The sequence below is a fragment of the Lathyrus oleraceus genome, unplaced genomic scaffold (genome assembly GCF_024323335.1).
Source record: "Lathyrus oleraceus cultivar Zhongwan6 unplaced genomic scaffold, CAAS_Psat_ZW6_1.0 chrUn0004, whole genome shotgun sequence".
Classification (NCBI taxonomy): Eukaryota; Viridiplantae; Streptophyta; class Magnoliopsida; order Fabales; family Fabaceae; genus Lathyrus; species Lathyrus oleraceus.
The window spans coordinates 325149-450000 of NW_026112395.1; the positions used below are offsets into that span (position 1 = coordinate 325149).

Below are 124852 nucleotides of genomic sequence, written 5' to 3' on the forward strand. Positions count from 1 at the left end.
TATGTTTAAAATAACTATTTATGTTTGATTCAGATATTGTAACAAATTTGGAGACTTGAACATTAGTTGAAAAATCAATATATATTCATGAGAGTGACGTAGACCTAAGATTTTGCTGCATAGGGAGTTGTAGTCCTGACTGTTCTATATATTGCATCAATGAGGGGATGCGTACAAGGTGGAGAGTGTAATTCTCAACTTGAAAATAAGTGTTGTTGTTGTTTAGTATAATGAGTTACAATTTCTTGCTATAATTCTTGAAAATATATAGATGCGTTTTATTTTTGGCTTTAGAACTTATAGTGTGTAAGAACTATTTATTTGAGAACCGTAAACTTGATTAGGAATAAAAGCACTTTAAGATTTATATTTGTTCATTAGAAATCAATTATACAAATTAGTATGGGTGTTTGCTACAGTTTTGAGATAAAGATAATAATTTATATTGTAGGGTTCAATTTTGAATAGTTATTTCTAAAACCCGATCAAAATAGATCTAACTTAATGTGATTTATTTTGAAAAAAATGTTAGAATTTGAAATTTATAAATTGAAGTTTTTAATTATAATATTGCAAAGATGCAGTAAAATAATAAGTTTGGCTTAAAATATACCATACTAAAACTTAAAATTAGAAAATAAATTTTTTTGAATTTGTTTAGAATCCTAATATATGGCACGCATATGTGTAGATTGAGTTAGGTCTAACTATATTTCTTAATATGGTATCAAAAGTTTAGTTTAAGATCTGACGGACCACTTGGTATCAAATGTGATTAGGCAAGATCAATGTACTCGACTACTGTAACCATTTTACCTTCAATTCTATCTTGAGTCTTCGTAGCATTATTGAAGTCACCAAGCAATCACAAAAGACCCTACTGTTGACCACGATTAACTTCAATATCTTTCCATAAAATTCTTCTTTGATCAAGGGTATAAAGGGCATAGATAGCAGTTAGCCAATATTGAAACTTTCCCTGAAGATCATACACACCACAGTGAACCAATTTGCTAGTACTACTAATGACCCTAATGTCAACGGAAGTATTATCCCAGGCTATCCAAATCCTACCATTAGCATGATTAGCAAACTTTTCAAGATAAGTACCTTAAAGATGAAGCAACTTCCTGATATTAGTAGCATTATCTTTCTTCACCCTAATTTCCAATAAGATAACAATGTTGGGTCGGAACTCTAGGATACGGGAGCTAATTTCCCTGAGCTTACCCTTTTTATTTATCCCCCGAATGTTCCAAGCAAGCATCATCTTCCAATATCTTGGTACACCACATGATCATTCTCAACCCCTAGTGCGTCAAAAACATTGGTGCATTGAACTCTTATTGGTGTCCCTTACTGAATTATCCAATTTTATATTTTTTTTATAGGATTTCTTATAATTTATTATTTTATTCTCTTTTCTTTTGTCCCATCACCCGTTATAAATGATATTTGTACATGATGCTGGTATACAATGTCAAACGCCAATATTAAAGTATTTGAGTGTTCAAATAACTCCATTCCTTTAAATAAAGAATACAATCAAGCTCATGACATCCAATTAGATAGTAATAGTAATGACTTGTACATTAATTCATTCAAATAAAAAGTCATCCACCTTTGAATGCACAAGAAAACAAGCATTACAAAGCCAGCAGCATAACTAACAAAAAAACCTAAAAATAAAAATCTTCGTTGATGCTTGTCGGCAACGTAATTGATTGGTCATGAAACACATGCAGTAGGCAACAGACACATGGAAATGAAACCAAACATTTTCTTCTGCACAAGTCAAATTAATGAATCAAATCACCAATAACACAATTCTCAACATTTAATATTAAAAAAACAAAAAGTGACGAACTCGTTTGGTTGTGCGAAGGAGTTCTGGAGAGATTTTGTAGAGATCTTCATCAACTGGTTTTGGAAGTTTCGTTGGTAAAGAAGCCTTACAAACGACGTCGTTTACATGTAATGTCTTCTTCTTTTTGTTCACTGCCTTCCTTGGATATTCCGTTACATTGTACACTTTCCCCTGTTTTCTCATTGCTGTTTCTCTGTTCCTCGTCTCCTACAAATAATAATCACACATCTTGTTCTTATCTCAACCAAACAAAATGTACCCCAAAAAATTAAATAAAAAATATAGGAGCCATGTGTTATTCAGACATCATGTCCTTTCTCAAACATCACTCGTGACAACATTTGTTTATTTAGTACCACACAAATGCAGAGCAAATATTTATTTCTAAAAAAATTGCAAATTTCTCCATAATCACATCTCTGACTCATGATTATCATGGATTCACAAAAATTAATAAAACAAAAAGAGGTTACCTTTTGAACTCTTATTGGTGTCCCTTATTGAACTATTCCTATTCCTCTTCCTCTTCCCTTACTGAACTATTCCTTTTTATATATATATTTCAGCATATTAACTAATATATCTAACATAGTCAAATATTAACATATATTAACTAATATCCAACAAATATAAACTAATAACGACAAAAGATTCAAAGATTCATATATTCAGATTTTTAAAAAACATGGAGAAGAAATGTGTACCTTAGAGGAAAAATTAAACAACTTTGAATCTTTGATTTTATTCTCCTTGCAAAAGTTTAAATATTTATTAAAAAAATAGAAAATGAATAAAATATATTAAAATTCGGGATTTGATATAATCCAAATATCAAAAGATTTTTTTTATAAAAAATACCTTTTAAATAAGCCTGTTGAAGATTTTTTGATGAAAATTATGAGTTTGGTGGTGGAAGAGTGAGGTTAATGACGTGACATTGGGGGGAAATGAAAAAACCAGACAAGTAGAAAGAGAAATAGATGCTGAAAAGGTGGAGGAATGTGGAAATGAAAGTGGTGCATCAAATATATGATTGTATTTGAGGGGGCTCCCCATGCCAGTTGAACGATAATAAATAGTTAGGGTAGCTCCTCACAAATTATAATGACTTTATTAAAGAGACTGACGTGCGCTCAGGTGATGGGATAACGTGCAGATGCAACTCAAATTAGTTAGGGGTTGTCCCTCAGAAATGCAACAGAAATATATGGCTAGGGGTTACCCTTCACAAATGTAAACACCTTAATTAAAGTGACTGACACAAAGTAGTTGTGACAGGACAATTTTAAAATGGTTGAAACTATTAGCTATGGGTTTCTGTTTCCCCTTGCTAATGTTACCGAAACTTTTAGCTAGGGGTTTCCCCTAAAAAATGGTCAATTTCAAAATTTAAAATATCCCTTCTTAAGATTTGGAGGGGTTGCCCCACACAATTTGCTTTATTAATTTTTTTATTTTATGCATTGCAATGGGATAAACCCCAAACAATATAGAAATTTAGTGAGAGGTTTTTCACCTCACAAATGCCCCGGACTAATCAAGCAATTTCTTGTAGTGGACAACTCGGTTGATCCCTCGTTATCAGTTTGTCCCTCTTTAAAACACTTTATTAATGCTTTCTCACAACAAATGTCTTTTTATTAACATTCTTTATTGACTTTCTATTAATTGAAAAATTCAAGTGTAACAATTATATTATATTTCCATTAAAAAATGTTTAAAAACATATTCGATGAATTTCATTTTCTAATTTTAAGTTTTAATATGTTAAATGTTATATTTTAAACCAAGCTTATTATTTTGCCGCATATTTATAATATTTGAATTAAAAAATTTAATATGTCAATTTTAATACCTTAAAATTGATTGAAAATAAACCATATTGAATTGAATTTGTTGAATTAAATTTTTTAAATAGTTATTCATAATGGAACCAAACAATTTATATTATAATGTTTTCTTCAAAACCATTCAAATCACCTTGAAAACACTCATACATTTTAAGGTGGTTTTATTCATAATCAAGTTGATGGTTCTCCAATAAAACATAAATTCTTATTTCCAATACACTTTAAGTTCCAAAATTAAGAAAAAGTGCATCTTTTATTTTCAACAATCATAGAGATACATTGTAACTCATTATACAAAACAACAACACTTATTTCCAAGTTTAGAATTACACTGTCCACCTTTTACATATCCCTTATTGATGCAATCAGTAGAACAATTGGGACTACAACTCCCTATGCAGCAAAATCTTGGGTCTACGTCACTCCCACGAATACATATTGGCTTTTCAACTAATCTTGGAGTCTTCAAACTTGTAACAATTTCTGAATCAAACAAAGACAATAACATTTTCAATTAAATCTAGTAAGTTATTTATCTAAACAATATATTACAAAAGATAGAAAAAAATCTACTTACCAGATATCATAATAAAACTCATGCATAAAATAACCAGAATATAAGAAGATTGATAGCTTTTAGAAGTCATATTTTGAATTTAACCTTATGTGTTTACGTTTTATTTACAAGACACTAACATTACTTTCATTATATAGGCTAAAAAGTTATCTTAATGGTAATAAATATTAAAATTTTATTTTATTTTATTTTATAAAGATTATTAAAATTGAATATATAGTCAAATACAAAAATATATATGTTTTATTCTTTATATATCCTTTACAAAATTGAATAAAAAAATATAAAGTATTGACTTCTAATGAGATAATTGGTAATAAATATTAATATTTTATTTATACACTAGTTTTTAAAAATTGTTTTTGAAATGTGAAAATTGAAAAATTTATTTGGTAGTTTAATTTTCAATACTATTTTTAGTAAGAGATTAAAAATATATTTAAATAGATAATTCTTTTTAATTAGTAATAAAATATATTTTGTTATCTATAAATATAAATATAATTTAGTCACTAATTATTTAATATAAGATCTAAGAATGCATGTCAACTATTTTTTTAATATTAATTATATAATTAATTAAATATTATTTTAATAATAAGAGATTGACACATAATTTCAAACAAATGATTTAAATCATTTTCATGACATTCATCATTACTATTTTTGTTTATAACTAATCACTTTCTCTTCCTCAATTTTATAAGAAATATAAATTATACTATAATATGATTGAAAATTTTAATTCTTATTGATTTTTCTTATTAAATTAGTTTTATTATTTAAGTATTATTAAAATTACAACTTTTCTAAGAAATATTGTAAGAGTATTTTTAGTTAGAAGCATTTTACTTTTTAAATATTCATGTTTAATATCTACTCCAATTGGAAAATAAGTGATAGATTTTAAAAATCGGATTGAATCAACGGATCAAATTGATTGAATTGAGAATCGGATGAGTCACCGATATATATATATATATATATATATATATATATATATATATATATATATATATATATATATATATATATATATATATATATATATATATATATATATATATATATATATATATATATATATATATATATATTTCAGCATATTAACTAATATATCTAACATAGTCAAATATTAACATATATTAACTAATATCCAACAAATATAAACTAATAACGACAAAAGATTCAAAGATTCATATATTCAAATTTTTAAAAAACATGGAGAAGAAATGTGTACCTTAGAGGAAAAATTAAACAACTTTGAATCTTTGATTTTATTCTCCTTGCAAAAGTTTAAATATTTATTAAAAAAATAGAAAATGAATAAAATATATTAAAATTCGGGATTTGATATAATCCAAATATCAAAAGATTTTTTTTATAAAAAATACCTTTTAAATAAGCCTGTTGAAGATTTTTTGATGAAAATTATGAGTTTGGTGGTGGAAGAGTGAGGTTAATGACGTGACATTGGGGGGAAATGAAAAAACCAGACAAGTAGAAAGAGAAATAGATGCTGAAAAGGTGGAGGAATGTGGAAATGAAAGTGGTGCATCAAATATATGATTGTATTTGAGGGGGCTCCCCATGCCAGTTGAACGATAATAAATAGTTAGGGTAACTCCTCACAAATTATAATGACTTTATTAAAGAGACTGACGTGCGCTCAGGTGATGGGATAACGTGCAGATGCAACTCAAATTAGTTAGGGGTTGTCCCTCAGAAATGCAACAGAAATATATGGCTAGAGGTTACCCTTTGTTGGTGCAAAGGTAGAATATTATTATAAAGAGAATGACGGCTACAAACATGATAAAAGTTACAATGATTGTCACCCTATTTATAAGCTAAAACTAGGGTTACTAGAATAGGATAAAATACTAAAATACCCTCTAACAAACTTAGGGGCTAAGAAAATAGTACAATTAAATATGAATTACTTCTAATACCATCCCTTAATTCATATTCCATCAAAACTTGTAACACCAATTCCATCCCTTAATCTGAGAAATTGATCAGTCTTGATAGCTTTTGTCAGAACATCTGCCAACTGTTTCTGAGTGCTGCAGTGCACAACTTCTAACAGTCCCCTCTGAACTTGATGTCTCAGAAAATGATACTTGGTCTCAATGTGCTTGCTTCTCCCATGCAACACTGGGTTTCTGGCAAGATTGATTGCAGACTTGTTGTCAATCATCAGCTTCAGAGGTTTGTTTACTTTAATCTTCAGATCCTGCAATAGATTCAGAATCCACACAGCTTGGCATGCAGTAACAGCACCTGCAATGTATTCAGCTTCACAAGTTGACAACGCCATAACAGGTTGCTTCTTGGAACACCAAGAAATGGGACCTCCCAGAAATTTGAATAAGTACCCAGACTTACTTCTTCTGTCAACTCTGTCTCCACACCAATCAGAATCTGAATAACTCAGAAGTTCTGACTCATCCTTTCTTCTAGAAGGAAATAATACTCCATACTTCAGAGTTCCCTTGATATACCTCAGAATCCTGACAGCAGCTTGGTAATGGGACCACTTAGGTTTACTCATGAACCTACTAACCATCCCAACTGAATAGCAAATATCAGGTCTGGTATTGCACAAATACCTCAGAGAACCAACCAACTGTTTGAAGGTTGTAGCGTCCACATCCTTTCCATCAGAGTCAGAATCCAGTTTCTGATTTGTATCAGAAGGTGTGACAGCAATCTTACAATTCTTCAGTTCAAATCTCTTCAGAAGTTCTAATTCATACTTGAGCTGATGCAAAATAATACCTTTCTCAGAGTATCTGAACTCCATCCCTAGAAAGTATGTCATTTTGCCTAGATCAGTCATTTCGAATTCATTCATCAGAACTTTCTTGAACTTGGCTATCTCCTGTTCAGAACTTCCAGTCAGCATTATATCATCAACATATAAACATACCAGAGTCATATTTCCTTCAGAAGTATGCTGAACATAGACACCGTACTCCATCTCACATTTCTGAAAGCCTTGCTTCTTGAAAAATGAATCAATCTTCTGATTCCAAGCTCTGGGCGCTTGTTTCAATCCATATAGAGCTTTATATAATCTGTACACCATCCCTTCCTGATTCTTTTTCACAAATCCAGGAGGTTGTGACACGTAAACTTCTTCTTCTAATGGACCGTTCAGAAATGCAGATTTTACATCTAAATGCATCAGAGGCCAATTCCTGTTAGCAGCTATTGCAATCACCATTCTGATTGTTTCATGTCTTGCTACAAGTGCAAACACTTCAGAGTAATCCAGCCCAGGTTTCTGTAGAAATCCTCTGGCTACCAACCTTGCTTTATGTTTGCCAATTGAACCATCTGGCTTTAACTTCTGCTTGAAAACCCATCTGACGCTGATGGCTTTCTTGTCTTTTGGAAGTTCTGTCAGCTTCCAAGTCTTGTTTCTCTCTATAGCATCAAGTTCTTCTTTCATGGCCTTCAGCCAGAGCTTCTGCTTAAGAGCCTCTTCTGTACTTATGGGTTCAGAGTCTACTAACATGGCACACTGAATAACTTCTCCTTCAGAGTCTACTTCAGTGTCTTGCAGCATGTCAAATTCTGCATATCTTCTGGGGATGTTTCTGGTTCTTTGTGGTCTCTGAACTTGTTCAGAGTCTTGAGCTTCAGAGTTTCTAGCTTCAGATGGTTGACTTCCTCCAGAGCTTTGATCATCTTCAGAGTCTGACATATTTCCAGAGTCTGAATTGCCACCAGAATCTGGATTACCATCAGAGTCTGGGTCATCAGAGTCTGGATCATCAGAGTCACCTTCATCTTCTGAGTCTTCTCCAGAGTCAGACTCACTATCAGAATCAGAATCAACATCTTCAAAAATTCTTAACTCTGACCTTTCTTCAGAGGTTCTAACATCAGAATCAGATTGAGACTTATCCCAATTCCAAACTTCTGATTCCTTCACAATCACATCTCTGCTGAATTCAATTTTATTGGTTTCTGGACAATAGAGCTTGTATGCACCTGTACTGTGGTACCCTATCAGAATCATCACTTTGCTTCTATCATCCAGCTTCTGTCTTCTGGCTTCTGGAACATGTTTATAGCAAACAGAACCAAACACCTTCAGATGACTAACACTTTGCTTATCTCCAGTCCACTTCTGTATTGGAACTATTTCCTTCAACTTCTTCGTAGGACATCGGTTGAGTACATACGTTGCGGTGGCAACAGCTTCTCCCCAGAGCTTCTGAGGAAGCTTCTTCTCCTTTAGCATGCTTCTCACCATATCAAGCAAAGTGCGGTTTCTTCTTTCAGCAAGACCATTGTGTTGAGGGGTATAAGGAGCAGTAACCTCATGCTCAATTCCATTCTCCTCACAGAACTTCTGGAACTCTTTGGAGTTATACTCACCTCCACCGTCAGTTCTAAGAATCTTCAACTTCTGACCACTCTGATTCTCAGCCTTCATTCTGAACTTCTTGAATTCATCAAACACCTCGTGTTTAAACTTAATAAGGGATACCCATGTCATTCTTGTGAATTCATCAACAAATAACACAAAGTATTTATTCCCTCCAATCGATGCTACTGGAAATGGACCACACACATCAGAATGTACAACTCCCAAGGCATGTTTTGCTCTTGGAGCAGTTTCTGACGCAAATGGCAATCGTGGTTGTTTTCCTTCCATGCAAACTTTGCATGACTTTTCAGGCTTCTTAATTGCAGGAATTCCATGTACCAACTTCTTTGAATTCAGATGTTTTAAGCTTCTGAAATTCAAATGACCAAATCTTCTGTGCCACAGCTCACTCTCCTTCTCAGCACTTGTTGCACTAAGACATTCTGAGTCTGCAGTTCTGACATTCACCTTGAATGTTCTATTCCTTCCCTGTTCTGACTCCATAATCAACTTCTGATTGCAGTCATACAGCTTCAGAAGATTGTCCTTCATGGTAACTGAAAAACCTTTCTCAATTAATTGTCCCACACTCATCAGATTGCTTCTGATGCCAGGTACATACCACACGTTCTGAATCAATGCTGTTTTCCCATTGTTCAGAATCACTCTGACATTTCCCATACCTTCTGCATTAAGATATTTGTCATCAGCACATCTGATCTTTGTCCTTTTTTCAGAGTCAAAGTCAACCAGCCATTTCTTGTTTCCAGTAAGATGATTTGAACAGCCAGTGTCCATATACCACCAGTCTATCAGATCCATATCATTAGATTCAGAGGCCATCAATAGCACAGATTCGTCATCAGAACTTCTGGCTATATTTGCTTCTTCTGATTTTCTCTCCTTGTTTGACCAACAGTCTCTAGCAAAGTGACCAAACTTCTTACAGCAGTAACATTGGATTTTCTTCTTGTCATACTTCTCTTTTCCCTTCTGAGCATTCTTTTGTCTATCAGAGGTTGAGCTTTCTGACTTCTGACCACCATCAGATCTTCTCCTGGCTTCTGACTGCTTCTGATACCTCCTATCAGAAGTTGCTTTCAGAGCCTGCTGCTCTACTTCCCTTTCAGAAGTTCTCTCAATCAAACGCAACTCTTACGCTTCTAGACTGCTCTGCAGCTTTTCAATTCTCATGGTGCTCAGATCTTTGGAATGTTCTATTGCTACCACAATGTAATCAAATTGAGAGGTAAGGGATCTCAATACCTTCTCCATGATTGTTTCTTCAGAAAGAGTTTCTCCACACGCTTTCATCTCATTAGTGATCAGAATCACTCTGGAGATGTATTCGGAAACTTTCTCATTATTCTTCATGTTGAGATTCTCATATTGCTTTCTCAAGGACTGAAGCTTCACCTTCTTCACTGATGCGTCACCACCATAACATCTAACCAGTGTGTCCCACGCAACCTTTGCTGTCGTTGAATTTGCAATCTTCTCAAACACATTTACATCAACACATTGATGAATGAAGAACAATGCTTTCTGATCCTTCTTCCTTACTTCCTTCTGCGCGTTTTTCTGTTCATCCGTCGCATCTGCTGCTACCGGAACATAACCATCAGTGACAAGATCTAGAACATCTTGAGCACCGAACAGTACACGCATTTGGATCATCCAACGATTCCAGTTTTTACCGTCAAATACTGGAAGTTTGGTGTTCATGTTGCCGTTTCCGTTCATCTTTCTACCTTGCACAGTACACTCAGATTTCTCACACAGTGTTTCCCAACCCACAGAATTAAAATTCTGATCAGATTTTGTTCAAGATTCAACACGAATCTAAGAATCAAAATCAAACACACAAGACCTCACGTTCACTCGTGTTTCCCGTGTTTCCCAATGAATCCGAACCGGAGCTCTAGATACCAATTGTTGGTGCAAAGGTAGAATATTATTATAAAGAGAATGACGGCTACAAACATGATAAAAGTTACAATGATTGTCACCCTATTTATAAGCTAAAACTAGGGTTACTAGAATAGGATAAAATACTAAAATACCCTCTAACAAACTTAGGGGCTAAGAAAATAGTACAATTAAATATGAATTACTTCTAATACCCTTCACAAATGTAAACACCTTAATTAAAGTGACTGACACAAAGTAGTTGTGACAGGACAATTTTAAAATGGTTGAAACTATTAGCTATGGGTTTCTGTTTCCCCTTGCTAATGTTACCGAAACTTTTAGCTAGGGGTTTCCCCTAAAAAATGGTCAATTTCAAAATTTAAAATATCCCTTCTTAAGATTTGGAGGGGTTGCCCCACACAATTTGCTTTATTAATTTTTTATTTTATGCATTGCAATGGGATAAACCCCAAACAATATAGAAATTTAGTGAGAGGTTTTTCACCTCACAAATGCCCCGGACTAATCAAGCAATTTCTTGTAGTGGACAACTCGGTTGATCCCTCGTTATCAGTTTGTCCCTCTTTAAAACACTTTATTAATGCTTTCTCACAACAAATGTCTTTTTATTAACATTCTTTATTGACTTTCTATTAATTGAAAAATTCAAGTGTAACAATTATATTATATTTCCATTAAAAAATGTTTAAAAACATATTCGATGAATTTCATTTTCTAATTTTAAGTTTTAATATGTTAAATGTTATATTTTAAACCAAGCTTATTATTTTGCCGCATATTTATAATATTTGAATTAAAAAATTTAATATGTCAATTTTAATATCTTAAAATTGATTGAAAATAAACCATATTGAATTGAATTTGTTGAATTAAATTTTTTAAATAGTTATTCATAATGGAACCAAACAATTTATATTATAATGTTTTCTTCAAAACCATTCAAATCACCTTGAAAACACTCATACATTTTAAGGTGGTTTTATTCATAATCAAGTTGATGGTTCTCCAATAAAACATAAAGTTCTTATTTCCAATACACTTTAAGTTCCAAAATTAAGAAAAAGTGCATCTTTTATTTTCAACAATCATAGAGATACATTGTAACTCATTATACAAAACAACAACACTTATTTCCAAGTTTAGAATTACACTGTCCACCTTTTACATATCCCTTATTGATGCAATCAGTAGAACAATTGGGACTACAACTCCCTATGCAGCAAAATCTTGGGTCAACGTCACTCCCACGAATACATATTGGCTTTTCAACTAATCTTGGAGTCTTCAAACTTGTAACAATTTCTGAATCAAACAAAGACAATAACATTTTCAATTAAATCTAGTAAGTTATTTATCTAAACAATATATTACAAAAGATAGAAAAAAATCTACTTACCAGATATCATAATAAAACTCATGCATAAAATAACCAGAATATAAGAAGATTGATAGCTTTTAGAAGTCATATTTTGAATTTAACCTTATGTGTTTACGTTTTATTTACAAGACACTAACATTACTTTCATTATATAGGCTAAAAAGTTATCTTAATGGTAATAAATATTAAAATTTTATTTTATTTTATTTTATAAAGATTATTAAAATTGAATATATAGTCAAATGCAAAAAATATATATGTTTTATTCTTTATATATCCTTTACAAAATTGAATAAAAAAATATAAAGTATTGACTTCTAATGAGATAATTGGTAATAAATATTAATATTTTATTTATACACTAGTTTTTAAAAATTGTTTTTGAAATGTGAAAATTGAAAAAATTTATTTGGTAGTTTAATTTTCAATACTATTTTTAATAAGAGATTAAAAATATATTTAAATAGATAATTCTTTTTAATTAGTAATAAAATATATTTTGTTATCTATAAATATAAATATAATTTAGTCACTAATTATTTAAGATAAGATCTAAGAATGCATGTCAACTATTTTTTTAATATTAATTATATAATTAATTAAATATTATTTTAATAATAAGAGATTGACACATAATTTCAAACAAATGATTTAAATCATTTTCATGACATTCATCATTACTATTTTTGTTTATAACTAATCACTTTCTCTTCCTCAATTTTATAAGAATATAAATTATACTATAATATGATTGAAATTTTAATTCTTATTGATTTTTCTTATTAAATTAGTTTTATTATTTAAGTATTATTAAAATTACAACTTTTCTAAGAAATATTGTAAGAGTATTTTTAGTTAGAAGCATTTTACTTTTTAAATATTCATGTTTATATCTACTCCAATTGGAAAATAAGTGATAGATTTTAAAAATCGAATTGAATCAACGGATCAAATTGATTGAATTGAGAATCGGATGAGTCACCGATATATATATATATATATATATATATATATATATATATATATATATATATATATATATATATATATATATATATATATATATATATATATATATATATATATATATATATATATATATATATATATATATATATATATATATATATATTTCAGCATATTAACTAATATATCTAACATAGTCAAATATTAACTTATATTAACTAATATCCAACAAATATAAACTAATAACGACAAAAGATTCAAAGATTCATATATTCAGATTTTTAAAAAACATGGAGAAGAAATGTGTACCTTAGAGGAAAAATTAAACAACTTTGAATCTTTGATATTATTCTCCTTGCAAAAGTTTAAATATTTATTAAAAAAATAGAAAATGAATAAAATATATTAAAATTCGGGATTTGATATAATCCAAATATCAAAAGATTTTTTTTATAAAAAATACCTTTTAAATAAGCCTGTTGAAGATTTTTTGATGAAAATTATGAGTTTGGTGGTGGAAGAGTGAGGTTAATGACGTGACATTGGGGGGAAATGAAAAAACCAGACAAGTAGAAAGAGAAATAGATGCTGAAGTGGTGGAGGAATGTGGAAATGAAAGTGGTGCATCAAATATATGATTGTATTTGAGGGGGCTCCCCATGCCAGTTGAACGATAATAAATAGTTAGGGTAGCTCCTCACAAATTATAATGACTTTATAAAAGAGACTGACGTGCGCTCAGGTGATGGGATAACGTGCAGATGCAACTCAAATTAGTTAGGGGTTGTCCCTCAGAAATGCAACAGAAATATATGGCTAGGGGTTACCCTTCACAAATGTAAACACCTTAATTAAAGTGACTGACACAAAGTAGTTGTGACAGGACAATTTTAAAATGGTTGAAACTATTAGCTATGGGTTTCTGTTTCCCCTTGCTAATGTTACCGAAACTTTTAGCTAGGGGTTTCCCCTAAAAAATGGTCAATTTCAAAATTTAAAATATCCCTTCTTAAGATTTGGAGGGGTTGCCCCACACAATTTGCTTTATTAATTTTTTTATTTTATGCATTGCAATGGGATAAACCCCAAACAATATAGAAATTTAGTGAGAGGTTTTTCACCTCACAAATGCCCCGGACTAATCAATCAATTTCTTGTAGTGGACAACTCGGTTGATCCCTCGTTATCAGTTTGTCCCTCTTTAAAACACTTTATTAATGCTTTCTCACAACAAATGTCTTTTTATTAACATTCTTTATTGACTTTCTATTAATTGAAAAATTCAAGTGTAACAATTATATTATATTTCCATTAAAAAATGTTTAAAAACATATTCGATGAATTTCATTTTCTAATTTTAAGTATTAATATGTTAAATGTTATATTTTAAACCAAGCTTATTATTTTGCCGCATATTTATAATATTTGAATTAAAAAATTTAATATGTCAATTTTAATATCTTAAAATTGATTGAAAATAAACCATATTGAATTGAATTTGTTGAATTAAATTTTTTAAATAGTTATTCATAATGGAACCAAACAATTTATATTATAATGTTTTCTTCAAAACCATTCAAATCACCTTGAAAACACTCATACATTTTAAGGTGGTTTTATTCATAATCAAGTTGATGGTTCTCCAATAAAACATAAAGTTCTTACACACTTTAAGTTCCAAAATTAAGAAAAAGTGCATCTCTTATTTTCAACAATCATAGTGATACATTGTAACTCATTATACAAAACAACAACACTTATTTCCAAGTTTAGAATTACACTGTCCACCTTTTACATATCCCTTATTGATGCAATCAGTAGAACAATTGGGACTACAACTCCCTATGCAGCAAAATCTTGGGTCTACGTCACTCCCACGAATACATATTGGCTTTTCAACTAATATTGGAGTCTTCAAACTTGTAACAATTTCTGAATCAAACAAAGACAATAACATTTTCAATTAAATCTAGTAAGTTATTTATCTAAACAATATATTACAAAAGATAGAAAAATATCTGCTTACCAGATATCATAATAAAACTCATGCATAAAACAACTAGAATATAAGAAGATTGATAGCTTTTAGAAGTCATATTTTGAATTTCACCTTATGTGTTTACTTTTGATTTACAAGACACTAACATTACTTTCATTATATAGGCTAAAAAGTTATCTTAATGGTAATAAATATTAATATTTTATTTTATTTTATTTTATAAAGATTATTAAAATTGAATATATAGTCAAATGCAAAAAATATATATGTTTTATTCTTTATATATCCTTTACAAAATTGAATAAAAAAATATAAAGTATTGACTTCTAATGAGATAATTGGTAATAAATACTAATATTTTATTTATACACTAGTTTTAAAAATTGTTTTTGAAATGTGAAAATTGAAAAAATTTATTTGGTAGTTTAATTTTCAATACTATTTTTAATAAGAGATTAAAAATATATTTAAATAGATAATTCTTTTTTAATTAGTAATAAAATATATTTTGTTATCTATAAATATAAATATAATTTAGTCACTAATTATTTAATATAAGATCTAAGAATGCATGTCAACTATTTTTTTAATACTAATTATATAATTAATAAAATTTTATTTTAATAATAAGAGATTGACACATAATTTCAAACAAATGATTTAAATCACTTTCATGACATTCATCATTACTATTTTTGTTTATAACTAATCACTTTCTCTTCCTCAATTTTATAAGAAATATAAATTATACTATAATATGATTGAAAATTTTAATTCTTATTGATTTTTCTTATTAAATTAGTTTTATTATTTAAGTATTATTAAAATTACAACTTTTCTAAGAAATATTGTAAGAGTATTTTTAGTTAGAAGCATTTTACTTTTTAAATATTCATGTTTATTATCTACTCCAATTGGAAAATAAGTGATAGATTTTAAAAATCGGATTGAATCAACGGATCAAATTTATTGAATTGAGAATCGGATGAGTCACCGATATATATATATATATATATATATATATATATATATATATATATATATATATATATATATATATATCAGCATATTAACTAATATATCTAACATAGTCAAATATTAACATATATTAACTAATATCCAACAAATATAAACTAATAACAACAAAAGATTCAAAGATTCATATATTCAGATTTTTAAAAAACATGGAGAAGAAATGTGTACATTAGAGGAAAAATTAAACAACTTTGAATCTTTGATTTTATTCTCCTTGCAAAAGTTTAAATATTTATTAAAAAAATAGAAAATGAATAAAATATATTAAAATTAGGGATTTGATATAATCCAAATATCAAAGAATTTTTCTAAAATAATTACCTTTTAAATAAGCCTGTTGAAGATTTTTTGATGAAAAATATGAGTTTGGTGGTGGAAGAGTGAGGTTAATGACGTAACATTGGGGGGAAATGAAAAAACAAGACAAGTAGAAAGAGAAATAGATGCTGAAGTGGTGGAGGAATGGGGAAATGAAAGTGGTGCATCAAATATATGATTGTATTGGAGGGGGCTCCCCATGCCAGTTGAACGATAATAAATAGTTAGGGTAGCTCCTCACAAATTATAATTACTTTATTAAAGAGACTGACGTGCGCTCAGGTGATGGGATAACGTGCAGATGCAACTCAAATTAGTTAGGGGTTGTCCCTCAGAAATGCAACAGAAATATATGGCTAGGGGTTACCCTTCACAAATGTAAACACCTTTATTAAAGTGACTGACACAAAGTAGTTGTGACAGGACAATTTTAAAATGGTTGAAACTATTAGCTATGGGTTTCTGTTTCCCCTTGCTAATGTTACCGAAACTTTTAGCTAGGGGTTTCCCCTAAAAAATGGTCAATTTCAAAATTTAAAATATCCCTTCTTAAGATTTGGAGGGGTTGCCCCACACAATTTGCTTTATTAATTTTTTTATTTTATGCATTGCAATGGGATAAACCCCAAACAATATAGAAATTTAGTGAGAGGTTTTTCACCTCACAAATGCCCCGGACTAATCAAGCAATTTCTTGTAGTGGACAACTCGGTTGATCCCTCGTTATCAGTTTGTCCCTCTTTAAAACACTTTATTAATGCTTTCTCACAACAAATGTCTTTTTATTAACATTCTTTATTGACTTTCTATTAATTGAAAAATTCAAGTGTAACAATTATATTATATTTCCATTAAAAAATGTTTAAAAACATATTCGATGAATTTCATTTTCTAATTTTAAGTATTAATATGTTAAATGTTATATTTTAAACCAAGCTTATTATTTTGCCGCATATTTATAATATTTGAATTAAAAAATTTAATATGTCAATTTTAATATCTTAAAATTGATTGAAAATAAACCATATTGAATTGAATTTGTTGAATTCAATTTTTTAAATAGTTATTCATAATGGAACCAAACAATTTATATTATAATGTTTTCTTCAAAACCATTCAAATCACCTTGAAAACACTCATACATTTTAAGGTGGTTTTATTCATAATCAAGTTGATGGTTCTCCAATAAAACATAAAGTTCTTACACACTTTAAGTTCCAAAATTAAGAAAAAGTGCATCTCTTATTTTCAACAATCATAGTGATACATTGTAACTCATTATACAAAACAACAACACTTATTTCCAAGTTTAGAATTACACTGTCCACCTTTTACATATCCCTTATTGATGCAATCAGTAGAACAATTGGGACTACAACTCCCTATGCAGCAAAATCTTGGGTCTACGTCACTCCCACGAATACATATTGGCTTTTCAACTAATATTGGAGTCTTCAAACTTGTAACAATTTCTGAATCAAACAAAGACAATAACATTTTCAATTAAATCTAGTAAGTTATTTATCTAAACAATATATTACAAAAGATAGAAAAATATCTGCTTACCAGATATCATAATAAAACTCATGCATAAAACAACTAGAATATAAGAAGATTGATAGCTTTTAGAAGTCATATTTTGAATTTCACCTTATGTGTTTACTTTTGATTTACAAGACACTAACATTACTTTCATTATATAGGCTAAAAAGTTATCTTAATGGTAATAAATATTAATATTTTATTTTATTTTATTTTATAAAGATTATTAAAATTGAATATATAGTCAAATGCAAAAAATATATATGTTTTATTCTTTATATATCCTTTACAAAATTGAATAAAAAAATATAAAGTATTGACTTCTAATGAGATAATTGGTAATAAATACTAATATTTTATTTATACACTAGTTTTTAAAAATTGTTTTTGAAATGTGAAAATTGAAAAAATTTATTTGGTAGTTTAATTTTCAATACTATTTTTAATAAGAGATTAAAAATATATTTAAATAGATAATTCTTTTTTAATTAGTAATAAAATATATTTTGTTATCTATAAATATAAATATAATTTAGTCACTAATTATTTAATATAAGATCTAAGAATGCATGTCAACTATTTTTTTAATACTAATTATATAATTAATAAAATTTTATTTTAATAATAAGAGATTGACACATAATTTCAAACAAATGATTTAAATCACTTTCATGACATTCATCATTACTATTTTTGTTTATAACTAATCACTTTCTCTTCCTCAATTTTATAAGAAATATAAATTATACTATAATATGATTGAAAATTTTAATTCTTATTGATTTTTCTTATTAAATTAGTTTTATTATTTAAGTATTATTAAAATTACAACTTTTCTAAGAAATATTGTAAGAGTATTTTTAGTTAGAAGCATTTTACTTTTTAAATATTCATGTTTATTATCTACTCCAATTGGAAAATAAGTGATAGATTTTAAAAATCGGATTCAATCAACGGATCAAATTTATTGAATTGAGAATCGGATGAGTCACCGATATATATATATATATATATATATATATATATATATATATATATATATATATATATATATATATATATATATATATATATATATATCAGCATATTAACTAATATATCTAACATAGTCAAATATTAACATATATTAACTAATATCCAACAAATATAAACTAATAACAACAAAAGATTCAAAGATTCATATATTCAGATTTTTAAAAAACATGGAGAAGAAATGTGTACATTAGAGGAAAAATTAAACAACTTTGAATCTTTGATTTTATTCTCCTTGCAAAAGTTTAAATATTTATTAAAAAAATAGAAAATGAATAAAATATATTAAAATTAGGGATTTGATATAATCCAAATATCAAAAGAATTTTTCTAAAAAAAATTACCTTTTAAATAAGCCTGTTGAAGATTTTTTGATGAAAAATATGAGTTTGGTGGTGGAAGAGTGAGGTTAATGACGTAACATTGGGGGGAAATGAAATAACAAGACAAGTAGAAAGAGAAATAGATGCTGAAGTGGTGGAGGAATGGGGAAATGAAAGTGGTGCATCAAATATATGATTGTATTGGAGGGGGCTCCCCATGCCAGTTGAACGATAATAAATAGTTAGGGTAGCTCCTCACAAATTATAATTACTTTATTAAAGAGACTGACGTGCGCTCAGGTGATGGGATAACGTGCAGATGCAACTCAAATTAGTTAGGGGTTGTCCCTCAGAAATGCAACAGAAATATATGGCTAGGGGTTACCCTTCACAAATGTAAACACCTTTATTTAAGTGACTGACACAAAGTAGTTGTGACAGGACAATTTTAAAATGGTTGAAACTATTAGCTATGGGTTTCTGTTTCCCCTTGCTAATGTTACCGAAACATTTAGCTAGGGGTTTCCCCTAAAAAATGGTCAATTTCAAAATTTAAAATATCCCTTCTTAAGATTTGGAAGGGTTGCCCCACACAATTTGCTTTATTAATTTTTTTATTTTATGCATTGCAATGGGATAAACCCCAAACAATATAGAAATTTAGTGAGAGGTTTTTCACCTCACAAATGCCCCGGACTAATCAAGCAATTTCTTGTAGTGGACAACGCGGTTGATCCCTCGTTATCAGTTTGTCCCTCTTTAAAACACTTTATTAATGCTTTCTCACAACAAATGTCTTTTTATTAACATTCTTTATTGACTTTCTATTAATTGAAAAATTCAAGTGTAACAATTATATTATATTTCCATTAAAAAATGTTTAAAAACATATTCGATGAATTTCATTTTCTAATTTTAAGTATTAATATGTTAAATGTTATATTTTAAACCAAGCTTATTATTTTGCCGCATATTTATAATATTTGAATTAAAAAATTTAATATGTCAATTTTAATATCTTAAAATTGATTGAAAATAAACCATATTGAATTCAATTTGTTGAATTCAATTTTTTAAATAGTTATTCATAATGGAACCAAACAATTTTTATTATAATGTTTTCTTCAAAACCATTCAAATCACCTTGAAAACACTCATACATTTTAAGGTGGTTTTATTCATAATCAAGTTGATGGTTCTCCAATAAAACATAAAGTTCTTACACACTTTAAGATCCAAAATTAAGAAAAAGTGCATCTCTTATTTTCAACAATCATAGTGATACATTGTAACTCATTATACAAAACAACAACACTTATTTCCAAGTTTAGAATTACACTGTCCACCTTTTACATATCCCTTATTGATGCAATCAGTAGAACAATTGGGACTACAACTCCCTATGCAGCAAAATCTTGGGTCTACGTCACTCCCACGAATACATATTGGCTTTTCAACTAATATTGGAGTCTTCAAACTTGTAACAATTTCTGAATCAAACAAAGACAATAACATTTTCAATTAAATCTAGTAAGTTATTTATCTAAACAATATATTACAAAAGATAGAAAAATATCTGCTTACCAGATATCATAATAAAACTCATGCATAAAACAACTAGAATATAAGAAGATTGATAGCTTTTAGAAGTCATATTTTGAATTTCACCTTATGTGTTTACTTTTGATTTACAAGACACTAACATTACTTTCATTATATAGGCTAAAAAGTTATCTTAATGGTAATAAATATTAATATTTTATTTTATTTTATTTTATAAAGATTATTAAAATTGAATATATAGTCAAATGCAAAAAATATATATGTTTTATTCTTTATATATCCTTTACAAAATTGAATAAAAAAATATAAAGTATTGACTTCTAATGAGATAATTGGTAATAAATACTAATATTTTATTTATACACTAGTTTTTAAAAATTGTTTTTGAAATGTGAAAATTGAAAAAATTTATTTGGTAGTTTAATTTTCAATACTATTTTTAATAAGAGATTAAAAATATATTTAAATAGATAATTCTTTTTTAATTAGTAATAAAATATATTTTGTTATCTATAAATATAAATATAATTTAGTCACTAATTATTTAATATAAGATCTAAGAATGCATGTCAACTATTTTTTTAATATTAATTATATAATTAATAAAATTTTATTTTAATAATAAGAGATTGACACATAATTTAAAACAAATGATTTAAATCATTTTCATGACATTCATCATTACTATTTTTGTTTATAACTAATCACTTTCTCTTCCTCAATTTTATAAGAAATATAAATTATACTATAATATGATTGAAAATTTTAATTCTTATTGATTTTTCTTATTAAATTAGTTTTATTATTTAAGTATTATTAAAATTACAACTTTTCTAAGAAATATTGTAAGAGTATTTTTAGTTAGAAGCATTTTACTTTTTAAATATTCATGTTTATTATCTACTCCAATTGGAAAATAAGTGATAGATTTTAAAAATCGGATTGAATCAACGGATCAAATTTATTGAATTGAGAATCGGATGAGTCACCGATATATATATATATATATATATATCAGCATATTAACTAATATATCTAACATAGTCAAATATTAACATATATTAACTAATATCCAACAAATATAAACTAATAACAACAAAAGATTCAAAGATTCATATATTCAGATTTTTAAAAAACATGGAGAAGAAATTTGTACCTTAGAGGAAAAATTAAACAACTTTGAATCTTTGATTTTATTCTCCTTGCAAAAGTTTAAATATTTATTAAAAAAATAGAAAATGAATAAAATAAATTAAGATTAGGGATTTGATATAATCCAAATATCAAAAGAATTTGTATAAAAAAATACCTTTTAAATAATCCTGTTGAAGATTTTTTGATGAAAATTATGAGTTTGGTGGTGGAAGAGTGAGGTTAATGACGTACAATTGGGGGGAAATGAAAAAACCAGACAAGTAGAAAGAGAAATAGATGCTGAAGTGGTGGAGGAATGGGGAAATGAAAGTGGTGCATCAAATATATGATTGTATTTGAGGGGGCTCCCCATGCCAGTTGAATGATAATAAATAGTTAGGGTAGCTTCTCACAAATTATAATGACTTTATTAAAGAGACTGACGTGCGCTCAGGTGATGGGATAACGTGCAGATGCAACTCAAATTAGTTAGGGGTTGTCCCTCAGAAATGCAACAGAAATATATGGCTAGGGGTTACCCTTCACAAATGTAAACACCTTTATTAAAGTGACTGACACAAAGTAGTTGTGACAGGACAATTTTAAAATGGTTGAAACTATTAGCTATGGGTTTCTGTTTCCCCTTGCTAATGTTACCGAAACTTTTAGCTAGGGGTTTCCCCTAAAAAATGGTCAATTTCAAAATTTAAAATATCCCTTCTTAAGATTTGGAGGGGTTGCCCCACACAATTTGCTTTATTAATTTTTTTATTTTATGCATTGCAATGGGATAAACCCCAAACAATATAGAAATTTAGTGAGAGGTTTTTCACCTCACAAATGCCCCGGACTAATCAAGCAATTTCTTGTAGTGGACAACTCGGTTGATCCCTCGTTATCAGTTTGTCCCTCTTTAAAACACTTTATTAATGCTTTCTCACAACAAATGTCTTTTTATTAACATTCTTTATTGACTTTCTATTAATTGAAAAATTCAAGTGTAACAATTATATTATATTTCCATTAAAAAATGTTTAAAAACATATTCGATGAATTTCATTTTCTAATTTTAAGTTTTAATATGTTAAATGTTATATTTTAAACCAAGCTTATTATTTTGCCGCATATTTATAATATTTGAATTAAAAAATTTAATATGTCAATTTTAATATCTTAAAATTGATTGAAAATAAACCATATTGAATTGAATTTGTTGAATTCAATTTTTTAAATAGTTATTCATAATGGAACCAAACAATTTATATTATAATGTTTTCTTCAAAACCATTCAAATCACCTTGAAAACACTCATACATTTTAAGGTGGTTTTATTCATAATCAAGTTGATGGTTCTCCAAATAAACATAAAGTTCTTACACACTTTAAGTTCCAAAATTAAGAAAAAGTGCATCTCTTATTTTCAACAATCATAGTGATACATTGTAACTCATTATACAAAACAACAACACTTATTTCCAAGTTTAGAATTACACTGTCCACCTTTTACATATCCCTTATTGATGCAATCAGTAGAACAATTGGGACTACAACTCCCTATGCAGCAAAATCTTGGGTCTACGTCACTCCCACGAATACATATTGGCTTTTCAACTAATATTGGAGTCTTCAAACTTGTAACAATTTCTGAATCAAACAAAGACAATAACATTTTCAATTAAATCTAGTAAGTTATTTATCTAAACAATATATTACAAAAGATAGAAAAATATCTGCTTACCAGATATCATAATAAAACTCATGCATAAAACAACTAGAATATAAGAAGATTGATAGCTTTTAGAAGTCATATTTTGAATTTCACCTTATGTGTTTACTTTTGATTTACAAGACACTAACATTACTTTCATTATATAGGCTAAAAAGTTATCTTAATGGTAATAAATATTAATATTTTATTTTATTTTATTTTATAAAGATTATTAAAATTGAATATATAGTCAAATGCAAAAAATATATATGTTTTATTCTTTATATATCCTTTACAAAATTGAATAAAAAAATATAAAGTATTGACTTCTAATGAGATAATTGGTAATAAATACTAATATTTTATTTATACACTAGTTTTTAAAAATTGTTTTTGAAATGTGAAAATTGAAAAAATTTATTTGGTAGTTTAATTTTCAATACTATTTTTAATAAGAGATTAAAAATATATTTAAATAGATAATTCTTTTTAATTAGTAATAAAATATATTTTGTTATCTATAAATATAAATATAATTTAGTCACTAATTATTTAATATAAGATCTAAGAATGCATGTCAACTATTTTTTTAATATTAATTATATAATTAATAAAATTTTATTTTAATAATAAGAGATTGACACATAATTTCAAACAAATGATTTAAATCACTTTCATGACATTCATCATTACTATTTTTGTTTATAACTAATCACTTTCTCTTCCTCAATTTTATAAGAAATATAAATTATACTATAATATGATTGAAAATTTTAATTCTTATTGATTTTTCTTATTAAATTAGTTTTATTATTTAAGTATTATTAAAATTACAACTTTTCTAAGAAATATTGTAAGAGTATTTTTAGTTAGAAGCATTTTACTTTTTAAATATTCATGTTTATTATCTACTCCAATTGGAAAATAAGTGATAGATTTTAAAAATCGGATTGAATCAACGGATCAAATTTATTGAATAGAGAATCGGATGAGTCACCGATATATATATATATATATATATATATCAGCATATTAACTAATATATCTAACATAGTCAAATATTAACATATATTAACTAATATCCAACAAATATAAACTAATAACAACAAAAGATTCAAAGATTCATATATTCAGATTTTTAAAAAACATGGAGAAGAAATGTGTACATTAGAGGAAAAATTAAACAACTTTGAATCTTTGATTTTATTCTCCTTGCAAAAGTTTAAATATTTATTAAAAAAATAGAAAATGAATAAAATATATTAAAATTAGGGATTTGATATAATCCAAATATCAAAAGAATTTTTCTAAAAAAAATTACCTTTTAAATAAGCCTGTTGAAGATTTTTTGATGAAAAATATGAGTTTGGTGGTGGAAGAGTGAGGTTAATGACGTAACATTGGGGGGAAATGAAAAAACAAGACAAGTAGAAAGAGAAATAGATGCTGAAGTGGTGGAGGAATGGGGAAATGAAAGTGGTGCATCAAATATATGATTGTATTTGAGGGGGCTCCCCATGCCAGTTGAACGATAATAAATAGTTAGGGTAGCTCCTCACAAATTATAATTACTTTATTAAAGAGACTGACGTGCGCTCAGGTGATGGGATAACGTGCAGATGCAACTCAAATTAGTTAGGGGTTGTCCCTCAGAAATGCAACAGAAATATATGGCTAGGGGTTACCCTTCACAAATGTAAACACCTTTATTAAAGTGACTGACACAAAGTAGTTGTGACAGGACAATTTTAAAATGGTTGAAACTATTAGCTATGGGTTTCTGTTTCCCCTTGCTAATGTTACCGAAACTTTTAGCTAGGGGTTTCCCCTAAAAAATGGTCAATTTCAAAATTTAAAATATCCCTTCTTAAGATTTGGAGGGGTTGCCCCACACAATTTGCTTTATTAATTTTTTTATTTTATGCATTGCAATGGGATAAACCCCAAACAATATAGAAATTTAGTGAGAGGTTTTTCACCTCACAAATGCCCCGGACTAATCAAGCAATTTCTTGTAGTGGACAACTCGGTTGATCCCTCGTTATCAGTTTGTCCCTCTTTAAAACACTTTATTAATGCTTTCTCACAACAAATGTCTTTTTATTAACATTCTTTATTGACTTTCTATTAATTGAAAAATTCAAGTGTAACAATTATATTATATTTCCATTAAAAAATGTTTAAAAACATATTCGATGAATTTCATTTTCTAATTTTAAGTTTTAATATGTTAAATGTTATATTTTAAACCAAGCTTATTATTTTGCCGCATATTTATAATATTTGAATTAAAAAATTTAATATGTCAATTTTAATATCTTAAAATTGATTGAAAATAAACCATATTGAATTGAATTTGTTGAATTCAATTTTTTAAATAGTTATTCATAATGGAACCAAACAATTTATATTATAATGTTTTCTTCAAAACCATTCAAATCACCTTGAAAACACTCATACATTTTAAGGTGGTTTTATTCATAATCAAGTTGATGGTTCTCCAATAAAACATAAAGTTCTTACACACTTTAAGTTCCAAAATTAAGAAAAAGTGCATCTTTTATTTTCAACAATCATAGTGATACATTGTAACTCATTATACAAAACAACAACACTTATTTCCAAGTTTAGAATTACACTGTCCACCTTTTACATATCCCTTATTGATGCAATCAGTAGAACAATTGGGACTACAACTCCCTATGCAGCAAAATCTTGGGTCTACGTCACTCCCACGAATACATATTGGCTTTTCAACTAATATTGGAGTCTTCAAACTTGTAACAATTTCTGAATCAAACAAAGACAATAACATTTTCAATTAAATCTAGTAAGTTATTTATCTAAACAATATATTACAAAAGATAGAAAAATATCTACTTACCAGATATCATAATAAAACTCATGCATAAAACAACTAGAATATAAGAAGATTGATAGCTTTTAGAAGTCATATTTTGAATTTCACCTTATGTGTTTACTTTTGATTTACAAGACACTAACATTACTTTCATTATATAGGCTAAAAAGTTATCTTAATGGTAATAAATATTAATATTTTATTTTATTTTATTTTATAAAGATTATTAAAATTGAATATATAGTCAAATGCAAAAAATATATATGTTTTATTCTTTATATATCCTTTACAAAATTGAATAAAAAAATATAAAGTATTGACTTCTAATGAGATAATTGGTAATAAATATTAATATTTTATTTATAAACTAGTTTTTAAAAATTGTTTTTGAAATGTGAAAATTGAAAAAATTTATTTGGTAGTTTAATTTTCAATACTATTTTTAATAAGAGATTAAAAATATATTTAAATAGATAATTCTTTTTAATTAGTAATAAAATATATTTTGTTATCTATAAATATAAATATAATTTAGTCACTAGTTATTTAATATAAGATCTAAGAATGCATGTCAACTATTTTTTTAATATTAATTATATAATTAATAAAATTTTATTTTAATAATAAGAGATTGACACATAATTTCAAACAAATGATTTAAATCATTTTCATGACATTCATCATTACTATTTTTGTTTATAACTAATCACTTTCTCTTCCTCAATTTTATAAGAAATATAAATTATACTATAATATGATTGAAAATTTTAATTCTTATTGATTTTTCTGATTAAATTAGTTTTATTATTTAAGTATTATTAAAATTACAACTTTGCTAAGAAATATTGTAAGAGTATTTTTAGTTAGAAGCATTTTACTTTTTAAATATTCATGTTTATTATCTACTCCAATTGGAAAATAAGTGATAGATTTTAAAAATCAATTGAATCAACGGATCAAATTGATTGAATTGAGAATCGGATGTGTCACCGATATATATATATATATATATATATATATATATATATATATATATATATATATATATATATATATATATATATATATATATATATATATATATATATATATATATATATATATATATATATATATATATATATATATATATATATATATATATATATATATATATATATATATATATATATATATATATATATATATATATATATATATATATATATATATATATATATATATATATATATATATATATATATATATATATATATATATATATATATATATATATATCAGCATATTAATTATATATCTACATAGTCAAAAATTAACATATATAACTAATATCCACAAATATAAACTAATAACAACAAAGATTCAAAGATTCATTATTCAGATTTTTAAAAAACATGGTGCAGAAATCTGTACCTTAGAGGAAAAATTAAACAACTTTGAATCTTTGATTTTATTCTCCTTGCAAAAGTATAAATATTTATTAAAAAAATAGAAAATGAATAAAATATATTAAAATTAGGGATTTGATATAATCCAAAATCAAAAGTTTTTTTTTATAAAATTACCTTTTAAATAAGCCTGTTGAAGATTTTTTGATGAAAAATGTGAGTTTGGTGGTGGAAGAGTGAGGTTAATGACGTAACATTGGGGGAAATGAAAAAACCAGACAAGTAGAAAGAGAAATAGATGCTGAAGTGGTGGAGGAATGGGGAAATGAAAGTGGTGCATCAAATATATGATTGTATTTGAGGGGGCTCCCCATGCCAGTTGAACGATAATAAATAGTTAGGGTAGCTTCTCACAAATTATAATGACTTTATTAAAGAGACTGACGTGCGCTCAGGTGATGGGATAACGTGCAGATGCAACTCAAATTAGTTAGGGGTTGTCCCTCAGAGATGCAACAGAAATATATGGCTAGGGGTTACCCTTCACAAATGTAAACACCTTTATTAAAGTGACTGACACAAAGTAGTTGTGACAGGACAATATTAAAATGGTTGAAACTATTAGCTATGGGTTTCTGTTTCCCCTTGCTAATGTTACCGAAACTTTTAGCTAGGGGTTTCCCCTAAAAAATGGTCAATTTCAAAATTTAAAATATCCCTTCTTAAGATTTGGAGGGGTTGCCCCACACAATTTGCTTTATTAATTTTTTTATTTTATGCATTGCAATGGGATAAACCCCAAACAATATAGAAATTTAGTGAGAGGTTTTTCACCTCACAAATGCCCCGGACTAATCAAGCAATTTCTTGTAGTGGACAACTCGGTTGATCCCTCGTTATCAGTTTGTCCCTCTTTAAAACACTTTATTAATGCTTTCTCACAACAAATGTCTTTTTATTAACATTCTTTATTGACTTTCTATTAATTGAAAAATTCAAGTGTAACAATTATATTATATTTCCATTAAAAAATGTTTAAAAACATATTCGATGAATTTCATTTTCTAATTTTAAGTTTTAATATGTTAAATGTTATATTTTAAACCAAGCTTATTATTTTGCCGCATATTTATAATATTTGAATTAAAAAATTTAATATGTCAATTTTAATATCTTAAAATTGATTGAAAATAAACCATATTGAATTGAATTTGTTGAATTCAATTTTTTAAATAGTTATTCATAATGGAACCAAACAATTTATATTATAATGTTTTCTTCAAAACCATTCAAATCACCTTGAAAACACTCATACATTTTAAGGTGGTTTTATTCATAATCAAGTTGATGGTTCTCCAATAAAACATAAAGTTCTTACACACTTTAAGTTCCAAAATTAAGAAAAAGTGCATCTCTTATTTTCAACAATCATAGTGATACATTGTAACTCATTATACAAAACAACAACACTTATTTCCAAGTTTAGAATTACACTGTCCACCTTTTACATATCCCTTATTGATGCAATCAGTAGAACAATTGGGACTACAACTCCCTATGCAGCAAAATCTTGGGTCTACGTCACTCCCACGAATACATATTGGCTTTTCAACTAATATTGGAGTCTTCAAACTTGTAACAATTTCTGAATCAAACAAAGACAATAACATTTTCAATTAAATCTAGTAAGTTATTTATCTAAACAATATATTACAAAAGATAGAAAAATATCTACTTACCAGATATCATAATAAAACTCATGCATAAAACAACTAGAATATAAGAAGATTGATAGCTTTTAGAAGTCATATTTTGAATTTCACCTTATGTGTTTACTTTTGATTTACAAGACACTAACATTACTTTCATTATATAGGCTAAAAAGTTATCTTAATGGTAATAAATATTAATATTTTATTTTATTTTATTTTATAAAGATTATTAAAATTGAATATATAGTCAAATGCAAAAAATATATATGTTTTATTCTTTATATATCCTTTACAAAATTGAATAAAAAAATATAAAGTATTGACTTCTAATGAGAAATTGGTAATAAATATTAATATTTTATTTATAAACTAGTTTTTAAAAATTGTTTTTGAAATGTGAAAATTGAAAAAATTTATTTGGTAGTTTAATTTTCAATACTATTTTTAATAAGAGATTAAAAATATATTTAAATAGATAATTCTTTTTAATTAGTAATAAAATATATTTTGTTATCTATAAATATAAATATAATTTAGTCACTAGTTATTTAATATAAGATCTAAGAATGCATGTCAACTATTTTTTTAATATTAATTATATAATTAATAAAATTTTATTTTAATAATAAGAGATTGACACATTAATTTCAAACAAATGATTTAAATCATTTTCATGACATTCATCATTACTATTTTTGTTTATAACTAATCACTTTCTCTTCCTCAATTTTATAAGAAATATAAATTATACTATAATATGATTGAAAATTTTAATTCTTATTGATTTTTCTGATTAAATTAGTTTTATTATTTAAGTATTATTAAAATTACAACTTTGCTAAGAAATATTGTAAGAGTATTTTTAGTTAGAAGCATTTTACTTTTTAAATATTCATGTTTATTATCTACTCCAATTGGAAAATAAGTGATAGATTTTAAAAATCAAATTGAATCAACGGATCAAATTGATTGAATTGAGAATCGGATGTGTCACCGATATATATATATATATATATATATATATATATATATATATATATATATATATATATATATATATATATATATATATATATATATATATATATATCAGCATATTAATTAATATATCTAACATAGTCAAAAATTAACATATATTAACTAATATCCAACAAATATAAACTAATAACAACAAAAGATTCAAAGATTCATATATTCAGATTTTTAAAAAACATGGAGAAGAAATCTGTACCTTAGAGGAAAAATTAAACAACTTTGAATCTTTGATTTTATTCTCCTTGCAAAAGTATAAATATTTATTAAAAAATAGAAAATGAATAAAATATATTAAAATTAGGGATTTGATATAATCCAAAAATCAAAAGTTTTTTTTTATAAAATTACCTTTTAAATAAGCCTGTTGAAGATTTTTTGATGAAAAATGTGAGTTTGGTGGTGGAAGAGTGAGGTTAATGACGTAACATTGGGGGGAAATGAAAAAACCAGACAAGTAGAAAGAGAAATAGATGCTGAAGTGGTGGAGGAATGGGGAAATGAAAGTGGTGCATCAAATATATGATTGTATTTGAGGGGGCTCCCCATGCCAGTTGAACGATAATAAATAGTTAGGGTAGCTTCTCACAAATTATAATGACTTTATTAAAGAGACTGACGTGCGCTCAGGTGATGGGATAACGTGCAGATGCAACTCAAATTAGTTAGGGGTTGTCCCTCAGAGATGCAACAGAAATATATGGCTAGGGGTTACCCTTCACAAATGTAAACACCTTTATTAAAGTGACTGACACAAAGTAGTTGTGACAGGACAATATTAAAATGGTTGAAACTATTAGCTATGGGTTTCTGTTTCCCCTTGCTAATGTTACCGAAACTTTTAGCTAGGGGTTTCCCCTAAAAAATGGTCAATTTCAAAATTTAAAATATCCCTTCTTAAGATTTGGAGGGGTTTCCCCACACAATTTGCTTTATTAATTTTTTTATTTTATGCATTGCAATGGGATAAACCCCAAACAATATAGAAATTTAGTGAGAGGTTTTTCACCTCACAAATGCCCCGGACTAATCAAGCAATTTCTTGTAGTGGACAACTCGGTTGATCCCTCGTTATCAGTTTGTCCCTCTTTAAAACACTTTATTAATGCTTTCTCACAACAAATGTCTTTTTATTAACATTCTTTATTGACTTTCTATTAATTGAAAAATTCAAGTGTAACAATTATATTATATTTCCATTAAAAAATGTTTAAAAACATATTCGATGAATTTCATTTTCTAATTTTAAGTTTTAATATGTTAAATGTTATATTTTAAACCAAGCTTATTATTTTGCCGCATATTTATAATATTTGAATTAAAAAATTTAATATGTCAATTTTAATATCTTAAAGTTGATTGAAAATAAACCATATTGAATTCAATTTGTTGAATTCAATTTTTTAAATAGTTATTCATAATGGAACCAAACAATTTATATTATAATGTTTTCTTCAAAACCATTCAAATCACCTTGAAAACACTCATACATTTTAAGGTGGTTTTATTCATAATCAAGTTGATGGTTCTCCAATAAAACATAAAGTTCTTACACACTTTAAGTTCCAAAATTAAGAAAAAGTGCATCTTTTATTTTCAACAATCATAGTGATACATTGTAACTCATTATACAAAACAACAACACTTATTTCCAAGTTTAGAATTACACTGTCCACCTTTTACATATCCCTTATTGATGCAATCAGTAGAACAATTGGGACTACAACTCCCTATGCAGCAAAATCTTGGGTCTACGTCACTCCCACGAATACATATTGGCTTTTCAACTAATATTGGAGTCTTCAAACTTGTAACAATTTCTGAATCAAACAAAGACAATAACATTTTCAATTAAATCTAGTAAGTTATTTATCTAAACAATATATTACAAAAGATAGAAAAATATCTACTTACCAGATATCATAATAAAACTCATGCATAAAACAACTAGAATATAAGAAGATTGATAGCTTTTAGAAGTCATATTTTGAATTTCACCTTATGTGTTTACTTTTGATTTACAAGACACTAACATTACCTTCATTATATAGGCTAAAAAGTTATCTTAATGGTAATAAATATTAATATTTTATTTTATTTTATTTTATAAAGATTATTAAAATTGAATATATAGTCAAATGCAAAAAATCTATATGTTTTATTCTTTATATATCCTTTACAAAATTGAATAAAAAAATATAAAGTATTGACTTCTAATGAGATAATTGGTAATAAATATTAATATTTTTTTTATAAACTAGTTTTTAAAAATTGTTTTTGAAATGTGAAAATTGAAAAAATTTATTTGGTAGTTTAATTTTCAATACTATTTTTAATAAGAGATTAAAAATATATTTAAATAGATAATTCTTTTTAATTAGTAATAAAATATATTTTGTTATCTATAAATATAAATATAATTTAGTCACTAGTTATTTAATATAAGATCTAAGAATGCATGTCAACTATTTTTTAATATTAATTATATAATTAATAAAATTTTATTTTAATAATAAGAGATTGACACATTAATTTCAAACAAATGATTTAAATCATTTTCATGACATTCATCATTACTATTTTTGTTTATAACTAATCACTTTCTCTTCCTCAATTTTATAAGAAATATAAATTATACTATAATATGATTGAAAATTTTAATTCTTATTGATTTTTCTGATTAAATTAGTTTTATTATTTAAGTATTATTAAAATTACAACTTTGCTAAGAAATATTGTAAGAGTATTTTTAGTTAGAAGCATTTTACTTTTTAAATATTCATGTTTATTATCTACTCCAATTGGAAAATAAGTGATAGATTTTAAAAATCAAATTGAATCAACGGATCAAATTGATTGAATTGAGAATCGGATGTGTCACCGATATATATATATATATATATATATATATATATATATATATATATATATATATATATATATATATATATATATATATATATATATATATATATATATATCAGCATATTAACAAATATCTCTAACATAGTCAAAAATTAACATATATTAACTAATATCCAACAAATATAAACTAATAACAACAAAAGATTCAAAGATTCATATATTCAGATTTTTAAAAAACATGGAGAAGAAATCCGTACCTTAGAGGAAAAATTAAACAACTTTGAATCTTTGATTTTATTCTCCTTGCAAAAGTATAAATATTTATTTAAAAAATAGAAAATGAATAAAATATATTAAAATTAGGGATTTGATATAATCCAAAAATCAAAAGTTTTCTTTTATAAAATTACCTTTTAAATAAGCCTGTTGAAGATTTTTTGATGAAAAATGTGAGTTTGGTGGTGGAAGAGTGAGGTTAATGACGTAACATTGGGGGGAAATGAAAAAACCAGACAAGTAGAAAGAAAAATAGATGCTGAAGTGGTGGAGGAATGGGGAAATGAAAGTGGTGCATCAAATATATGATTGTATTTGAGGGGGCTCCCCATGCCAGTTGAACGATAATAAATAGTTAGGGTAGCTTCTCACAAATTATAATGACTTTATTAAAGAGACTGACGTGCGCTCAGGTGATGGGATAACGTGCAGATGCAACTCAAATTAGTTAGGGGTTGTCCCTCAGAGATGCAACAGAAATATATGGCTAGGGGTTACCCTTCACAAATGTAAACACCTTTATTAAAGTGACTGACACAAAGTAGTTGTGACAGGACAATATTAAAATGGTTGAAACTATTAGCTATGGGTTTCTGTTTCCCCTTGCTAATGTTACCGAAACTTTTAGCTAGGGGTTTCCCCTAAAAAATGGTCAATTTCAAAATTTAAAATATCCCTTCTTAAGATTTGGAGGGGTTTCTGTAACACCCCGATGAAATAAGGCTAATTATTTAATTTAAATTAATATAATATTTATTAATTTAATTAATTAATTGGGAATATTATTGGAATATTATTATTATTATTATTATTATTATTGGAATAAAAGTTGGAATTAGAAAAGGTCCCATTGGGTAAAAGAGAGTTTTCACGTGAAAATAGAGAACGACTCAAAAAGTGGAAAAGGGAAAAAGGGGCAAAGAGCCAGAGAACAAGGGTTGAAGAGAAGAAGAGCTCGAAGCTAAAGGATTGCCGGATTAACTCAGGTAAGGGGGGTTTATCAGCGTTTAATGGGTATTCTGGGATAACATGTACTGGGTAGTGATAAACCATTGATTTGACTCTGATTAGAATGATGTATGCTGAAAATTGTGAAATATTGGATGAACGAAATTGGATTATAATTGAAGGAAAATTCGTAGAGATTAGATGGAATAATGTTAGAATTGGTGAAATTGAATAGGGTATGAATTGTGTTAGATGATATGAACGATTACTGTGTAAAATTGGACTGTGGGAGGTTGAATTGGATAGATCTCGTAGCAGAGAAAACCATAGCAGATCTGGAAATTCTGGTTTCTGGTCATACGCGTATGGTGTAACACCCTTCTAAATACCCCAAATTATTATAATTAAAATACACATACATTCATCAGAGTAATTATGCCCCGAAGGGTGTCACACAATCATTTCACTACATTCATCAGAAATCCTGTCATGCTCATTTATTTAAATCAAAATAAGGTCTTTTGCATAATTCGCAGCGGAATCAAATTCAACATCAATGTAAACATGTAACACTATACATGTTAATCATCCAACAACCAATATCAAATTAATTAAAACATTCCCTCCCGATGTTACATCTATCAGAGCATGACCCATAAGAACTACTCTAGACTCCAAGCATAAGCTTCTACTCAACTCATTTCTCGTTACCTGAAAAATAGGCGTAAGGGTGAGTTCCTCAATCAATATAACAAGCATTATAGAACAACATGTAGTGCCAAGTAATTAACACATTAATTCACCCTGATTAGACTACGCATTCAGCAACAGTAATATCCATTCAAACATCATAATCAACAGTACAATTCTCCATCATATTCAATCATTAACAACACAACACACAACACACATATGATACTGGAATACATCCATTCATATCATACGCCATACATTCATTATGCAATGAGACTCTATGCATGCGGTACCGACTATTTGTGAACATATAGTTCAACCTCACCGTCCAAATCCAGGCACGGCTACCAAGCTCACTAGTCCCACTCATTTGAGACATAGTGACTCACTCACTAATTCCTCACCATGGGAATTAGCTACCACCCCAAATGGGCCATGAAATGCACGCTAATCACCTAGCATGCAAACATCAACAACAACAATCAAATGATATACTCACTAATTCCTCACCATGGGAATTAGCTACCACCCCAAATGGGCCACAACATGCATGCTAATCACCTAGCAATGCAACATCAACAATAATCAAGAATAGACACATGCTCACACTCTAAGCCATAATACAGTCTATTCACAAACGTATACATTCACATCATCATGTATACCATCACACATCATCAACATAATTAATCACAAAAGCACATCATATCATGCCACATAATCAACCACAGTATTAGCCCGCTCTACTAATACCTATACCACTCAAAACAACGGGAATTGACCCCTACAACATCATATCTCAGCTAAGTACATCACTCAGCCTAAACAACCAAAAACTGCACAACAACAGTTCATGAAAATCCCAACTCTGCCCATACGCGTACTGCCCATGCCATACGCGTATTACCCAAACCTGGCCAACTCCATACGCGTAATGCCTACTCTCATACGCGTATTGCGCATTTCCTCGCCCAACTCATACGCGTATCACCTGTCCCATACGCGTACGCTACGCGTAACAACTTCCCATTACGCGTACCAACAGAGACCAATTCACGTTCAAAATGCCATCTTTTCCACCCATACGCGTAAGGCTTCCCCCCATACGCGTACCAACATCTCATACGCGTATTGCCTAGTGCCATACGCGTATGACCAGAGATCAGAATTCTCAGATCTGCAATGGCTTTCTCTGCTACGAGATCTACCCAATTCAACCTTCTACAGTCCAAATTCCACACACAATTCATTCATCTCATCTAACACGAATCATACACTTTCGATTTCACAAATTTCTAACCTTTCTACCTCTAATTCCTACGAATTTCGTCAATTATAATCCAAATTTTCGTTCATCTCAAAAGTTCACAAATTCAACATATATCATCCAATCACAGGTAAAACAATGGTCTATCACTACCCAGTACATATCATCCCATAATACCCGTTAATCGATGATAAACCCCCCTTACCTGAGTTTATCCGGCAGCTTCCGAGCTCCAAGCTTCTCCTTCCTTCAACCTTCGTTCTTTTGCTTTTTGCCCTTTCTACCTCTTTTCCCTTCCACGTGAAAACCTTTTTACCAAAAAATGGGATTTTTCTAAATTCCAACTTATATATTATTCCAATAATTATTATTCCAAAATAATAATAATAATTCAAATATTCTAATTAAATTAATAAACATATTATTAATTTAATTTAAATAAATACATATTATTATCGGGGTGTTACATATGGCACTAGGCAATACGCGTATGAGATGGTCTGGTACGCGTATGGCACTAGGCAATACGCGTATGGATGAGGAAGATGATGTTTTGAACGTGATTTTGTCTCTGTTGGTACGCGTATGAGGATGTGGTACGCGTAGCATACGCGTATGAGGCAGGCAATACGCGTATGGGTTTGGCTGAGAAATGGGCCATACGCGTATGGGACTAGGCAATACGCGTATGGGCAGGATTGTGATTTTCCTGAGCTGTTGTTGTGCAGTTTTTAGTTGTTCAGCTGAGTAATGTAATTTAGCTGAGGTATGATATATTGGGGATCATTTCCCGTTGTTTTGAGTAGTATAAGTATTAGTAGAGTGTGCTAATACTGTGGTTGTTATTTGGCATGATCTGATATGCTTATGTGATAAAATACTGATGATGTGTGATGGTATGCATGATGCTGTGAATGTATCAGTTATGTGTGCATTTGTGAATAGACTGTTTTATGGCTTAGAGTGTGAGCATATGTCTATTCTTGAATTGTTGTTGATGATTTAGCATTGCTAGGTGATTAGCATGCATATTGTGGCCTTTATGGTGGTAGCTAATTCCCATGGCGAGGAATTAGTGAGTTAGTCATTATGGACTGTTGTTGATGTTTGCATGCTAGGTGAATTAGCGTGCATAGCATGGCCCTTGGGGTGGTAGCTAATTCCCATGGTGAGGAATTAGTGAGTGAGTCACTAGGTCTCAAATGAGTGGGACTAGTGAGCTTGGTAGCCGTACCTGGATTTGGTCGGTGAGGTTGAACTATATGTTCACGAATAGTCGGTACCGCATGCATGGAGTCTCATTGCATAATGTATGTATGGCGTATAATATGATTGGATGTATTCCAGTATTATACGTGTGTTGTGTGTTGTGTTGATGTTGAGCATGATTGAGTTGATATTGCCGTTGTTGAATGTGTAATCTGATTTGGGTGATTAATGTGTTAAATTACTTAACATGACATGATATTTTATAATGCTTATTATATCGAAGTAGGAACTCACCCTTACAACTATTTTTCAGGTAACGAGCAGTGATTGAGTAGGAGCTAGTGCTTGGAGTCTAGTGTAGTCTCCTTAGTGGGTCATGCTCTGATAGATGTAACATCGGGATGGGATGTTTTAAGTGTTTTATTGTTGGTTGTGAACCAGTTTACATGTATTGTGTTACATGTTTTGATATGATTGATTTGATCTTTATCCGCTGCGTATTATGCAAAATGTTTTATGTTTTGAAGAAATAAACGAGCATGACAGTTATTATGGTGAATGGTGTGAAATAATTGTGTGACACCCTTAATTGCATGATTACTCTGATTGATATATGTTGTTATTTTAAATTAAATATTTGGGGTATTTTAGAAGGGTGTTACATTAGTGGTATCAGAGCATAGTCGGTCGAGTCGAGTCGTAATTATCCTGTTTCCCCTGTACGGGATAGGTGTTGTGTAACCCTATCGGTACTTATTGTTTTAGCTTGTTGGGTTTTCAGAATAGAGATGGCTGGAAGAGGTAGAGACGATGCTGCGATTGCTGAGGCTCTGGGTATGCTAGCTGGAGTACTTGGAGGGAATCCGAATGTTGTGGGAATGGGAGCTGCTCGTCAACTGAGTGAGTTCCAGAAGAACAATCCTCCAATGTTCAAGGGAGCATACGATCCAGATGGTGCTCAGAAGTGGTTGAAGGAGATCGAGAGGATCTTCCGAGTGACTGAGTGTGCTGATAACCAGAAGGTCAGGTTCGGTACACATATGCTGTCAGAAGAAGCAGATGATTGGTGGGTTGCTACCCGCACTGAGTTGGAATCTACTGGGAATGCTGAGATCACTTGGGCTGTGTTCAGAGAGAGATTCCTGAGGAAGTATTTTCCAGAGGATGTCAGAGGAAAGAAAGAGATAGAGTTCTTAGAATTGAAGCAGGGCAACCGGTCTGTTACTGAGTATGCTGCTAAGTTCACAGAGCTGTCGAAGTATTACACTCCCTATGATGAGGCTACTGGGGAATTTTCAAAATGTGTGAAGTTTGAGAACGGGTTATGTCCCGAGATCAAGCAGGCTATTGGGTATCAGCGGATTAGAGTGTTTTCTGATTTGGTTGACTGTTGCAGAATTTTTGAGCAGGATACCAAGGCCAGAGCGGAGAGCTATCAGCAGAGGGTTGATAGGAAAGGCAAGAATCAGAATGATCGTGGGAAACCATATGCAACTGGCAAAGGTTTTCAGAGACAGAGTGGGATGAAGAGGCCTAGTGGGGGAGACTCCAGTGCCCCTGCTAAGTGTTTTAGTTGTGGTCAGGCTGGACATCGTATCCATGAGTGTACCAGTGCTGAGAGGAAGTGTTTCAAGTGTGGCAAAGGTGGTCATTTGGCTGCAGAGTGCCGGTCGAAGACTGTGACTTGTTTCAACTGTGGAGAGGTAGGTCATATCAGCCCACAGTGTCCTAAGCCGAAGAGAGAGAACCAGTCGGGAGGCAAGGTTTTTGCTTTATCGGGTTCTGAGACTTCTGCAGATGATCGTTTGATCCGAGGTACGTGTTATATTAATGGCTTTCCTCTTGTAGCTATTATTGACACAGGTGCGACTCATTCCTTTATATCTTTGGATTGTGCTGTGAAACTTAAGTTAGAGATATCTGAGATGCGTGGAAGTATGGTGATTGATACTCCTGCAAAGGGTTCAGTGACTACTACTTCAGTTTGTTTAAATTGTCCTTTGAGTATTTTTGGTAGAGACTTTGGGATAGACCTAGTGTGTCTTCCACTAGTGCAGATTGATGTTATTCTGGGTATGAACTGGTTGGTGTTTAACCGAGTTTATATCAATTGTTTTGATAAGACTGTGATCTTTCCTGAGATTGAGGAAGGAAAGAGTTTGTTTCTATCAGCAAGGCAGGTGAATGAGGAAGTAGCAGATGGGGCAGAGTTGTTTATGCTGTTAGCGACTTTGGAGGCTAAAGATAAACTAGTGATTTGCAATCTAGCCGTGGTGTGTGATTTTCCTGATGTGTTTCCGGAAGAAGTGAATGAATTACCGCCAGAGCGTGAAGTTGAGTTCTCGATTGATTTGGTACCTGGTACTAGGCCGATATCGATGGCTCCGTACCGTATGTCTGTTGTTGAGTTAACTGAATTAAAGAGTCAGTTGGAAGATCTGTTGGATAAGAAATTTATTCGTCCGAGTGTGTCACCGTGGGGTGCACCAGTGTTGTTGGTTAAGAAGAAAGAGGGTACTATGAGGTTGTGTGTGGACTACAGGCAACTGAATAAAGTGACGATCAAAAATCGGTATCCTTTGCCGAGGATTGATGATTTAATGGATCAGTTGGTTGGTGCGAGTGTGTTCAGCAAAATAGATTTGAGATCGGGATATCATCAGATACGTGTGAAAACTGAGGATATTCAGAAGACTGCTTTCAGAACGAGGTATGGACATTATGAGTATTCTGTAATGCCTTTTGGTGTGACTAATGCGCCTGGAGTATTTATGGAGTATATGAATAGGATTTTCCATCCGTACCTAGACAAGTTTGTTGTGGTGTTTATTGATGATATTTTGGTGTATTCGAAATCTGAAGAAGAGCATGCCGAACATTTGAGAGTGGTTTTGGGAATTCTACGAGAAAAGAAGTTATTCGCTAAACTGTCAAAGTGTGAATTTTGGTTAGAAGAGGTTAGTTTCTTGGTCATGTGATTTCAAGAGGCGGTGTTGCTGTTGATCCTTCTAAGATAGAAGCGGTATCTAAGTGGGAAGCTCCGAAGTCAGTTTTTGAGATAAGGAGTTTTCTTGGACTTGCAGGTTATTATAGGAAGTTCATTGAGGGATTTTCTATGTTGGCGTTACCGTTGACGATGTTGACTAGAAAGGGGCAAGCGTTTGTTTGGGACTCAAAATGTGAAGAAGGTTTCCAAGAGTTAAAGAGAAGGTTAACTACTGCTCCTATTCTGATATTACCGAGTTCGTCGGAATCATTTGAAGTTTACTGTGATGCTTCATTGTTGGGTTTGGGTGGCGTGTTGATGCAGAATAAGCAGGTCATAGCTTATGCTTCGAGACAGCTGAGGGTTCATGAGAGGAACTATCCGACGCACGATTTAGAGTTAGCAGCTGTTGTGTTTGTTCTAAAGTTATGGAGACATTACTTATATGGGTCAAGATTTGAAGTTTTCAGTGACCATAAAAGTTTAAAGTATTTGTTTGATCAGAAAGAGCTGAATATGAGACAGAGGAGATGGTTAGAATTTCTGAAAGATTATGACTTTGGTTTGAATTACCATCCGGGTAAAGCAAACGTAGTAGCTGATGCATTGAGTCGGAAATCATTGCATATGTCTATGTTAATGGTTAAGGAATTGGATTTGATTGAGCAGTTTAGAGACTTGAGTTTGGTGTGTGAGAGTACTCACAATAGTGTTAAATTGGGGATGTTGAAGTTAACGAGTGGTATTCTGGATGAGATCAGGGAGGGTCAGAAATCCGATGTGCTTTTGGTTGATAAGTTGACTATAGTGAATCAAGGTCAAGGTGGTGAATTCAGAGTTGATGAGAATGGTGTTTTGAATTTTGGTAATCGGGTGTGTATTCCGGATGTTACCGAGCTTAAGAAGAGTATTCTTGAGGAAGGACATCGTAGTGGCCTGAGTATTCATCCTGGAGCTACGAAGATGTATCATGATTTGAAAAAGTTATTTTGGTGGCCGGGAATGAAAAGAGAAATTGCGAGTTTTGTTTATTCTTGTTTGACTTGTCAAAAGTCAAAGATTGAGCATCAGAAGCCGTTTGGACTAATGCAACCGTTGGCTATTCCAGAGTGGAAGTGGGATAGTATCAGTATGGATTTTGTTTCGGGTTTACCGAGGACGATTAAGAATTTTGAAGCTATTTGGGTGATTGTTGATAGATTGACGAAATCGGCTCATTTCATTCCGATCAGAATGGATTATCCGTTAGAGAGATTAGCCGAGTTGTATATTGAGAAAATTGTAAGTTTGCATGGTATTCCGTCGAGTATTGTTTCGGACAGAGATCCTAGATTTACATCGAAGTTTTGGGAAGGTTTGCAGAGGGCTTTGGGAACTAAGCTGAGATTGAGTTCTGCATATCATCCGCAGACTGATGGTCAGACTGAGAGGACGATTCAGTCACTAGAGGATCTTTTGAGGGCTTGTGTTTTGGAAAAGGGAGGTGCTTGGGATTGTTATTTACCTTTGATTGAGTTTACCTATAACAATAGTTTTCATTCGAGCATTGGTATGGCACCGTTTGAAGCTTTGTATGGTAGGAGATGTCGGACACCTTTATGTTGGTATGAGTCCGGTGAGAGTGATGTGGTTGGACCGGAGATTGTTCAACAAACTACAGAAAAGATTAAGATGATTCAGGAGAAGATGAGAATTGCTCAGAGTCGTCAGAAGAGTTATCATGACAAGAGGAGGAAGGCACTTGAGTTCCAAGAGGGAGATCATGTGTTTCTTCGTGTTACTCCGATAACTGGGGTTGGTCGAGCTTTGAAGTCGAAGAAGTTGACACCTCGATTTATTGGTCCTTATCAGATTTTGGAGAGGATAGGAGAGGTAGCCTATCGTATCGCTTTACCGCCGTCACTTGCGAAGTTGCATGATGTTTTCCATGTGTCTCAGTTGAGGAGGTATAAATATTTATTAAAAAAATAGAAAATGAATAAAATATATTAAAATTAGGGATTTGATATAATCCAAAAATCAAAAGTTTTTTTTTATAAAATTACCTTTTAAATAAGCCTGTTGAAGATTTTTTGATGAAAAATGTGAGTTTGGTGGTGGAAGAGTGAGGTTAATGACGTAACATTGGGGGGAAATGAAAAAACCAGACAAGTAGAAAGAGAAATAGATGCTGAAGTGGTGGAGGAATGGGGAAATGAAAGTGGTGCATCAAATATATGATTGTATTTGAGGGGGCTCCCCATGCCAGTTGAACGATAATAAATAGTTAGGGTAGCTTCTCACAAATTATAATGACTTTATTAAAGAGACTGACGTGCGCTCAGGTGATGGGATAACGTGCAGATGCAACTCAAATTAGTTAGGGGTTGTCCCTCAGAGATGCAACAGAAAATATGGCTAGGGGTTACCCTTCACAAATGTAAACACCTTTATTAAAGTGACTGACACAAAGTAGTTGTGACAGGACAATATTAAAATGGTTGAAACTATTAGCTATGGGTTTCTGTTTCCCCTTGCTAATGTTACCGAAACTTTTAGCTAGGGGTTTCCCCTAAAAAATGGTCAATTTCAAAATTTAAAATATCCCTTCTTAAGATTTGGAGGGGTTTCCCCACACAATTTGCTTTATTAATTTTTTTATTTTATGCATTGCAATGGGATAAACCCCAAACAATATAGAAATTTAGTGAGAGGTTTTTCACCTCACAAATGCCCCGGACTAATCAAGCAATTTCTTGTAGTGGACAACTCGGTTGATCCCTCGTTATCAGTTTGTCCCTCTTTAAAACACTTTATTAATGCTTTCTCACAACAAATGTCTTTTTATTAACATTCTTTATTGACTTTCTATTAATTGAAAAATTCAAGTGTAACAATTATATTATATTTCCATTAAAAAATGTTTAAAAACATATTCGATGAATTTCATTTTCTAATTTTAAGTTTTAATATGTTAAATGTTATATTTTAAACCAAGCTTATTATTTTGCCGCATATTTATAATATTTGAATTAAAAAATTTAATATGTCAATTTTAATATCTTAAAATTGATTAAAAATAAACCATATTGAATTGAATTTGTTGAATTCAATTTTTTAAATAGTTATTCATAATGGAACCAAACAATTTATATTATAATCTTTTCTTCAAAACCATTCAAATCACCTTGAAAACACTCATACATTTTAAGGTTGTTTTATTCATAATCAAGTTGATGGTTCTTCAATAAAACATAAAGTTCTTACACACTTTAAGTTCCAAAATTAAGAAAAAGTGCATCTTTTATTTTCAACAATCATAGTGATACATTGTAACTCATTATACAAAACAACAACACTTATTTCCAAGTTTAGAATTACACTGTCCACCTTTTACATATCCCTTATTGATGCAATCAGTAGAACAATTGGGACTACAACTCCCTATGCAGCAAAATCTTGGGTCTACGTCACTCCCACGAATACATATTGGCTTTTCAACTAATATTGGAGTCTTCAAACTTGTAACAATTTCTGAATCAAACAAAGACAATAACATTTTCAATTAAATCTAGTAAGTTATTTATCTAAACAATATATTACAAAAGATAGAAAAATATCTACTTACCAGATATCATAATAAAACTCATGCATAAAACAACTAGAATATAAGAAGATTGATAGCTTTTAGAAGTCATATTTTGAATTTCACCTTATGTGTTTACTTTTGATTTACAAGACACTAACATTACTTTCATTATATAGGTTAAAAAGTTATCTTAATGGTAATAAATATTAATATTTTATTTTATAAAGATTATTAAAATTGAATATATATAGTCAAATGCAAAAAATATATATGTTTTATTCTTTATATATCCTTTACAAAATTGAATAAAAAAATATAAAGTATTGACTTCTAATGAGATAATTGGTAATAAATATTAATATTTTATTTATACACTAGTTTTTAAAATTTGTTTTTGAAATGTGAAAATTGAAAAAATTTATTTGGTGGTTTAATTTTCAATACTATTTTTAATAAGAGATTAAAAATATAGTTAAATAGGTAATTCTTTTTAATTAGTAATTAAATATATTTTGTTATCTATAAATATAAATATAATTTAGTCACTAATTATTTAATATAAGATCTAAGAATGCATGTCAACTATTTTTTTAATATGAATTATATAATTAATAAAATTTTATTTTAATAATAAGAGATTGATACATAATTTCAAACAAATGATTTAAATCATTTTCATGACATTACTCATTACTATTTTTGTTTATAACTAATCACTTTCTCTTCCTCAATTTTATAAGAAATATAAATTATACTATAATATGATTGAAAATTTTAATTCTTATTGATTTTTCTTATTAAATTAGTTTTATTATTTAAGTATTATTAAAATTACAACTTTTCTAAGAAATATTGTAAGAGTATTTTTAGTTAGAAGCATTTTACTTTTTAAATATTCATGTTTAATATCTACTCTAATTGGAAAATAAGTGATAGATTTTAAAAATCGGATTGAATCAACAGATCAAATTGATTGAATTGAGAATCGGATGAGTCACTGATATATATATATATATATATATATATATATATATATATATATATATATATATATATATATATCAACATATTAACTAATATATCTAACATAGTCAAATATTAACATATATTAACTAATATCCACTAAATATAAACTAATAACGACAAAAGATTCAAAGATTCATATATTCAGATTTTTAAAAAACATGGAGAAGAAATGTGTACCTTAGAGGAAAAATTAAACAACTTTGAATCTTTGATTTTATTCTCCTTGCAAAAGTTTAAATATTTATTAAAAAAATAGAAAATGAATAAAATATATTAAAATTCGGGATTTGATATAATCCAAATATCAAAAGAATTTTTTAAAAAAAAATTACCTTTTAAATAAGCCTGTTGAAGATTTTTTGATGAAAAATATGAGTTTGGTAGTGGAAGAGTGAGGTTAATGACGTAACATTGGGGGGAAATGAAAAAACCAGACAAGTAGAAAGAGAAATAGATGCTGAAGTGGTGGAGGAATGGGGAAATGAAAGTGGTGCATCAAATATATGATTGTATTTGAGGGGGCTCCCCATGCCAGTCGAACGATAATAAATAGTTAGGGTAGCTCCTCATAAATTATAATGACTTTATTAAAGAGACTGACGTGCGCTCAGGTGATGGGATAACGTGCAGATGCAACTCAAATTAGTTAGGGGTTGTCCCTAAAAAATGCAACAGAAATATATGGCTAGGGGTTACCCTTCACAAATGTAAACACCTTTATTAAAGTGACTGACACAAAGTAGTTGTGACAGGACAATTTTAAAATGGTTGAAACTATTATCTATGGGTTTCTGTTTCCCCTTGCTAATGTTACCGAAACTTTTAGCTAGGGGTTTCCCTTAAAAAATGGTCAATTTAAAAATTTAAAATATCCCTTCTTAAGATTTGGAGGGGTTGCCCCACACAATTTGCTTTATTAATTTTTTTATTTTATGTATTGCAATGGAATAAACCCCAAACAATATAGAAATTTAGTGAGAGGTTTTTCAACTCACAAATGCCCCGGACTAATCAAGCAATTTCTTGTAGTGGACAACTCGGTTGATCCCTCGTTATCACTTTGTCCCTCTTTAAAACACTTTATTAATGCTTTCTCACAACAAATGTCTTTTTATTAACATTCTTTATTGACTTTCTATTAATTGAAAAGGTCAAGTGTAACAATTATATTATATTTCCATTAAAAAATGTTTAAAAACATATTCGATGAATTTCATTTTCTAATTTTAAGTTTTAATATGTTGAATGTTATATTTTAAACCAAGCTTATTATTTTGCCGCATATTTATAATATTTGAATTAAAAAATTTAATATGTCAATTTTAATATCTTAAAATTGATTGAAAATAAACCATATTGAATTGAATTTGTTGAATTCAATTTTTTAAATAGTTATTCATAATGGAACCAAACAACTTATATTATAATGTTTTCTTCAAAACCATTCAAATCACCTTGAAAACACTCATACATTTTAAGGTGGTTTTATTCATAATCAAGTTGATGGTTCTCCAATAAAACATAAAGTTCTTACACACTTTAAGTTCCAAAATTAAGAAAAAGTGCATCTCTTACTTTCAACAATCATAGTGATACATTGTAACTCATTATACAAAACAACAACACTTATTTCCAAGTTTAGAATTACACTGTCCACCTTTTACATATCCCTTATTGATGCAATCAATAGAACAATTGGGACTACAACTCCCTATGCAGCAAAATCTTGGATCTACGTCACTCCCACGAATACATATTGGCTTTTCAACTAATATTGGAGTCTTCAAACTTGTAACAATTTCTGAATCAAACAAAGACAATAACATTTTCAATTAAATCTAGTAAGTTATTTATCTAAACAATATATTACAAAAGATAGAAAAATATCTACTTACCAGATATCATAATAAAACTCATGCATAAAACAGCTAGAATATAAGAAGATTGATAGCTTTTAGAAGTCATATTTTGAATTTCACCTTATGTGTTTACTTTTGATTTACAAGACACTAACATTACTTTCATTATATAGGCTAAAAAGTTATCTTAATGGTAATAAATATTAATATTTTATTTTATTTTATTTTATAAAGATTATTAAAATTGAATATATAGTCAAATGCAAAAAATATATATGTTTTATTCTTTATATATCCTTTACAAAATTGAATAAAAAAATATAAAGTATTGACTTCTAATGAGATAATTGGTAATAAATATTAATATTTTATTTATACACTAGTTTTTAAAAATTGTTTTTGAAATGTGAAAATTGAAAAAATTTATTTGGTAGTTTAATTTTCAATACTATTTTTAATAAGAGATTAAAAATATATTTAAATAGATAATTCTTTTTAATTAGTAATAAAATATATTTTGTTATCTATAAATATAAATATAATTTAGTCACTAATTATTTAATATTAGATCTAAGAATGCATGTCAACTATTTTTTTAATATTAATTATATAATTAATAAAATTTTATTTTAATAATAAGAGATTGACACATAATTTCAAACAAATGATTTAAATCATTTTCATGACATTCATCATTACTATTTTTGTTTATAACTAATCACTTTCTCTTCCTCAATTTTATAAGAAATATAAATTATACTATAATATGATTGAAAATTTTATTTCTTATTGATTTTTCTTATTAAATTAGTTTTATTATTTAAGTATTATTAAAATTACAACTTTGCTAAAAAATATTGTAAGAGTATTTTTAGTTAGAAGAATTTTACTTTTTAAATATTCATGTTTATTATCTACTCCAATTTGAAAATAAGTGATGGATTTTTTAAAATCGGATTGAATCAACGGATCAAATTGATTGAATTGAGAATCGGATGAGTCGCCGATATATATATATATATATATATATATATATATATATATATATATATATATATATATATATATATATCAGCATATTAACTAATATATCTAACATAGTCAAATATTAACATATATTAACTAATATCCAACAAATATAAACTAATAACGACAAAAGATTCAAAGATTCATATATTCAGTTTTTTAAAAAACATGGAGAAGAAATGTGTACCTTAGAGGAAAAATTAAACAACTTTGAATCTTTGATTTTATTCTCCTTGCAAAAGTTTAAATATTTATTAGAAAAATAGGAAATGAATAAAATATATTAAAATTAGGGATTTGATATAATCCAAAAATCAAAAGAATTTTTTTTAAAAAAATTACCTTTTAAATAAGCCTCTTGAAGATTTTTTGATGAAAATTATGAGTTTGGTGGTGGAAGAGTGAGGTTAATGACGTAACATTGGGGGGAAATGAAAAAACTAGACAAGTAGAAAGAGAAATAGATGCTGAAGTGGTGGAGGAATGGGGAAATGAAAGTGGTGCATCAAATATATGATTGTATTTTAGGGGGCTCCCCATGCCAGTTGAACGATAATAAATAGTTAGGGTAGCTCCTCACAAATTATAATGACTTTATTAAAGAGACTGACGTGCGCTCAGGTGATGGGATAACTAGCAGATGCAACTCAAATTAGTTAGGGGTTGTCCCTCAGAAATGCAACAGAAATATATGGTTAGGGGTTACCCTTCACAAATGTAAACACCTTTATTAAAGTGACTGACACAAAGTAGTTGTGACAGGACAACTTTAAAATGGTTGAAACTATTAGCTATGGGTTTCTGTTTCCCCTTGCTAATGTTACCGAAAATTTTAGCTAGGGGTTTCCCCTAAAAAATGGTCAATTTCAAAATTTAAAATATCCCTTCTTATGATTTGGAGGGGTTTCCCCACACAATTTGCTTTATTAATTTTGTTATTTTATGCATTGCAATGGGATAAACCCCAAACAATATAGAAATTTAGTGAGAGGTTTTTCACCTCACAAATGCGCCGGACTAATCAAGCAATTTCTTGTAGTGGATGTAACACCCCGATGAAATAAGGCTAATTATTTAATTTAAATTAATATAATATTTATTAATTTAATTAATTAATTGGAAATATTATTGGATTATTATTATTATTGGAATAATAATTAGTGGAAAATATATAAGTTGGAATTAAGAAAAAAGAGTTTTATTTAGGAAATAAGGTTTTCACGTGAAACACAGAGAAGCGGTTGAGAAAGTGGAGAAAGGGCAAAGAGGGAGAGCTAGAGAGCAAGGGTTGAAGAACGGAAAAGCTTGAAGCTCAAAGATTTTGCCGGATTAACTCAGGTAGGGGGGGTTTATCATCGTTTAATGGGTATTATGGGATAATATGTACTGGGTAGTGATAAACCATTGATTTGACTCTGATTAGAATGATGTATGCAGAAAATTGTGAAATATTGGATGAACGAAATTGGATTATAATTGAAGGAAAATTCGTAGAGATTAGATGGAATAATGTTAGAGTTGGTGAAATTGAATAGGGTATGAATTGTGTTAGATGATATGAACGATTACTGTGTAAAATTGGACTGTGGAAGGTTAGATATGAGAAATTCGTAGCAGAGAGACCCATAGCAGATCTGGAAATTCTGGTTTCTGGTCATACGCGTATGGCACTAGGCAATACGCGTATGAGATGGTCTGGTACGCGTATGGCACTAGGCAATACGCGTATGGATGAGGAAGATGAGGTTTTGAACGTGGTTTTGTCTCTATTGGTACGCGTATGAGGATGTGGTACGCGTAGCATACGCGTATGAGGCAGGCAATACGCGTATGGGATTGGCTGAGAAATGGGCCATACGCGTATGGGACTAGGCAATACGCGTATGGGCAGAATTATGATTTTTCTGTGCTGTTGTTGTGCAGTTTTTGGTTGTTCAGTTGAGTAATGTAATTTAGCTGATGTATGATATAGTAGGGATCATTTCCTGTTGTTTTGAGCAATATAGGTATTAGTAGGGTGTGTTAATACTGTGATTGATTATGTGGCATGACTTAATATGATTCTGTGGTAATTATATTGATGATGTGTGATAGTTGTGCATAATGTTGTGATTATATCTACTATGCATGTATTTGTGAATGGACTGTTTTATGGCTTAGAGTGTGAGCATAAGTCCATTATGGATTATTGTTGATGATGTTGCATTGCTAGGTGAATTAGCGTGCTTAGCGTAGCCCTTGGGGTTGTAGCTAATTCCCATGGTGAGGAATTAGTGAGTAAATCATTGTGGATCGTTGTTGATGTTTGCATGCTAGGTGATTAGCGTGCATAGCATGACCCTTGGGGGTGTAGCTAATTCCCATTGTGAGGAATTAGTGAGTGAGTCACTAGGTCTCAAATGAGTGGGACTAGTGAGCTTAGTAGCCGTATCTGGATTTGATCGGTGAGGTTGAACTATATGTTCATGAATAGTCGGTACCACATTGCATGGAGTCTCATTGCATAATGTATGTATGGCGTATAATATGAATGGATGTATTCCAATATTATACGTGTGTTTTGTCGTTGATGTTGAGTATGATTTGAGATTATACATATGCTATATGTTACTGTTGAGTATGATGTTGAGTTGATGTGCCGTTACTGAATGTGTAATCTGATTAGGGTGATTAATGTGTTAAATTACTTAACATGACATGATATTTTATAATGCTTATTATATCGATTGAGGAACTCACCCTTACAACTATTTTTCAGGTAACGAGCAGTGAGTGAGTAGAAGCTAGTGCTTGGAGTCTAGTGTAGTCTCCTTAGTGGGTCATGCTCTGATAGATGTAACATCGGGACAGGATGTTTTTACCTTGTTGAATAATTTTACATGTAATGTGTTACATGTTATTACATGATTGATTTGATTTCTATCCGCTGCGTATTGTGCAAATGCTTATGCTTTGAATTAATAAAAGAGCATGACAGTTATTACGGTGAATGGTGTGAAATAATTGTGTGACACCCTTGGTGCATAATTACTCTGATTTATATATTGTTATTTTAATTAAATATTTGGGGTATTTTAGAAGGGTGTTACATTAGTGGTATCAGAGCATAGTCGGTCGAGTCGAGTCGTAATTATTCTGTTTCCCCTGTACGGGATAGGTGTTGTGTAACCCTATCAGTACTTATTGTTTTAGCTTGTTGGGTTTCAGAATAGAGATGGCTGGAAGAGGTAGAGATGATGCTGCGATTGCTGAGGCTCTGGGTATGCTAGCTGGAGTACTTGGAGGGAATCCGAATGTTGTGGGAATGGGAGCTGCTCGTCAACTGAGTGAGTTCCAGAAGAACAATCCTCCAATGTTCAAGGGAGCATACGATCCAGATGGTGCTCAGAAGTGGTTGAAGGAGATCGAGAGGATCTTCCAAGTAACTGAGTGTGCCGATAACCAGAAGGTCAGGTTCGGTACGCATATGCTGTCAGAAGAAGCTGATGATTGGTGGGTTGCTACCCGCACTGAGCTGGAAGCTGCTGGAGATGCTGAGATCACTTGGGCTGTGTTCAGAGAGAGATTCCTGAGGAAGTATTTTCCAGAGGATGTCAGAGGAAAGAAAGAGATAGAGTTCTTAGAATTGAAGCAGGGCAATCGATCTGTTACTGAGTATGCTGCTAAGTTCACAGAGCTGTCGAAGTATTACACTCCCTATGCTGAGGCTACTGGGGAATTTTCGAAATGTGTGAAGTTTGAGAACGGGTTACGTCCCGAGATCAAGCAAGCTATTGGGTATCAGCGGATTAGAGTGTTTTCTGATTTGGTTGACTGTTGCAGAATTTTTGAACAGGATACCAAGGCCATAGCGGAGAGCTATCAGCAGAGGGTTGATAGGAAAGGCAAGAATCAGAATGATCGTGGGAAACCGTATGCAGCTGGCAAAGGTTTTCAGAGGCAGAGTGGGATGAAGAGGCCTAGTGGGGGAGACTCCAGTGCCCCTGCTAAGTGTTTCAGATGTGGTCAGGCTGGACATCGTATCCATGAGTGTACCAGTGCTGAGAGGAAATGTTTCAAGTGTGGAAAAGGTGGTCATTTGGCTGCAGAGTGCCGGTCGAAGACTGTGACTTGTTTCAACTGTGGAGAAGTGGGTCATATCAGCCCACAGTGTCCTAAGCCAAAGAAAGAGAATCAGTCGGGAGGCAAGGTCTTTGCTTTATCGGGTTCTGAGACTTATGCAGATGATCGGTTGATCCGAGGTACGTGTTATATTAATGGCTTTCCTCTTGTAGCTATTATTGACACAGGTGCGACTCATTCCTTTATATCTTTGGATTGTGCTGTGAAACTTAAGTTAGAGATATCTGAGATGCTTGGAAGTATGGTGATTGATACTCCTGCGAAGGGTTCAGTGACTACTACTTCAGTTTGTTTAAATTGTCCTTTGAGTATTTTTGGTAGAGACTTTGGAATGGACCTCGTGTGTCTTCCACTAGTGCAGATTGATGTTATTCTGGGTATGAACTGGTTGGTGTTTAACCGAGTCTATATCAACTGTTTTGATAAGACTGTGACCTTTTCTGAGATCGAGGAAGGAAAGAGTTTGTTTCTATCAGCAAGGCAAGTGAATGAGGAAGTAGCTGATGGAGCAGAGTTGTTTATGCTGTTAGCGACTTTGGAGGCTAAAGATAAACTGGTGATTGGCGATTTCGCTGTGGTGTGTGATTTTCCTGATGTGTTTCCTGAAGAAGTGAATGAATTACCGCCAGAGCGTGAAGTTGAGTTCTCGATTGATTTGGTACCTGGTACTAGGCCGGTGTCGATGGCTCCGTACCGTATGTCTGCTGTTGAGTTAACTGAATTGAAGAGTCAGTTGGAAGATCTATTGGATAAGAAATTTATTCGTCCGAGTGTGTCACCGTGGGGTGCACCAGTGTTATTGGTTAAGAAGAAAGAAGGTACTATGAGGTTGTGTGTGGACTATAGGCAACTGAATAAAGTGACGATCAAGAATCGGTATCCTTTGCCGAGGATTGATGATTTGATGGATCAGTTGGTTGGTGCGAGCGTGTTCAGCAAAATAGATTTGAGATCGGGATATCATCAGATACGTGTGAAAACTGAGGATATTCAGAAGACTGCTTTCAGAACAAGGTATGGACATTATGAGTATTCTGTGATGCCTTTTGGTGTGACTAATGCGCCCGGAGTGTTTATGGAGTATATGAATAGGATTTTCCATCCGTACCTAGATAAGTTTGTTGTGGTGTTTATTGACGATATTTTGGTGTATTCGAAATCTGAAGAAGAGCATGCTGAACATTTGAGAGTGGTTTTAGGAGTTCTACGAGAAAAGAAGTTATTTGCTAAACTATCCAAGTGTGAATTTTGGTTAGAAGAGGTTAGTTTTCTTGGTCATGTGATTTCAAGAGGTGGTGTTGCTGTTGATCCTTCTAAGATAGAAGCGGTATCTAAGTGGGAAGCTCCGAAGTCAGTTTCTGAGATAAGGAGTTTTCTTGGACTTGCAGGTTATTATAGGAAATTCATTGAGGGATTTTCTAAGTTGGCGTTACCGTTGACGATGTTGACTAGAAAGGGGCAAGCATTTGTTTGGGACTCAAAATGTGAAGAAGGTTTCCAAGAGTTAAAGAGAAGGTTAACTACTGCTCCTATTCTGATATTACCGAGTCCGTCAGAATCATTTGAGGTTTATTGTGATGCTTCATTGTTGGGTTTAGGTGGTGTGTTGATGCAGAATAAGCAGGTTATAGCTTATGCTTCGAGACAGCTGAGGGTTCATGAGAGGAATTATCCGACACATGATTTAGAGTTGGCAGCTGTGGTATTTGTTCTGAAGTTGTGGAGGCATTATTTGTACGGGTCAAGATTTGAGGTTTTCAGTGACCATAAAAGTTTAAAGTATTTGTTTGATCAGAAAGAGCTGAATATGAGACAGAGAAGATGGTTAGAATTTCTGAAGGATTATGATTTTGGTTTGAATTACCATCCGGGTAAAGCAAACGTAGTGGCTGATGCATTGAGTCGGAAATCATTGCATATGTCTATGTTAATGGTTAAGGAATTGGATTTAATTGAGCAGTTTAGAGACTTGAGTTTGGTGTGTGAGAGTACTCACAATAGTGTTAAATTGGGGATGTTGAAGTTAACAAGTGGTATTCTGGATGAGATCAGAGAGGGTCAGAAATCCGATGTGCTTTTGGTTGATAAGTTGACTTTAGTGAATCAAGGTCAAGGTGGTGAATTCAGAGTTGATGAGAATGGTGTTTTGAAACTTGGTAATCGGGTGTGTATTCCGGATGTTACTGAACTTAAGAAGCGTATTCTGGAAGAAGGACATCGTAGTGGCCTGAGTATTCATCCTGGAGCTACGAAGATGTACCATGATTTGAAAAAGTTATTTTGGTGTCCGGGAATGAAAAGAGAAATTGCGAGTTTTGTTTATTCCTGTTTGACTTGTCAGAAGTCAAAGATTGAGCATCAGAAGCCGTCTGGGCTAATGCAACCGTTGGCTATTCCAGAGTGGAAGTGGGATAGTATCAGTATGGATTTTGTTTCTGGTTTACCGAGGACGATCAAGAATTTTGAAGCTATTTGGGTGATTGTTGATAGGTTGACGAAATCGGCTCATTTCATTCCGATCAGAATGGATTATCCGTTAGAGAGATTAGCTGAGTTGTATATTGAGAAAATTGTAAGTTTGCATGGTATTCCGTCGAGTATTGTTTCGGACAGAGATCCTAGATTTACATCGAAGTTCTGGGAAGGTTTGCAGAGGGCTTTGGGAACTAAGCTGAGATTGAGTTCTGCATATCATCCGCAGACTGATGGTCAGACTAAGAGGACGACTCAGTCACTAGAGGATCTTTTGAGAGCTTGTGTTTTGGAAAAGGGAGGTGCTTGGGATTGTTATTTACCTTTGATTGAGTTTACCTACAACAATAGTTTTCATTCGAGCATTGGTATGGCACCGTTTGAAGCCTTGTATGGTAGGAGATGTCGGACACCTTTATGTTGGTATGAGTCCGGTGAGAGTGCTGTGGTTGGACCGGAGATTGTTCAACAAACTACGGAAAAGATTAAGATGATTCAGGAGAAGATGAGAATTGCTCAGAGTCGTCAGAAGAGTTATCATGATAAGAGGAGGAAGGCACTTGAGTTCCAAGAGGGAGATCATGTGTTTCTTCGTGTTACTCCGATAACTGGGGTTGGTCGAGCTTTGAAGTCGAAGAAGTTGACACCTCGATTTATTGGTCCTTATCAGATTTTGGAGAGGATAGGGGAGGTAGCCTATCGTATCGCTTTACCGCCGTCACTTGCGAAGTTGCACGATGTTTTTCATGTGTCCCAGTTGAGGAGGTACATTCATGATCCGTCGCATGTGGTCCAAGTAGATGATGTACAGGTGAGAGATAACCTGACTGTTGAAACATCGCCTATGAGGATTGAGGATCGAGAGTTGAAGCAGTTGCGGGGTAAAGAGATTGCCTTGGTAAAGGTAGCTTGGGGAGGACCAGCAGGTGGCAATGTGACTTGGGAACTTGAGAGTCAGATGAAGGAGTCTTATCCAGAGTTGTTCTCTTGAGGTATGTTTTTGAGGACGAAAACTCTTTTAGTGGGGGAGAGTTGTAACACCCCGATGAAATAAGGCTAATTATTTAATTTAAATTAATATAATATTTATTAATTTAATTAATTAATTGGAAATATTATTGGATTATTATTATTATTGGAATAATAATTAGTGGAAAATATATAAGTTGGAATTAAGAAAAAAGAGTTTTATTTAGGAAATAAGGTTTTCACGTGAAACACAGAGAAGCGGTTGAGAAAGTGGAGAAAGGGCAAAGAGGGAGAGCTAGAGAGCAAGGGTTGAAGAACGGAAAAGCTTGAAGCTCAAAGATTTTGCCGGATTAACTCAGGTAAGGGGGGTTTATCATCGTTTAATGGGTATTATGGGATAATATGTACTGGGTAGTGATAAACCATTGATTTGACTTTGATTAGAATGATGTATGCTGAAAATTGTGAAATATTGGATGAACGAAATTGGATTATAATTGAAGGAAAATTCGTAGAGATTAGATGGAATAATGTTAGAGTTGGTGAAATTGAATAGGGTATGAATTGTGTTAGATGATATGAACGATTACTGTGTAAAATTGGACTGTGGAAGGTTAGATCTAAGAAATTCGTAGCAGAGAGACCCATAGCAGATCTGGAAATTCTGGTTTCTGGTCATACGCGTATGGCACTAGGCAATACGCGTATGAGATGGTCTGGTACGCGTATGGCACTAGGCAATACGCGTATGGATGAGGAAGATGAGGTTTTGAACGTGGTTTTGTCTCTGTTGGTACGCGTATGAGGATGTGGTACGCGTAGCATACGTGTATGAGGCAGGCAATACGCGTATGGGATTGGCTGAGAAATGGGCCATACGCGTATGGGACTAGGCAATACGCGTATGGGCAGAATTGTGATTTTTCTGTGCTGTTGTTGTGCAGTTTTTGGTTGTTCAGCTGAGTAATGTAATTTAGCTGATGTATGATATAGTAGGGATCATTTCCCGTTGTTTTGAGGAGTATAGGTATTAGTAGGGTGTGTTAATACTGTGATTGATTATGTGGCATGACTTAATATGATTCTGTGGTAATTATATTGATGATGTGTGATAGTTGTGCATAATGTTGTGATTATATCTACTATGCATGTATTTGTGAATGGACTGTTTTATGGCTTAGAGTGTGAGCATAAGTCCATTGTGGATTATTGTTGATGATGTTGCATTGCTAGGTGAATTAGCGTGCTTAGCGTAGCCCTTGGGGTTGTAGCTAATTCCCATGGTGAGGAATTAGTGAGTAAATCATTGTGGATCGTTGTTGATGTTTGCATGCTAGGTGATTAGCGTGCATAGCATGACCCTTGGGGGTGTAGCTAATTCCCATTGTGAGGAATTAGTGAGTGAGTCACTAGGTCTCAAATGAGTGGGACTAGTGAGCTTAGTAGCCGTATCTGGATTTGATCGGTGAGGTTGAACTATATGTTCACGAATAGTCGGTACCGCATTGCATGGAGTCTCATTGCATAATGTATGTATGGCGTATAATATGAATGGATGTATTCCAATATTATACGTGTGTTTTGTCGTTGATGTTGAGTATGATTTGAGATTATACATATGCTATATGTTACTGTTGAGTATGATGTTGAGTTGATGTGCCGTTACTGAATGTGTAATCTGATTAGGGTGATTAATGTGTTAAATTACTTAACATGACATGATATTTTATAATGCTTATTATATCGATTGAGGAACTCACCCTTACAACTATTTTTCAGGTAACGAGCAGTGAGTGAGTAGAAGCTAGTGCTTGGAGTCTAGTGTAGTCTCCTTAGTGGGTCATGCTCTGATAGATGTAACATCGGGACGGGATGTTTTTACCTTGTTGAACAATTTTACATGTAATGTGTTACATGTTATTACATGATTGATTTGATTTCTATCCGCTGCGTATTGTGCAAATGCTTATGTTTTGAATTAATAAAAGAGCATGACAGTTATTACGGTGAATGGTGTGAAATAATTGTGTGACACCCTTGGTGCATAATTACTCTGATTTATATATTGTTATTTTAATTAAATATTTGGGGTATTTTAGAAGGGTGTTACAGTGGACAACTCGGTTGATCCCTCGTTATCAGTTTGTCCCTCTTTAAAACACTTTATTAATGCTTTCTCACAACAAATGTCTTTTCATTAACATTCTTTATTGACTTTCTATTAATTGAAAAATTCAAGTGTAACAATTATATTATATTTCCATTAAAAAATGTTTAAAAACATATTCGATGAATTTCATTTTCTAATTTTAAGTTTTAATATGTTAAATGTTATATTTTAAACCAAGCTTATTATTTTGCCGCATATTTATAATATTTGAATTAAAAAATTTAATATGTCAATTTTAATATCCTAAAATTGATTGAAAATAAACCATATTGAATTGAATTTGTTGAATTCAATTTTTTAAATAGTTATTCATAATGGAACCAAACAATTTATATTATAATGTTTTCTTCAAAACCATTCAAATCACCTTGAAAACACTCATACATTTTAAGGTGGTTTTATTCATAATCAAGTTGATGGTTCTCCAATAAAACATAAAGTTCTTACACACTTTAAGTTCCAAAATTAAGAAAAAGTGCATCTTTTATTTTCAACAATCATAGTGATACATTGTAACTCATTATACAAAACAACAACACTTATTTCCAAGTTTAGAATTACACTGTCCACCTTTTACATATCCCTTATTGATGCAATCAGTAAAACAATTGGGACTACAACTCCCTATGCAGCAAAATCTTGGGTCTACGTCACTCCCACGAATACATATTGGCTTTTTAACTAATATTGGAGTCTTCAAACTTGTAACAATTTCTGAATCAAACAAAGACAATAACATTTTCAATTAAATCTAGTAAGTTATTTATCTAAACAATATATTACAAAAGATAGAAAAATATCTACTTACCAGATATCATAATAAAACTCATGCGTTAAACAACTAGAATATAAGAAGATTGATAGCTTTTAGAAGTCATATTTTGAATTTCACCTTATGTGTTTACTTTCGATTTACAAGACACTAACATTACTTTCATTATATAGGCTAAAAAGTTATCTTAATGGTAATAAATATTAATATTTTATTTTATTTTATTTATAAAGATTATTAAAATTGAATATATAGTCAAATGCAAAAAAAATATATGTTTTATTCTTTATATATCCTTTACAAAATTGAATAAAAAAATATAAAGTATTGACTTCTAATGAGATAATTGGTAATAAATATTAATATTTTATTTATACACTAGTTTTTAAAAATTGTTTTTGAAATGTGAAAATTGAAAAAATTTATTTGGTAGTTTAATTTTCAATACTATTTTTAATAAGAGATTAAAAATATATGTAAATAGATAATTCTTTTTAATTAATAATAAAATATATTTTGTTATCTATAAATATAAATATAATTTAGTCACTAGTTATTTAATATACGATCTAAGAATGCATGTCAACTATTTTTTTAATATTAATTATATAATTAATAAAAAATTATTTTAATAATAAGAGATTGACACATTAATTTCAAACAAATGATTTAAATCATTTTCATGACATTCATCTTACTATTTTTGTTTATAACTAATCACTTTCTCTTCCTCAATTTTATAAGAAATATAAATTATACTATAATATGATTGAAAATTTTAATTCTTATTGATTTTTTTGATTAAATTAGTTTTATTATTTAAGTATTATTAAAATTACAACTTTGCTAAGAAATATTGTAAGAGTATTTTTAGTTAGAAGCATTTTACGTTTTAAATATTCATGTTTATTATCTACTCCAATTCGAAAATAAGTGATAGATTTTAAAAATTGGATTGAATCAACGGATCAAATTGATTGAATTGAGAATCGGATGTGTCACCGATATATATATATATATATATATATATATATATATATATATATATATATATATATATATATATATATATATATATATATATCAGCATATTAACTAATATATCTAAGATTGTCAAATATTAACATATATTAACTAATATCCAACAAATATAAACTAATAACAACAAAAGATTCAAAGATTCATATATTCAGATTTTAAAAAACATGGAGAAGAAATGTGTATCTTAAAGGAAAAATTAAACAACTTTGAATCTTTGATTTTATTCTCCTTGCAAAAGTTTAAATATTTATAGAAAAAATAGGAAATGAATAAAATATATTAAAATTAGGGATTTGATATAATCCAAAAATCAAAAGCTTTTTTTTTATAAAATTACCTTTTAAATAATCTTGTTGAAGATTTTTTGATGAAAAATATGAGTTTGGTGGTGGAAGAGTGAGGTTAATGACGTAACATTGGGGGGAAATGAAAAAACCAGACAAGTAGAAAGAGAAATAGATGCTGAAGTGGTGGAGGAATGGGGAAATGAAAGTGGTGCGTCAAATATATGATTGTATTTGAGGGGGCTCCCCATGCCAGTTGAACGATAATAAATAGTTAGGGTAGCTCCTCACAAATTATAATGACTTTGTTAAAGAGACTGACGTGCGGTCAGGTGATGAGATAACGTGCAGATGCAACTCAAATTAGTTAGGGGTTGTCCCTCAGAGATGCAACAGAAATATATGGCTAGGCGTTACCCTTCACAAATGTAAACACCTTTATTAAAGTGACTGACACAAAGTAGTTGTGACAGGACAATATTAAAATGGTTGAAACTATTAGCTATGGGTTTCTGTTTCCCCTTGCTAATGTTACCGAAACTTTTAGCTAGGGGTTTCCCCTAAAAAATGGTCAATTTCAAAATTTAAAATATCCCTTCTTAAGTTTTGGAGGGGTTGCCCCACACAATTTGCTTTATTAATTTTTTTATTTTATGCATTGCAATGGGATAAACCCCAAACAATATAGAAATTTAGTGAGAGGTTTTTCACCTCACAAATGCCCCGGACTAATCAAGCAATTTCTTGTAATGGACAACTCGGTTGATCCCTCGTTATCAGTTTGTCCCTCTTTAAAATACTTTATTAATGCTTTCTCACAACAAATGTCTTTTTATTGACATTCTTTATTGACTTTCTATTAATTGAAAAATTCAAGTGTAACAATTATATTATATTTCCATTAAAAAATGTTTAAAAACATATTCGATGAATTTCATTTTCTAATTTTAAGTTTTAATATGTTGAATGTTATATTTTAAACCAAGCTTATTATTTTGCCGCATATTTATAATATTTGAATTAAAAAATTTAATATGTCAATTTTAATATCTTAAAATTGATTGAAAATAAACCATATTGAATTGAATTTGTTGAATTCAAATTTTTAAATAGTTATTCATAATGGAACCAAACAATTTATATTATAATGTTTTCTTCAAAACCATTCAAATCACCTTGAAAACACTCATACATTTTAAGGTGGTTTTATTCATAATCAAGTTGATGGTTCTCCAATAAAACATAAAGTTCTTACACACTTTAAGTTCCAAAATTAAGAAAAAGTGCATCTTTTATTTTCAACAATCATAGTGATATATTGTAACTCATTATACAAAACAACAACACTTATTTCCAAGTTTAGAATTACACTCTCCACCTTTTACATATCCCTTATTGATGCAATCAGTAGAACAATTGGGACTACAACTCCCTATGCAGCAAAATCTTGGGTCTACGTCACTCCCACGAATACATATTGGCTTTTCAACTAATATTGGAGTCTTCAAACTTGTAACAATTTCTGAATCAAACAAAGACAATAACATTTTCAATTAAATCTAGTAAGTTATTTATCTAAACAATATATTACAAAAGATAGAAAAATATCTACTTACCAGATATCATAATAAAACTCATGCATAAAACAACTAGAATATAAGAAGATTGATAGCTTTTAGAAGTCATATTTTGAATTTCACCTTATGTGTTTCCTTTTGATTTACAAGACACTAACATTACTTTCATTATATAGGCTAAAAAGTTATCTTAATGGTAATAAATATTAATATTTTATTTTATTTTATTTTGTAAAGATTATTAAAATTGAATATATAGTCAAATGCAAAAAATATATATGTTTTATTCTTTATATATCCTTTACAAAATTGAATAAAAAAATATAAAGTATTGACTTCTAATGAGATAATTGGTAATAAATATTATTATTTTATTTATACACTAGTTTTTCAAAATTGTTTTTGAAATGTGAAAATTGAAAAAATTTATTTGGTAGTTTAATTTTCAATATTATTTTTAATAAGAGATTAAAAATATATTTAAATAGATAATTATTTTTAATTAGTAATAAAATATATTTTGTTATCTATAAATATAAATATAATTTAGTCACTAATTATTTAATATAAGATCTAAGAATGCATGTCAACTATTTTTTTAATATTAATTATATAATTAATAAAATTTTATTTTAATAATAAGAGATTGACACATAATTTCAAACAAATGATTTAAATCATTTTCATGACATTCATCATTACTATTTTTGTTTATAACTAATCACTTTCTCTTCCTCAATTTTATAAGAAATATAAATTATACTATAATATGATTGAAAATTTTAATTCTTATTGATTTTTCTGATTAAATTAGTTTTTTTTTTTAAGTATTATTAAAATTACAACTTTGCTAACAAATATTGTAAGAGTATTTTTAGTTAGAAGCATTTTACTTTTTAAATATTCATGTTTATTATCTACTCCAATTCGAAAATAAGTGATAGATTTTAAAAATCGGATTGAATCAACGGATCAAATTGATTGAATTGAGAATCAGATGTGTCACGATATATATATATATATATATATATATATATATATATATATATATAATATATATATATATATATATATATATATATATATATATATATATAAATATCAGCATATTAACTAATATATCTAACATAGTCAAAAATTAACATATATTAACTAATATCCAACAAATATAAACTAATAACAACAAAAGATTCAAAGATTCATATATTCAGATTTTTAAAAAACATGGAGAAGAAATCTGTACCTTAGAGGAAAAATTAAACAACTTTGAATCTTTGATTTTATTCTCCTTGCAAAAGTTTAAATATTTATTAAAAAAATAGAAAATGAATAAAATATATTATAATTAGGGATTTGATATAATCCAAAAATCAAAAGTTTTTTTTTATAAAATTACCTTTTAAATAAGCCTGTTGAATATTTTTTGATGAAAAATGTGAGTTTGGTGGTGGAAGAGTGAGGTTAATGACGTAACATTGGGGGGAAATGAAAAAACCAGACAAGTAGAAAGAGAAATAGATGCTGAAGTGGTGGAGGAATGGGGAAATGAAAGTGGTGCATCAAATATATGATTGTATTTGAGGGGGCTCCCCATGCCAGTTGAACGATAATAAATAGTTAGGGTAGCTTCTCACAAATTATAATGACTTTATTAAAGAGACTGACGTGCGCTCAGGTGATGGGATAACGTGCAGATGCAACTCAAATTAGTTAGGGGTTGTCCCTCAGAGATGCAACAGAAATATATGGCTAGGGGTTACCCTTCACAAATGTAAACACCTTTATTAAAGTGACTGACACAAAGTAGTTGTGACAGGACAATATTAAAATGGTTGAAACTATTAGCTATGGGTTTCTGTTTCCCCTTGCTAATGTTACCGAAACTTTTAGCTAGGGGTTTCCCCTAAAAAATGGTCAATTTCAAAATTTAAAATATCCCTTCTTAAGATTTGGAGGGGTTGCCCCACACAATTTGCTTTATTAATTTTTTTATTTTATGCATTGCAATGGGATAAACCCCAAACAATATAGAAATTTAGTGAGAGGTTTTTCACCTCACAAATGCCCCGGACTAATCAAGCAATTTCTTGTAGTGGACAACTCGGTTGATCCCTCGTTATCAGTTTGTCCCTCTTTAAAACACTTTATTAATGCTTTCTCACAACAAATGTCTTTTTATTAACATTCTTTATTGACTTTCTATTAATTGAAAAATTCAAGTGTAACAATTATATTATATTTCCATTAAAAAATGTTTAAAAACATATTCGATGAATTTCATTTTCTAATTTTAAGTTTTAATATGTTAAATGTTATATTTTAAACCAAGCTTATTATTTTGCCGCATATTTATAATATTTGAATTAAAAAATTTAATATGTCAATTTTAATATCTTAAAATTGATTGAAAATAAACCATATTGAATTGAATTTGTTGAATTCAATTTTTTAAATAGTTATTCATAATGGAACCAAACAATTTATATTATAATGTTTTCTTCAAAACCATTCAAATCACCTTGAAAACACTCATACATTTTAAGGTGGTTTTATTCATAATCAAGTTGATGGTTCTCCAATAAAACATAAAGTTCTTACACACTTTAAGTTCCAAAATTAAGAAAAAGTGCATCTTTTATTTTCAACAATCATAGTGATACATTGTAACTCATTATACAAAACAACAACACTTATTTCCAAGTTTAGAATTACACTGTCCACCTTTTACATATCCCTTATTGATGCAATCAGTAGAACAATTGGGACTACAACTCCCTATGCAGCAAAATCTTGGGTCTACGTCACTCCCACGAATACATATTGGCTTTTCAACTAATATTGGAGTCTTCAAACTTGTAACAATTTCTGAATCAAACAAAGACAATAACATTTTCAATTAAATCTAGTAAGTTATTTATCTAAACAATATATTACAAAAGATAGAAAAATATCTACTTACCAGATATCATAATAAAACTCATGCATAAAACAACTAGAATATAAGAAGATTGATAGCTTTTAGAAGTCATATTTTAAATTTCACCTTATGTGTTTACTTTTGATTTACAAGACACTAACATTACTTTCATTATATAGGCTAAAAAGTTATCTTAATGGTAATAAATATTAATATTTTATTTTATTTTATTTTATAAAGATTATTAAAATTGAATATATAGTCAAATGCAAAAAATATATATGTTTTATTCTTTATATATCCTTTACAAAATTGAATAAAAAAATATAAAGTATTGACTTCTAATGAGAAAATTGGTAATAAATATTAATATTTTATTTATAAACTAGTTTTTAAAAATTGTTTTTGAAATGTGAAAATTGAAAAAATTTATTTGGTAGTTTAATTTTCAATACTATTTTTAATAAGAGATTAAAAATATATTTAAATAGATAATTCTTTTTAATTAGTAATAAAATATATTTTGTTATCTATAAATATAAATATAATTTAGTCACTAGTTATTTAATATAAGATCTAAGAATGCATGTCAACTATTTTTTTAATATTAATTATATAATTAATAAAATTTTATTTTAATAATAAGAGATTGACACATTAATTTCAAACAAATGATTTAAATCATTTTCATGACATTCATCATTACTATTTTTGTTTATAACTAATCACTTTCTCTTCCTCAATTTTATAAGAAATATAAATTATACTATAATATGATTGAAAATTTTAATTCTTATTGATTTTTCTGATTAAATTAGTTTTATTATTTAAGTATTATTAAAATTACAACTTTGCTAAGAAATATTGTAAGAGTATTTTTAGTTAGAAGCATTTTACTTTTTAAATATTCATGTTTATTATCTACTCCAATTGGAAAATAAGTGATAGATTTTAAAAATCAAATTGAATCAACGGATCAAATTGATTGAATTGAGAATCAGATGTGTCACCGATATATATATATATATATATATATATATATATATATATATATATATATATATATATATATATATATATATATATATATATATATATATATATATATATATATATATATATATATATATATATATATATATATATATATATATATATATCTAACATAGTCAAAAATTAACATATATTAACTAATATCCAACAAATATAAACTAATAACAACAAAAGATTCAAAGATTCATTTATTCAGATTTTTAAAAAACATGGTGCAGAAATCTGTACCTTAGAGGAAAAATTAAACAACTTTGAATCTTTGATTTTATTCTCCTTGCAAAAGTATAAATATTTATTAAAAAAATAGAAAATGAATAAAATATATTAAAATTAGGGATTTGATATAATCCAAAAATCAAAAGTTTTTTTTATAAAATTACCTTTTAAATAAGCCTGTTGAAGATTTTTTGATGAAAAATGTGAGTTTGGTGGTGGAAGAGTGAGGTTAATGACGTAACATTGGGGGGAAATGAAAAAACCAGACAAGTAGAAAGAGAAATAGATGCTGAAGTGGTGGAGGAATGGGGAAATGAAAGTGGTGCATCAAATATATGATTGTATTTGAGGGGGCTCCCCATGCCAGTTGAACGATAATAAATAGTTATGGTAGCTTCTCACAAATTATAATGACTTTATTAAAGAGACTGACGTGCGCTCAGGTGATGGGATAACGTGCAGATGCAACTCAAATTAGTTAGGGGTTGTCCCTCAGAGATGCAACAGAAATATATGGCTAGGGGTTACCCTTCACAAATGTAAACACCTTTATTAAAGTGACTGACAGAAAGTAGTTGTGACAGGACAATATTAAAATGGTTGAAACTATTAGCTATGGGTTTCTGTTTCCCCTTGCTAATGTTACCGAAACTTTTAGCTAGGGGTTTCCCCTAAAAAATGGTCAATTTCAAAATTTAAAATATCCCTTCTTAAGTTTTGGAGGGGTTGCCCCACACAATTTGCTTTATTGATTTTTTTATTTTATGCATTGCAATGGGATAAACCCCAAACAATATAGAAATTTAGTGAGAGGTTTTTCACCTCACAAATGCCCCGGACTAATCAAGCAATTTCTTGTAGTGGACAACTCGGTTGATCCCTCGTTATCAGTTTGTCCCTCTTTAAAACACTTTATTAATGCTTTCTCACAACAAATGTCTTTTTATTAACAATCTTTATTGACTTTCTATTAATTGAAAAATTCAAGTGTAACAATTATATTATATTTCCATTAAAAAATGTTTAAAAACATATTCGATGAATTTCATTTTCTAATTTTAAGTTTTAATATGTTAAATGTTATATTTTAAACCAGGCTTATTATTTTGCCGCATATTTATAATATTTGAATTAAAAAATTTAATATGTCAATTTTAATATCTTAAAATTGATTGAAAATAAACCATATTGAATTGAATTTGTTGAATTCAATTTTTTAAATAGTTATTCATAATGGAACCAAACAATTTATATTATAATGTTTTCTTCAAAACCATTCAAATCACCTTGAAAACACTCATACATTTTAAGGCGGTTTTATTCATAATCAAGTTGATGGTTCTCCAATAAAACATAAAGTTCTTACACACTTTAAGTTCCAAAATTAAGAAAAAGTGCATCTCTTGTTTTCAACAATCATAGTGATACATTGTAACTCATTATACAAAACAACAACACTTATTTCCAAGTTTAGAATTACACTGTCCACCTTTTACATATCCCTTATTGATGCAATCAGTAGAACAATTGGGACTACAACTCCCTATGCAGCAAAATCTTGGGTCTACGTCACTCCCACGAATACATATTGGCTTTTCAACTAATATTGGAGTCTTCAAACTTGTAACAATTTCTGAATCAAACAAAGACAATAACATTTTCAATTAAATCTAGTAAGTTATTTATCTAAACAATATATTACAAAAGATAGAAAAATATCTACTTACCAGATATCATAATAAAACTCATGCATAAAACAACTAGAATATAAGAAGATTGATAGCTTTTAGAAGTCATATTTTGAATTTCACCTTATGTGTTTACTTTTGATTTACAAGACACTAACATTACTTTCATTATATAGGCTAAAAAGTTATCTTAATGGTAATAAATATTAATATTTTATTTTATTTTATTTTATAAAGATTATTAAAATTGAATATATAGTCAAATGCAAAAAATATATATGTTTTATTCTTTATATATCCTTTACAAAATTGAATAAAAAAATATAAAGTATTGACTTCTAATGAGAAAATTGGTAATAAATATTAATATTTTATTTATAAACTAGTTTTTAAAAATTGTTTTTGAAATGTGAAAATTGAAAAAATTTATTTGGTAGTTTAATTTTCAATACTATTTTTAATAAGAGATTAAAAATATATTTAAATAGATAATTCTTTTTAATTAGTAATAAAATATATTTTGTTATCTATAAATATAAATATAATTTAGTCACTAGTTATTTAATATAAGATCTAAGAATGCATGTCAACTATTTTTTTAATATTAATTATATAATTAATAAAATTTTATTTTAATAATAAGAGATTGACACATTAATTTCAAACAAATGATTTAAATCATTTTCATGACATTCATCATTACTATTTTTGTTTATAACTAATCACTTTCTCTTCCTCAATTTTATAAGAAATATAAATTATACTATAATATGATTGAAAATTTTAATTCTTATTGATTTTTCTGATTAAATTAGTTTTATTATTTAAGTATTATTAAAATTACAACTTTGCTAAGAAATATTGTAAGAGTATTTTTAGTTAGAAGCATTTTACTTTTTAAATATTCATGTTTATTATCTACTCCAATTGGAAAATAAGTGATAGATTTTAAAAATCAAATTGAATCAACGGATCAAATTGATTGAATTGAGAATCGGATGTGTCACCGATATATATATATATATATATATATATATATATATATATATATATATATATATATATATATATATATATATATATATATATATATATATATATATATATATCAGCATATTAATTAATATATCTAACATAGTCAAAAATTAACATATATTAACTAATATCCAACAAATATAAACTAATAACAACAAAAGATTCAAAGATTCATTTATTCAGATTTTTAAAAAACATGGTGCAGAAATCTGTACCTTAGAGGAAAAATTAAACAACTTTGAATCTTTGATTTTATTCTCCTTGCAAAAGTATAAATATTTATTAAAAAAATAGAAAATGAATAAAATATATTAAAATTAGGGATTTGATATAATCCAAAAATCAAAAGTTTTTTTTTATAAAATTACCTTTTAAATAAGCCTGTTGAAGATTTTTTGATGAAAAATGTGAGTTTGGTGGTGGAAGAGTGAGGTTAATGACGTAACATTGGGGGGAAATGAAAAAACCAGACAAGTAGAAAGAGAAATAGATGCTGAAGTGGTGGAGGAATGGGGAAATGAAAGTGGTGCATCAAATATATGATTGTATTTGAGGGGGCTCCCCATGCCAGTTGAACGATAATAAATAGTTAGGGTAGCTTCTCACAAATTATAATGACTTTATTAAAGAGACTGACGTGCGCTCAGGTGATGGGATAACGTGCAGATGCAACTCAAATTAGTTAGGGGTTGTCCCTCAGAGATGCAACAGAAATATATGGCTAGGGGTTACCCTTCACAAATGTAAACACCTTTATTAAAGTGACTGACACAAAGTAGTTGTGACAGGACAATATTAAAATGGTTGAAACTATTAGCTATGGGTTTCTGTTTCCCCTTGCTAATGTTACCGAAACTTTTAGCTAGGGGTTTCCCCTAAAAAATGGTCAATTTCAAAATTTAAAATATCCCTTCTTAAGATTTGGAGGGGTTTCCCCACACAATTTGCTTTATTAATTTTTTTATTTTATGCATTGCAATGGGATAAACCCCAAACAATATAGAAATTTAGTGAGAGGTTTTTCACCTCACAAATGCCCCGGACTAATCAAGCAATTTCTTGTAGTGGACAACTCGGTTGATCCCTCGTTATCAGTTTGTCCCTCTTTAAAACACTTTATTAATGCTTTCTCACAACAAATGTCTTTTTATTAACATTCTTTATTGACTTTCTATTAATTGAAAAATTCAAGTGTAACAATTATATTATATTTCCATTAAAAAATGTTTAAAAACATATTCGATGAATTTCATTTTCTAATTTTAAGTTTTAATATGTTAAATGTTATATTTTAAACCAAGCTTATTATTTTGCCGCATATTTATAATATTTGAATTAAAAAATTTAATATGTCAATTTTAATATCTTAAAGTTGATTGAAAATAAACCATATTGAATTCAATTTGTTGAATTCAATTTTTTAAATAGTTATTCATAATGGAACCAAACAATTTATATTATAATGTTTTCTTCAAAACCATTCAAATCACCTTGAAAACACTCATACATTTTAAGGTGGTTTTATTCATAATCAAGTTGATGGTTCTCCAATAAAACATAAAGTTCTTACACACTTTAAGTTCCAAAATTAAGAAAAAGTGCATCTTTTATTTTCAACAGTCATAGTGATACATTGTAACTCATTATACAAAACAACAACACTTATTTCCAAGTTTAGAATTACACTGTCCACCTTTTACATATCCCTTATTGATGCAATCAGTAGAACAATTGGGACTACAACTCCCTATGCAGCAAAATCTTGGGTCTACGTCACTCCCACGAATACATATTGGCTTTTCAACTAATATTGGAGTCTTCAAACTTGTAACAATTTCTGAATCAAACAAAGACAATAACATTTTCAATTAAATCTAGTAAGTTATTTATCTAAACAATATATTACAAAAGATAGAAAAATATCTACTTACCAGATATCATAATAAAACTCATGCATAAAACAACTAGAATATAAGAAGATTGATAGCTTTTAGAAGTCATATTTTGAATTTCACCTTATGTGTTTACTTTTGATTTACAAGACACTAACATTACCTTCATTATATAGGCTAAAAAGTTATCTTAATGGTAATAAATATTAATATTTTATTTTATTTTATTTTATAAAGATTATTAAAATTGAATATATAGTCAAATGCAAAAAATCTATATGTTTTATTCTTTATATATCCTTTACAAAATTGAATAAAAAAATATAAAGTATTGACTTCTAATGAGATAATTGGTAATAAATATTAATATTTTTTTTATAAACTAGTTTTTAAAAATTGTTTTTGAAATGTGAAAATTGAAAAAATTTATTTGGTAGTTTAATTTTCAATACTATTTTTAATAAGAGATTAAAAATATATTTAAATAGATAATTCTTTTTAATTAGTAATAAAATATATTTTGTTATCTATAAATATAAATATAATTTAGTCACTAGTTATTTAATATAAGATCTAAGAATGCATGTCAACTATTTTTTTAATATTAATTATATAATTAATAAAATTTTATTTTAATAATAAGAGATTGACACATTAATTTCAAACAAATGATTTAAATCATTTTCATGACATTCATCATTACTATTTTTGTTTATAACTAATCACTTTCTCTTCCTCAATTTTATAAGAAATATAAATTATACTATAATATGATTGAAAATTTTAATTCTTATTGATTTTTCTGATTAAATTAGTTTTATTATTTAAGTATTATTAAAATTACAACTTTGCTAAGAAATATTGTAAGAGTATTTTTAGTTAGAAGCATTTTACTTTTTAAATATTCATGTTTATTATCTACTCCAATTGGAAAATAAGTGATAGATTTTAAAATCAAATTGAATCAACGGATCAAATTGATTGAATTGAGAATCGGATGTGTCACCGATATATATATATATATATATATATATATATATATATATATATATATATATATATATATATATATATATATATATATATATATATATATATATATATATATATATATATATATATATCAGCATATTAACAAATATCTCTAACATAGTCAAAAATTAACATATATTAACTAATATCCAACAAATATAAACTAATAACAACAAAAGATTCAAAGATTCATATATTCAGATTTTTAAAAAACATGGAGAAGAAATCCGTACCTTAGAGGAAAAATTAAACAACTTTGAATCTTTGATTTTATTCTCCTTGCAAAAGTATAAATATTTATTTAAAAAATAGAAAATGAATAAAATATATTAAAATTAGGGATTTGATATAATCCAAAAATCAAAAGTTTTCTTTTATAAAATTACCTTTTAAATAAGCCTGTTGAAGATTTTTTGATGAAAAATGTGAGTTTGGTGGTGGAAGAGTGAGGTTAATGACGTAACATTGGGGGGAAATGAAAAAACCAGACAAGTAGAAAGAAAAATAGATGCTGAAGTGGTGGAGGAATGGGGAAATGAAAGTGGTGCATCAAATATATGATTGTATTTGAGGGGGCTCCCCATGCCAGTTGAACGATAATAAATAGTTAGGGTAGCTTCTCACAAATTATAATGACTTTATTAAAGAGACTGACGTGCGCTCAGGTGATGGGATAACGTGCAGATGCAACTCAAATTAGTTAGGGGTTGTCCCTCAGAGATGCAACAGAAATATATGGCTAGGGGTTACCCTTCACAAATGTAAACACCTTTATTAAAGTGACTGACACAAAGTAGTTGTGACAGGACAATATTAAAATGGTTGAAACTATTAGCTATGGGTTTCTGTTTCCCCTTGCTAATGTTACCGAAACTTTTAGCTAGGGGTTTCCCCTAAAAAATGGTCAATTTCAAAATTTAAAATATCCCTTCTTAAGATTTGGAGGGGTTTCTGTAACACCCCGATGAAATAAGGCTAATTATTTAATTTAAATTAATATAATATTTATTAATTTAATTAATTAATTGGGAATATTATTGGAATATTATTATTATTATTATTATTATTATTGGAATAAAAGTTGGAATTAGAAAAGGTCCCATTGGGTAAAAGAGAGTTTTCACGTGAAAATAGAGAACGACTCAAAAAGTGGAAAAGGGAAAAAGGGGCAAAGAGCCAGAGAACAAGGGTTGAAGAGAAGAAGAGCTCGAAGCTAAAGGATTGCCGGATTAACTCAGGTAAGGGGGGTTTATCAGCGTTTAATGGGTATTCTGGGATAACATGTACTGGGTAGTGATAAACCATTGATTTGACTCTGATTAGAATGATGTATGCTGAAAATTGTGAAATATTGGATGAACGAAATTGGATTATAATTGAAGGAAAATTCGTAGAGATTAGATGGAATAATGTTAGAATTGGTGAAATTGAATAGGGTATGAATTGTGTTAGATGATATGAACGATTACTGTGTAAAATTGGACTGTGGGAGGTTGAATTGGATAGATCTCGTAGCAGAGAAAACCATAGCAGATCTGGAAATTCTGGTTTCTGGTCATACGCGTATGGTGTAACACCCTTCTAAATACCCCAAATTATTATAATTAAAATACACATACATTCATCAGAGTAATTATGCCCCGAAGGGTGTCACACAATCATTTCACTACATTCATCAGAAATCCTGTCATGCTCATTTATTTAAATCAAAATAAGGTCTTTTGCATAATTCGCAGCGGAATCAAATTCAACATCAATGTAAAACATGTAACACTATACATGTTAATCATCCAACAACCAATATCAAATTAATTAAAACATTCCCTCCCGATGTTACATCTATCAGAGCATGACCCATAAGAACTACTCTAGACTCCAAGCATAAGCTTCTACTCAACTCATTTCTCGTTACCTGAAAAATAGGCGTAAGGGTGAGTTCCTCAATCAATATAACAAGCATTATAGAACAACATGTAGTGCCAAGTAATTAACACATTAATTCACCCTGATTAGACTACGCATTCAGCAACAGTAATATCCATTCAAACATCATAATCAACAGTACAATTCTCCATCATATTCAATCATTAACAACACAACACACAACACACATATGATACTGGAATACATCCATTCATATCATACGCCATACATTCATTATGCAATGAGACTCTATGCATGCGGTACCGACTATTTGTGAACATATAGTTCAACCTCACCGTCCAAATCCAGGCACGGCTACCAAGCTCACTAGTCCCACTCATTTGAGACATAGTGACTCACTCACTAATTCCTCACCATGGGAATTAGCTACCACCCCAAATGGGCCATGAAATGCACGCTAATCACCTAGCATGCAAACATCAACAACAACAATCAAATGATATACTCACTAATTCCTCACCATGGGAATTAGCTACCACCCCAAATGGGCCACAACATGCATGCTAATCACCTAGCAATGCAACATCAACAATAATCAAGAATAGACACATGCTCACACTCTAAGCCATAATACAGTCTATTCACAAACGTATACATTCACATCATCATGTATACCATCACACATCATCAACATAATTAATCACAAAAGCACATCATATCATGCCACATAATCAACCACAGTATTAGCCCGCTCTACTAATACCTATACCACTCAAAACAACGGGAATTGACCCCTACAACATCATATCTCAGCTAAGTACATCACTCAGCCTAAACAACCAAAAACTGCACAACAACAGTTCATGAAAATCCCAACTCTGCCCATACGCGTATTACCCAAACCTGGCCAACTCCATACGCGTAATGCCTACTCTCATACGCGTATTGCGCATTTCCTCGCCCAACTCATACGCGTATCACCTGTCCCATACGCGTACGCTACGCGTAACAACTTCCCATTACGCGTACCAACAGAGACCAATTCACGTTCAAAATGCCATCTTTTCCACCCATACGCGTAAGGCTTCCCCCCATACGCGTACCAACATCTCATACGCGTATTGCCTAGTGCCATACGCGTATGACCAGAGATCAGAATTCTCAGATCTGCAATGGCTTTCTCTGCTACGAGATCTACCCAATTCAACCTTCTACAGTCCAAATTCCACACACAATTCATTCATCTCATCTAACACGAATCATACACTTTCGATTTCACAAATTTCTAACCTTTCTACCTCTAATTCCTACGAATTTCGTCAATTATAATCCAAATTTTCGTTCATCTCAAAAGTTCACAAATTCAACATATATCATCCAATCACAGGTAAAACAATGGTCTATCACTACCCAGTACATATCATCCCATAATACCCGTTAATCGATGATAAACCCCCCTTACCTGAGTTTATCCGGCAGCTTCCGAGCTCCAAGCTTCTCCTTCCTTCAACCTTCGTTCTTTTGCTTTTTGCCCTTTCTACCTCTTTTCCCTTCCACGTGAAAACCTTTTTACCAAAAAATGGGATTTTTCTAAATTCCAACTTATATATTATTCCAATAATTATTATTCCAAAATAATAATAATAATTCAAATATTCTAATTAAATTAATAAACATATTATTAATTTAATTTAAATAAATACATATTATTATCGGGGTGTTACATATGGCACTAGGCAATACGCGTATGAGATGGTCTGGTACGCGTATGGCACTAGGCAATACGCGTATGGATGAGGAAGATGATGTTTTGAACGTGATTTTGTCTCTGTTGGTACGCGTATGAGGATGTGGTACGCGTAGCATACGCGTATGAGGCAGGCAATACGCGTATGGGTTTGGCTGAGAAATGGGCCATACGCGTATGGGACTAGGCAATACGCGTATGGGCAGGATTGTGATTTTCCTGAGCTGTTGTTGTGCAGTTTTTAGTTGTTCAGCTGAGTAATGTAATTTAGCTGAGGTATGATATATTGGGGATCATTTCCCGTTGTTTTGAGTAGTATAAGTATTAGTAGAGTGTGCTAATACTGTGGTTGTTATTTGGCATGATCTGATATGCTTATGTGATAAAATACTGATGATGTGTGATGGTATGCATGATGCTGTGAATGTATCAGTTATGTGTGCATTTGTGAATAGACTGTTTTATGGCTTAGAGTGTGAGCATATGTCTATTCTTGAATTGTTGTTGATGATTTAGCATTGCTAGGTGATTAGCATGCATATTGTGGCCTTTATGGTGGTAGCTAATTCCCATGGCGAGGAATTAGTGAGTTAGTCATTATGGACTGTTGTTGATGTTTGCATGCTAGGTGAATTAGCGTGCATAGCATGGCCCTTGGGGTGGTAGCTAATTCCCATGGTGAGGAATTAGTGAGTGAGTCACTAGGTCTCAAATGAGTGGGACTAGTGAGCTTGGTAGCCGTACCTGGATTTGGTCGGTGAGGTTGAACTATATGTTCACGAATAGTCGGTACCGCATGCATGGAGTCTCATTGCATAATGTATGTATGGCGTATAATATGATTGGATGTATTCCAGTATTATACGTGTGTTGTGTGTTGTGTTGATGTTGAGCATGATTGAGTTGATATTGCCGTTGTTGAATGTGTAATCTGATTTGGGTGATTAATGTGTTAAATTACTTAACATGACATGATATTTTATAATGCTTATTATATCGAAGTAGGAACTCACCCTTACAACTATTTTTCAGGTAACGAGCAGTGATTGAGTAGGAGCTAGTGCTTGGAGTCTAGTGTAGTCTCCTTAGTGGGTCATGCTCTGATAGATGTAACATCGGGATGGGATGTTTTAAGTGTTTTATTGTTGGTTGTGAACCAGTTTACATGTATTGTGTTACATGTTTTGATATGATTGATTTGATCTTTATCCGCTGCGTATTATGCAAAATGTTTTATGTTTTGAAGAAATAAACGAGCATGACAGTTATTATGGTGAATGGTGTGAAATAATTGTGTGACACCCTTAATTGCATGATTACTCTGATTGATATATGTTGTTATTTTAAATTAAATATTTGGGGTATTTTAGAAGGGTGTTACATTAGTGGTATCAGAGCATAGTCGGTCGAGTCGAGTCGTAATTATCCTGTTTCCCCTGTACGGGATAGGTGTTGTGTAACCCTATCGGTACTTATTGTTTTAGCTTGTTGGGTTTTCAGAATAGAGATGGCTGGAAGAGGTAGAGACGATGCTGCGATTGCTGAGGCTCTGGGTATGCTAGCTGGAGTACTTGGAGGGAATCCGAATGTTGTGGGAATGGGAGCTGCTCGTCAACTGAGTGAGTTCCAGAAGAACAATCCTCCAATGTTCAAGGGAGCATACGATCCAGATGGTGCTCAGAAGTGGTTGAAGGAGATCGAGAGGATCTTCCGAGTGACTGAGTGTGCTGATAACCAGAAGGTCAGGTTCGGTACACATATGCTGTCAGAAGAAGCAGATGATTGGTGGGTTGCTACCCGCACTGAGTTGGAATCTACTGGGAATGCTGAGATCACTTGGGCTGTGTTCAGAGAGAGATTCCTGAGGAAGTATTTTCCAGAGGATGTCAGAGGAAAGAAAGAGATAGAGTTCTTAGAATTGAAGCAGGGCAACCGGTCTGTTACTGAGTATGCTGCTAAGTTCACAGAGCTGTCGAAGTATTACACTCCCTATGATGAGGCTACTGGGGAATTTTCAAAATGTGTGAAGTTTGAGAACGGGTTATGTCCCGAGATCAAGCAGGCTATTGGGTATCAGCGGATTAGAGTGTTTTCTGATTTGGTTGACTGTTGCAGAATTTTTGAGCAGGATACCAAGGCCAGAGCGGAGAGCTATCAGCAGAGGGTTGATAGGAAAGGCAAGAATCAGAATGATCGTGGGAAACCATATGCAACTGGCAAAGGTTTTCAGAGACAGAGTGGGATGAAGAGGCCTAGTGGGGGAGACTCCAGTGCCCCTGCTAAGTGTTTTAGTTGTGGTCAGGCTGGACATCGTATCCATGAGTGTACCAGTGCTGAGAGGAAGTGTTTCAAGTGTGGCAAAGGTGGTCATTTGGCTGCAGAGTGCCGGTCGAAGACTGTGACTTGTTTCAACTGTGGAGAGGTAGGTCATATCAGCCCACAGTGTCCTAAGCCGAAGAGAGAGAACCAGTCGGGAGGCAAGGTTTTTGCTTTATCGGGTTCTGAGACTTCTGCAGATGATCGTTTGATCCGAGGTACGTGTTATATTAATGGCTTTCCTCTTGTAGCTATTATTGACACAGGTGCGACTCATTCCTTTATATCTTTGGATTGTGCTGTGAAACTTAAGTTAGAGATATCTGAGATGCGTGGAAGTATGGTGATTGATACTCCTGCAAAGGGTTCAGTGACTACTACTTCAGTTTGTTTAAATTGTCCTTTGAGTATTTTTGGTAGAGACTTTGGGATAGACCTAGTGTGTCTTCCACTAGTGCAGATTGATGTTATTCTGGGTATGAACTGGTTGGTGTTTAACCGAGTTTATATCAATTGTTTTGATAAGACTGTGATCTTTCCTGAGATTGAGGAAGGAAAGAGTTTGTTTCTATCAGCAAGGCAGGTGAATGAGGAAGTAGCAGATGGGGCAGAGTTGTTTATGCTGTTAGCGACTTTGGAGGCTAAAGATAAACTAGTGATTTGCAATCTAGCCGTGGTGTGTGATTTTCCTGATGTGTTTCCGGAAGAAGTGAATGAATTACCGCCAGAGCGTGAAGTTGAGTTCTCGATTGATTTGGTACCTGGTACTAGGCCGATATCGATGGCTCCGTACCGTATGTCTGTTGTTGAGTTAACTGAATTAAAGAGTCAGTTGGAAGATCTGTTGGATAAGAAATTTATTCGTCCGAGTGTGTCACCGTGGGGTGCACCAGTGTTGTTGGTTAAGAAGAAAGAGGGTACTATGAGGTTGTGTGTGGACTACAGGCAACTGAATAAAGTGACGATCAAAAATCGGTATCCTTTGCCGAGGATTGATGATTTAATGGATCAGTTGGTTGGTGCGAGTGTGTTCAGCAAAATAGATTTGAGATCGGGATATCATCAGATACGTGTGAAAACTGAGGATATTCAGAAGACTGCTTTCAGAACGAGGTATGGACATTATGAGTATTCTGTAATGCCTTTTGGTGTGACTAATGCGCCTGGAGTATTTATGGAGTATATGAATAGGATTTTCCATCCGTACCTAGACAAGTTTGTTGTGGTGTTTATTGATGATATTTTGGTGTATTCGAAATCTGAAGAAGAGCATGCCGAACATTTGAGAGTGGTTTTGGGAATTCTACGAGAAAAGAAGTTATTCGCTAAACTGTCAAAGTGTGAATTTTGGTTAGAAGAGGTTAGTTTCTTGGTCATGTGATTTCAAGAGGCGGTGTTGCTGTTGATCCTTCTAAGATAGAAGCGGTATCTAAGTGGGAAGCTCCGAAGTCAGTTTTTGAGATAAGGAGTTTTCTTGGACTTGCAGGTTATTATAGGAAGTTCATTGAGGGATTTTCTATGTTGGCGTTACCGTTGACGATGTTGACTAGAAAGGGGCAAGCGTTTGTTTGGGACTCAAAATGTGAAGAAGGTTTCCAAGAGTTAAAGAGAAGGTTAACTACTGCTCCTATTCTGATATTACCGAGTTCGTCGGAATCATTTGAAGTTTACTGTGATGCTTCATTGTTGGGTTTGGGTGGCGTGTTGATGCAGAATAAGCAGGTCATAGCTTATGCTTCGAGACAGCTGAGGGTTCATGAGAGGAACTATCCGACGCACGATTTAGAGTTAGCAGCTGTTGTGTTTGTTCTAAAGTTATGGAGACATTACTTATATGGGTCAAGATTTGAAGTTTTCAGTGACCATAAAAGTTTAAAGTATTTGTTTGATCAGAAAGAGCTGAATATGAGACAGAGGAGATGGTTAGAATTTCTGAAAGATTATGACTTTGGTTTGAATTACCATCCGGGTAAAGCAAACGTAGTAGCTGATGCATTGAGTCGGAAATCATTGCATATGTCTATGTTAATGGTTAAGGAATTGGATTTGATTGAGCAGTTTAGAGACTTGAGTTTGGTGTGTGAGAGTACTCACAATAGTGTTAAATTGGGGATGTTGAAGTTAACGAGTGGTATTCTGGATGAGATCAGGGAGGGTCAGAAATCCGATGTGCTTTTGGTTGATAAGTTGACTCTAGTGAATCAAGGTCAAGGTGGTGAATTCAGAGTTGATGAGAATGGTGTTTTGAATTTTGGTAATCGGGTGTGTATTCCGGATGTTACCGAGCTTAAGAAGAGTATTCTTGAGGAAGGACATCGTAGTGGCCTGAGTATTCATCCTGGAGCTACGAAGATGTATCATGATTTGAAAAAGTTATTTTGGTGGCCGGGAATGAAAAGAGAAATTGCGAGTTTTGTTTATTCTTGTTTGACTTGTCAAAAGTCAAAGATTGAGCATCAGAAGCCGTTTGGACTAATGCAACCGTTGGCTATTCCAGAGTGGAAGTGGGATAGTATCAGTATGGATTTTGTTTCGGGTTTACCGAGGACGATTAAGAATTTTGAAGCTATTTGGGTGATTGTTGATAGATTGACGAAATCGGCTCATTTCATTCCGATCAGAATGGATTATCCGTTAGAGAGATTAGCCGAGTTGTATATTGAGAAAATTGTAAGTTTGCATGGTATTCCGTCGAGTATTGTTTCGGACAGAGATCCTAGATTTACATCGAAGTTTTGGGAAGGTTTGCAGAGGGCTTTGGGAACTAAGCTGAGATTGAGTTCTGCATATCATCCGCAGACTGATGGTCAGACTGAGAGGACGATTCAGTCACTAGAGGATCTTTTGAGGGCTTGTGTTTTGGAAAAGGGAGGTGCTTGGGATTGTTATTTACCTTTGATTGAGTTTACCTATAACAATAGTTTTCATTCGAGCATTGGTATGGCACCGTTTGAAGCTTTGTATGGTAGGAGATGTCGGACACCTTTATGTTGGTATGAGTCCGGTGAGAGTGATGTGGTTGGACCGGAGATTGTTCAACAAACTACAGAAAAGATTAAGATGATTCAGGAGAAGATGAGAATTGCTCAGAGTCGTCAGAAGAGTTATCATGACAAGAGGAGGAAGGCACTTGAGTTCCAAGAGGGAGATCATGTGTTTCTTCGTGTTACTCCGATAACTGGGGTTGGTCGAGCTTTGAAGTCGAAGAAGTTGACACCTCGATTTATTGGTCCTTATCAGATTTTGGAGAGGATAGGAGAGGTAGCCTATCGTATCGCTTTACCGCCGTCACTTGCGAAGTTGCATGATGTTTTCCATGTGTCTCAGTTGAGGAGGTACATTCCTGATCCGTCGCATGTGGTCCAAGTAGATGATGTACAGGTGAGAGATAACCTGACTGTTGAAACATCACCTATGAGGATTGAAGATCGAGAGTTGAAGCAGTTGCGGGGTAAAGAGATTGCCTTGGTGAAGGTAGCTTGGGGAGGACCAGCAGGTGGCAATGTGACTTGGGAACTTGAGAGTCAGATGAAGGAGTCTTATCCAGAGTTGTTCGCTTGAGGTATGTTTTCGAGGACGAAAACTCTTTTAGTGGGGGAGAGTTGTAACACCCCGATGAAATAAGGCTAATTATTTAATTTAAATTAATATAATATTTATTAATTTAATTAATTAATTGGGAATATTATTGGAATATTATTATTATTATTATTATTATTATTGGAATAAAAGTTGGAATTAGAAAAGGTCCCATTGGGTAAAAGAGAGTTTTCACGTGAAAACAGAGAACGACTCAAAAAGTGGAAAAGGGAAAAAGGGGCAAAGAGCCAGAGAACAAGGGTTGAAGAGAAGAAGAGCTCGAAGCTAAAGGATTGCCGGATTAATTCAGGTAAGGGGGGTTTATCAGCGTTTAATGGGTATTCTGGGATAACATGTAATGGGTAGTGATAAACCATTGATTTGACTCTGATTAGAATGATGTATGCTGAAAATTGTGAAATATTGGATGAACGAAATTGGATTATAATTGAAGGAAAATTCGTAGAGATTAGATGGAATAATGTTAGAATTGGTGAAATTGAATAGGGTATGAATTGTGTTAGATGATATGAACGATTACTGTGTAAAATTGGACTGTGGGAGGTTGAATTGGATAGATCTCATAGCAGAGAAAACCATAGCAGATCTGGAAATTCTGGTTTCTGGTCATACGCATATGGCACTAGGCAATACGCGTATGGGATGGTCTGGTACGCGTATGGCACTAGGCAATACGCGTATGGATGAGGAAGATGATGTTTTGAACGTGATTTTGTCTCTGTTGGTACGCGTATCAGGATGTGGTACGCGTAGCATACGCGTATGAGGCAGGCAATACGCGTATGGGTTTGGCTGAGAAATGGGCCATACGCGTATGGGACTAGGCAATACGCGTATGGGCAGGATTGTGATTTTCCTGAGCTATTGTTGTGCAGTTTTTAGCTGTTCAGCTGAGTAATGTAATTTAGCTGAGGTATGATATATTGGGGATCATTTCCCGTTGTTTTGAGTAGTATAAGTATTAGTAGAGTGTGCTAATACTGTGGTTGTTATTTGGCATGATCTGATATGCTTATGTGATAAAATACTGATGATGTGTGATGGTATGCATGATGCTGTGAATGTATCAGTTATGTGTGCATTTGTGAATAGACTGTTTTATGGCTTAGAGTGTGAGCATATGTCTATTCTTGAATTGTTGTTGATGATTTAGCATTGCTAGGTGATTAGCATGCATATTGTGGCCTTTATGGTGGTAGCTAATTCCCATGGCGAGGAATTAGTGAGTTAGTCATTATGGACTGTTGTTGATGTTTGCATGCTAGGTGAATTAGCGTGCATAGCATGGCCCTTGGGGTGGTAGCTAATTCCCATGGTGAGGAATTAGTGAGTGAGTCACTAGGTCTCAAATGAGTGGGACTAGTGAGCTTGGTAGCCGTACCTGGATTTGGTCGGTGAGGTTGAACTATATGTTCACGAATAGTCGGTACCGCATGCATGGAGTCTCATTGCATAATGTATATATGGCGTATAATATGATTGGATGTATTCCAGTATTATACGTGTGTTGTGTGTTGTGTTGATGTTGAGCATGATTGAGTTGATATTGCCGTTGTTGAATGTGTAATCTGATTTGGGTGATTAATGTGTTAAATTACTTAACATGACATGATATTTTATAATGCTTATTATATCGATTGAGGAACTCACCCTTACAACTATTTTTCAGGTAACGAGCAGTGATTGAGTAGGAGCTAGTGCTTGGAGTCTAGTGTAGTCTCCTTAGTGGGTCATGCTCTGATAGATGTAACATCGGGATGGGATGTTTTAAGTGTTTTATTGTTGGTTGTGAACCAGTTTACATGTATTGTGTTACATGTTTTGATATGATTGATTTGATCTTTATCCGCTGCGTATTATGCAAAATGTTTTATGTTTTGAAGAAATAAACGAGCATGACAGTTATTATGGTGAATGGTGTGAAATAATTGTGTGACACCCTTAATTGCATGATTACTCTGATTGATATATGTTGTTATTTTAAATTAAATATTTGGGGTATTTTAGAAGGGTGTTACAGTTTCCCCACACAATTTGCTTTATTAATTTTTTTATTTTATGCATTGCAATGGGATAAACCCCAAACAATATAGAAATTTAGTGAGAGGTTTTTCACCTCACAAATGCCCCGGACTAATCAAGCAATTTCTTGTAGTGGACAACTCGATTGATCCCTCGTTATCAGTTTGTCCCTTTTAAAACACTTTATTAATGCTTTCTCACAACAAATGTCTTTTTATTAACATTCTTTATTGACTTTCTATTAATTGAAAAATTCAAGTGTAACAATTATATTATATTTCCATTAAAAAATGTTTAAAAACATATTCGATGAATTTCATTTTCTAATTTTAAGTTTTAATATGTTAAATGTTATATTTTAAACCAAGCTTATTATTTTGCCGCATATTTATAATATTTGAATTAAAAAATTTAATATGTCAATTTTAATATCTTAAAATTGATTGAAAATAAACCATATTGAATTGAATTTGTTGAATTCAATTTTTTAAATAGTTATTCATAATGGAACCAAACAATTTATATTATAATGTTTTCTTCAAAACCATTCAAATCACCTTGAAAACACTCATACATTTTAAGGTGGTTTTATTCATAATCACGTTGATGGTTCTCCAATAAAACATAAAGTTCTTACACACTTTAAGTTCCAAAATTAAGAAAAAGTGCATCTTTTATTTTCAACAATCATAGTGATACATTGTAACTCATTATACAAAACAACAACACTTATTTCCAAGTTTAGAATTACACTGTCCACCTTTTACATATCCCTTATTGATGCAATCAGTAGAACAATTGGGACTACAACTCCCTATGCAGCAAAATCTTGGGTCTACGTCACTCCCACGAATACATATTGGCTTTTCAACTAATATTGGAGTCTTCAAACTTGTAACAATTTCTGAATCAAACAAAGACAATAACATTTTCAATTAAATCTAGTAAGTTATTTATCTAAACAATATATTACAAAAGATAGAAAAATATCTACTTACCAGATATCATAATAAAACTCATGCATAAAACAACTAGAATATAAGAAGATTGATAGCTTTTAGAAGTCATATTTTGAATTTCACCTTATGTGTTTACTTTTGATTTACAAGACACTAACATTACTTTCATTATATAGGCTAAAAAGTTATCTTAATGGTAATAAATATTAATATTTTATTTTATTTTATTTTATAAAGATTATTAAAATTGAATATATAGTCAAATGCAAAAAACATATATGTTTTATTCTTTATATATCCTTTACAAAATTGAATAAAAAAATATAAAGTATTGACTTCTAATGAGATAATTGGTAATAAATATTAATATTTTATTTATAAATTAGTTTTTAAAAATTGTTTTTGAAATGTGAAAATTGAAAAATTTATTTGGTAGTTTAATTTTCAATACTATTTTTAATAAGAGATTAAAAATATATTTAAATAGATAATTCATTTTAATTAGTAATAAAAATATTTTGTTATCTATAAATATAAATATAATTTAGTCACTAGTTATTTAATATAAGATCTAAGAATGCATGTCAACTATTTTTTTAATATTAATTATATAATTAATAAAATTTTATTTTAATAATAAGAGATTGACACATTAATTTCAAACAAATGATTTAAATCATTTTCATGACATTCATCATTACTATTTTTGTTTATAACTAATCACTTTCCTTTCCTCAATTTTATAAGAAATATAAATTATACTATAATATGATTGAAAATTTTAATTCTTATTGATTTTTTAGATTAAATTAGTTTTATTATTTAAGTATTATTAAAATTACAACTTTGCTAAGAAATATTGTAAGAGTATTTTTAGTTAGAAGCATTTTACTTTTTAAATATTCATGTTTATTATCTACTCCAATTGGAAAATAAGTGATAGATTTTAAAAATCAGATTGAATCAACGGATCAAATTGATTGAATTGCGAATCGGATGTGTCACCGATATATATATATATATATATATATATATATATATATATATATATATATATATATATATATATATATATATATATATATATATATATATATATATATAATATCAGCATATTAACTAATATATCTAACATAGTCAAAAATTAACATATATTAACTAATATCCAACAAATATAAACTAATAAAAACAAAAGATTAAAAGATTCATTTATTCAGATTTTTAAAAAACATGGAGAATAAATCTGTACCTTAGAGGAAAAATTAAACAACTTTGAATCTTTGATTTTATTCTCCTTGCAAAAGTATAAATATTTATTAAAAAAATAGAAAATGAATAAAATATATTAAAATTAGGGATTTGATATAATCCAAAAATCAAAAGTTTTTTTTTATAAAATTACCTTTTAAATGAGCCTGTTGAAGATTTTTTGATGAAAAATGTGAGTTTGGTGGTGGAAGATTGAGGTTAATGACGTAACATTGGGGGGAAATGAAAAAACCAGACAAGTAGAAAGAGAAATAGATGCTGAAGTGGTGGAGGAATGGGGAAATGAAAGTGGTGCATCAAATATATGATTGTATTTGAGGGGGCTCCCCATGCCAGTTGAACGATAATAAATAGTTAGGGTAGCTTCTCACAAATTATAATGACTTTATTAAAGAGACTGACGTGCGCTCAGGTGATGGGATAACGTGCAGATGCAACTCAAATTAGTTAGGGGTTATCCCTCAGAGATGCAACAGAAATATATGGCTAGGGTTACCCTTCACAAATGTAAACACCTTTATTAAAGTGACTGACACAAAGTAGTTGTGACAGGACAATATTAAAATGGTTGAAACTATTAGCTATGGGTTTCTGTTTCCCCTTGCTAATGTTATCGAAACTTTTAGCTAGGGGTTTCCCCTAAAAAATGGTCAATTTCAAAATTTAAAATATCCCTTCTTAAGATTTGGAGGGGTTTCTGTAACACCCCGATGAAATAAGGCTAATTATTTAATTTAAATTAATATAATATTTATTAATTTAATTAATTAATTGGGAATATTATTGGAATATTATTATTATTATTATTATTATTGGAATAAAAGTTGGAATTAGAAAAGGTCCCATTGGGTAAAAGAGAGTTTTCACGTGAAAACAGAGAACGACTCAAAAAGTGGAAAAGGGAAAAAGGGGCAAAGAGCCAGAGAACAAGGGTTGAAGAGAAGAAGAGCTCGAAGCTAAAGGATTGCCGGATTAACTCAGGTAAGGGGGGTTTATCAGCGTTTAATGGGTATTCTGGGATAACATGTACTGGGTAGTGATAAACCATTGATTTGACTCTGATTAGAATGATGTATGCTGAAAATTGTGAAATATTGGATGAACGAAATTGGATTATAATTGAAGGAAAATTCGTAGAGATTAGATGGAATAATGTTAGAATTGGTGAAATTGAATAGGGTATGAATTGTGTTAGATGATATGAACGATTACTGTGTAAAATTGGACTGTGGGAGGTTGAATTGGATAGATCTCGTAGCAGAGAAAACCATAGCAGATCTGGAAATTCTGGTTTCTGGTCATACGCGTATGGCACTAGGCAATACGCGTATGAGATGGTCTGGTACGCGTATGGCACTAGGCAATACGCGTATGGATGAGGAAGATGATGTTTTGAACGTGATTTTGTCTCTGTTGGTACGCGTATGAGGATGTGGTACGCGTAGCATACGCGTATGAGGCAGGCAATACGCGTATGGGACTAGGCAATACGCGTATGGGCAAGATTGTGATTTTCCTGAGCTGTTGTTGTGCAGTTTTTAGCTGTTCAGCTGAGTAATGTAATTTAGCTGAGGTATGATATATTGGGGATCATTTCCCGTTGTTTTGAGTAGTATAAGTATTAGTAGAGTGTGTTAATACTGTGGTTGTTATTTGGCATGATCTGATATGCTTATGTGATAAAATACTGATGATGTGTGATGGTATGCATGATGCTGTGAATGTATCAGTTATGTGTGCATTTGTGAATAGACTGTTTTATGGCTTAGAGTGTGAGCATATGTCTATTCTTGAATTGTTGTTGATGATTTAGCATTGCTAGGTGATTAGCATGCATATTGTGGCCTTTATGGTGGTAGCTAATTCCCATGGCGAGGAATTAGTGAGTTAGTCATTATGGACTGTTGTTGATGTTTGCATGCTAGGTGAATTAGCGTGCATAGCATGGCCCTTGGGGTGGTAGCTAATTCCCATGGTGAGGAATTAGTGAGTGAGTCACTAGGTCTCAAATGAGTGGGACTAGTGAGCTTGGTAGCCGTACCTGGATTTGGTCGGTGAGGTTGAACTATATGTTCACGAATAGTCGGTACCGCATGCATGGAGTCTCATTGCATAATGTATGTATGGCGTATAATATGATTGGATGTATTCCAGTATTATACGTGTGTTGTGTGTTGTGTTGATGTTGAGCATGATTGAGTTGATATTGCCGTTGTTGAATGTGTAATCTGATTTGGGTGATTAATGTGTTAAATTACTTAACATGACATGATATTTTATAATGCTTATTATATCGATTGAGGAACTCAGCCTTACAACTATTTTTCAGGTAACGAGCAGTGATTGAGTAGGAGCTAGTGCTTGGAGTCTAGTGTAGTCTCCTTAGTGGGTCATGCTCTGATAGATGTAACATCGGGATGGGATGTTTTAAGTGTTTTATTGTTGGTTGTGAACCAGTTTACATGTATTGTGTTACATGTTTTGATATGATTGATTTGATCTTTATCCGCTGCGTATTATGCAAAATGTTTTATGTTTTGAAGAAATAAACGAGCATGACAGTTATTATGGTGAATGGTGTGAAATAATTGTGTGACACCCTTAATTGCATGATTACTCTGATTGATATATGTTGTTATTTTAAATTAAATATTTGGGGTATTTTAGAAGGGTGTTACAGTGGACAACTCGATTGATCCCTCGTTATCAGTTTGTCCCTCTTTAAAACACTTTATTAATGCTTTCTCACAACAAATGTCTTTTTATTAACATTCTTTATTGACTTTCTATTAATTGAAAAATTCAAGTGTAACAATTATATTATATTTCCATTAAAAAATGTTTAAAAACATATTCGATGAATTTCATTTTCTAATTTTAAGTTTTAATATGTTAAATGTTATATTTTAAACCAAGCTTATTATTTTGCCGCATATTTATAATATTTGAATTAAAAAATTTAATATGTCAATTTTAATATCTTAAAATTGATTGAAAATAAACCATATTGAATTGAATTTGTTGAATTCAATTTTTTAAATAGTTATTCATAATGGAACCAAACAATTTATATTATAATGTTTTCTTCAAAACCATTCAAATCACCTTGAAAACACTCATACATTTTAAGGTGGTTTTATTCATAATCAAGTTGATGGTTCTCCAATAAAACATAAAGTTCTTACACACTTTAAGTTCCAAAATTAAGAAAAAGTGCATCTTTTATTTTCAACAATCATAGTGATACATTGTAACTCATTATACAAAACAACAACACTTATTTCCAAGTTTAGAATTACACTGTCCACCTTTTACATATCCCTTATTGATGCAATCAGTAGAACAATTGGGACTACAACTCCCTATGCAGCAAAATCTTGGGTCTACGTCACTCCCACGAATACATATTGGCTTTTCAACTAATATTGGAGTCTTCAAACTTGTAACAATTTCTGAATCAAACAAAGACAATAACATTTTCAATTAAATCTAGTAAGTTATTTATCTAAACAATATATTACAAAAGATAGAAAAATATCTACTTACCAGATATCATAATAAAACTCATGCATAAAACAACTAGAATATAAGAAGATTGATAGCTTTTAGAAGTCATATTTTGAATTTCACCTTATGTGTTTACTTTTGATTTACAAGACACTAACATTACTTTCATTATATAGGCTAAAAAGTTATCTTAATGGTAATAAATATTAATATTTTATTTTATTTTATTTTATAAAGATTATTAAAATTGAATATATAGTCAAATGCAAAAAATATATATGTTTTATTCTTTATATATCCTTTACAAAATTGAATAAAAAAATATAAAGTATTGACTTCTAATGAGATAATTGGTAATAAATATTAATATTTTATTTATAAACTAGTTTTTAAAAATTGTTTTTGAAATGTGAAAATTGAAAAATTTATTTGGTAGTTTAATTTTCAATACTATTTTTAATAAGAGATTAAAAATATATTTAAATAGATAATTCTTTTTAATTAGTAATAAAATATATTTTTTTATCTATAAATATAAATATAATTTAGTCACTAGTTATTTAATATAAGATCTAAGAATGCATGTCAACTATTTTTTTAATATTAATTATATAATTAATAAAATTTTATTTTAATAATAAGAGATTGACACATAATTTCAAACAAATGATTTAAATCATTTTCATGACATTCATCATTACTATTTTTGTTTATAACTAATCACTTTCTCTTCCTCAATTTTATAAGAAATATAAATTATACTATAATATGATTGAAAATTTTAATTCTTATTGATTTTTCTGTTAAATTAGTTTTATTATTTAAGTATTATTAAAATTACAACTTTGCTAAGAAATATTGTAAGAGTATTATTAGTTAGAAGCATTTTACTTTTTAAATATTCATGTTTATTATCTACTCCAATTGGAAAATAAGTGATAGATTTTAAAAATCGGATTGAATCAACGGATCAAATTGATTGAATTGAGAATCGGATGTGTCACCGATATATATATATATATATATATATCAGCATATTAACTAATATATCTAACATAGTCAAATATTAACATATATTAATTAATATCCAACAAATATAAACTAATAACAACAAAAGATTCAAAGATTCATTTATTCAGATTTTTAAAAAACATGGAGAAGAAATGTGTACCTTAGAGGAAAAATTAAACAACTTTGAATCTTTGATTTTATTCTCCTTGCAAAAGTTTAAATATTTATTAAAAAAATAGAAAATGAATAAAATATATTAAAATTAGGGATTTGATATAATCCAAAAATCAAAAGTTTTTTTTTATAAAATTACCTTTAAATAAGCCTGTTGAAGATTTTTTGATGAAAAATATGAGTTTGGTGGTGGAAGAGTGAGGTTAATGACGTAACATTGGGGGAAATGAAAAAACCAGACAAGTAGAAAGAGAAATAGATGCTGAAGTGGTGGAGGAATGGGGAAATGAAAGTGGTGCATCAAATATATGATTGTATTTGAGGGGGCTCCCCATGCCAGTTGAACGATAATAAATAGTTAGGGTAGCTTCTCACAAATTATAATGACTTTATTAAAGAGACTGACGTGCGCTCAGGTGATGGGATAACGTGCAGATGCAACTCAAATTAGTTAGGGGTTGTCCCTCAGAAATCCAACAGAAATATATGGCTAGGGGTTACCCTTCACAATGTAAACACCTTTATTAAAGTGACTGACACAAAGTAGTTGTGACAGGACAATTTTAAAATGGTTGAAACTATTAGCTATGGGTTTCTGTTTCCCCTTGCTAATGTTACCGAAACTTTTAGCTAGGGGTTTCCCCTAAAAAATGGTCAATTTCAAAATTTAAAATATCCCTTCTTAAGATTTGGAGGGGTTGCCCCACACAATTTGCTTTATTAATTTTTTTATTTTATGCATTGCAATGGGATAAACCCCAAACAATATAGAAATTTAGTGAGAGGTTTTTCACCTCACAAATGCCCCGGACTAATCAAGCAATTTCTTGTAGTGGACAACTCGGTTGATCCCTCGTTATCAGTTTGTCCCTCTTTAAAACACTTTATTAATGCTTTCTCACAACAAATGTCTTTTTATTAACATTCTTTATTGACTTTCTATTAATTGAAAAATTCAAGTGTAACAATTATATTATATTTCCATTAAAAAATGTTTAAAAACATATTCGATGAATTTCATTTTCTAATTTTAAGTTTTAATATGTTAAATGTTATATTTTAAACCAAGCTTATTATTTTGCCGCATATTTATAATATTTGAATTAAAAAATTTAATATGTCAATTTTAATATCTTAAAATTGATTGAAAATAAACCATATTGAATTGAATTTGTTGAATTCAATTTTTTAAATAGTTATTCATAATGGAACCAAACAATTTATATTATAATGTTTTCTTCAAAACCATTCAAATCACCTTGAAAACACTCATACATTTTATGGTGGTTTTATTCATAATCAAGTTGATGGTTCTCCAATAAAACATAAAGTTCTTACACACTTTAAGTTCCAAAATTAAGAAAAAGTGCATCTTTTATTTTCAACAATCATAGTGATACATTGTAACTCATTATACAAAACAACAACACTTATTTCCAAGTTTAGAATTACACTGTCCACCTTTTACATATCCCTTATTGATGCAATCAGTAGAACAATTGGGACTACAACTCCCTATGCAGCAAAATCTTGGGTCTACGTCACTCCCACGAATACATATTGGCTTTTCAACTAATATTGGAGTCTTCAAACTTGTAACAATTTCTGAATCAAACAAAGACAATAACATTTTCAATTAAATCTTGTAAGTTATTTATCTAAACAATATATTACAAAAGATAGAAAAATATCTACTTACCAGATATCATAATAAAACTCATGCATAAAACAACTAGAATATAAGAAGATTGATAGCTTTTAGAAGTCATATTTTGAATTTCACCTTATGTGTTTACTTTTGATTTACAAGACACTAACATTACTTTCATTATATAGGCTAAAAAGTTATCTTAATGGTAATAAATATTAATATTTTATTTTATTTTATTTTATAAAGATTATTAAAATTGAATATATAGTCAAATGCAAAAAATATATATGTTTTATTCTTTATATATCCTTTACAAAATTGAATAAAAAAATATAAAGTATCGACTTCTAATGAGATAATTGGTAATAAATATTAATATTTTATTTATAAACTAGTTTTTAAAAATTGTTTTTGAAATGTGAAAATTGAAAAAATTTATTTGGTAGTTTAATTTTCAATACTATTTTTAATAAGAGATTAAAAATATATTTAAATAGATAATTCTTTTTAATTAGTAATAAAATATATTTTGTTATCTATAAATATAAATATAATTTAGTCACTAGTTATTTAATATAAGATCTAAGAATGCATGTCAACTATTTTTTTAATATTAATTATATAATTAATAAAATTTTATTTTAATAATAAGAGATTGACACATAATTTCAAACAAATGATTTAAATCATTTTCATGACATTCATCATTACTATTTTTGTTTATAACTAATCACTTTCTCTTCCTCAATTTTATAAGAAATATAAATTATACTATCATATGATTGAAAATTTTAATTCTTATTGATTTTTCTGTCTAAATTAGTTTTATTATTTAAGTATTATTAAAATTACAACTTTGCTAAGAAATATTGTAAGAGTATTATTAGTTAGAAGCATTTTACTTTTTAAATATTCATGTTTATTATCTACTCCAATTGGAAAATAAGTGATAGATTTTAAAAATCGGATTGAATCAACGGATCAAATTGATTGAATTGAGAATCGGATGTGTCACCGATATATATATATATATATATATATATATATATATATATATATATATATATATATATATATATATATATATATATATATATCAGCATATTAACTAATATATCTAACATAGTCAAATATTAACATATATTAACTAATATCCAACAAATATAAACTTATAACAACAAAAGATTCAAAGATTCATAATTCAGATTTTTAAAAAACATGGAGAAGAAATGTGTACCTTAGAGGAAAAATTAAACAACTTTGAATCTTTGATTTTATTCTCCTTGCAAAAGTTTAAATATTTATTAAAAAAATAGAAAATGAATAAAATATATTAAAATTAGGGATTTGATATAATCCAAAAATCAAAAGATTTTTTTTTATAAAATTACCCTTTAAATAAGCCTGTTGAAGATTTTTTGATGAAAAATATGAGTTTGGTGGTGGAAGAGTGAGGTTAATGACGTAACATTGGGGGAAATGAAAAAATCAGACAAGTAGAAAGAGAAATAGATGTTGAAGTGGTGGAGCAATGGGGAAATGAAAGTGGTGCATCAAATATATGATTGTATTTGAGGGGGCTCCCCATGCCAGTTGAACGATAATAAATAGTTAGGGTAGCTCATCACAAATTATAATGACTTTATTAAAGAGACTGACGTACGCTCAGGTGATGGGATAACGTGCAGATGCAACTCAAATTAGTTAGGGGTTGTCCCTCAGAAATCCAATAGAAATATATGGCTAGGGGTTACCCTTCACAATTGTAAACATCTTTATTAAAGTGACTGACACAGAGTAGTTGTGACAGGACAATTTTAAAATGGTTGAAACTATTAGCTATGGGTTTCTGTTTCCCCTTGCTAATGTTACCGAAACTTTTAGCTAGGGGTTTCCCCTAAAAAATGGTCAATTTCAAAATTTAAAATATCCCTTCTTAAGATTTGGAGGGGTTGCCCCACACAATTTGCTTTATTAATTTTTTTATTTTATGCATTGCAATGGGATAAACCCCAAACAATATAGAAATTTAGTGAGAGGTTTTTCACCTCAAAATGCCCCGGACTAATCAAGCAATTTCTTGTAGTGGACAACTCGGTTGATCCCTCGTTATCAGTTTGTCCCTCTTTAAAACACTTTATTAATGCTTTCTCACAACAAATGTCTTTTTATTAACATTCTTTATTGACTTTCTATTAATTGAAAAATTCAAGTGTAACAATTATATTATATTTCCATTAAAAAATGTTTAAAAACATATTCGATGAATTTCATTTTCTAATTTTAAGTTTTAATATGTTAAATGTTATATTTTAAACCAAGCTTATTATTTTGCCGCATATTTATAATATTTGAATTAAAAAATTTAATATGTCAATTTTAATATCTTAAAATTGATTGAAAATAAACCATATTGAATTGAATTTGTTGAATTCAATTTTTTAAATAGTTATTCATAATGGAACCAAACAATTTATATTATAATGTTTTCTTCAAAACCATTCAAATCACCTTGAAAACACTCATACATTTTATGGTGGTTTTATTCATAATCAAGTTGATGGTTCTCCAATAAAACATAAAGTTCTTACACACTTTAAGTTCCAAAATTAAGAAAAAGTGCATCTTTTATTTTCAACAATCATAGTGATACATTGTAACTCATTATACAAAACAACAACACTTATTTCCAAGTTTAGAATTACACTGTCCACCTTTTACATATCCCTTATTGATGCAATCAGTAGAACAATTGGGACTACAACTCCCTATGCAGCAAAATCTTGGGTCTACGTCACTCCCACGAATACATATTGGCTTTTCAACTAATATTGGAGTCTTCAAACTTGTAACAATTTCTGAATCAAACAAAGACAATAACATTTTCAATTAAATCTTGTAAGTTATTTATCTAAACAATATATTACAAAAGATAGAAAAATATCTACTTACCAGATATCATAATAAAACTCATGCATAAAACAACTAGAATATAAGAAGATTGATAGCTTTTAGAAGTCATATTTTGAATTTCACCTTATGTGTTTACTTTTGATTTACAAGACACTAACATTACTTTCATTATATAGGCTAAAAAGTTATCTTAATGGTAATAAATATTAATATTTTATTTTATTTTATTTTATAAAGATTATTAAAATTGAATATATAGTCAAATGCAAAAAATATATATGTTTTATTCTTTATATATCCTTTACAAAATTGAATAAAAAAATATAAAGTATTGACTTCTAATGAGATAATTGGTAATAAATATTAATATTTTATTTATAAACTAGTTTTTAAAAATTGTTTTTGAAATGTGAAAATTGAAAAAATTTATTTGGTAGTTTAATTTTCAATACTATTTTTAATAAGAGATTAAAAATATATTTAAATAGATAATTCTTTTTAATTAGTAATAAAATATATTTTGTTATCTATAAATATAAATATAATTTAGTCACTAGTTATTTAATATAAGATCTAAGAATGCATGTCAACTATTTTTTTAATATTAATTATATAATTAATAAAATTTTATTTTAATAATAAGAGATTGACACATAATTTCAAACAAATGATTTAAATCATTTTCATGACATTCATCATTACTATTTTTGTTTATAACTAATCACTTTCTCTTCCTCAATTTTATAAGAAATATAAATTATACTATCATATGATTGAAAATTTTAATTCTTATTGATTTTTCTGTCTAAATTAGTTTTATTATTTAAGTATTATTAAAATTACAACTTTGCTAAGAAATATTGTAAGAGTATTATTAGTTAGAAGCATTTTACTTTTTAAATATTCATGTTTATTATCTACTCCAATTGGAAAATAAGTGATAGATTTTAAAAATCGGATTGAATCAACGGATCAAATTGATTGAATTGAGAATCGGATGTGTCACCGATATATATATATATATATATATATATATATATATATATATATATATATATATCAGCATATTAACTAATATATCTAACATAGTCAAATATTAACATATATTAACTAATATCCAACAAATATAAACTTATAACAACAAAAGATTCAAAGATTCATAAATTCAGATTTTTAAAAAACATGGAGAAGAAATGTGTACCTTAGAGGAAAAATTAAACAACTTTGAATCTTTGATTTTATTCTCCTTGCAAAAGTTTAAATATTTATTAAAAAAATAGAAAATGAATAAAATATATTAAAATTAGGGATTTGATATAATCCAAAAATCAAAAGATTTTTTTTTATAAAATTACCCTTTAAATAAGCCTGTTGAAGATTTTTTGATGAAAAATATGAGTTTGGTGGTGGAAGAGTGAGGTTAATGACGTAACATTGGGGGAAATGAAAAAATCAGACAAGTAGAAAGAGAAATAGATGTTGAAGTGGTGGAGCAATGGGGAAATGAAAGTGGTGCATCAAATATATGATTGTATTTGAGGGGGCTCCCCATGCCAGTTGAACGATAATAAATAGTTAGGGTAGCTCATCACAAATTATAATGACTTTATTAAAGAGACTGACGTACGCTCAGGTGATGGGATAACGTGCAGATGCAACTCAAATTAGTTAGGGGTTGTCCCTCAGAAATCCAATAGAAATATATGGCTAGGGGTTACCCTTCACAATTGTAAACATCTTTATTAAAGTGACTGACACAGAGTAGTTGTGACAGGACAATTTTAAAATGGTTGAAACTATTAGCTATGGGTTTCTGTTTCCCCTTGCTAATGTTACCGAAACTTTTAGCTAGGGGTTTCCCCTAAAAAATGGTCAATTTCAAAATTTAAAATATCCCTTCTTAAGATTTGGAGGGGTTGCCCCACACAATTTGCTTTATTAATTTTTTTATTTTATGCATTGCAATGGGATAAACCCCAAACAATATAGAAATTTAGTGAGAGGTTTTTCACCTCACAAATGCCCCGGACTAATCAAGCAATTTCTTGTAGTGGACAACTCGGTTGATCCCTCGTTATCAGTTTGTCCCTCTTTAAAACACTTTATTAATGCTTTCTCACAACAAATGTCTTTTTATTAACATTCTTTATTGACTTTCTATTAATTGAAAAATTCAAGTGTAACAATTATATTATATTTCCATTAAAAAATGTTTAAAAACATATTCGATGAATTTCATTTTCTAATTTTAAGTTTTAATATGTTAAATGTTATATTTTAAACCAAGCTTATTATTTTGCCGCATATTTATAATATTTGAATTAAAAAATTTAATATGTCAATTTTAATATCTTAAAATTGATTGAAAATAAACCATATTGAATTGAATTTGTTGAATTCAATTTTTTAAATAGTTATTCATAATGGAACCAAACAATTTATATTATAATGTTTTCTTCAAAACCATTCAAATCACCTTGAAAACACTCATACATTTTATGGTGGTTTTATTCATAATCAAGTTGATGGTTCTCCAATAAAACATAAAGTTCTTACACACTTTAAGTTCCAAAATTAAGAAAAAGTGCATCTTTTATTTTCAACAATCATAGTGATACATTGTAACTCATTATACAAAACAACAACACTTATTTCCAAGTTTAGAATTACACTGTCCACCTTTTACATATCCCTTATTGATGCAATCAGTAGAACAATTGGGACTACAACTCCCTATGCAGCAAAATCTTGGGTCTACGTCACTCCCACGAATACATATTGGCTTTTCAACTAATATTGGAGTCTTCAAACTTGTAACAATTTCTGAATCAAACAAAGACAATAACATTTTCAATTAAATCTTGTAAGTTATTTATCTAAACAATATATTACAAAAGATAGAAAAATATCTACTTACCAGATATCATAATAAAACTCATGCATAAAACAACTAGAATATAAGAAGATTGATAGCTTTTAGAAGTCATATTTTGAATTTCACCTTATGTGTTTACTTTTGATTTACAAGACACTAACATTACTTTCATTATATAGGCTAAAAAGTTATCTTAATGGTAATAAATATTAATATTTTATTTTATTTTATTTTATAAAGATTATTAAAATTGAATATATAGTCAAATGCAAAAAATATATATGTTTTATTCTTTATATATCCTTTACAAAATTGAATAAAAAAATATAAAGTATTGACTTCTAATGAGATAATTGGTAATAAATATTAATATTTTATTTATAAACTAGTTTTTAAAAATTGTTTTTGAAATGTGAAAATTGAAAAAATTTATTTGGTAGTTTAATTTTCAATACTATTTTTAATAAGAGATTAAAAATATATTTAAATAGATAATTCTTTTTAATTAGTAATAAAATATATTTTGTTATCTATAAATATAAATATAATTTAGTCACTAGTTATTTAATATAAGATCTAAGAATGCATGTCAACTATTTTTTTAATATTAATTATATAATTAATAAAATTTTATTTTAATAATAAGAGATTGACACATAATTTCAAACAAATGATTTAAATCATTTTCATGACATTCATCATTACTATTTTTGTTTATAACTAATCACTTTCTCTTCCTCAATTTTATAAGAAATATAAATTATACTATCATATGATTGAAAATTTTAATTCTTATTGATTTTTCTGTCTAAATTAGTTTTATTATTTAAGTATTATTAAAATTACAACTTTGCTAAGAAATATTATAAGAGTATTATTAGTTAGAAGCATTTTACTTTTTAAATATTCATGTTTATTATCTACTCCAATTGGAAAATAAGTGATAGATTTTAAAAATCGGATTGAATCAACGGATCAAATTGATTGAATTGAGAATCGGATGTGTCACCGATATATATATATATATATATATATATATATATATATATATATATATATATATATATATATATATATATATATATATATATATATCAGCATATTAACTAATATATCTAACATAGTCAAATATTAACATATATTAACTAATATCCAACAAATATAAACTTATAACAACAAAAGATTCAAAGATTCATAAATTCAGATTTTTAAAAAACATGGAGAAGAAATGTGTACCTTAGAGGAAAAATTAAACAACTTTGAATCTTTGATTTTATTCTCCTTGCAAAAGTTTAAATATTTATTAAAAAAATAGAAAATGAATAAAATATATTAAAATTAGGGATTTGATATAATCCAAAAATCAAAAGATTTTTTTTTATAAAATTACCCTTTAAATAAGCCTGTTGAAGATTTTTTGATGAAAAATATGAGTTTGGTGGTGGAAGAGTGAGGTTAATGACGTAACATTGGGGGAAATGAAAAAATCAGACAAGTAGAAAGAGAAATAGATGTTGAAGTGGTGGAGCAATGGGGAAATGAAAGTGGTGCATCAAATATATGATTGTATTTGAGGGGGCTCCCCATGCCAGTTGAACGATAATAAATAGTTAGGGTAGCTCATCACAAATTATAATGACTTTATTAAAGAGACTGACGTACGCTCAGGTGATGGGATAACGTGCAGATGCAACTCAAATTAGTTAGGGGTTGTCCCTCAGAAATCCAATAGAAATATATGGCTAGGGGTTACCCTTCACAATTGTAAACATCTTTATTAAAGTGACTGACACAGAGTAGTTGTGACAGGACAATTTTAAAATGGTTGAAACTATTAGCTATGGGTTTCTGTTTCCCCTTGCTAATGTTACCGAAACTTTTAGCTAGGGGTTTCCCCTAAAAAATGGTCAATTTCAAAATTTAAAATATCCCTTCTTAAGATTTGGAGGGGTTGCCCCACACAATTTGCTTTATTAATTTTTTTATTTTATGCATTGCAATGGGATAAACCCCAAACAATATAGAAATTTAGTGAGAGGTTTTTCACCTCACAAATGCCCCGGACTAATCAAGCAATTTCTTGTAGTGGACAACTCGGTTGATCCCTCGTTATCAGTTTGTCCCTCTTTAAAACACTTTATTAATGCTTTCTCACAACAAATGTCTTTTTATTAACATTCTTTATTGACTTTCTATTAATTGAAAAATTCAAGTGTAACAATTATATTATATTTCCATTAAAAAATGTTTAAAAACATATTCGATGAATTTCATTTTCTAATTTTAAGTTTTAATATGTTAAATGTTATATTTTAAACCAAGCTTATTATTTTGCCGCATATTTATAATATTTGAATTAAAAAATTTAATATGTCAATTTTAATATCTTAAAATTGATTGAAAATAAACCATATTGAATTGAATTTGTTGAATTCAATTTTTTAAATAGTTATTCATAATGGAACCAAACAATTTATATTATAATGTTTTCTTCAAAACCATTCAAATCACCTTGAAAACACTCATACATTTTATGGTGGTTTTATTCATAATCAAGTTGATGGTTCTCCAATAAAACATAAAGTTCTTACACACTTTAAGTTCCAAAATTAAGAAAAAGTGCATCTTTTATTTTCAACAATCATAGTGATACATTGTAACTCATTATACAAAACAACAACACTTATTTCCAAGTTTAGAATTACACTGTCCACCTTTTACATATCCCTTATTGATGCAATCAGTAGAACAATTGGGACTACAACTCCCTATGCAGCAAAATCTTGGGTCTACGTCACTCCCACGAATACATATTGGCTTTTCAACTAATATTGGAGTCTTCAAACTTGTAACAATTTCTGAATCAAACAAAGACAATAACATTTTCAATTAAATCTTGTAAGTTATTTATCTAAACAATATATTACAAAAGATAGAAAAATATCTACTTACCAGATATCATAATAAAACTCATGCATAAAACAACTAGAATATAAGAAGATTGATAGCTTTTAGAAGTCATATTTTGAATTTCACCTTATGTGTTTACTTTTGATTTACAAGACACTAACATTACTTTCATTATATAGGCTAAAAAGTTATCTTAATGGTAATAAATATTAATATTTTATTTTATTTTATTTTATAAAGATTATTAAAATTGAATATATAGTCAAATGCAAAAAATATATATGTTTTATTCTTTATATATCCTTTACAAAATTGAATAAAAAAATATAAAGTATTGACTTCTAATGAGATAATTGGTAATAAATATTAATATTTTATTTATAAACTAGTTTTTAAAAATTGTTTTTGAAATGTGAAAATTGAAAAAATTTATTTGGTAGTTTAATTTTCAATACTATTTTTAATAAGAGATTAAAAATATATTTAAATAGATAATTCTTTTTAATTAGTAATAAAATATATTTTGTTATCTATAAATATAAATATAATTTAGTCACTAGTTATTTAATATAAGATCTAAGAATGCATGTCAACTATTTTTTTAATATTAATTATATAATTAATAAAATTTTATTTTAATAATAAGAGATTGACACATAATTTCAAACAAATGATTTAAATCATTTTCATGACATTCATCATTACTATTTTTGTTTATAACTAATCACTTTCTCTTCCTCAATTTTATAAGAAATATAAATTATACTATCATATGATTGAAAATTTTAATTCTTATTGATTTTTCTGTCTAAATTAGTTTTATTATTTAAGTATTATTAAAATTACAACTTTGCTAAGAAATATTGTAAGAGTATTATTAGTTAGAAGCATTTTACTTTTTAAATATTCATGTTTATTATCTACTCCAATTGGAAAATAAGTGATAGATTTTAAAAATCGGATTGAATCAACGGATCAAATTGATTGAATTGAGAATCGGATGTGTCACCGATATATATATATATATATATATATATATATATATATATATATATATATATATATATATATATATATATATATATATATATATATAAGCATATTAACTAATATATCTAACATAGTCAAATATTAACATATATTAACTAATATCCAACAAATATAAACTTATAACAACAAAAGATTCAAAGATTCATAAATTCAGATTTTTAAAAAACATGGAGAAGAAATGTGTACCTTAGAGGAAAAATTAAACAACTTTGAATCTTTGATTTTATTCTCCTTGCAAAAGTTTAAATATTTATTAAAAAAATAGAAAATGAATAAAATATATTAAAATTAGGGATTTGATATAATCCAAAAATCAAAAGATTTTTTTTTATAAAATTACCCTTTAAATAAGCCTGTTGAAGATTTTTTGATGAAAAATATGAGTTTGGTGGTGGAAGAGTGAGGTTAATGACGTAACATTGGGGGAAATGAAAAAATCAGACAAGTAGAAAGAGAAATAGATGTTGAAGTGGTGGAGCAATGGGGAAATGAAAGTGGTGCATCAAATATATGATTGTATTTGAGGGGGCTCCCCATGCCAGTTGAACGATAATAAATAGTTAGGGTAGCTCATCACAAATTATAATGACTTTATTAAAGAGACTGACGTACGCTCAGGTGATGGGATAACGTGCAGATGCAACTCAAATTAGTTAGGGGTTGTCCCTCAGAAATCCAATAGAAATATATGGCTAGGGGTTACCCTTCACAATTGTAAACATCTTTATTAAAGTGACTGACACAGAGTAGTTGTGACAGGACAATTTTAAAATGGTTGAAACTATTAGCTATGGGTTTCTGTTTCCCCTTGCTAATGTTACCGAAACTTTTAGCTAGGGGTTTCCCCTAAAAAATGGTCAATTTCAAAATTTAAAATATCCCTTCTTAAGATTTGGAGGGGTTGCCCCACACAATTTGCTTTATTAATTTTTTTATTTTATGCATTGCAATGGGATAAACCCCAAACAATATAGAAATTTAGTGAGAGGTTTTTCACCTCACAAATGCCCCGGACTAATCAAGCAATTTCTTGTAGTGGACAACTCGGTTGATCCCTCGTTATCAGTTTGTCCCTCTTTAAAACACTTTATTAATGCTTTCTCACAACAAATGTCTTTTTATTAACATTCTTTATTGACTTTCTATTAATTGAAAAATTCAAGTGTAACAATTATATTATATTTCCATTAAAAAATGTTTAAAAACATATTCGATGAATTTCATTTTCTAATTTTAAGTTTTAATATGTTAAATGTTATATTTTAAACCAAGCTTATTATTTTGCCGCATATTTATAATATTTGAATTAAAAAATTTAATATGTCAATTTTAATATCTTAAAATTGATTGAAAATAAACCATATTGAATTGAATTTGTTGAATTCAATTTTTTAAATAGTTATTCATAATGGAACCAAACAATTTATATTATAATGTTTTCTTCAAAACCATTCAAATCACCTTGAAAACACTCATACATTTTATGGTGGTTTTATTCATAATCAAGTTGATGGTTCTCCAATAAAACATAAAGTTCTTACACACTTTAAGTTCCAAAATTAAGAAAAAGTGCATCTTTTATTTTCAACAATCATAGTGATACATTGTAACTCATTATACAAAACAACAACACTTATTTCCAAGTTTAGAATTACACTGTCCACCTTTTACATATCCCTTATTGATGCAATCAGTAGAACAATTGGGACTACAACTCCCTATGCAGCAAAATCTTGGGTCTACGTCACTCCCACGAATACATATTGGCTTTTCAACTAATATTGGAGTCTTCAAACTTGTAACAATTTCTGAATCAAACAAAGACAATAACATTTTCAATTAAATCTTGTAAGTTATTTATCTAAACAATATATTACAAAAGATAGAAAAATATCTACTTACCAGATATCATAATAAAACTCATGCATAAAACAACTAGAATATAAGAAGATTGATAGCTTTTAGAAGTCATATTTTGAATTTCACCTTATGTGTTTACTTTTGATTTACAAGACACTAACATTACTTTCATTATATAGGCTAAAAAGTTATCTTAATGGTAATAAATATTAATATTTTATTTTATTTTATTTTATAAAGATTATTAAAATTGAATATATAGTCAAATGCAAAAAATATATATGTTTTATTCTTTATATATCCTTTACAAAATTGAATAAAAAAATATAAAGTATTGACTTCTAATGAGATAATTGGTAATAAATATTAATATTTTATTTATAAACTAGTTTTTAAAAATTGTTTTTGAAATGTGAAAATTGAAAAAATTTATTTGGTAGTTTAATTTTCAATACTATTTTTAATAAGAGATTAAAAATATATTTAAATAGATAATTCTTTTTAATTAGTAATAAAATATATTTTGTTATCTATAAATATAAATATAATTTAGTCACTAGTTATTTAATATAAGATCTAAGAATGCATGTCAACTATTTTTTTAATATTAATTATATAATTAATAAAATTTTATTTTAATAATAAGAGATTGACACATAATTTCAAACAAATGATTTAAATCATTTTCATGACATTCATCATTACTATTTTTGTTTATAACTAATCACTTTCTCTTCCTCAATTTTATAAGAAATATAAATTATACTATCATATGATTGAAAATTTTAATTCTTATTGATTTTTCTGTCTAAATTAGTTTTATTATTTAAGTATTATTAAAATTACAACTTTGCTAAGAAATATTGTAAGAGTATTATTAGTTAGAAGCATTTTACTTTTTAAATATTCATGTTTATTATCTACTCCAATTGGAAAATAAGTGATAGATTTTAAAAATCGGATTGAATCAACGGATCAAATTGATTGAATTGAGAATCGGATGTGTCACCGATATATATATATATATATATATATATATATATATATATATATATATATATATATATATATATATATATATATATATATATATATATATATATATATATATCAGCATATTAACTAATATATCTAACATAGTCAAATATTAACATATATTAACTAATATCCAACAAATATAAACTTATAACAACAAAAGATTCAAAGATTCATAAATTCAGATTTTTAAAAAACATGGAGAAGAAATGTGTACCTTAGAGGAAAAATTAAACAACTTTGAATCTTTGATTTTATTCTCCTTGCAAAAGTTTAAATATTTATTAAAAAAATAGAAAATGAATAAAATATATTAAAATTAGGGATTTGATATAATCCAAAAATCAAAAGATTTTTTTTTATAAAATTACCCTTTAAATAAGCCTGTTGAAGATTTTTTGATGAAAAATATGAGTTTGGTGGTGGAAGAGTGAGGTTAATGACGTAACATTGGGGGAAATGAAAAAATCAGACAAGTAGAAAGAGAAATAGATGTTGAAGTGGTGGAGCAATGGGGAAATGAAAGTGGTGCATCAAATATATGATTGTATTTGAGGGGGCTCCCCATGCCAGTTGAACGATAATAAATAGTTAGGGTAGCTCATCACAAATTATAATGACTTTATTAAAGAGACTGACGTACGCTCAGGTGATGGGATAACGTGCAGATGCAACTCAAATTAGTTAGGGGTTGTCCCTCAGAAATCCAATAGAAATATATGGCTAGGGGTTACCCTTCACAATTGTAAACATCTTTATTAAAGTGACTGACACAGAGTAGTTGTGACAGGACAATTTTAAAATGGTTGAAACTATTAGCTATGGGTTTCTGTTTCCCCTTGCTAATGTTACCGAAACTTTTAGCTAGGGGTTTCCCCTAAAAAATGGTCAATTTCAAAATTTAAAATATCCCTTCTTAAGATTTGGAGGGGTTGCCCCACACAATTTGCTTTATTAATTTTTTTATTTTATGCATTGCAATGGGATAAACCCCAAACAATATAGAAATTTAGTGAGAGGTTTTTCACCTCACAAATGCCCCGGACTAATCAAGCAATTTCTTGTAGTGGACAACTCGGTTGATCCCTCGTTATCAGTTTGTCCCTCTTTAAAACACTTTATTAATGCTTTCTCACAACAAATGTCTTTTTATTAACATTCTTTATTGACTTTCTATTAATTGAAAAATTCAAGTGTAACAATTATATTATATTTCCATTAAAAAATGTTTAAAAACATATTCGATGAATTTCATTTTCTAATTTTAAGTTTTAATATGTTAAATGTTATATTTTAAACCAAGCTTATTATTTTGCCGCATATTTATAATATTTGAATTAAAAAATTTAATATGTCAATTTTAATATCTTAAAATTGATTGAAAATAAACCATATTGAATTGAATTTGTTGAATTCAATTTTTTAAATAGTTATTCATAATGGAACCAAACAATTTATATTATAATGTTTTCTTCAAAACCATTCAAATCACCTTGAAAACACTCATACATTTTATGGTGGTTTTATTCATAATCAAGTTGATGGTTCTCCAATAAAACATAAAGTTCTTACACACTTTAAGTTCCAAAATTAAGAAAAAGTGCATCTTTTATTTTCAACAATCATAGTGATACATTGTAACTCATTATACAAAACAACAACACTTATTTCCAAGTTTAGAATTACACTGTCCACCTTTTACATATCCCTTATTGATGCAATCAGTAGAACAATTGGGACTACAACTCCCTATGCAGCAAAATCTTGGGTCTACGTCACTCCCACGAATACATATTGGCTTTTCAACTAATATTGGAGTCTTCAAACTTGTAACAATTTCTGAATCAAACAAAGACAATAACATTTTCAATTAAATCTTGTAAGTTATTTATCTAAACAATATATTACAAAAGATAGAAAAATATCTACTTACCAGATATCATAATAAAACTCATGCATAAAACAACTAGAATATAAGAAGATTGATAGCTTTTAGAAGTCATATTTTGAATTTCACCTTATGTGTTTACTTTTGATTTACAAGACACTAACATTACTTTCATTATATAGGCTAAAAAGTTATCTTAATGGTAATAAATATTAATATTTTATTTTATTTTATTTTATAAAGATTATTAAAATTGAATATATAGTCAAATGCAAAAAATATATATGTTTTATTCTTTATATATCCTTTACAAAATTGAATAAAAAAATATAAAGTATTGACTTCTAATGAGATAATTGGTAATAAATATTAATATTTTATTTATAAACTAGTTTTTAAAAATTGTTTTTGAAATGTGAAAATTGAAAAAATTTATTTGGTAGTTTAATTTTCAATACTATTTTTAATAAGAGATTAAAAATATATTTAAATAGATAATTCTTTTTAATTAGTAATAAAATATATTTTGTTATCTATAAATATAAATATAATTTAGTCACTAGTTATTTAATATAAGATCTAAGAATGCATGTCAACTATTTTTTTAATATTAATTATATAATTAATAAAATTTTATTTTAATAATAAGAGATTGACACATAATTTCAAACAAATGATTTAAATCATTTTCATGACATTCATCATTACTATTTTTGTTTATAACTAATCACTTTCTCTTCCTCAATTTTATAAGAAATATAAATTATACTATCATATGATTGAAAATTTTAATTCTTATTGATTTTTCTGTCTAAATTAGTTTTATTATTTAAGTATTATTAAAATTACAACTTTGCTAAGAAATATTGTAAGAGTATTATTAGTTAGAAGCATTTTACTTTTTAAATATTCATGTTTATTATCTACTCCAATTGGAAAATAAGTGATAGATTTTAAAAATCGGATTGAATCAACGGATCAAATTGATTGAATTGAGAATCGGATGTGTCACCGATATATATATATATATATATATATATATATATATATATATATATATATATATATATATATATATATAACATAGTCAAATATTAACATATATTAACTAATATCCAACAAATATAAACTTATAACAACAAAAGATTCAAAGATTCATAAATTCAGATTTTAAAAAACATGGAGAAGAAATGTGTACCTTAGAGGAAAAATTAAACAACTTTGAATCTTTGATTTTATTCTCCTTGCAAAAGTTTAAATATTTATTAAAAAAATAGAAAATGAATAAAATATATTAAAATTAGGGATTTGATATAATCCAAAAATCAAAAGATTTTTTTTTATAAAATTACCCTTTAAATAAGCCTGTTGAAGATTTTTTGATGAAAAATATGAGTTTGGTGGTGGAAGAGTGAGGTTAATGACGTAACATTGGGGGAAATGAAAAAATCAGACAAGTAGAAAGAGAAATAGATGTTGAAGTGGTGGAGCAATGGGGAAATGAAAGTGGTGCATCAAATATATGATTGTATTTGAGGGGGCTCCCCATGCCAGTTGAACGATAATAAATAGTTAGGGTAGCTCATCACAAATTATAATGACTTTATTAAAGAGACTGACGTACGCTCAGGTGATGGGATAACGTGCAGATGCAACTCAAATTAGTTAGGGGTTGTCCCTCAGAAATCCAATAGAAATATATGGCTAGGGGTTACCCTTCACAATTGTAAACATCTTTATTAAAGTGACTGACACAGAGTAGTTGTGACAGGACAATTTTAAAATGGTTGAAACTATTAGCTATGGGTTTCTGTTTCCCCTTGCTAATGTTACCGAAACTTTTAGCTAGGGGTTTCCCCTAAAAAATGGTCAATTTCAAAATTTAAAATATCCCTTCTTAAGATTTGGAGGGGTTGCCCCACACAATTTGCTTTATTAATTTTTTTATTTTATGCATTGCAATGGGATAAACCCCAAACAATATAGAAATTTAGTGAGAGGTTTTTCACCTCACAAATGCCCCGGACTAATCAAGCAATTTCTTGTAGTGGACAACTCGGTTGATCCCTCGTTATCAGTTTGTCCCTCTTTAAAACACTTTATTAATGCTTTCTCACAACAAATGTCTTTTTATTAACATTCTTTATTGACTTTCTATTAATTGAAAAATTCAAGTGTAACAATTATATTATATTTCCATTAAAAAATGTTTAAAAACATATTCGATGAATTTCATTTTCTAATTTTAAGTTTTAATATGTTAAATGTTATATTTTAAACCAAGCTTATTATTTTGCCGCATATTTATAATATTTGAATTAAAAAATTTAATATGTCAATTTTAATATCTTAAAATTGATTGAAAATAAACCATATTGAATTGAATTTGTTGAATTCAATTTTTTAAATAGTTATTCATAATGGAACCAAACAATTTATATTATAATGTTTTCTTCAAAACCATTCAAATCACCTTGAAAACACTCATACATTTTATGGTGGTTTTATTCATAATCAAGTTGATGGTTCTCCAATAAAACATAAAGTTCTTACACACTTTAAGTTCCAAAATTAAGAAAAAGTGCATCTTTTATTTTCAACAATCATAGTGATACATTGTAACTCATTATACAAAACAACAACACTTATTTCCAAGTTTAGAATTACACTGTCCACCTTTTACATATCCCTTATTGATGCAATCAGTAGAACAATTGGGACTACAACTCCCTATGCAGCAAAATCTTGGGTCTACGTCACTCCCACGAATACATATTGGCTTTTCAACTAATATTGGAGTCTTCAAACTTGTAACAATTTCTGAATCAAACAAAGACAATAACATTTTCAATTAAATCTTGTAAGTTATTTATCTAAACAATATATTACAAAAGATAGAAAAATATCTACTTACCAGATATCATAATAAAACTCATGCATAAAACAACTAGAATATAAGAAGATTGATAGCTTTTAGAAGTCATATTTTGAATTTCACCTTATGTGTTTACTTTTGATTTACAAGACACTAACATTACTTTCATTATATAGGCTAAAAAGTTATCTTAATGGTAATAAATATTAATATTTTATTTTATTTTATTTTATAAAGATTATTAAAATTGAATATATAGTCAAATGCAAAAAATATATATGTTTTATTCTTTATATATCCTTTACAAAATTGAATAAAAAAATATAAAGTATTGACTTCTAATGAGATAATTGGTAATAAATATTAATATTTTATTTATAAACTAGTTTTTAAAAATTGTTTTTGAAATGTGAAAATTGAAAAAATTTATTTGGTAGTTTAATTTTCAATACTATTTTTAATAAGAGATTAAAAATATATTTAAATAGATAATTCTTTTTAATTAGTAATAAAATATATTTTGTTATCTATAAATATAAATATAATTTAGTCACTAGTTATTTAATATAAGATCTAAGAATGCATGTCAACTATTTTTTTAATATTAATTATATAATTAATAAAATTTTATTTTAATAATAAGAGATTGACACATAATTTCAAACAAATGATTTAAATCATTTTCATGACATTCATCATTACTATTTTTGTTTATAACTAATCACTTTCTCTTCCTCAATTTTATAAGAAATATAAATTATACTATCATATGATTGAAAATTTTAATTCTTATTGATTTTTCTGTCTAAATTAGTTTTATTATTTAAGTATTATTAAAATTACAACTTTGCTAAGAAATATTATAAGAGTATTATTAGTTAGAAGCATTTTACTTTTTAAATATTCATGTTTATTATCTACTCCAATTGGAAAATAAGTGATAGATTTTAAAAATCGGATTGAATCAACGGATCAAATTGATTGAATTGAGAATCGGATGTGTCACCGATATATATATATATATATATATATATATATATATATATATATATATATATATATATATATATATATATATATATATATATATATAGCATATAACTAATATATCTAACATAGTCAAATATTAACATATATTAACTAATATCCAACAAATATAAACTTATAACAACAAAAGATTCAAAGATTCATAAATTCAGATTTTTAAAAAACATGGAGAAGAAATGTGTACCTTAGAGGAAAAATTAAACAACTTTGAATCTTTGATTTTATTCTCCTTGCAAAAGTTTAAATATTTATTAAAAAAATAGAAAATGAATAAAATATATTAAAATTAGGGATTTGATATAATCCAAAAATGAAAAGATTTTTTTTTATAAAATTACCCTTTAAATAAGCCTGTTGAAGATTTTTTGATGAAAAATATGAGTTTGGTGGTGGAAGAGTGAGGTTAATGACGTAACATTGGGGGAAATGAAAAAATCAGACAAGTAGAAAGAGAAATAGATGCTGAAGTGGTGGAGCAATGGGGAAATGAAAGTGGTGCATCAAATATATGATTGTATTTGAGGGGGCTCCCCATGCCAGTTGAACGATAATAAATAGTTAGGGTAGCTCATCACAAATTATAATGACTTTATTAAAGAGACTGACGTACGCTCAGGTGATGGGATAACGTGCAGATGCAACTCAAATTAGTAAGGGGTTGTTCCTCAGAAATCCAATAGAAATATATGGCTAGGGGTTACCCTTCACAATTGTAAACATCTTTATTAAAGTGACTGACACAGAGTAGTTGTGACAGGACAATTTTAAAATGGTTGAAACTATTAGCTATGGGTTTCTGTTTCCCCTTGCTAATGTTACAGAAACTTTTAGCTAGGGGTTTCCCCTAAAAAATGGTCAATTTCAAAATTTAAAATATCCCTTCTTAAGATTTGGAGGGGTTGCCCCACACAATTTGCTTTATTAATTTTTTTTATTTTATGCATTGCAATGGGATAAACCCCAAACAATATAGAAATTTAGTGAGAGGTTTTTCACCTCACAAATGCCCCGGACTAATCAAGCAATTTCTTGTAGTGGACAACTCGGTTGATCCCTCGTTATCAGTTTGTCCCTCTTTAAAACACTTTATTAATGCTTTCTCACAACAAATGTCTTTTTATTAACATTCTTTATTGACTTTCTATTAATTGAAAAATTCAAGTGTAACAATTATATTATATTTCCATTAAAAAATGTTTAAAAACATATTCGATGAATTTCATTTTCTAATTTTAAGTTTTAATATGTTAAATGTTATATTTTAAACCAAGCTTATTATTTTGCTGCATATTTATAATATTTGAATTAAAAAATTTAATATGTCAATTTTAATATCTTAAAATTTATTGAAAATAAACCATATTGAATTGAATTTGTTGAATTCAATTTTTTAAATAGTTATTCATAATGGAACCAAACAATTTATATTATAATGTTTTCTTCAAAACCATTCAAATCACCTTGAAAACACTCATACATTTTATGGTGGTTTTATTCATAATCAAGTTGATGGTTCTCCAATAAAACATAAAGTTCTTACACACATTAAGTTCCAAAATTAAGAAAAAGTGCATCTTTTATTTTCAACAATCATAGTGATACATTGCAACTCATTATACAAAACAACAACACTTATTTCCAAGTTTAGAATTACACTGTCCACCTTTTACATATCCCTTATTGATGCAATCAGTAGAACAATTGGGACTACAACTCCCTATGCAGCAAAATCTTGGGTCTACGTCACTCCCACGAATACATATTGGCTTTTCAACTAATATTGGAGTCTTCAAACTTGTAACAATTTCTGAATCAAACAAAGACAATAACATTTTCAATTAAATCTAGTAAGTTATTTATCTAAACAATATATTACAAAAGATAGAAAAATATCTACTTACCAGATATCATAATAAAACTCATGCATAAAACAACTAGAATATAAGAAGATTGATAGCTTTTAGAAGTCATATTTTGAATTTCACCTTATGTGTTTACTTTTGATTTACAAGACACTAACATTACTTTCATTATATAGGCTAAAAAGTTATCTTAATGGTAATAAATATTAATATTTTATTTTATTTTATTTTATAAAGATTATTAAAATTGAATATATAGTCAAATGCAAAAAATATATATGTTTTATTCTTTATATATCCTTTACAAAATTGAATAAAAAAATATAAAGTATTGACTTCTAATGAGATAATTGGTAATAAATATTAATATTTTATTTATACACTAGTTTTTAAAAATTGTTTTTGAAATGTGAAAATTGAAAAAATTTATTTGGTAGTTTAATTTTCAATACTATTTTTAATAAGAGATTAAAAATATATTTAAATAGATAATTCTTTTTAATTAGTAATAAAATATATTTTGTTATCTATAGATATAAATATAATTTAGTCACTAATTATTTAATATAAGATCTAAGAATGCATGTCAACTATTTTTTTAATATTAATTATATAATTAATAAAATTTTATTCTAATAATAAGAGATTGACACATAATTTCAAACAAATGATTTAAATCATTTTCATGACATTCATCATTACTATTTTTGTTTATAACTAATCACTTTCTCTTCCTCAATTTTATAAGAAATATAAATTATACTATAATATGATTGAAAATTTTAATTCTTATTGATTTTTCTTATTAAATTAGTTTTATTATTTAAGTATTATTAAAATTACAACTTTGCTAAGAAATATTGTAAGAGGATTTTTAGTTAGAAGATTTTACTTTTTAAATATTCATGTTTATTATCTACTCCAATTGGAAAATAAGTGATAGATTTTAAAAATCGGATTGAATCAACGGATCAAATTGATTGAATTGAGAATCGGATGTGTCACCGATATATATATATATATATATATATATATATATATATATATATATATATATATATATATATATATATATATATATATATATATATATATATATATATATATATATATATATATATATATATATATATATACATATTAACTAATATATCTAACATAGTCAAATATTAACCTATATTAACTTATATCCAACAAATATAAACTAATAACAACAAAAGATTCAAAGATTCATATATTCAGATTTTTTAAAAACATGGAGAAGAAATGTGTACCGTAGAGGAAAAATTAAACAACTTTGAATCTTTGATTTTATTCTACTTGCAAAAGTTTAAATATTTATTAAAAAAATAGAAAATGAATAAAATATATTAAAATTAGGGATTTGATATAATCCAAAAATCAAAAGAATTTTTTTTTATAAAATTACCTTTTAAATAAGCCTGTTGAAGATTTTTTGATGAAAAATATGAGTTTGGTGGTGGAAGAATTAAGTTAATGACGTAACATTGGGGGGAAATGAAAAAACCAGACAAGTAGAAAGAGAAATAGATGCTGAAGTGGTGGAGGAATGGGGAAATGAAAGTGGTGCATCAAATATATGATTGTATTTGAGGGGGCTCCCCATGCCAGTTGAATGATAATAAATAGTTAGGGTAGCTCCTCACAAATTATAATGACTTTATTAAAGAGACTGACGTGCGCTCAGGTGATGGGATAACGTGCAGATGCAACTCAAATTAGTTAGGGGTTGTCCCTCGGAAATGCAACAGAAATATATGGCTAGGGGTTACCCTTCACAAATGTAAACACCTTTATTCAAGTGACTGACACAAAGTAGTTGTGACAGGACAATTTTAAAATGGTTGAAACTATTAGCTATGGGTTTCTGTTTCCCCTTGCTAATGTTACCGAAACTTTTAGCTAGGGGTTTCCCCTAAAAAATGGTCAATTTCAAAATTTAAAATATCCCTTCTTAAGATTTGGAGGTGTTGCCCCACACAATTTGCTTTATTAATTTTTTTATTTTATGCATTGCAATGGGATAAACCCCAAACAATATAGAAATTTAGTGAGAGGTTTTTCACCTCACAAATGCCCAGGACTAATCAACCAATTTCTTGTAGTGGACAACTCGGTTGATCCCTCATTATCAGTTTGCCCCTCTTTAAAACACTTTATTAATGCTTTCTCACAACAAATGTATTTTTATTAACATTCTTTATTGACTTTCTATTAATTGAAAAATTCAAGTGTAACAATTATATTATATTTCCATTAAAAAATGTTTAAAAACATATTCGATGAATTTCATTTTCTAATTTTAAGTTTTAATATGTTAAATGTTATATTTTAAACCAAGCTTATTATTTTGCTGCATATTTATAATATTTGAATTAAAAAATTTAATATGTCAATTTTAATATCTTAAAATTGATTGAAAATAAACCATATTGAATTGAATTTGTTGAATTCAATTTTTTAAATAGTTATTCATTATGGAACTAAACAATTTGTATTATAATGTTTTCTTCAAAACGATTCAAATCACCTTGAAAACACTCATACATTTTAAGGTGGTTTTATTCATAATCAAGTTGATGGTTCTCCAATAAAACATAAAGTTCTTACACACTTTAAGTTCCAAAATTAAGAAAAACTGCATCTTTTATTTTCAACAATCAAAGTGATACATTGTAACTCATTATACAAAACAACAACATTTATTTCCAAGTTTAGAATTACACTGTCCACCTTTTACATATCCCTTATTGATGCAATCAGTAGAACAATTGGGACTACAACTCCCTATGCAGCAAAATCTTGGGTCTACGTCACTCCCACGAATACATATTGGCTTTTCAACTAATATTGGAGTCTTCAAACTTGTAACAATTTCTGAATCAAACAAAGACAATAACATTTTCAATTAAATCTAGTAAGTTATTTATCTGAACAATATATTACAAAAGATAGAAAAATATCTACTTACCAGATATCATAATAAAACTCATGCATAAAACAACTAGAATATAAGAAGATTGATTGCTTTTAGAAGTCATATTTTGAATTTCACCTTATGTGTTTACTTTTGATTTACAAGACACTAACATTACTTTCATTATATAGGCTAAAAAGTTATCTTAATGGTAATAAATATTAATATTTTATTTTACTTTATTTTATAAAGATTATTAAAATTGAATATATAGTCAAATGCAAAAAATATATATGTTTTATTCTTTATATATCCTTTACAAAATTGAATAAAAAAATATAAAGTATTGACTTCTAATGAGATAATTGGTAATAAATATTAATATTTATTTATACACTAGTTTTTAAAAATTGTTTTTGAAATGTGAAAATTGAAAAAATTTATTTGGTAGTTTAATTTTCAATACTATTTTTAATAAGAGATTAAAAATATATTTAAATAGATAATTCTTTTTAATTAGTAATAAAATATATTTTGTTATCTATAGATATAAATATAATTTAGTCACTAATTATTTAATATAAGATCTAAGAATGCATGTCAACTATTTTTTTAATATTAATTATATAATTAATAAAATTTTATTCTAATGATAAGAGATTGACACATAATTTCAAACAAATGATTTAAATCATTTTCATGACATTCATCATTACTATTTTTGTTTATAACTAATCACTTTCTCTTCCTCAATTTTATAAGAAATATAAATTATACTATAATATGATTGAAAATTTTAATTCTTATTGATTTTTCTTATTAAATTAGTTTTATTATTTAAGTATTATTAAAATTACAACTTTGCTAAGAAATATTGTAAGAGGATTTTTAGTTAGAAGATTTTACTTTTTAAATATTCATGTTTATTATCTACTCCAATTGGAAAATAAGTGATAGATTTTAAAAATCGGATTGAATCAACGGATCAAATTGATTGAATTGAGAATCGGATGTGTCACCGATATATATATATATATATATATATATATATATATATATATATATATATTATATATATATATATATATATATATATAACTAATATATCTAACATAGTCAAATATTAACATATATTAACTTATATCCAACAAATATAAACTAATAACAACAAAAGATTCAAAGATTCATATATTCAGATTTTTTAAAAACATGGAGAAGAAATGTGTACCTTAGAGGAAAAATTAAACAACTTTGAATCTTTGATTTTATTCTACTTGCAAAAGTTTAAATATTTATTAAAAAAATAGAAAATGAATAAAATATATTAAAATTAGGGATTTGATATAATCCAAAAATCAAAAGATTTTTTTTTTATAAAATTTCCTTATAAATAAGCTTGTTGAAGATTTTTTGATGAAAAATATGAGTTTGGTGGTGGAAGAATTAAGTTAATGACGTAACATTGGGGGGAAATGAAAAAACCAGACAAGTAGAAAGAGAAATAGATGCTGAAGTGGTGGAGGAATGGGGAAATGAAAGTGGTGCATCAAATATATGATTGTATTTGAGGGGGCTCCCCATGCCAGTTGAATGATAATAAATAGTTAGGGTAGCTCCTCACAAATTATAATGACTTTATTAAAGAGACTGACGTGCGCTCAGGTGATGGGATAACGTGCAGATGCAACTCAAATTAGTTAGGGGTTGTCCCTCGGAAATGCAACAGAAATATATGGCTAGGGGTTACCCTTCACAAATGTAAACACCTTTATTAAAGTGACTGACACAAAGTAGTTGTGACAGGACAATTTTAAAATGGTTGAAACTATTAGCTATGGGTTTTTGTTTCCCCTTGCTAATGTTACCGAAACTTTTAGCTAGGGGTTTCCCCTAAAAAATGGTCAATTTCAAAATTTAAAATATCCCTTCTTAAGATTTGGAGGGGTTGCCCCACACTATTTGCTTTATTGATTTTTTTATTTTATGCATTGCAACGGGATAAACCCCAAACAATATAGAAATTTAGTGAGAGGTTTTTCACCTCACAAATGCCCCGGACTAATCAACCAATTTCTTGTAGTGGACAACTCGGTTGATCCCTCGTTATCAGTTTGTCCCTCTCTAAAACACTTTATTAATGCTTTCTCACAACAAATGTCTTTTTATTAACATTCTTTATTGACTTTCTATTAATTGAAAAATTCAGGTGTAACAATTATATTATATTTCCATTAAAAAATGTTTAAAAACATATTCGATGAATTTCATTTTCTAATTTTAAGTTTTAATATGTTAAATGTTATATTTTAAACCAAGCTTATTATTTTGCCGCATATTTATAATATTTGAATTAAAAAATTTAATATGTCAATTTTAATATCTTAAAATTGATTGAAAATAAACCATATTGAATTGCATTTGTTGAATTCAATTTTTTAAATAGTTATTCATAATGGAACCAAACAATTTATATTATAATGTTTTCTTCAAAACCGTTCAAATCACCTTGAAAACACTCATACATTTTAAGGTGGTTTTATTCATAATCAAGTTGTTGGTTCTCCAATAAAACATAAAGATCTTACACACTTTAAGTTCCAAAATTAAGAAAAAGTGCATCTTTTATTTTCAACAAATCATAGTGATACATTGTAACTCATTATACAAAACAACAACACTTATTTCCAAGTTTAGAATTACACCGTCCACCTTTTACAAACCCCTTATTGATGCAATCAGTAGAACAATTGGGACTACAACTCCCTATGCAGCAAAATCTTGGGTCTACGTCACTCCCACGAATACATATTGGCTTTTCAACTAATATTGGAGTCTTCAAACTTGTAACAATTTCTGAATCAAACAAAGACAATAACAATTTCAATTAAATCTAGTAAGTTATTTATCTAAACAATATATTACAAAAGATATAAAAATATCTACTTACCAGATATCATAATAAAACTCATGCATAAAACAACCAGAATATAAGAAGATTGATAGCTTTTAGAAGTCATATTTTGAATTTCACCTTATGTGTTTACTTTTTATTTATAAGACACTAACATTACTTTCATTATATAGGCTAAAAAGTTATCTTAATGGTAATAAATATTAATATTTTATTTTATTTTATTTTATAATGATTATTAAAATTGAATATATAGTCAAATGCAAAAAATATATATGTTTTATTTTTTATATATCCTTTACAAAATTGAATAAAAAAATATAAAGTATTCACTTCTAATGAGATAATTGGTAATAAATATTAATATTTTATTTATAGACTAGTTTTTAAAAATTGTTTTTGAAATGTGAAAATTGAAAAAATTTATTTGGTAGTTTAATTTTCAATACTATTTTTAATAAGAGATTAAAAATATATTTAAATAGATAATTCTTTTTAATTAGTAATAAAATATATTTCATTATCTATAAATATAAATATAATTTAGTCACTAATTATTTAATATAAGATCTAAGAATGCATGTCAACTATTTTTTTAATATTAATTATATAATTAATAAAATATTATTTTAATAATAAGAGATTGACACATAATTTCAAACAAATGATTTAAATCATTTTCATGACATTCATCATTACTATATTTGTTTATAACTAATCACTTTCTCTTCCTCAATTTTATAAGAAATAAAAATTATACTATAATATAATTGAAAATTTTAATTCTTATTGATTTTTCTTATTAAATTAGTTTTATTATTTAAGTACTATTAAAATTACAACTTTGCTAAGAAAAATATTGTAAGAGTATTTTTAGTTAGAAGCATTTTACTTTTTAAATATTCATGTCTATTATCTACTCCAATTGGAAAATAAGTGATAGATTTTAAAAATCGGATTGAACAACATATCAAAATGATTGAATTGAGAATCGGATGAGTCACCGATATATATATATATATATATATATATCAGCATATTAACTAATATATCTAACATAGTCAAATATTAACATATATTAACTAATATCCAACAAATATAAACTAATAACAACAAAAGATTCAAAGATTCATATATTCAGGTTTTTAAAAAACATGGAGAAGAAATATGTACCTAAGAGGAAAATTTAAACAACTTTGAATCTTTGATTTTATTCTCCTTGCAAAAGTTTAAATATTTCTTTAAAAAGTAGAAAATGAATAAAATATATTAAAATCAAAAAATCAAAAATCAATTTTTTTTTTATATAATCCAAAAATCAAAAGATTTTTTTTTATATAAAATTACCTTTTAAATAAGCCTGTTGAAGATTTTTTGATGAAAAATATGAATTTGGTGGTGGAAGAGTGAGGTTAATGAAGTAACATTGGGGGGAAATGAAAAAACCAGACAAGTAGAAAGAGAAATAGATGCTGAAGTGGTGGAGGAATGGGGGAATGAAAGTGGTGCATCAAATATATGATTGTATTTGAGGGGGCTCCCCATGCCAGTTGAACGATAATAAATAGTTAGGGTAGCTCCTCACAAATTATAATGACTTTATTAAAGAGACTGACGTGCGCTCAGGTAATGGGATAACGTGCAGGTGCAACTCAAATTAGTTAAGGGTTGTCCCTCAGAAATGCAACAGAAATATATGGCTAGGAGTTACCCTACACAAATGCAAACACCTTTATTAAAGTGACTGACAAAAAGTAGTTGTGACAGGACAATTTTAAAATGGTTGAAACTATTAGCTATGGGTTTCAGTTTCCCCTTTCTAATGTTACCGAAACTTTTAGCTAGGGGTTTCCCCTAAAAAATGAACAATTTCAAAACTTAAAATATCCCTTCTTAAGATTTGAAGGGGTTTCCCCACACAATTTGCTTTATTAATTTTTTTATTTTATGCATTGCGATGGGATAAACCCCAAACAATATAGAAATTTAGTGAGAGGTTTTTCACCTCACAAATGCCCCGGACTAATCAAGCAATTTCTTGTAGTGGACAACTCGGTTGATCCCTCGTTATTAGTTTGTCCCTCTTTAAAACACTTTATTAATGCTTTCTCACAACAAATGTCTTTTTATTAACATTCTTTATTGACTTTCTATTAGTTGAAAAATTCAAGTGTAACAATTATATTATATTTCCATTAAAAAATGTTTAAAAACATATTCGATGAATTTCATTTTCTAATTTTAAGTTTTAATATGTTAAATGTTATATTTTAAACCAAGCTTATTATTTTGTCGCATATTTATAATATTTGAATTAAAAAATTTAATATGTCAATTTTAATATCTTAAAATTGATTGAAAATAAACCATATTAAATTGAATTTGTTGAATTCAATTTTTTAAATAGTTATTCATAATGGAACCAAACAATTTATATTATAATGTTTTCTTCAAAACCATTCAAATCCCCTTGAAAACACTCATACATTTTAAGGTTGTTTTATTCATAATCAAGTTGATGGTTCTCCAATAAAACATAAAGTTCTTACACACTTTAAGTTCCGAAATTAAGAAAAAGTGCATCTTTTCTTTTCAACAAATCATAGTGATACATTGTAACTCATTATACAAAACAACAACACTTATTTCCAAGTTTAGAATTACACTGTCCACCTTTTACAAATCCCTTATTGATGCAATCAGTAGAACAATTGGGACTACAACTCCCTATGCAGCAAAATCTTGGGTCTACGTCACTCCCACGAATACATATTGGCTTTTCAACTAATATTGGAGTCTTCAAACTTGTAACAATTTCTGAATCAAACAAAGATAATAACATTTTCAATTAAATCTAGTAAGTTATTTATCTAAATAATATATTACAATATATAAAAATATCTACTTACCAGATATCATAATAAAACTCATGCATAAAACAACCAGAATATAAGAAGATTGATAGCTTTTAGAAGTCATATTTTGAATTTCACCTTATGTGTTTACTTTTTATTTACAAGACACTAACATTACTTTCATTATATAGGATAAAAAGTTATCTTAATGGTAATAAATATTAATATTTTATTTTATTTTATTTTGATTATTAAATTTGAATATATATTCAAATGCAAAAAATATATATGTTTTATTCTTTATATATCTTTTACTAAATCAAATAAAAAAATATAAAGTATCAAAAATTAATATTAGATAAAAATAAAATATGGAAAATATATTTTAGTCAAATAAAAATAGAAAAGATAATATCTATAATAGGTAAATAATAATAGGTAGATCGCACATGGAGCCCTAAACCTTATCTACCTACGGTTTACAATATCTCAAAAATCATTAATAAATAGAAACTTTTGGAGACTTGGCCAAAAGTCAAGAAAACAACTATTTCTATCACCAATTACCTCAATTGAAAACAATACAAAAACCAAAAAGATAAAATAAATAATGATAAATGAAAAAAAATGCATAGAAAAACAACAACAATTATAAATACTAAAATAATGCAATAAATATAGACTAAAAAATTGTCTTAGTAAGGATAAATATTTATATTTTATTGGTTTAAATAGTCTTTTGGTCATTATAAGTTAGTGAGTTTTTGAATTTGGTCTATATATTTTTTTGTCTGAGTTCTTATATCTCTCTTTTGTATTACGATTAGTGTCTGACGTTAAACTTCCGTTAAAAAAATAATGTGGTCAACATTGCTGACGTGGGAGACTTTCTTTTTCATTTTCCATTTATTTCTTCACTATGTCAATTATTCCATTTGATAGTATCATTGTAACAATAATATATATTCCACAAGTAATTAAGTATTTAATAAATTACTTAATATTTCAAATATAAATGATTAAATAATCTATTTCGACTATAAATCCCTTAATGTTCCATTAAGTGCTTCAGTATTAATATTTCACATTATTTAATAAACAAATTTTTATTTCATATTAATAGTTATGGTTGAAATAAGGATTTAATTAGCACATTTTTATTTCATACTATTTAATAATTATTTGATATTATATTTTAATTTAATTTTTATTGATATTTTTAGTATTACTAAATAGTTTATCAAATATTTCAACTATTATATATTAAATAATTATGTCAAATTATTTCAACTATTTAATATTTCAATTATTAATATTTTAACTATTAATATTTCAACTATTTATTTTATTAAATATTTATTCTATTAAAAAATTACTTATTAAATATTACATATTTAGTCTTTAAGATATTAAAATATTAATAGTTATTTTATTAAATATTATATTTAGTGTATTAAATGTTTAGTCTATTAATAATTATTTCATTAAATATTAAATATTTATTCTATTAAATATTTAGTATATTAATAATTAATATACTAAATGTTTAATATATTTAATATTTCATATTTAATAAAGTAATTTTTTAATAGAATATATATTTAATAAACTAAGTAGTTGATATATTAATAGCTAAAATATTAATAGTTGAAATAGTATAACACAATTATTTAATGTATAATAATTGAAATATTTAATAAACTATTTAATAATATTAATAATATTTAATATATCAATAAAAATAAAAATAATATAATATCAAATAATAATTAAATAGTTTGAAATAAAAAATAATTAATTAAACAATTATTTCAACTATAAATATTAATATGAAATAAAAGTTAGTTTGTCAAATAATATGAAATACTAATACTATAGTACTTAATAGAATATTAAGTAATTTATAGTTGAAATAAATTAATTAGTCATTAAGTAATTTATAGTCGAAATAAATTAATTAATCATTATATTAATCACACTTTCAAGTACTTTTTTAAAGAGAAAAGTGGTAAGAGTGTTTGATTTCAAAAGAGCTTGTGGCACATTTTGCATTTATTCCAACTTTCGCTCGAGAGTTCCTTGTGGAATGCAAGTGCATCCTCCGTCATTTGTAAGGTGAGGTAATATCGTTTCAATGCTTTTCTAGCTTTATAAGTAAGTTCTTTCTTTTACCTGTTTATTTCTTAAAGGTATGTGATATATTGTGTGTATGATACATGTTAAAGTGTTCATTTCCAAAAATTTCAAGTGTAACCATTGTGTGTTCCATTTGACATGTTTATAGTGGCCTCATTCAAAATATCTTCACATGTGATCTATATCTTTTACTATTTCATGCTTACAATTATGTGTTTTCATGTTATTGACTAGCAAATCATGAAAAACAACCATATGCACGTGTTTCTTATAATTAGTTATGCATAAGTAAAGTTGAGTCTTCCAAAGTCATTTCAAATTAATATGTGTCAAAATTTTCAAGTTTTGGACCTCATATGTCGTATAGGTCAGCACATGAAAGTAATGTTTTGTTTTTCAAAATTGGTCCAATATGTGTTGACACATGCTTGTGTAGGTCGGCACATAAAATTAATTTTTGAAATATTTTAAATTTTCTTAAGTATGTGTTGACTCATAACCTTTTTAGGTCGACACATGCTTCCAAGAGGTCAACTCATAAGTCAATTTTGGTCAATTTCACCTCATTTCTCATTCACTCTCATACATGCACCCAAATCTCCATCACTTTTCACTTCTTCTTTAGTTCTGCAAATAAATCAATTAGCATTAAATCTTGTTAGATTCATTAACCATCTATAATACACATTCAAATTTCCAACAAATCATTATCATTTTCATCAATTTTCTTCATTTCATCTTCAAAACCCCTCATTTACCCAAACTCTCCAAAACTCCAAATTCTCACTTGTTTTTGGTTTTTCTTCACTTCTTTGTGTGTTTTTGTGAAGGGACTCAAGCAGAAGCTTGGCGTTGATAAAGGCTTATAGACATAACTTCTCCATGAGATATTATGGTCATGCCACATCATCCCACTCTCCACCACCAAGGAAAATCCATTTTCCATGGTATATAGGGAGGATGTCAGGCTTCATGTGGAAATTGATCAAGAGGTAAACAATGTCGGATTGGAATGTATGGTGGAATTGATCGATGAATTAATAGAGGTCACCCATGTCTGAGAATTCACTACGAAGCATAGAACCGCCAAAAGATATAACTCCAAAGTCATGCCATGAGAGATGCAATAACGCAACTTGGTCTTAAAGCAGGTGGTCTTACTCGCATAATAGAAAAAAATATAACCCAACTAGGAGGGGCCATATCACATATTCTAGAAGCTCTCTTAAGAGGCATATAAGTTATAGGAACTAGAGGGAAAACTCCTACCCAGAACATGGAATGCTCTCCATCTTAAGTATTATTACAATTAGACTATTGTAATTTCTTATCGAACATAATCATTTATCTATGAACAATTTTCAGAATATTTATGACCAATAAGGATATTTTATAATATTTTGTATGTTGGTTTTCATGAAGAAGGCCATTGTTGCCTCTTAAGGAAATATTTTATATGCTAGACTTCATAGCGAAGGTCCTTGCCGCCTTTTACGGTAATACTTTGTATTCTGGACATCATGGAAAAGATCTTTGTCTCCTCTTATAACCCTGGCCTGGGTGAGCTCAAACCAAAGAAAGCGTGGGGATCCAGAAAGCGTGGGTTATGCTCAAGAGCATCAGCACGTTGTGCGAGCATAATGAATGACTCACAGAATAACAGGGGACTGGCTACTAGTCCCTTCTATCTGTCAATTGCCTCTTCACTCAGGAGGACTTAACAAGTAGCATGCCTCACTTGGAGGTCTTTGGCACAAATATAAACAATCACAATCATTGCCTCTTAAGGAGGACTTCAGCCAAATGCCTGCCAAAAAAGGGACAGGGCTTCCAAACTACATGGAGTGAGAAGGCTAAACAACCTCGGTGGTGTATCAACCACACTCCAAAGCAAAGCAAAAGCTAGCTAGCAAGCGGCTAATGTACCTGTGTAAAAAGCCAAATAGTTAATATTGTATTCAGAAAACCAATAGACAACACAGTGGAATCATCCA

At 28.7% G+C, this 124852-nt stretch overlaps 12 long non-coding RNA genes across 36 annotated transcripts; 3 read left to right on the plus strand and 9 right to left on the minus strand.

Annotated features, from left to right (window-relative positions):
* Window positions 1-1403: 1403 nt before the first annotated feature.
* Window positions 1404-13618, minus strand: LOC127110580 (uncharacterized). 10 transcript variants are annotated; one of them, XR_007797369.1, is made up of 4 exons: window positions 2726-2996; window positions 2572-2616; window positions 1868-2074; window positions 1404-1785 (listed from the first exon to the last, which is right to left on the minus strand). It is a non-coding gene; the product is annotated as an uncharacterized LOC127110580 (long non-coding RNA). The 10 variants fall into 10 exon arrangements; XR_007797367.1 differs by lacking the exon at window positions 2726-2996 and adding an exon at window positions 13418-13618 and having other exon boundaries at window positions 1512-1785; XR_007797368.1 differs by lacking the exons at window positions 2572-2616; window positions 2726-2996 and adding exons at window positions 5535-5579; window positions 13418-13618 and having other exon boundaries at window positions 1512-1785.
* LOC127110579 (uncharacterized) lies at window positions 3952-4442 on the minus strand. Its single transcript, XR_007797364.1, has 2 exons — window positions 4295-4442; window positions 3952-4200 (listed from the first exon to the last, which is right to left on the minus strand). It is a non-coding gene; the product is annotated as an uncharacterized LOC127110579 (long non-coding RNA).
* LOC127110578 (uncharacterized) lies at window positions 11605-12154 on the minus strand. The gene is made up of 2 exons (XR_007797363.1): window positions 12007-12154; window positions 11605-11912 (listed from the first exon to the last, which is right to left on the minus strand). It is a non-coding gene; the product is annotated as an uncharacterized LOC127110578 (long non-coding RNA).
* Window positions 13619-32171: 18553 nt separating the features above from the next.
* On the minus strand, window positions 32172-32609 carry LOC127110569 (uncharacterized). Its single transcript, XR_007797344.1, has 2 exons — window positions 32515-32609; window positions 32172-32420 (listed from the first exon to the last, which is right to left on the minus strand). It is a non-coding gene; the product is annotated as an uncharacterized LOC127110569 (long non-coding RNA).
* Window positions 32610-34621: 2012 nt separating this feature from the next.
* On the plus strand, window positions 34622-38417 carry LOC127110572 (uncharacterized). Its single transcript, XR_007797347.1, has 2 exons — window positions 34622-34727; window positions 38172-38417. It is a non-coding gene; the product is annotated as an uncharacterized LOC127110572 (long non-coding RNA).
* Window positions 38418-44108: 5691 nt separating this feature from the next.
* LOC127110570 (uncharacterized) lies at window positions 44109-44546 on the minus strand. Its single transcript, XR_007797345.1, has 2 exons — window positions 44452-44546; window positions 44109-44357 (listed from the first exon to the last, which is right to left on the minus strand). It is a non-coding gene; the product is annotated as an uncharacterized LOC127110570 (long non-coding RNA).
* A 2362-nt stretch (window positions 44547-46908) lies between these two features.
* On the minus strand, window positions 46909-47417 carry LOC127110568 (uncharacterized). The gene is made up of 2 exons (XR_007797343.1): window positions 47334-47417; window positions 46909-47239 (listed from the first exon to the last, which is right to left on the minus strand). It is a non-coding gene; the product is annotated as an uncharacterized LOC127110568 (long non-coding RNA).
* An 11104-nt stretch (window positions 47418-58521) lies between these two features.
* LOC127110567 (uncharacterized) lies at window positions 58522-70593 on the minus strand. 4 transcript variants are annotated; one of them, XR_007797341.1, is made up of 3 exons: window positions 70571-70593; window positions 61532-61675; window positions 58522-58626 (listed from the first exon to the last, which is right to left on the minus strand). It is a non-coding gene; the product is annotated as an uncharacterized LOC127110567 (long non-coding RNA). The 4 variants fall into 4 exon arrangements; XR_007797339.1 differs by lacking the exon at window positions 70571-70593 and adding an exon at window positions 67644-67666; XR_007797340.1 differs by lacking the exon at window positions 70571-70593 and adding an exon at window positions 64690-64781.
* A 2102-nt stretch (window positions 70594-72695) lies between these two features.
* LOC127110573 (uncharacterized) lies at window positions 72696-83025 on the plus strand. 2 transcript variants are annotated; one of them, XR_007797349.1, is made up of 2 exons: window positions 72696-72801; window positions 82780-83025. It is a non-coding gene; the product is annotated as an uncharacterized LOC127110573 (long non-coding RNA). The 2 variants fall into 2 exon arrangements; XR_007797348.1 differs by lacking the exon at window positions 82780-83025 and adding an exon at window positions 76227-76472.
* A 3194-nt stretch (window positions 83026-86219) lies between these two features.
* On the plus strand, window positions 86220-87935 carry LOC127110571 (uncharacterized). The gene is made up of 2 exons (XR_007797346.1): window positions 86220-86341; window positions 87690-87935. It is a non-coding gene; the product is annotated as an uncharacterized LOC127110571 (long non-coding RNA).
* Window positions 87936-99947: 12012 nt separating this feature from the next.
* On the minus strand, window positions 99948-115118 carry LOC127110574 (uncharacterized). 10 transcript variants are annotated; one of them, XR_007797356.1, is made up of 3 exons: window positions 115011-115118; window positions 114570-114916; window positions 99948-100002 (listed from the first exon to the last, which is right to left on the minus strand). It is a non-coding gene; the product is annotated as an uncharacterized LOC127110574 (long non-coding RNA). The 10 variants fall into 10 exon arrangements; XR_007797357.1 differs by lacking the exon at window positions 99948-100002 and adding an exon at window positions 102858-102912; XR_007797358.1 differs by lacking the exon at window positions 99948-100002 and adding an exon at window positions 105784-105838.
* A 2338-nt stretch (window positions 115119-117456) lies between these two features.
* On the minus strand, window positions 117457-120891 carry LOC127110576 (uncharacterized). Of its 3 annotated transcripts, none has more exons than XR_007797361.1 (2): window positions 120777-120891; window positions 117457-117809 (listed from the first exon to the last, which is right to left on the minus strand). It is a non-coding gene; the product is annotated as an uncharacterized LOC127110576 (long non-coding RNA). The 3 variants fall into 3 exon arrangements; XR_007797360.1 differs by lacking the exon at window positions 120777-120891 and adding an exon at window positions 117904-118014; XR_007797362.1 differs by lacking the exon at window positions 117457-117809 and adding an exon at window positions 120351-120684.
* Between the last annotated feature and the right edge of the window lie 3961 nt (window positions 120892-124852).